Here is a 144,179-nt window from a genome sequence, read left to right on the forward strand (position 1 = left end):
GCCTTGAACCAAGTTATAACTTCACTAGGTAGCCTTTCACTAAGAGAACTAGTACAGTTTTCATTTTTAAGCTTGTATCACAAATAACGGATTTGATTCAGCAGTACTTATGATGTTAGTATTAAAATAGATAGTATGTCACGAATTTTGTTGCCTGTTCAGCAGGCACTTCTTTTCAGAAATCTGCACTATTTATCTGTGACCGCTAGCACATTTATTTGTAAGAGTGTTGATAAAATAAACGCTTTTTCTACAAATTCATAATTAATTGGCTTTTAATCCCTGTATTTAAGTATTGCAGGATAACTTCTTTCGCGAGACGAGCTCAAGTCGGGGCCTGATACTGAAATCCAGGTGCTTACCGACGCCCACTGGCTTAAAATTTACGTTATGACAAAAGGTTTGCAACCACTACCTTTGGGCGCTTGAGCAGTAACTGGCGTTTCGAGACGTTTCGGCTATCCTTAGCGTGTATGCACATGACATCAGCCGCAATAATACACGCCTTGTCGTCTATAAAAAGTGGCCGTCGTGTCAGTCTTGGCATGTTGCGACAGCTCGTCTTGGAATCGTCGCTTATTGTGTGTTGGCTGCCACCGCGAGGCCTTCGTCATTTTTCCACTATCATGGTGGGCCTGACAGCCGGGGCTCCAATCGCAGCCTGGATGGGCAGGGTGTCGAGCTAACTTCCACTCAGCTACGAGCCACTGGAGTCCGACAGTGCCAACTACCGCTCTCCAGACATCGGTCCTAGGTTTGACTCTCGACCATTTCCTGCTACTAACGAACCCATATGCCAACAGTTACGGGAGTAGTTGCGCTGCCGATTGATCCGGCATCGAGGCAGTGTCCTGTGCTGCTAGGAAGGTAGCTACTGAGTCGTATTGAGGAAAGCACTCACTGTGGAGCATCATCGCCAACTCATGGCGGCCAGAAGTTCACCACCCATATCTTGTGTGTATGTGCAACTGTTCACACCTGTCCAATTTAGAAGTCAATGAATTATTTGTCCCCACTTTCTGCCATCATTTTCTGTGCCTTTTCTCCACATCCAGAAAAAAATTTGCCCGTGCCCATTCCATACCTTAGCAAACGGTGTCGGAGAGCTGTTGGTAGTTGAAATGATGACAAAGGTTGTGACAGGGAAGCAATGGCGTTCAACGAAAACGTACAAAGTAAATGCTGACTTTAACGTGTTTTCTATATGGGTCTGTATGGTCGTTTCCTGCCTTTCCTTTGTTCCTTTCAGCGGTATGTTATCTGCTTCTGGTAATAATGGATGAGTGAAATATCCGTAAGTGATAAAGCGTAATCTCAGATTAGAATTCAGCACTTGCTGGATCAGTTAGCTCAAATGTGGCTGATAATATGGATTTATGTAGGAAGATAGAAAGGCTAAGGGAGGAGATATGGCGTGAACTGCACATAGAATTTCCGCAAAGTTTAAATGAAGTTGGAACAGCTATGGTAGTTTTGTCCAGTTCTTTACCCGTCAGGGGGACAACAATAAGCATGACTAGCTTCGTTGTAGCTTTGTTTTTTTACAAAGATATAAACAGCAGTATGACTCTTTTCAATGGCACCCTGTATTTTTAATTCGGTAATTCATTTCTTCTGCTAAAGACCAATTCAAAAATGTATCACAGTGTACCATTCACTGAAACATAACGTTATTACTTACATAACACAACATTGACGTTGACGCTCCCAGCACGTAGTGCAGGTACTCGGGGTAATGGAACACATCCAAGTGCTGACATTGACAGAGGACAAATGTAAGCATAAGTGGAACGCACACCCATCATTCCTTCAACCATCGCCAATTGAAGAGTTGTGTGAGTAGAGTGTACACCAACGAAGAGAGGTAGAAATGCTACTAATATATTGGGAGTGTAAGTTAGCAGAGCAGTAACTGCAATACTGTTTTCTTATGTGCGGGTACATTTAGTACAGTAGTTTAGTCCTTTTAAATGCTGCTATGTACAGTAAGCATACAGTAAAGGCTGTCCTTTCTACAAACTGCATCGACGTAACGTTTCTTTTATTATTGTTGTTGAAGGTAGGCGAAATGCTATGCAGGCAACGGAACTGAACAGAGAGCGATGTCCTGACCAAGAAGCCACCTTCCCGAGGGATGTTTTCTCGTCTTGTTGCGACGCTTCAGGAAACAGGAAGTTTGAACCCACGACAACACAATCGTCGTAGCACTCGCACAGACGAAACTGCCGGAGTTACTGCTGCTTCCGTTGCTATGAATCCACATGTGAGCTCACGACAGCTTCAACACGACATTAGCATTACTAAAACCAATGTACATCGTATTCTTCCACGTCATCGGTTCCATCCTTACCAAGTACACCTACATCAAGAACTGCATGCGAATGATTTCCAGAATCGTCTAGAGCTCTGTCAGTGGGCACAGCACCAAATCCTCGCCAATCCGAACTTCTTCTCCAATGTTATATTTACCGATGAATGTTCCTTCTCAAACAAAGGACAGGTAAATACAAGGAACATGCATCACTGGTCCAGCGACAACACACGATGGTTTAGACAGGTGAAACGTCAGCGTTAATGGAGAGTTAACGTCTGGTGTGGGATGCTTGGTACTACAATTATTGGACCTTATTTCATCAATGGTAGTCTAAACGGCACAGCGTATGCCAACTTCCTCAGACGAATTCTTTCTCCTCATCTGGATGAAGTGGCGCTTAGAACCAGAATCCTTATGTGATATCAACACGATGGATGTGCAGCACATAATGCCTTGCGTGCGCGTCGTGTTCTTAAACGACGGTATCCTGCCAGATGGATTGGTCGAGGAGGAACAGTTACTTGGCCTGCTAGATGACCTGATGTAAATACTGTGGACTTTTTTCTTTGGGGATGCATTAAAGACGCGTTATTCCAACAACTCCAGATGACATGGAGGAACGAATCGTGCTTGCTTGTAATTCTCATCAGCAGACAACAATGGACGCAGTAAATAATTCTTTCATTTAACGAGTGCACAATGTACCGGTGTCCAGCGTCACCACTTTGAGCACCTTCGAATGTTCTACTCCTGGGCAATGATACAGGAGAGTCAATTGTGTGTTATGTTTTTACTTGGTTTTCTTTGTTTTCTGACAACTCCAGCAAGTGGACGAGTTTGTGATCCCAGGCTCAAAGTCATTGTTGTGTTATGTAATTAATTACGTTATGTTTGAGTGAATGGTACACTCTGGTACATTTTTGAATAGGTATTTAGGAAAGGAAATGAATTACCGAATAAAAATTACAGTGTGTCATTTTAAAAAGTCATACGGCTGTTCATATCTTTGTAAAAAACAAAGCTACTACGTAGGCCATCGTGCTGATTGGTATCCCACTGACGGTCAAAGAACATTTGCTTGAAACATTTTCTACTTTGCATTTAGGCAAACAGTTATTTAGGGTGGTCAAGATAAATGGGTCACTACATCGTCAATGTACGTGCGAATAATAAGGAAGCGAACTACTCGCTGTTGAGAGGAATGTCGTTACACGTATTGCCAAATGCATTGCGGTTGACGGACATCATTTTGAGCATTTATTGCATTAATTTGGTATTTACAGGTAATCACGCTGTAACAGCACGTGTTCTCAGAAATGATAAGTTCACAAAGGTACATGTATCACATTGGAACAACCGAAATAATATGTTCAAACGTACCTATGTTCTGTATTTAAATTTAAAAAACGTACCTGCTACCAACTGTTCGTCTAAAATTGTGAGCCATATGTTTGTGACTATTACAGCGCCATCTACCAAAAGCGAAAAAGTGACCCAACTAAAACATTTATATTTCTTTACGTACTACACGAGAATGTAATAAAAATAGGGGTTTCTATTTTAAAAAACGCAGTTGATATCCGTTTGACCTATGGCAGCGCCATCTAGCAGGTCAACCATAGCGCCATCTTGTTTCCCCGTTCAAGCTAGACAAGTTTTGTTCTTTGTAGTTTTTTGTTTGACGCTTATTTCGTGAGATATTTGGCCCGGTCACGATCAATGGACCACCCTATATATATATATATATATATATATATATATATATATATATATACTCCTGGAAATTGAAATAAGAACACCGTGAATTCATTGTCCCAGGAAGGGGAAACTTTATTGACACATTCCTCGGGTCAGATACATCACATGATCACACTGACAGAACCACAGGCACATAGACACAGGCAACAGAGCATGCACAATGTCGGCACTAGTACAGTGTATATCCACCTTTCGCAGCAATGCAGGCTGCTATTCTCCCATGGAGACGATCGTAGAGATGCTGGATGTAGTCCTGTGGAACGGCTTGCCATGCCATTTCCACCTGGCGCCTCAGTTGGACCAGCGTTCGTGCTGGACGTGCAGACCGCGTGAGACGACGCTTCATCCAGTCCCAAACATGCTCAATGGGGGACAGATCCGGAGATCTTGCTGGCCAGGGTAGTTGACTTACACCTTCTAGAGCACGTTGGGTGGCACGGGATACATGCGGACGTGCATTGTCCTGTTGGAACAGCAAGTTCCCTTGCCGCTCTAGGAATGGTAGAACGATGGGTTCGATGACGGTTTGGATGTACCGTGCATTATTCAGTGTCCCCTCGACGATCACCAGTGGTGTACGGCCAGTGTAAGAGATCGCTCCCAACACCATGATGCCGGGTGTTGGCCCTGTGTGCCTCGGTCGTATGCAGTCCTGATTGTGGCGCTCACCTGCACGGCGCCAAACACGCATACGACCATCATTGGCACCAAGGCAGAAGCGACTCTCATCGCTGAAGACGACACGTCTCCATTCGTCCCTCCATTCACGCCTGTCGCGACACCACTGGAGGCGGGCTGCACGATGTTGGGGCGTGAGCGGAAGACGGCCTAACGGTGTGCGGGACCGTAGCCCAGCTTCATGGAGACGGTTGCGAATGATGCTCGCCGATACCCCAGGAGCAACAGTGTCCCTAATTTGCTGGGAAGTGGCGGTGCGGTCCCCTACGGCACTGCGTAGGATCCTACGGTCTTGGCGTGCATCCGTGCGTCGCTGCGGTCCGGTCCCAGGTCGACGGGCACGTGCACCTTCCGCCGACCACTGGCGACAACATCGATGTACTGTGGAGACCTCACGCCCCACGTGTTGAGCAATTCGGCGGTACGTCCACCCGGCCTCCCGCATGCCCACTATACGCCCTCGCTCAAAGTCCGTCAACTGCACATACGGTTCACGTCCACGCTTTCGCGGCATGCTACCAGTGTTAAAGACTGCGATGGAGCTCCGTATGCCACGGCAAACTGGCTGACACTGACGGCGGCGGTGCACAAATGCTGCGCAGCTAGCGCCATTTGACGGCCAACACCGCGGATCCTGGTGTGTCCGCTGTGCCGTGCGTGTGATCATTGCTTGTACAGCCCTCTCGCAGTGTCCGGAGCAAGTATGGTGGGTCTGACACACCGGTGTCAATGTGTTCTTTTTTCCATTTCCAGGAGTGTATATATATATATATATATATATATATATAAAGTCATGGTTTCAGTATAACCATGACTTGTGATCTGCTGGGCTACATTCAACGAGGCTGTACAAATTGTGGATATGTTGGACACTCTGAAAAAGGTTGCTGGTTCCGGAATGTGCAAACATCCAAGGAGTGTTCGCAGGGTGAATCTTGCACCCCAGCATTAAACAAAAAAAGGGAAGACTGCTGCATTCCCAGTGCATTTTAGCAGGACCCATCCCTGTGCACAATCAGTGGCAAATTATTGTTTAACACTATTTAGCAGCGCCTGTGTTTCACTGTGTACTCTACAATGCGCTCAGACATGTATACACGTGTGAAGGAATATGCACTCCGAAGATCTGCAGCTTTATTGAAATAGGAGAAATGAATTCACAATTGCAAAAATAATTAGTATTCTGCTGCACACTTTATTAGTGACATATGAAAAATTGTGCCAGACTGAGAGTCGAACACCGGATTCCCGCTTTATGTGAGAGGTGCACTGACAGCTGTTTTTTTTGTATAGGATTAGGAAGACTTAGATAGGGATTCTAGGTAAGAGTATTCGATGTCAGGATGGTCTGTCGATTTTGCCGCACTGTGGGGAAAGGCGTCTCATGACAGGGAGGAGGTGAAATAATGATTAGAAGAATGAAGACGCAGTTTAACCCTCCTACACTATTGCTGGCTACCTTAATCCCACTGGGAATAAATCACCAGTGTGTAGACAACCGTACCGAATTCCACGTCATTTGCAACAAGTGATGGAGGAATTAACAACCATCAGCTCCATAATGGTATTATGCAAAGGAGTACAACTTCTTTGGCAGCACCAGAAGTAAGACCTATATAGATTTTGTTGTTACTACGGGCACTAAAGTCAAAGATCCGTTACACATACACACCTAATGCCTATCGTCACACAGACTTATATAAGCCAGGGGAATGCCATTATTTTACTACCATGGATGTGGGAAATTAGAAGAAGCAACTGAGGATCGACCCAAGAATGCATTTACTGTTACATCCGGTCCTTCTCGGTACCGGCGAATGCCATTACGACCGAATAATGCGCCAGTGACATTATAGGGCCTATTTGGAACTGAATCAGAGCGTATTACACCCTGGATGATTTGCAGTTTTTCTCAAGGACATCAAGGAAAATGTGATATAATTATGGAACTTCTTTAGTCAGTTATGTCTAGACGACTGACACATAGTTTGTCAATGTGTCATTTTATACTAAAAGCCGTGCATAAATTTAGGGTATGAATGAATTAACCTTTGGCATGTGCAAGCTGTGCAGGAATTCCCACTGCCTAGGACAGTGGAAGAGCTACAGTTCTAGCTTCGAATAGCTAATTGTTATAGGAAATTTGTGCCACACTTTGTAATAATAACAAGTCCCTTGACACATTGTCTTTTTTGACGAAGTGCTTGAAGTTTCAATGGACTGTGGACTATGACGAAGCCTTCGTGCAATTAAAGTACTTAGTGAGCATTAGTCCCATCAACGATTTCCCAAATTATCACAGACAGTTTAAATTGTCATGCACAGATGTCGTGGGGTGCGTCCTAAATCAGGAAACAGAGTAGAGTACCTGACAGCTTATGCTTCTAGATAGCTACACAAGGTGGACAAATTTACTCGGTTAAAGTGATGCTCACTGTTGTCTGTGGAATCACTTATTTCTGTTACTACTTGTATGGCCGACACTTGAGTGTTATAATACACTCCTGGAAATTGAAATAAGAACACCGTGAATTCATTGTCCCAGGAAGGGGAAACTTTATTGACACATTCCTCGGGTCAGATACATCACATGATCACACTGACAGAACCACAGGCACATAGACACAGGCAACAGAGCATGCACAATGTCGGCACTAGTACAGTGTATATCCACCTTTCGCAGCAATGCAGGCTGCTATTCTCCCATGGAGACGATCGTAGAGATGCTGGATGTAGTCCTGTGGAACGGCTTGCCATGCCATTTCCACCTGGCGCCTCAGTTGGACCAGCGTTCGTGCTGGACGTGCAGACCGCGTGAGACGACGCTTCATCCAGTCCCAAACATGCTCAATGGGGGACAGATCCGGAGATCTTGCTGGCCAGGGTAGTTGACTTACACCTTCTAGAGCACGTTGGGTGGCACGGGATACATGCGGACGTGCATTGTCCTGTTGGAACAGCAAGTTCCCTTGCCGCTCTAGGAATGGTAGAACGATGGGTTCGATGACGGTTTGGATGTACCGTGCATTATTCAGTGTCCCCTCGACGATCACCAGTGGTGTACGGCCAGTGTAAGAGATCGCTCCCAACACCATGATGCCGGGTGTTGGCCCTGTGTGCCTCGGTCGTATGCAGTCCTGATTGTGGCGCTCACCTGCACGGCGCCAAACACGCATACGACCATCATTGGCACCAAGGCAGAAGCGACTCTCATCGCTGAAGACGATACGTCTCCATTCGTCCCTCCATTCACGCCTGTCGCGACACCACTGGAGGCGGGCTGCACGATGTTGGGGCGTGAGCGGAAGACGGCCTAACGGTGTGCGAGACCGTAGCCCAGCTTCATGGAGACGGTTGCGAATGGTCCTCGCCGATACCCCAGGAGCAACAGTGTCCCTAATTCGCTGGGAAGTGGCGGTGCGGTCCCCTACGGCACTGCGTAGGATCCTACGGTCTTGGCGTGCATCCGTGCGTCGCTGCGGTCCGGTCCCAGGTCGACGGGCACGTGCACCATTCGGCGACCTCTGGCGACAACATCGATGTACTGTGGAGACCTCACGCCCCACGTGTTGAGCAATTCGGCGGTACGTCCACCCGGCCTCCCGCATGCCCACTATACGCCCTCGCTCAAAGTCCGTCAACTGCACATACGGTTCACGTCCACGCTGTCGCGGCATGCTACCAGTGTTAAAGACTGCGATGGAGCTCCGTATGCCACGGCAAACTGGCTGACACTGACGGCGGCGGTGCACAAATGCTGCGCAGCTAGCGCCATTCGACGGCCAACACCGCGGTTCCTGGTGTGTCCGCTGTGCCGTGCGTGTGATCATTGCTTGTACAGCCCTCTCGCAGTGTCCGGAGCAAGTATGGTGGGTCTGACACACCGGTGTCAATGTGTTCTTTTTTCCATTTCCAGGAGTGTAGATCATGCACACTTAAATGATTTCGAAGCCTTAAGGATCCAACTAGCCAATTGACTTGGTGGGCTTTACAGTTAATCGAATTCGATTTTTAAGTCATACCTTGTCCTAGAAAGATTCCTGGTAATGCAGATGGAGTGTTTCGCGACATACACAAGGTGAAACATATTAGTATATCTGCAGATGAGTGGCGGAAGTCTCAGGTCACTGACTTCAGATTATCAGCAACATGAGACGTAGCTCAGTTCAGAGCTGACAAAGAAGTGTTACACAAAGAAACAAGTTTAAGTGATGGAGTGTTGTCGCAGGCTCATGATTCTGTTTGGCAGGCTTCTTTCAGCCGCAGTTACTAGAGCACAGGTGCAGCAGCGTGATACGGCATTGAGACAGTACGATGCGCTGCTGGCAAGGCCACTATTGAGTCATAATGATGTAAGTTGATGTTTGTGGCACACCATTGCTAGCTCGTCATGGCCAGAAGTTCACCACCCTTCACCACTGTCACCTCCGTGGGTACACTATCTACCCCTCTCCAAGTGAGAAATCCATGAATTATTGGTCACCCCTGATTTCCTTCATCTTCTGCAGCTACTGACCACTTCCATCAAAGAACCACTCGCCCACAAATAGTACACATTTTTACATTTCAAAGAGGCTGTTAAAATCAAAATTGTCTGCTATAGACATAAACAAGCTATTAAAATTGCCTGCAGTTTTGGGTCTATCTACGATCTATACGTAGTCGGCATGGTTCTATGATTTCATCGTGTGAAGACGATCGATTTGATATCCATCGCAGAGGGCATTCACACCAGGGCACAGATCTGCAACAGAAGCATTTGCATTCAAGGAGCGCATGCGCGTTAACAACTAGGTATGCTACGCATCCGTTGTCGTGTTGTAAATAGGGTAGTTCAATTTGCTGTCGACAGCATGTGCCTGAAGTTGGCCAGAAGACTCTGCTCCAAAATATCGTGGCGGCAAGTAACTAACAACCCACAATGCGGCCAAAATTTCATGGAACTACCTACGACCAGTTTGTTATATGAAATAAGACAAAAAAAAAAAAACAGAAAAAAGGAATGGATGAACCTTGAAGGAAGCATCCGAATGGGACGGAAATCGGATGATGTGACGTACGTGTGCAATGAAAGAAATGGTTACAATAGAAAGAGCTCACGGATTAAGCAAGACAGTAATACGTTGGTTCACCTCCGACACTTCTGAAAGCAGTTATTCGGCTTGGCATTGAATGACAGAGTCCTCCTGATGGATATACAGGGCTATTACAAATGATTGAAGCGATTTCATAAATTCACTGTAGCTCCATTCATTGACATATGGTCACGACACACTACAGATACGTAGAAAAACTCATAAAGTTTTGTTCGGTGGAAGCTGCACTTCAGGTTTCTGCCGCCAGAGCGCTCGAGGACGCAGTGAGACAAAATGGCGACAGGAGCCGAGAAAGCGTATGTCGTGCTTGAAATGCACTCACATCAGTCAGTCATAACAGTGCAACGACACTTCAGGACGAAGTTCAACAAAGATTCACCAGCTGCTAACTCCATTCGGCGATGGTATGCGCAGTTTAAAGCTTCTGGATGCAGTGAGTGAAGAAACGGTTGAACGCGTGCGGGCAAGTTTCATGCGTAGCCCGCGGAAGTCGACGAATAAAGCAAACAGGGAGCTAAACGTACCACAGCCGACGGTTTGGAAAATCTTATGGAAAAGGCTAAAGCAGAAGCCTTACCGTTTACAATTGCTACAAGCCCTGACACCCAATGACAAAGTCAAACGCTTTGAATTTTCGGCGAGGTTGTAACAGCTCATGGAAGAGGATGCGTTCAGTGCGAAACTTGTTTTCAGTGATGAAGCAACATTTTTTCTTAATGGTGAAGTGAACTGACACAATGTGCGAATCTGGGCGGTAGAGAATCCTCAGGCATTCGTGCAGCAAATTCGAAATTCACCATCTGGACATGCTGGACATGCTGGAAAATTGGCTCATGCCACAACTGGAGACCGACAGCGCCGACTTCATCTTTCAACAGGATGGTGCTCCACCGCACTTCCATCATGATGTTCGGCATTTCTTAAACAGGAGATTGGAAAACCTCCTCTACCAAGAAACGTGCCAGAACTGCGAGCTCGCATCAACGATGCTTTCGAACTCATTGATGGGGACATGCTGCGCCGAGTGTGGGAGGAACTTGATTATCGGCTTGATGTCTACCGAATCACTAAAGGGGCACATATCGAACATTTGTGAATGCCTAAAAAAACTTTTTGAGTTTTTGTATGTGTGTGCAAAGCATTGTGAAAATATCTCAAATAATAAAGTTATTGTAGAGCTGTGAAATTGCTTCAATCATTTGTAATAACCCTGTAGTGTCAGTTTTTATACAAGTGGCGGGTTAGTTCGTAAAATCCCGAGGAGGTTGTCTGAAAGCGTGGTAATCGTGCCCTAGTGACTCCAGGTTCCTTAACATCAATTACTAGTGGGCCCTGATAATCAAAGAACAGAGACGGCATCACCTTTCCAACATACGGCTGGCTCTTAAACTTCTCTACATTCTTCATTCTCCGATGGACATCTACCGTTGTTTGTCGTTCGGCAGTTAAGAAAAGAATAACAACACGTCGATATTGTCTGGACGCATTTTGGTAATGACTTCACCATAGTCCACGTTTACGCAATTACCGTAAACACGTTGGAAAGACACGCTAGTCCCTTTTCTACATGCGGTTGCTGCAGCAGCAACGACCCAAACGGAAACTTCTTGATCGCCCCTATATATAATAGAAAGTACAGTTTGAACGAGTCCGCTTATGAATGACATGTGATTCCTTTACACTTTAGCCCTTAACTGCCCGAATTTTTCAAAATTGGATATTTAAATTTTTTAAAAATCTTTTGACTTCTAGTGCATCTAAGTAGTGCATATAAGCTATTATTTGACTCTTCTCTGTCTTCGTTTCTCTGTAACATAACTTGTCCATATGGACACGCTGGGCACTCAGATGCATATTTGAAATATTTCCTGTGGTATTGAAATACATTTGAAGATACGTTTTATTAATCAGATTTTTAATACAAGTAAGGCAAAACCTGAACAAAATAATTCTTACAAACAAATTTATAACACCATACACAAAATAATTCACAATCATTTGTTTTACTGACTTTCATGGTACACTTCAAAGCATTCTAGACACAGTCCTACATCACATTTCTCACATTTTGAGCGAACAGCTGATGATTTCTGTTTGCAGTACAAACCTACACATCTTCTCTTCTTCTCAGTTTTCTTGATATAGTGCTTTATACCATCATATCTGATATGACTTGGAACACGCGATTTGTGACCACACATAGGACTGATAGACGGCCTGCCCGCTCCTTTTACGGGATGCATATATCTTTTTAGGTAAACTTGTACAATTTCACTTCTGAATTCAAGTTGAGTAGTCCTAGCTCCCGTTCCTTTCTTCAGCTGCCACGCATTATGTACAGCTACGTCATCAATCCTATTCACTCCTCCCATGTGTTTATTATAGGCTGTGATAATTTGAGGACGTTGTACTTGAACTGTCTTCTTCTCCTTTCCGGAATATCTTTTTACAAATGATACAGGTTCAACTCCTTCACAGGTAGAAGCTACAGTAACCACTGAATTGTCCACCCATTTTGTGACTATAACACCATCATCCTTACAAAGTGAGGATTCAAAATACCCCCTTTCCTTTTTAACTAGCGCTTTCCTTGAGGAAATTGGGCACGATTTGGGAACTCTTTTTTCTCTGATAGTGTCTGTTACTCCATAGCCCTTTTCTCTCAGGTATGACAGAACAGAAAAACCAGTAAATAGGTTGTCAAAGAAAATGTGGAATGGCAGTAGCTTTACATCCTGTGTCAAATCATCTATCATCTGAACGCGTGGGGCAGTAGCCTTACCAAACTGTGCTTCATATACTGTATTTGGATTGGGTGATTTTCATTGATAAAAGGAAAAATTTACCAGATATCCAGAAGTAGTGCATAAACACCATGCTTTATATCCAAATCGTATCGGTTTCCCCCTGATAAATTGCTTGCAAGAGTGTCTCCCAAAATATTTTATCATTGATTCATCGTAAGACAGATGTTGCTGTCTTACTATTTCAATAAAGAATCTAATTTTCCACATCTTGTCCTTTTCATCAAATTTGTTATTGTCGTTACAGTGCAGAAATCTAAGAATTTGCTCAAAACGATTTCTCCTCATGGCATTGCATACAAAATCGTTTCGTGTGTCTAAATTGGAATCCCAGTATAACCTCTTATTATGGAGAGAGTTATAACTACTTAGAATGAGGATCCCCAGAAAACACCTCATTTTTTCACAAGTTGTATTAGGATTTGGAAAGTTCTTGAAAAGTGCGTAGTTGTTTGACTCATCAACTAGGAATTGTATCTGATCGTCATCAAAGAATAATTCGAAAATATCCACTGCATACTTATCAACATACGTGTCAAAGCATGGATCAGGAAAAAACTTCAAATTTGAAATTAGTGCACCATGAACCCAGGTTTCTTGCATATTTCTGTTCCTGTAATCAATATTTCTGAAATCTGTTTCTGTGTGTGTGTTTGTTAATCTTATTTCAGCTTCAGCCCGGAGTTGTCTAGGGTTGAGATTATCAGCTATTCCTTCTTCATACTCATCACCCAAATCCTCATCCGTAAGGACTGCTGGATCAGGGGGCATGATGTAAATTCCATCAGCCTGAGGAGCGTTTGAATCCTCAAACAGGATGTCTAAAACATCCTGCACAGTCAAACCAGGCTCTAAAGATTCTGCCAGACCTCTGTTATGATATTAAAAGAGAAAAAGAAACCAACTGCCGAGCGTGTCCATATGGACACGGCTGAAATAATCACTTCATAAACAGAAAGTGAATCGATGGACAACTTTCCTGAAATGAAAATCTCTATAAACATATTTAGATGTACTGCAAACAGTTTCACATGCCAGAATGAAGAAGTTCTTTACGAAACATTACTTACTTTACATCAACATGCTCCATTGCGGACGTCAAAGCACTCCCTGAAATACAGGCTGTCACAATCACAGTGTAAATGGTAACAATGAAGTGTTAACACAATGTACGTAAAATTCAAACCCTCCCTGAAAACAATATGTGACCGCCAACGCTAAAAATTATAATAAGCCAACAATGAAGTAAAAACAAAACTAGTCAACAATTGTGTCCATATGGACACGCTGGGAAGTTATGGGCTAGGTACAATCAGAACGATTAGTACAGCTGTAAATGATGCAAGACGACATTTTCATCAAAACACATCCACCAAAAGCCAATGTTTTGGGCTAGGAACATGGGGGACGTCGGCTTCAAGTTTGCGACGTCATGACAGCTTCCCTTACTATATCTCCGAGGTCTTATCCTTTGCTATTTAAGCAAAAATTACTACAAGCGGTCCTGCCACAGGGTTAATGCAACCAGCCAGTAGTTGCAGTGCTCCATAGCCCGAACGGTCACCCATCTAAGCGGCAGCCAAGCCCGATAACTGATAATTTGGGTTTTCTGACGGCAACCGACGTTACCACAGCGGCAAGGGCGTTGGTGAGTGTCAGCATAACTGTTTCTAATTTTTTGGTGTTCTGGAGGTCGTGAACATAAAGATTACTTATCAATTAAAAATTCTCTGCAAATCCTTCGTTCTCTATACAAAACTACCTTCAGGATTTAGATGCTTTTATTTTTCTTACTATGGGAGTACTGAAGTTAGTTTGTTATTACAAGTCAAAGAATATCTTGTGTCAAATTTGTTTGCTTCATTTCGGGACTTAAAATTCATGACATCGTTTCTCTACAACAGTTAAATAGTATCACAGAATTGACAGTGAACGTTAAATTTCCTGCCTCACATATGTACATTTTTCCGAAAACATTTTGTGCATTGACATTTCCGACTTCCACACATTTTCACTCAGAAATAGAACATATTGTGATAGCTAGAAAGTAAAGTAACATTTATAAATGTATTTGAAACTTTCAGTGTATTTAATGATAACAATTTCGTAGAAATAAAACAGCTTATACCACACTAGCTGCAGAATGACTTCCTTCCAGCAGTTTTATTAGATATCATGTTTCCTTCTTCCCTTTGTAACTTTAAAACAACACATTTCTGGACATAGCTTTATTAAGAAAAATATTTTATTTGGCGCTCTATATTATTTCCGAAAACTAGGAATAGTTATTATGATACACATCGTATAACGTTCTACTACTGTCAAAAAATGTAAAAATCAAAAAACTACCATAAAGCAGCGTGCTCGGGAGCCCACTGGCAGCTGCTTAAATAAACCTCGTCGTTTCCCCATTCCCAACCACAGCTTTGAAAGAACTGACCCACCAATCATATGAATCATGAATGAATGTGCAAAGGTTAAATATACTGAGTAAGAAGCGCCAGTGCTATAACGTTTTCATGGAATAGGAAATGAAAAAATAATAATAAATATTGATTTAGAGCGTAGTTGTGAAGACAGACCACCACAGCTAGTGAACTGGATGATAGCTCGACTATGACATAAACGGCAATAGACAGAGGTAGCTGATGTGGCTGATGAAATTACAAATTCGGCTTCATATGTTATTCAGTAACGAATTATTGTAAAATGTTTTTGTGTATTGGTTTACTTTCAGTTAACACTGAAACGTAAGGCTAAGTATTATACTCATTTGTACTTTGACGAACGTCTGGTGTCGATAACGCTTCTGTAAGTGGTGTCCCCTCTCCTCCCCACCACCCCTCCCCCCCTTCCCCCACCAAGTTCCCTGACGTAATCATTTCGATAAACAGACAGCAGCACCCTCGCATGTAAATCGCAATAAGTCGTGCAACGGGCAGTACATTATAAGATTGCCAATGGGGATTTACGACCATTGTGTTCAACAAATGAGTGATTCACGATGACTCGTTGTCTTGCCAAATTACATAAAACTGAGACGTTGTTGATGTATAGTTGTTATAGACAGTTTTTAACACAAACCAAAGTGCTGAGTGATCTTTCTACTTCAACTACAGTGATTGGAAGAGTGAAAACGATGGACAAAACTACACACACATTCGGAAATAAGCTTGAAATTATAAGGTTTAGCGTTTTATTCAAGTTGCCTAATGGTTCCAAAGTAATATCTCCAAAGACTGGAATATGAATTGTTTTGAAATATATGATTTCGCCTTCTACATCTGTTGTGATATCAACATGGTATTCATTCATAAATAACTTGTATGCCCACCGTCGACCTGATCGTTAATCATCTTCGAGTATTTCCATACAAGTCTAAATGCGTCATTTAAAATATTCACTGCCTCATATAGGATTTTCAAGTTAGACACAAGGCTGCCAATAATGCTATAAAAATATACTTTGAATACATATTCTGAATCCACATCTGTCAGCTCATTCCTCATTTCATTACGAAATGATTTCCTCGTCTTTGTGTGATGCTCCGGAAATTCAGCGTTGACATTAATCGCCGGCCGCGGTTGTCTCGCGGTTCTGGGCGCTCAGTCCGGAACCGCGCGACTACTACGGTCGCAGGTTCGAATCCTGCCACGGGCATGGATGTGTGTGGTGTCCTTAGGTTAGTTAGGTTTAAGTAGTTCTAAGTTCTAGGGGACTGATGACCATAGATGATAAGTCCCATAGTGCTCAGAGCCATTTTTGACATTAATCACGGAGGTAAAACTTTGGATTCAGAGAGAACGTTGTACTCATTTCCCCGAAGATTAAGTCTTTAATAATTTCTGAAAGTGTCTTACCTCAATACCAGTGATAGTATGGCTCTGAGCACTATGGGACTTAACATCTGTGGTCATCAGTCCCCTGGACTGAGAACTACTTAAACCTAACTAACCTAGGACGTCACACACATCCATGCCCGAGGCAGCATTCGAACGTACGGTGGTAGCGGTCACGCCGTTCCAGACTGAAGCGCCTAGAACCGCACGGCCACACAGGCCGGCACCAGTGATAGTATTTCGAACTTGTAATAGTTTGGTTCTGTAGTCACTTGGTGTCAACAACTTAAGTCGTAGTCTGGCCATGATGAAACATGTCAAATGTATCACATAATCCAACGCACTCAGTCCATGTAACGTGTTTCCGATGACAAATTTAAATTACTAAAAGTTTCTAAAGCAATGGCAGTCTTATCCAAGTGAAATTGAGTTTTCCTTACAGCATCAACCCGAGCGCTCTAGTGGGAGTCAGAGATGGAATATAAAGAATTTCCAACACACTGCACACTGTCTCAGATCTTGGCCTGGTTGTGGACTAAAAGAGAATAGTAGTCGAATCACTCCGAATAAGTCATCAGCTTCATGAAAACTCACAACTGCCATGTAGCCCATATAATTTAGGGCTTTGACAAGAAAATGGAGAATATTTTGCAATACAGTTTCACTGAAGAACCCCCGCCATCATAACCTTGTCCGTGGCACTCACGGATGGGAACTGAGTGTTCCCCAAGTGTTGATCGAATCAAATGTGCAGCAGCAACTCCTTTTTTTCTGATTACAGTCTATCAATTTCAGAAACCGTTCATTTACTTCGTACTTCTCAATTTCCTCATTGAAATATAACGCAAGATGAATGTTGTCACTTCAGCATGATTTTAATCAGTAATCGCATCAACAGTAACTGAATAATACTTCGTATTTTCTCTCTGTTTCTAGATGGCACTGTCAATAGGATGGGTACAGCTACAAATAAATTCATTCTGAATATCATTAGACAGATAATGCACTCGTAAACGCTTTCCATCTTCATGTCCATCTCTGACCTGGTAGTGTACTTTGCATGAACTAGATCACAGTGGCTCGAGAGCTCTAATATTCCGAGGAAATTTCCATTATTTTTCTCTAAAATTTTCTGAGATAAATCACTGAAGGCCAAGCTTCTTCGACCAAGCAGAAATGTCACATCAAGTATTCGTCTTAGTATCTGTTTCCAGACATAGGCTTCATTTTCAATCTGTTCCTCGATTCTTTGAAATAAAGTACTAGAGCATTTTAACTGACTCTCAGAGTTTCGCGATTTCAAATATCATTTTTTATGAAGATTGCTGGATTGATGTAACTGGGTCCAGTCATATAATTTTTCCTCTTTTATTAATGTTAATATCCTGACTTTGAAGAGAATGGTGGACAAACTGTGTCAGCTTAACTAGAAAGAACATGAGAAGGAAAACCAAATAATGCTTACTGAGTTTCGCTCCAGACTAAACAGTCATGGGGCACACATTCATTGTGTGGAAGTTTACACTGAAGTAGAGATGGAGGAACAGAGCGGGAATTGACATTTACCGAAAAATGTTTTGGATGGTTAGGTGGGGCACATTTTACTACCCCTTTTATTTCTTAAGTTGTAGAATTTAAAGTGCTTAAATTTCCAATATAAAAACTGATATAGGAACACTTCTAACTGGAGATCCGATGTTGATGTTGTAAAAGAGTTTTGAAGTATATTTAAAACGCTAGAAATGACTTTAATAAAGGAACTAAATCTTGAGAAAATGCTTTATAAAATGAACATCTTATATAAAACATTTGAAAATTACATCATAAAATAATAGCGTAAGCAGAAACTTAAAATGTAAGCAATGGTTTGTTGTGGTCTTCAGTCCAAAGAATTATTTGATGCAGCTCTTCATGCTACTCCTTCCTGTACAAGTCTCTTCTTCTCTGAGTAACTACTGCCACCTAATCCTTCTGAATCTGATTACTGTACTGATCTCTTGATCTTCCTCTACGATTCTTATCCTCCACGCTTCTCTCGACTAAACTGGTGATCCCTTGATGCGTAGATTGTGTCCTACCAACAGATCCTTCTTCTAGTGAAGTTGTGCCATAAATTCCTCTTCTCCCCAATTTTATTCAGTAATTCCTCCTTAGTTACATGTTCTACCCACGTAATTATCAACATTCTTCTGTAACATCACATTTCAAAAGCTTCTATTCTGTTCTTATCTCTTCTTGTCTAAACTGTTTATCGTCAATTTTTCACTTCCATACAAGATTACACTCCATACAAATACTTTCAGAAAAGGCTTCCTGACACTTAAATCTATACTCTATGTTAACAAATTTTTCTTCTTCAGAAACGCTTTCATTGCCGTAGCCAGTCTACATTTTATATCCTTTCTACTTCGACTATCGTCTGTTATTTTGCTGCCCAAAGGTCATCTACTACAGCAAGTGTCTCATTTTGTAATTTAATTCCCTCAGCATCACCTGATTTAATACGACTACATTTCATTGTCCTTGTTTTGTTTTTGTTGATGTTCATCTTCTGTCGTCCTTTCAAGGCACTGTCCATTCCGTTCAACTGCTCTTCCAAGTCCTTTGCTGCCTTTGATAGAATTACAGTGTCGTCGGCAAACTTGAAATTTTTATTTTTTCCCTGGATTTAAATTCTTTCTCCAAATTTTTCTTTAGTTTCCCTTACTGCATGCTCAATATACGGATTGAATAGTTTAATATTTCTAGCATTTCAGCCATCATATTCGGCTGCAAGAAGCTCTTTTAAGAGCAGTTGAGAAGGCAGCTGTGGCAAGATGACGTAATGTGGTGTGAGGTACCGATGACAGATGGTTTTTCTCGGTCCGGGTGTCGTGAGAAAGACCGCCTAGGTTGTAGTCCTTTTCCGCTATTGGCTGCTGCGTTCAGAAGTTGCGCGCCAAAATGACAATCTTCAGTTATTAATATTACACAAGCCAAACAGCGTATTTACTTGTGTGTTATATTTAAAGCATCTCTCAATAGCGTGCTATCATTCCATTATTTCACAAGTATTAATAACCCGCAGAATAATAAATAGCTGCGAAACGAAAAAGGCAGAAGAAGCACTTCGGTGATCTTCGGATCGCGCCGAACTTGGATGGTTCGGCTGTGAGAAAAGAGCTCGTTCGGTAATCTCGGAGGACGGAGGTGTTGTCCGCCACGGTATCGGTTAAGTCTTAGTCACCAACGTCTAGTGCGTAAATCAGAGCAGATTTGGAAGCCTCGAAGGACAGACATGGTGTCGGCCGCAGTCAGTGTTAATTAAGACTTTATTAGGAACGTATGGTTACTTGGGCATATAATTGAGAACAGTGTGATGTTAATTACGGAAATACGCAGTTCGTTAATTTGTTGAAGAACAGAAATCATTCGTGACTCTAAACGGAATGTAATTGTGCTGTTTCTCGTGTTCTGCCAATAAAAAGCGAGTTGCATCCCGGATAAACAAACAGATTGTAAATGTAATCATTTCTAAAATAACAGCTCCTCGCAAATAGTTTCTTACAGCCTCAACATTACCGATTCACGACCTACGTGCTATTTTCTGTGCAAGGGACAACTGCTGTAAAAGACTGAAAGTTAGGGAACTTTTATTAGAACTTATACATTCAACTCTGGATTGTGGAAGCAAATAGGCACCTCGCGTGTACTGCAATCTTAGTACAAATGAGATTAGTGATACATCATTTGTGGTAACAATGAGGAGATATAAAGAAGAGAAATATTTTTGAGGGGAGTGGGTTATTATACACACGTACACATCACCTCTCTCTCTCTCTCTCTCTCTCTCTCTCTCTCTCTCTCTGTCTCTCTTTTGAAATTGCCGTACATGGCATCCCTTACATGGAAAATTGCTGAAGTCGAAGTGCTTTGTAATTATGGTGTGAAGGACCAAAGAACTGCATGAGAACTGTGATAAGTAGGATTTGAACTGTGTTTGAAGTGTTTTTGAACTTTAGGTCAACTACAATATCCGATGCCGCAGAATCAGATTTTCCATTACAACTAAAGTAGTAACAGTATCAGAGGAATGAGAAGTGCGTAAGTGCCACGAGGATAGAAGTTAACGATGAGTGCGCAGTCCATGGGGTGTTATAAACCATCACTTCAAGATTCTTCATGCTATGAGACGGCGCATTGTGCAGAGCAGCGTGAGGCAGCCACAGACAACAGGTGAGGCGGCAGCAGGCAGCTGCCGTCTTATTTAGCGCCACTCGGCGCGTGTGGAGCGAAAGCTTCAGCACACCACGACGGCGGAGTTGAGCCAGCGGTGCGGCCCACAGCTACGAGAATCAGCGACAGTACGTCGAGGAAGAAAAGTAGTGTAGGTGTTGCGCTTGCATATAGCAGTCTAAGTTGTAACTGGAACGTTTTAGTAAAATTTTGGGTGTTACGTATATTAAGTCACGGTACAGTATCAGCTGAAACTTTACCAACTCATGATGATGGTCAGGATGAAATGTCATACTAAAATTAATTTTACAAGGACTAAAAGAGGAATCAAAAAAAACACAAAATAAAATAGAGAAAGAATTAAGTAAAGCACAAAAACAACTAATAAAGGGATCAAGGAAAACACATAATAAAGTATAGGAAATAGATAAGGGGTTAAAAGAAGTCAGTGTAGGAATATCTCAATTTAATGGTAAGTTTAATGCTTTGAAACAAAAGGTCACACATCATGGAGCTAGAACTGGGGGATGTTGCAGGAAAATGGTTTAAGAAACAAAAGAGTGGAATAAGTTTGTAAGTCAGAAATAAATTAGAAGATTAATCACGAAACCAAAAAGTTAGATAAGAATATGCAGGATAAAAATGCGATTATACAAACAATAATTAATGACATTAACAATATAAGTCAAGAGCAAAGCAGAGCTATCAGAGTATGTCAGGATAAGCACACGTTTCAATGGAATAATTTACGAAGTATAAAAAATGACCAGGAAATATTTAGTTGTAACAATTCAGATGTAGAATCCTCTTGTAAAGGCAACACAAGTGCGATTCAGGGCAAATTGAGAGAAATAAAGCAAAAAGTATTCCCTAAAACGCTATACAAAATAGAAAATGAAGTTAAACAAAAAGTAGAATTTCGTTGTGAACAAGAAAGAAAAGAAGGTCTGGTTGATGTAAGTGATGTAGGAAATTACACTGACGCATATAAATTCCATCATTTTTTAAAGGCACATTTGCATGCTGAACTTTTTTTAGCAGAAAACGTAATTATAAGTAATGAAATAAAGAAGTAATTTGAGCCATAGGTAGAGTCCTCGGCTGTATAAATATTGTATGCAGCCGCTGGAAACATTCGAAGATTTTTGACCGTCACATTATTGGCGGAATAAGATGCACCTTTTGTTTTGTAGGTTCTTGTCCAGATCGGATGTATTTTGGCACATCGTCATCAATACTATATTATTTTATTATTACATTCACGAGTTGTAGCCAAACAGCAATCGTATTTGCATAATGCAAGTCCCAATGTAAGTGTCGTAATATAATTGTGTTATATTTCAGAATATACTGTTATTACTAGCCTATGTATGCTTTATTTGTATCTTTAGTCATTGTAAGATTGTTGGGTGACGTGGCATGGCAAAAGGTTCGATATTTCTAAGCAAAAAGTCGTCCAGCTCGATCCACCGTCGTCTTCGGGTGCTGTCTTTTTACGAAATCCGCTTTTAAAGAAAACACAGAGAGAATAAACAGGTTAAAAATACATGAACGGACCTTTAACAAAAAAAGACATGCTCAAGCGCCGAGAGTTTGTATGATATTTAATATTCATTATTATAATTCAATGCATTGTCTTGATCCAGGTACAAATGAGTTAAAAATTAAAATTTCTATAATAAGGATATGTACACCCAGTAGCCTTTATTAGACAGCTTGAGGGCATAATTCCCGCAAACATGAGTGAACAACAAAAAAATCAATTTCGTGATCACTAGGTTAGAAGGAGAAGCAAAATCACGGGGTCAGCAACATATGTAAAACATACAAAGAATTTCTTCAAACATTCTTGAATCAAGGCTGGTCTTGCAGCACAGAAAACAGACCGAGAAGTGAAGTATTTGTGGACAGAAGGTTTGATGGTGGGAAAGTCATTATACCACAAATGGGTAGGCGTAGAAGGTCCCGTACCAAAGTTTGATGGCGTCAAGATATCAATAAACATAGACTTGATAGCCAGCTTGTGCCAGAGGACGTTAGCAGAAGATGGTAACATGTATACGGCAGGCGTCTATGGGAGACAAAGCTATCAGTTCAGTTATAAGAAGCGTCATATGGGGGTAGATTATGTGATTGAATTTAAGAAAGTGTAAATGAAGTGCCTCATGCTACCACGGAAATACTGCCACGGCAATTATTACATGAAATTTTAAATCACTGACATGACAAAACGTTTGAATACTAGCCTCAGGGGGCAATAACGGTCTTTGTATTGTTAAGTAACTGACGATTACCATGTTCCCGTACTAACTGACAGCATACTACATTTCCTTTTCCTGCTGATAGGTCTTCCCCTTCTTTGATTAAGAACTATATCTGTCTTCTTTATATTTCTTCACTATCAAGTTTAAAATGAGCAAATTTTCTTACACTGAATATGATAACACAGAAACAAACTATGACACAAACAAAGTAACCCAGCAGAATAGACATCTGCATAGTGCTGGTGAACAACAGACATTTTTCAGAATGTAACAGGCCAGAATAGACGAGAGACAGGATTACAGATACACCAATAAGAGAACACAGTTTACAGTTACAACAAAACACCAGTATCATATTAATGCACATACCAAAAAACATGTTATAATCTATGTAGTGGAACAGTTTTTTTTAATATTTGCAACAACGATAAACAAAACTTTATGTTTGAAAATACTTTAAGAATAGAGAAGAAAGGCGATAACTATTATACATAACACAGGTGAAATAATGCACAAAAAAAGCTGGAGGTTGCAGACGAAGTGGACGACGCTAAACCAGGTAAGTGAATTGACAGTGTACAATAGACGCAATTTTGGTGGCAAAAATAATGGAAATAGTTAAATGTTGTCTTGAGATTACGTACAGATTGTGTCAACATAGAGACATCGTCACTCTTTAGTATGAACTGAAATGGCGAAGCGGTTTCCGCTGTAATGAATTATAACGCATTAATAGGCTAGGAACAGTCCTGACAAAGACGTTTATGGTAAATGGAGACTTATGGTTACTAGACGACAGGAAAGACGGCCAGTTAGGCTGCCTCCGTTGGAGGTTCGAATCCTCAGGTCAGTCAATAAATTATTTACAGGCTATACCTATAACAAGCAATGAATATCCACCGTGGTGGGATTCAAGCAGGTCACCTCCGACTGAAAACTCACAAAATGTTAGAATAGTGGAGATACCTTCGGAAGCAAAACAAAACACTCAGAAGCCAACAAACTAATTTCGATCCCTGTAGGCCTTCGCCAGGTGTCCGAGGCCAACAATGAAGGCAATAGGTCGACGAAACAAAAAATAAACATGATACAGTATCAGGACGGCAACAGGATCGAAGATGAGCTATATCAGGAACCTGCTGTCCCTGATAAGCCACAAAGGGAAAATATCCAAGCAAGTGTTACCGGAGCTGTAAATGGTGTAACAACTGGAACGTCCCCTTTGAACAATTTATACATGACTGTGCTTAAACTGACACACAATATTTTTTTTTAACTGCAATACGGCGAGCGCCACTACTGCCAGCTTAACAGTCATCAAAAGTCATAATATATACAGCAGCTCATGACATCCATTTTTACAAATTTCAAAACTCCGCCCATTTCTCTCCCCACATCCACCACTGCTGGCGGCTCACCTCCAACTGCGCAGCGCTACGCGCTGTTCACATCCAGCTGCCGCTGCCCAACATTACAATGGCAGACAACAATGCAAACTAGCCACAGACTGCACACAGCACAGCCAGTGATTTTCATACAGAGCGCTACGTGGCGTTGCCAATAAGAAAACATAAACAGCCTACTTACACAACTACTATTCTGCTTGACACAGGTGGGAATGTATCAGTTATGAACACGCAGTTTTCCAAGAAGGTATCGGAGATGAGAAGATTGCCGATTTTGCCTGTTGCAAATTGTAAGGTTATAGGGGCACTGCGAAAAAAGGCACAGAGTATAAAATCCCAGACACAGGTAGAAGTTTCCTTGGGAAATGACCGCCTATTATGCACGTTCCTACTAATGGATAACTTGTCAGTACCGGTGCTTCTGGCTCTTGAGTTCCTCCGTGAAAGGGAAGCTGTAATTGATCTCGCCCGTGGTACACGTGCACTTCGTACCAACAGCGACCGATAACATTAATGCTGAATCGGGAGTTCGGTGCGAACCTTCCGCTGATGAGAAAAATGAATATTTCTGTCAGCAAACAGAAGTTGTTAGTGTTGTGGATCATAAGCACTCACAAATGTGTCACAAAAATCGAAATAGCGATGCAACCAGCAACGTGAGTGACATCGTCACAACAATAGAAGTACAGGAGGCAACTTGCATTAGTGCTTCAGAGGCTAGACAATTAACAGAATTACTATCCGGATACTTCGAAGTATTCACTGAACGCCCTGGAATCATAAAAGATTACCAGTATAATATGTAAGTATATCTGTACAAGACCTATTGCAGAGCATCTTACTCGGTCCCTGGACTAAGAAATACAAAGAACCAATCAGAAGTGCAAGTGCACTATCCCATAACTGTAAATATAATGTTTATGGTAAGATAATTAGCAGTAACAATGTGATAAAATTATGCATGTATTGGTTTATAAGATTTTATGTCAAGTATTACACTGTAATGTTCTTGAATTATTTGAAAAAAGGAATAGAGAATCCCCATAATAGATGTATTTTTACTCTAAAAGGGATCAATAACTTGATAAACACTTGAGTGTTATTGCATTAAACGTGAGGAATTTTACCTCTCTATATGTAGGATAGAAATGATTAAAATGCTTAAATAATATATTTGTTCATGTGCAAGAATGGATATAACAAAAATATTTTCATAAGATTGAGTCATGTAGAACTGTGATTTATATTGTGAATAATGATGAACAGTCATAAAAACTCTGATTACATAACCTTATGAACGCTCTTGGAGTGTCAAAGTTAGCAGCAACGCTATGAACATTGAGTACTGTTGACTGTTGTGTGTTGGTGGTGTGTGAGCTGTGTGACTGTAAAAGGAAAACTGCTTTCACCACTAGTTAAGAGAAATCTGAATGTGTACTGATTTACATACACGGTTTCATTACGAAGTCATTTAAAATGCCCTTATGAGCTACATTCCGGTTAGATACACCAAAAATGGGCATCTGTCCCAAAAACATGGTAAATAACAATCCCAATAAAAAAGATAGAAATATGTATAAATATATGTATCTGTAATAAAAATGGAAGTGTACTGTTACCTGGACAGTTCAGAAATGATTTCATGGTCAAGATAATGTAGCAGATTCTTAAAGTTTTATATTGTCTCATGTTTATGTGACTGTGTAAAAATGGTTCAAATGGCTCTGAGCACTATGGGACTCAACATCTGTGGTTATGAGTCCCCTAGAACTTAGAACTACTTAAAACCCTAACTAACCTAAGGACATCACACACATCCATGCCGAGGCAGGATTCGAACCTGCGACCGTAACGGTCACGCGGTTTAAGACTGAAGCGCGTAGAACCGCACGGCCACACCGGCCGGCGACAGTATAAAATTTTAAATTTTGTTATTCAGTCATGGTAATATGAACGTATGTGCAAGAGTACCAGACCGCATTACTTGAAAAGCGTCATTTGCATGTAGATTGTCTGTTAAGTACTGTGGAAAACTACTGACAGCAATCAGAACAGTGAACGTGTTTCGCAGGAACTAGTGGACGCGTGAATAACTGTGATTTATATTGTGAATAATGATGAACAGTGATAAAAACTGTGATCACGTAACCTTATGAACGCTCTTGGAGTGTCAAAGTTAGCAGCAACGCCATGAACGTTGAGTACTGTTGACTTTATTAGTAATTAACTTGAACTGATAGCCTTAGTAGTTTGATACGAAGCGTCTTCGCGTGCCAAATTTAATGTGACAGACTGTACAGCCAGCCGCACGGCAAAACAATGATGCAACGTTGGCTACGCAGCGCGTCGCTAAAATATTTACATTCCGCTTAAGTAAACGAGGCACACTACGGACACTTGTATGATTAACGGTGCAGTATTCAAAATATGCATATTGTGATAAACTTACATGTGAATCACTACATTGTGTTGAACAGTGTCAAAATACAGGACATAGTCCAAAAACAGTCTAATTCCATCCGTGTGAATGCAAGTGAAATGGACACTTATAAACTTTTCCACAGGATGAGAATAGTAATTATCTTGTCACTGATGCTTATATTTTGGCACTTCATGTACCCGTCTTAAACTGAGGGACGAGGAAGAGGAGAAGCAAGACCTGCTGCAGCGCGACTTCTAGCCGGCAGCAGATCCAAACCACGATGCAGCCGACGGCAGCCGACGCCCCACCGACTCGGCCGGGGGCGGTCCAGCAGCAGCCACTACCTGTCTGCGTTCCAACGGCTCGACACAGGGGCGGTCTTACGACGTCAGCGGCAAATTGTTATGAGATTCGATAAATGAGTGACTTTGGAAATTTTATGATATACCACCTTGAGAAAACATTCATTATCTCATATACTTACAACAGTCATAAGTTTGCATTTTCCAGCATATTTTATTACATTCATGTCAAGCCTGACTGTTAAAAGTAGGTCTCTGTATTTTCTTGAAGCCACGTGGACGGTTTTATTCCCGGTTTTCCGAGTCCAGTGACCCCAAATGGGGGGGGGGGGGGGGGGAGAGATAAGTTAATCCGGGAAATATCCGGAGCAACTTCCGAGATAATACAGTCACTGAAGTCATTTAAAGTACTCGATTCAACTATAATTTTATCATGTGTAAAACAACATTGAAACTGAACATTTGCATATTGAGAGTAGCAAATCTACGTGGATTACGTGGACTGATAAAAAAAATATACAATAGATAAACTAATTTTTTTTTTCTCAGCCCAAGGGGCAATGTAACATCTAAGAGATAAATTTTAGCTACAGTGTGACGAGGGGAAATTATGCCTCTAACAGTTATAAACATTATCTATCCGACATATGAAAAAAACATTGAAATAAATGTTAATTATTTATATAATATTTTATGATGTAATTGCACATATCGATGTTTATCATACAAAGATAATGGTAATTGTAAATTCCTTTTATGATCTGCGTTTGTCTTCCTTTGTTTTTACCTTTTGTTGGTTGGCTTTTGTAGGTTGCGGACGCAAGACGCATATCAAACTGAGGCCTGTCAAGAAATTTTAATTATTTGTTGATTATTACTTGATAATAGAGTTCATTTTTATTATAATTCTTCTCTCAATAAGCATTATCTGTGTTAATTATTTCTCTCCGGTGCAAGAAGTGCAGCCATTGATGACAGCGATTTGTATCGCGTTTTTATCTGTTATTCTTACGAAAATGTCAAAGGTTTGCATGATGAAAATTAGTCTAAATAGTGCACAATATGAAAGTAAAGTTAAATTAGCATTTTAAATGCTTATCCTGTTAAAAGGAAATATGCTCTAACAATAGACAGTCTCTATCAATTGTCTGCCGCCATCTTTACAATTATCTCAACGGCAAATTCAAATTACGCAACTCTGCATACATAAATGCCGAAGGTAATAAAAATGTGTAAAAATAAATGTGCAACGGTGGTCCCGAATTCATTTTAATGAAAATAATTCGAATCAGATTGGTTCTTTAAAAACAGTGCTCATAGCACTATTCACATAACAAACTTTTCTAGCTGATGTATGGAGGCAAAATTATTTACTCACGAGTTACGAAGAATATTCCTTCAGGTAACATACGTCAGTGTTGTGCGCGGCTGATATTCGGTGGTTTTAATGATCATTTTTCTGAAGATAACTGTTTCCGTCATAATCAATAGTTGTATAGAATCTGTTGTATGAACTATGATTTAGTGCACTTACACAACTTACAGACAACACTTTAACACAACGTTAGCTTGTAGTTCTTTAGCAACTTGACCAAATCCTTAGCCTGGAGAAGAATTATTTAGTAATTACTCACTGTAATAAAATAAGATTACCATTTTCATTTAAAAATTAGTTAAATACCAAACCACTGAATAACACAGCGAACGCCAAAGGATGCTGTTTACACGAAGAGAACTAAGGAACAGGGATGGAAAGGATAACCGGTTTTTTAATCTTGTTAAACCGATTTTTGTAGTTTATTGGTCCAAATTATAAACATATTTAAGAAAAAGAACTGATAACCAACAAAAGGAGAAATAAAACGGTGGAAAATCAAGTCACCGGATCAGTTGTAACGTTACGCTTATGTAGGTGAGCTAATCGCCCGCCTAGAATTGGCACAAGGTACGGTGAATTTGTTTGCGGAGCTGTGCGACCCCAGGGCCGACAGCACGACGCAGCCGGGCGGGCCGTCACGTTCGCTGCAGGCGAGCCCCGTGTGTCAGCAAAAGACCGGAATCGGCAAAATCCCTAAGCTGTGAATCTGGTCATCTGTTTCTTGCATGGCCTTTAGCGGGAGATGCTCCAACGAATGGTGGACTGTCAGTCTTCAATATGGCTGAGTAACAGCTCTTTGAGATTCGACAATAGCAAATCTGAATGTATCGGCGATCTCAGATAAATGAGGGGCATACTGTGGCACAAAAATATTCCAAAACCTTTAATATTTCAGAGCTATTAAACATTTACACAATGAACCCCTGAATTGAAAACTTTTAGTCGTTTCATTCGATTTCAACAAAAGGTGTCTCAAAAGATAGCACTGGACTATAGCTATAACCCCTGGAAGCCATGTGTCAGTATTGATTTTATTTATTAATTTACGACATAGTTTATATTTTTTCAGTACGCAGATTTTGTCAGAACATCGTTTCCTCCACATTTACACAAGAAACGAATACAGCATGAATACCTGATATTTTGTCATACTTGTGTTTGACTAATGGATAGTTTACCATTTTGCTAGCAACTTTAATTAAATATTGATTGCAACTGCTATTAAAAACTGTGCTAATCTGAAAGTGGTCAGCTGTGTGTGTTATCAGACACCACAATTGAACAGGAAACCAAAAGACGCTTCTGTCTAGCAGGCGTAAGTAATTATTTAAGCACTACATAAGTACAATCTGTTGTCCTTCATCGTGAGCAAACTTGTTCAAGAATGATAGATTATTTATTTATGAACAAGGTATTACTTCTATTTATTGTAAATGATCTGAGTGTAACTTAATGTTTATGACATTTCTTTACTGGCATATTGTTGTAATATATTAGTTTAGTCCGGGGAGCAATCAACTTCAATCATATCATGTCTGTAGAGCTTAAGAATGATGTATGTTTCGTGAGGATGGCATCAACCAATGGAAAAGCAGATAGTTGCGGAACACCATGGGAGTCGTATGGGGACTTGGACTTCACTAGTGAAAAGCTCAAAGGAGCCATTTGACACTTCACATCAAGTTCTGGAAGGAGACAGATCTACCTATGGTAACGTGCACGATTCCGTCGTCCAGGTGATTGATTCTGGGAGTTGAATGATCGCTACCACATTGTGATCACGAAATGGGCTTAGTTTTCAAAAGTGTTTAATGAATATTTAGTTTGGAGAGTTTGCTACCATTTTCATAAAGTTCTCATTGTACCTTTACTGCATTTGATAAGGGTATTTTCTGTCTGTATTTTAACTGAATATCCTAGGACCACTTCCCAGTTATGTTAGATTCCTTCTTTAATAAGTATTATTCAACATAATTCTTTGTTGTCTACATCAGTTACAGACGTTAGAATAAAATCCTTGTTACTGCGCTATTAATATAACCTTTTTTATGTTTCTATGTAATTTATTTTCGCAATTCTAGCCAGTGTACGGACTGTTTGACTGCAGGATCACAGCTACAGGTTATTATCTGCAGCGAATTAGGTGCAGGGTATCAAAGCAGACGTGTGCGGCTTGACCCTATGGCTATATGGATCTGTTCTTTTTAAACAGAGCCTTGCACAGTGGAAGTACCTACAGTACAACCAACCGCAGGTAAAGATGCAACTGGTTTGCTAGTATGGTTCGCTATTTTTAAGAGTAAATACAGTCTGCAGTAACCGTTAGGAACCATCACACAGTGGTACTAAAATTGCAGTTTCTAAATAAAAAGTTTTAACTCGCAAAATTTCCGTTGGTTTCAAATACTGGATTATTAAAAACAAAGTGAAGCAAGCAGTTCTCGTTTAATAACAATCCCTAGCAAAAATCACGCGACACTAGAAGAGGTGCAGCTTTATTGAGCTAATAATGTTGTTACCACGTGGTGTCACTATTAGACGGCACTCGGTGCACGCATTCTTTTATTTGTTCGTAGAACAGATAATTTAAAAGTGAACTGCCATGTGCAACCTTATGTTGGTGGAGGCATAATAACAATATTCCTCACTTGGCAACACTGACCTCCATTATCAGCCGATGACTGATGTATGTTGCCATCTTTGGACATGTTCGAAAACCCTATATGACACTAAATTTATTGTCCGATAACAGTCTGATATTTTCCAACTGAACACCTTGGGAGATCCAAACGTTTGAGAGACTTGTGACCTGGGAATTTTGCCCCTCTCCCCCGCTGCCCGCCACTCCCCTCGCGTCGGCCTGTGTGTCATCATTGAGCGGCTATAGGGGATACAAGAAGACTTGGACGAGGTCTCTAATTGATGTGAAGATTATCTGCTAGCTACAAATGCGGAAATATGTTAGCTAACGCAGATGAGTAGGAAATACAATCCCATAATGTTAGGACAGAGCAGTAGTAGTGTGCTGATTGAGGCAGTCACGTCGATAAAATATCAAGGCGGAACGTTGCGGCGCGGCATGAGACGGAACGGACGTGTAAGGATTGTAGTACGGAAGGGCAAAATTTCGACTTCGGTTTACGGGGAGAATTTTAGAGAAATATGGAGACTGATATATGAAACTAGTGCGACCCATTCTTGACTACTGCTCGAATGTCTGGAATCCCCACCAGGTTAGAATAAAAGAATACATCCAAGCAATTCAAAGGCAGCATTCTAAACTTGTTACTGGTAGATTCGACCAACTCGGAGATATTACGGAGACGTTGGGGAACTCAGATGGGAATCCCTGGGGAGTCGGAGACGTTCTTTTCGAGGAAAACTATTGAGAAAATTCAGAGAACCGAAACTCGAAGCTTACTACAGGATGATTCTACTGGTGTCAACGTATATTTTGCGTAAAGACCACGAAGAAAAGATAAGAGAAGTAAGGACTCTTGAGAAATGATATTGACATTTGTTTTACCCTCGCTTTGTTTACGAGTGGAGGACGAAAGTAAACGACTAGTAGCGGCAGAAGTTACTCCCCGCCACGTACCACACGGCGGCTTGCGGAACATGTATGTGAACGTGGACGTAGATGATTGTCTTACGTGCCAGCCAGGTTGTCAATATGAGAGAATTTATGTCTTTCACGTTATGTATCAGCTAATATTTTCAGCAGTTATAACTTGCTATCCACTCACAAGTAGAAACCGGTAAGGCAGTGGGCAGCTTTCAAGTCTTCTACGTGAGATGAGAGCAGGTTACCCATCAAAAAGTCGCTGGTGACCACACCACGCCTGAACGCAACACTTGGATATGTGAAAGCACGTATGAGACAACTGAAACTTTATCAGAGGAGGCTTGGGACTGCTTGTCTTTGTCTGACAGAAGCTCACCTGTGTTGCCGCAAATAATTCAAATCACAGTGTGAACATGGTTTATGGTGTGGTGTACACTAACTGACAGAAAATTGAAGCACTCAGATGACGTGGTCGGAAGTCAATGTAACTTCATACAAGTACGCACCATTGACGGGTATGTACGGGGCGTGCTAAAAAGTAATGCATAAGAAGTCAGCCTCATTCTGCCAACGGCCTTGTCAAAGAGGGCGGAGGAGCGGATAGAGGTTCAGGGCACTCTCTTGTCCTACGGGTCGGAAATAGCCCCTAAAGGTGGAAGAATCAGCAATGATCAACGACATGAGGATGCAGAAGGCAATGGAAACCACTGCATTAAAGACACGTAACGTGTATCCACAGGACCTTGGCCTGTAATTGAAGAAGTGTCATGATGATCTCTCCATTGGCAAAAGATTCCGGAATAGTCCCCCATTCGGATCTCCGGGAGGGGACTGCCAAGGGGGAGGTTACCATGAGAAAAAGATTGAATAATCAACGAAAGGATAACGTTCTACGAGTCGGGGCGTGGAATGTCGGTAGCTTGAACGTGGTAGGGAAACTGGAAAATCTGAAAATGGAAATGCAAAGGCTCAATCTAGATATAGTAGGGGTCAGTGAAGTGAAGTGGAAGGAAGGCAAGGATTTCTGGTCAGATGAGTATCAGGTAATATCAACAGCAGCAGAAAATGGTATAACAGGTGTAGGATTCGTTATGAATAGGAAGGTAGGGCAGAGGGTGTGTTACTGCGAACAGTGCAGTGACCGGGTTGTTCTAATCAGAATCGACAGCAGACCAACACCGACAACGTTAGTTCAGGTATACATGCCGACGTCGCAAGCTGAAGATGAACAGATAGAGAAAGTGTATGAGGATATTGAAAGGGTAATGCAGTATGTAAAGGGGGACGAAAATCTAATAGTCATGGGCGACTGGAATGCAGTTCTAGGGGAAGGAGTAGAAGAAAAGGTTACAGGAGAATATGGGATTGGGACAAGGAATGAAAGAGGAGAAAGACTAATGGAGTTCTGTAACAAGTTTCAGCTAGTAATAGCGAATACCCTGTTCAACAATCACAAGAGGAGGAGGTATACTTGGAAAAGGCCGGGAGATACGGGAAGATTTCAATTAGATTACATCATGGTCAGACAGAGATTCCGAAATCAGATACTGGATTGTAAGGCGTACCCAGGAGCAGATCACAAAATAGTAGTGATGAAGAGTAGGCTGAAGTTCAAGACATTAGTCAGGAAGAATCAATACGCAAAGAAGTGGGATACGGAAGTACTAAGGAATGACGAGATACGTTTGAAGTTCTCTAACGCTATAGATACGGCAATAAGGAATAGCGCAGTAGGCAGAACAGTTGAAGAGGAATGGACATCTCTAAAAAGGGCCATCACAGAAGTTGAGAAGGAAAACATGGGTACAAAGAAGGTAGCTGCGAAGAAACCATGGATAACAGAAGAAATACTTCAGTTGATTGATGAAAGGAGGAAGTACAAATATGTTCCGGGAAAATCAGGAATACAGAAATACAAGTCGCTGAGGAACGATATAAATAGGAGGTGCAGGGAAGCTAAGACGAAATGGCTGCAGGAAAAATGTGAAGACATCGAGAAAGATATGATTGTCGGAAGGACAGACTCAGCATACAGGAAAGTCAGAACACCCTTTGGTGACATTAAAAGCAACGGTGGTAACATTAAGAGTGCAACGGGAATTCCACTGTTAAATGCAGAGGAGAGAGCAGATAGGTGGAAAGAATACATTAAAAGCCTCTATGAGGGAGAAGATTTGTCTGATGTGATAGAAGAAGAAACAGGAGTCGATTTAGAAGAGATAGGGGATCCAGTATTAGAATCGGAATTTAAAAGAGCTTTGGAGGACTTACGGTAAAATAAGGCAGAAGGGATAGATAACATTCCATCAGAATTTCTAAAATCGTTGGGGGAAGTGGCAACAAAACGATTGTTCACGTTGGTGTGTAGAATATATGAGTCTGGCGATATACCATCTGACTTTCGGAAAAGCATCATCCACACAATTCCGAAGACGGCAAGGCTGACAAGTGCGAGAATTATCACACAATCAGCTTAACAGCTCATGCATCGAAGCTGCTTACAAGAATAATATACAGAAGAATGGAAAAGAAAATTGAGAATGCGCTAGGTGACGATCAGTTTGGCTTTAGGAAAAGTAAAGGGACGAGAGAGGCAATTCTAACGTTACGGCTAGCAATGGAAGCAAGGCTAAAGAAAAATCAAGACACTTTCTTAGGATTTGTCGACCTGGAAAAAGCGTTCGACAATATAAAATGGTGCAAGCTGTTCGAGATTCTGAAAAAAGTAGGAGTACGCTATAGGGAGAGACGGGTCATATACAATATGTACAACAACCAAGAGGGAATAATAAGAGTGGACGATCATGAACGAAGTGCTCGTATTAAGAAGGGTGTAAGACAAGGCTGTAGCCTTTCGCCCCTACTCTTCAATCTGTACATCGAGGAAGCAATGATGGAAATAAAAGAAAGGTTCAGGAGTGGAATTAAAATACAAGGTGAAAGGATATCAATGATTCTCTGATGACATTGCTATCCTGAGTGAAAGTGAAGAAGAATCAAATGATCTGCTGAACGGAATGGTCTAATGAGTACACAGTACGGTTTGAGAGTAAATCGGAGAAAGACGAAGGTAATGAGAAGTAGTAGAAAGGAGAACAGCGAGAAACTTAACATCAGGATTGATGGTCACGAAGTCCAAGAAGTTAAGGAATTCTGCTACCTAGGCAGTAAAATAACCAATGACGGACGGAGCAAGGAGGACATCAAAAGCAGACTCGCTATGGCAAAAAAGGCATTTCTGGCCAAGAGAAGTCTACTAATATCAAATACCGGCCTTAATTTGAGGAAGAAATTTCTGAGGATGTACGTCTTGAGTACAGCATTGTATGGTAGTGAAACATGGACTGTGGGAAAACCGGAACAGAAGAGAATCGAAGCATTTGAGATGTGGTGCTATAGACGAATGTTGAAAATTAGGTGGACTGATAAGGTAAGGAATGAGGAGGTTCTACGCAGAATCGGAGAGGAGAGGAATATGTGGAAAACACTGATAAGGAGAAGGGACAGGATGATAGCATATCTGCTAAGACATGAGGGAATGAATTCCATGGTACTAGAGGGAGTCGTAGAGGGCAAAAACTGTAGAGGAAGACAGAGATTGGAATACGTCAAGCAAATAATTGAGGACGTAGGTTGCAAGTGCTACTCTGAGATGAAGAGGTTAGCACAGGAAAGGACTTCGTGGCGGGCCGCATCAAACCAGTCAGTAGACTGATGACAAAAAAAAAAAAAAAAAAAAAAAAAAACGAAATTTTTGTGAAAACTGTTAAATGTTTTGAAATAAAAAAACATTATTAACGTTCTACACCATTATTCTTCTACTATACAAATTTACTTCTCAACACATTTACCCCGAATACGGATACATTTCTCCCAAAGAGAGCCCAGTTTGTTGACACCGCCGCTGGGGCATGTTTGACGGAGAAGCAGCCTCCCCTCTTCTCACATTTCTGTATCACCACCATAGTGAAATCATCGAAAGTGTTCTTTAAGTTCTGGAAACAGATGAAATTTGAATGGGGTCAGTTCGCGACTGTACGGAGGATGATCGATGACAGTGAACTCAAGGCGTCGGACTGCTGCAAATGTCGCAGCTCTTGTGAGTGGCCTGGCAGTTTCATGCTGAAATAGAGGGTGCCTCATGTGTGGACGAACTCTTCGAATTCAAGCTTTCAGTGTCCTGATGGTCTCGCAGTACCTTGCAGAGGTGGTGCGTTTAGGCATGAATTCGAAATAAACTACACCTTGTGCATTCCAGAACACTTTCAGCAGGACTTTTGCGTGCTTATCGAATGCTCTAAAACTTTTTTGGCGTCGCTGATACTTTGTGACGGAATTCAACTGATGCTGTTTAGTTTTCGGGGTCAAAACGGGGAGTCCACCGTCACATAGTAACCGGACACAGCTTTCACTCTACCATGAATTTCAATTAGAGACACGTTTTGTCTGGTTAGAAACTACATTACAGATCGCTGTTTCTCACGCACAGGCATACTTACTTTACGCACTGACATGTCGCATACCACCTTTCGGAGTCTTCTGGCGGCAGAGTGTTGCGGCTTGTACATCTCAATCGTTGTTAAGAACATAAATGGCTCTGAGCACTATGGGAGTTAACATCTGAGGTCATCAGTTAGATAGACTTAGAACTACTTAAACCTAACTAACCTAAGGACATCACACACATCCATGCGCGAGGCAGGATTCGAACCTGCGGCCGTTGCAGTAGCACGGTTCCGGACTGAAGCGCCTATAACCGCTAGGTCACATCGGCCGGCTGGGAACAGAATAAAAAATTCGGAGGCACTACTTTTCAGAACTGCATGGTATATAATTATAGGTGCAATTTTCTGTCAGAGATAGAAAGACTACCAGAACGCATTTGTGTTGCTCGTGTTTAGTCTTGTTACAGAACCTGTTAGTGTACATGGAGAGTGTGAGCAGCATCAGATGTTCAGTGAGCAAAGCGAGAGACACTCCTGCGAGACAGTGTTATCAATCCCTAGCGGATTTTGAAAGAAGGCCCAATGTGGGTCTCCATTTGGTCAGGTGGTAGAATCATGCAAAATCCAAATTTGTGGGGCTCTCAGATGTGACAATGGCTCACTGTTGGACTGCATGCGTGACAGCAGCCATGTTTTCAAGGCTCCAGTCGACAAGGAAGAATTGCCATACTGTGCACCACACCACAACCTATTCACATCTGCGTGTGCTATCCAAGAACAAGTAATGGAGTCCCTGAAACATTCTGTGTTTTGCCATATCATCGCTCATAGACTATCAACAGCCGGACCAGGGGATTACCGTTACACGCATAACACAAACGGCTGCGTTTGGAGTTGTGGTATGACCAGGAAGCATAGACTGCTGATGAATGGCGACACATTGTTTTCAGCGATTAATTACAATTCAGCACTATGGCGGTAACCAAGTCAGAAGTCCCATTTTCCCATAGTTTTGGAAAGGCACAACGTAATCCCTCCTGGCGTTTGGTGTGGCTAGCAGTCCGGGATAACTTCGTACCACGCCTGGCGGTGACTGAGGGAACTCTGAAGGCACAAGTGCACCTCACGTACATCCTGCGTCCTCATGTGTTGCCTCTCATGCGATGGCACTGCCTTATCATTTTTCAGCAAGACATTTCTTGTCCATAGTGTAAGTAGGCTGTTTAGGTTTTATATTGGTAACGCCACGTAGCGCTCTGTATGAAAATCATTGGCTGCGCTCTATGCAGTCTGTGGCTGGTTGGCATTGTTGTTGGAATATTCGCCATTGTAGTGTTGGGCAGCTGGATGTGAACAGCGGGTAGCGTTGCGCAGTTGGAGTTGAGCCGCCAGCAGTGGTGGATGTGGGGAAAGAGATGGCGGAATTTTGAGAGCGGATGATCTGGACGTGTGTCCAGCAGTGACAGTAAATTTGTAAGACTGGATGTCATGAACCGATATATATATATAATAACTTTTGAACACTAATAAGGTAAATACATTGTTTGTTCTCTATCAAAATCTTTCATTTGCTAACTACGCCTATCAGTAGTTAGTGACTTCAGTAGTTAGAATCTTTTATGTAGCTGGCAGTATTGGCGCTCGCTGTATTGCAGTAGTTCGAGTAATGAAGATTTTTGTGAGGTAAGTGATTCATGGAAGGTATAGGTTATTGTTAGTCAGGGCCATTCTTTTGTATGGATTATTAAAAGTCAGATTGCGTTGCGCTAAAAATATTGTGTGTTAGTTTAGTGATGATCAGAATAAGTAAAGAGAGAAATGTCTGAGTACGTTCAGTTCTGCTCAGCTGTTTGAAAATCAAATAACATAAGGGGTTTACCAGCTCAATCATTCATAAATTTTTCTAAGGGGACGTTACATTGCCAGGATACCTCACTGGAATCTTCTGATTTTTTCTTGTAGTTTGTGTAATTAGTGTAGCTATTGTTTATTGCTAGCGCGTAATTATAGAGAGAATCTCCTTTGCAGTTGTAGTTATTCATTGTTGTACAGTAAAACAGTTGTAGCATGCATGTAGATTTGCACCAAGTATTTCACAGCTGCACTAGCAATTAACGTGATATTATTTTCAGTGTTATGTTAATGTGTTTTTTTTTATTTTGCTCTTCAAATTGTGCTTTTCTGTGTTATCGTGTGAAATATTGCGACAATAACGGCGTGTGAAAAACGTAATACTAGGCTCCAAAGTAAACTGAGAAATGACAGTGAATACGGAAGCAGTGCGTTAGCGCCACCGAGTAATGAATTAACTAATGTTCAAAGTAGTAATTTGGTAATTGTGCATAGGGAAATGGAGCGGGCTGCAAATAATGGTGTAGACAGTGTAACAATTAGTGAACAGGGAAGCATTATCGATCGATCGGTCGGCAACAGCTCGCCTCAGGAATCCGAAATGACAGGACACAATCTTGCAAATACTGTAGATTCAGGTTTTGCGTCCTCACCGTTTTCTCAGATAAGTCAAGACACATTTTCTGCTTTTCAAAATGCGAATATTGCCGGTTCAAATGCACTGCTGAATAGCACTGAGGAACATGTTTCAGACACCAGTGCATTGTTATTACAGTTAATGCAACAAATGGGACAAAGACTACAAAAGTTAGACAAAACGCTTCAACAAAATCAAAAACAGTCACAGCAACAAATGGAACAAAATCAGAAACAAATTAAGGAAACACTTCAACAAACACGTGAAGATTTAACTACTGAGTTACGTAACATCGAATCGAAATGTCAAAATGTCCGAAATGACGTAAAAACAAATTTGTGAGCATTTTCAATCTATTTTTTCGCGGCATGAAAATGCATTACAGAATCACGAAGCAGCCATAAAAGAACTGCAAACTATTGTTCAAGAAAATCACGAGACCTTACAGGCTAAAACTGATTCAGTTGCATCTACCGATTCAGTTACGCAACTTGCGAAAACTCAGGAAAACTTAAAGGACACAGTAGATACTCTGAAAATTGGTTCAGAAAGACACATGGAGGAAATTAGTTCATTATCAGAAAAAGTAGTCGAACTTTCGGATCAGCTAAATAATTTATCTACGAAGGTAGATGATACTCTGAATGACACAAGACCGGTAGTCTTTAATGACACAGAAGAGTGTGGACAAATTAGAAAAGTCAAACAAAGTCAGAATCAAATCAATACACAGTATAAAAGAGAAATCCGGGAAGTACAAGATCAGTTAGCACCAGTAATACAAGAATTGCATATTTCAGAGGACACTCGCGCTCCATTACAGGAAGCGAGACATAGAAATACGGAACAGCCACAAAATAATAACACAGGGCACTTCGGAAATTATGAAAGAAATTGGCAAGGTACACCGAATTTTGAGATGGAACCGCCGAAACGACGTAACAATGACCGACATGCTACAAGCTGACATGATGATTTTGACTATAAGCTGTTTATTACTACACATAAATTCAAAATATTTAAGAATTCTGCCAACGACATTCATCCACAAGCATGACTTCATCAATTCTCTCATTGTTTTCCTCCCAACTGGTCATTAGAGCACAGATTAGAATTTCTGTGCGGCTATTTAGAGAATGAACCAGCTGTAAGAATGCGATCGGTCATTGACGATTGTCACAGTGAAGGAGAATTTTATGATGCCTTCCTCTCAGCATATTGGTCTCAAGCTACACAAGACCGAGTAAAACATAGCATCATAATGATGAAACATTTCAATCAATCTGAATTTTCCAGTCTTGTGAAATATTTTGAAGACATGTTGCACAAGAATCAGTACCTGTCAAACCCATACAGCCCCTCAGAACTCATCCGCATTTGCTTAATCAAATTGCCTGAATATTTACGACACATTATTTTGGCAGGACGTTGCAAAGACGACATTGAAGCTTTTCAGGGACTCTTACAAGAATTGGAAATTGACACTGACAATCGCGGGACGCGAAAACAGGAACACAACAATTACAGGTCACATCTGTCACAATTCTGCGATGACGGAAATAATAAATGGACACGACAAGGCTATTCTTACAACGCAAATCGTGACCAAAACAGACACCACCCATATGATAACCGTTGGCCGAATAATAGTTACAGAGAAAGATCGCACTTCCGTAGTAATGAATATGACAGAGATAACCATAGAAAAGCCCCCCATGAACCATGGACCTTGCCGTTGGTGGGGAGGCTTGCGTGCCTCAGCGATACAGATGGCCGTACCGTAGGTGCAACCACAACGGAGGGGTATCTGTTGAGAGGCCAGACAAACATGTGGTTCCTGAAGAGGGGCAGCAGCCTTTTCAGTAGTTGCAGGGGCAAGAGTCTGGATGATTGACTGATCTGGCCTTGTAACATTAACCAAAACGGCCTTGCTGTGCTGGTACTGCGAACGGCTGAAAGCAAGGGGAAACTACAGCCGTAATTTTTCCCGAGGACATGCAGCTCTACTGTATGATTAAATGATGATGGCATCCTCTTGGGTAAAATATTCCGGAGGTAAAATAGTCCCCCATTCGGATCTCCGGGCGGGGACTACTCAGGAGGACGTCGTTATCAGGAGAAAGAAAACTGGCGTTCTACGGATCGGAGCGTGAAATGTCAGATCCCTTAATCGATAAGGTAGGTTAGAAAATTTAAAAAGGGAAATGGATAGGTTAAAGTTAGATATAGTGGGAATTAGTGAAGTTCGGTGGCAGGAGGAACAAGACTTTTGGTCAGGTGATTACAGGGTTATAAATACAAAATCAAATAGGGGTAATGCAAGAGTAGGTTTAATAATGAATAAAAAAATAGGAGTGCGGGTTAGCTACTACAAACAGCATAGTGAACGCATTATTGTGGCCAAGATAGACACAAAGCCCATGCCTACTACAGTAGTACAAGTTTATATGCCAACTACCTCTGCAGATGATGAAGAAATAGATGAAGTGTATGACGAGATAAAAGAAATTATTCAGGTAGTGAAGGGAGATGAAAATTTAATAGTCATGGGTGACTGGAATTCGTCAGTAGGAAAAGGGAGAGAAGGAAACATAGTAGGTGAATATGGATTAGGGGGAAGGAATGAAAGAGGAAGCCGCCTTGTAGAATTTTGCGCAGAGCATAACTTAATCATAGCCAACACTTGGTTCAAGAATCATAAAAGAAGATTGTATACCTGGAAGAATCCTGGAGATACTAAAAGGTATCAGATAGATTATATAATGGTAAGACAGAGATTTAGGAACCAGGTTTTAAATTGTAAGACTTTTCCTGGGGCAGATGTGGATTCTGACCACAATCTATTGGTTATGAACTGCAGATTGAAACTGAAGAAACTGCAAAAAGGTGGGAATTTAAGGAGATGGGACCTGGATAAACTGAAGGAACCAGAGGTTGTACACAGTTTCAGGGAGAGCATAAGGGAACAATTGACAGGAATGGGGGAAAGAAATACAGTAGAAGAAGAATGGGTAGCTCTGAGGGATGAAGTGGTGAAGGCAGCAGAGGATCAAGTAGGTAAAATGACGAGGGCTAATAGAAATCCTTGGGTAACAGAAGAAATATTGAATTTAATTGATGAAAGGAGAAAATATAAAAATGCAGTAAATGAAGCAGGCAAAAAGGAATACAAACGTCTCAAAAATGATATCGACAGGAAGTGCAAAATGGCTAAGCAGGGATGGCTAGAGGACAAATGTAAGGATGTAGAGGCTTGTCTCACTAGGGGTAAGATAGATACTGCCTACAGGAAAATTAAAGAGACCTTTGGAGAGAAGAGAACCACTTGTATGAATATCAAGATCTCAGATGGCAACCCAGTTCTAAGCAAAGAAGGGAAGGCAGAAAGGTGGAAGGAGTATATAGAGGGTTTATACAAGGGCGATACACTTGAGGACAATATTATGGAAATGGAAGAGGATGTAGATGAAGATGAAATGGGAGATAAGATACTGCGTGAAGAGTTTGACAGAGCACTGAAAGACCTGAGTCGAAACAAGGCCCCGGGAGTAGACAACATTCCATTTGAACTACTGATGGCCTCGGGAGAGCCAGTCATGACAAAACTCTACCATCTGGTGAGCACGATGTATGAGACAGGCGAAATACCATCAGACTTCAAGAAGAATATAATTATTCCAATCCCAAAGAAAGCAGGCGTTGACAGATGTGAAAATTACCGAACTATCAGTTTAATAAGTCACAGCTGCAAAATACTAACGCGAATTCTTTACAGACGAATGGAAAAACTGGTAGAAGCCGACCTCGGGGAAGATCAGTTTGGATTCCGTAGAAATGTTGGAACACGTGAGGCAATACTGACCTTACGACTTATCTTGGAAGAAAGATTAAGAAAAGGCAAACCTACGTTTCTAGCATTTGTAGACTTAGAGAAAGCTTTTGACAATGTTAACTGGAATACTCTCTTTCAAATTCTGAAGGTGGCAGGGGTAAAATACAGGGAGCGAAAGGCTATTTACAGTTTGTACAGAAACCAGATGGCAGTTATAAGAGTCGAGGGGCATGAAAGGGAAGCAGTGGTTGGGAAAGGAGTAAGACAGGGTTGTAGCCTCTCCCCGATGTTATTCAATCTGTATATTGAGCAAGCAGTAAAGGAAACAAAAGAAAAATTCGGAATAGGTATTAAAATTCATGGAGAAGAAGTAAAAACTTTGAGGTTCGCCGATGACATTGTAATTATGTCAGAGACAGCAAAGGACTTGGAAGAGCAGTTGAACGGAATGGACAGTGTCTTGAAAGGAGGATATAAGATGAACATCAACAAAAGCAAAACGAGGATAATGGAATGTAGTCAAATTAAGTCGGGTGATGCTGAGGGAATTAGATTAGGAAATGAGACACTTAAAGTAGTAAAGGAGTTTTGCTATTTAGGGAGTAAAATAACCGATGATGGTCGAAGTAGAGAGGATATAAAATGTAGACTGGCAATGGCAAGGAAAGCGTTTCTCAAGAAGAGGACTTTGTTAACATCGAGTATAGATTTAAGTGTCAGGAAGTCGTTTCTGAAAGTATTTGTATGGAGTGTAGCCATGTATGGAAGTGAAACATGGACGATAACTAGTTTGGACAAGAAGAGAATAGAAGCTTTCGAAATGTGGTGCTACAGAAGAATGCTGAAGATAAGGTGGGTAGATCACGTAACTAATGAGGAGGTATTGAATAGGATTGGGGAGAAGAGAAGTTTGTGGCACAACTTGACTAGAAGAAGGGATCGGTTGGTAGGACATGTTTTGAGGCATCAAGGGATCACAAATTTAGCATTGGAGGGCAGTGTGGAGGGTAAAAATCGTAGAGGGAGACCAAGAGATGAATACACTAAGCAGATTCAGAAGGATGTAGGTTGCAGTAGATACTGGGAGATGGAGAAGCTTGCACAGGATAGAGTAGCATGGAGAGCTGCATCAAACCAGTCTCAGGACTGAAGACCACAACAACAACAAACCATAGAAACTGACAATATGGAAACCAAAACAATTATTATCAAGGGAGACAGAATAACTTCAGACGCAATGGTCCGCCGTGCAGTTATGACTCCGGGAGAAATTCTCCACCACATGACCAACAAAAAAGAAACTATGGAATCTACCGACATGACGACAGACGATATAATCGTAACGACAGACCTGAATTTCATCAGAACTGGCGAGATTCAAACAGGGCAGGGCCTTCTCATCAAGGTAAATTTGTAGAAGTTAGGTCTCCTAATCCTAAAAAGGACGTGCGAAAACAAAGAGACAGACAATGACTCCCACTGCAGGCAGCCAAGTTCGCCGGCTGGCTCAGAGAAAAATAACATAGACGCTAACCTTGAGAAAAAATTACAGTATTCTTTACTGACGTATACCGCATGAAAATTGCATTCAAGTTGAAACTCACATGTAAAACCGTTTATTGAAAGATAATCTGCTTTTAAACTTAGTCTTTACCATAAAATTTTTCACTTGACGCTACTAGTACAATTTGACACATTGAGAAACTGTTAACATGCAAATATGTTTTAAAGTTAACTATCCAGTCTAGAACTTAGGGAACATATTTAGACAGTAATTACGAATGCATTGTTATAGTGAACGAAACGACACAGTGTTATTGTGTGTGTACATTCTTGCTTGTTAGTTGCACGATTATGTAACGACTATAAGGCTCACATACTTAGAAAATATACCGGTACTGCTAATGAGATTTTAATGCAACATTTTGGTTTACTTGAAAATACATTCTGGATTTAAAGTACTTTCTGAGAGATACCAGATGACACAGTGGTTAGTCTATTTGACAGCTACACGATTATATCACGACGCTACTAATGTGTGACACAATGTACATTGTTGCTTTTGCGGTGTATCTGTTTTATCTCTGCACAGTTTTTCTGAATTCTTTTTAAAGGAAAACATGTTCTAGTAGTAACTTTTGTCGTATAGCTACAATGAGACAGCCTTTTTCGTAGCACAACAATACATTACAGTATAGTACTTTCTTGATCACGGCACTATACGTAATAACTACAATATCTATACTCACAGCATTTCACTTTTGTTTATTATGAGGTAAGTACATTGACTTCTACAGAACTTTGCTTACGGACGGCGATAATTACTACACATCGCACATTTTTACCGTTTAGTAATGACAGAGATTATATTACAACTAGACGCTCAGTTTAGCGCGGCAGTACACGTATTTGAGTGATTAATTTTGTACTTAAAAGATTTATTTTTAAAGATTTTTGAATCACAAAGGTACAAAGAAAGTTTTCGGTGATACATTTCATTCGATTGCTGTAATCGGTAACACCTGAGGGTATAATTACATTAATACTCAGGGGGGTGCACGCTTACTTTGTGTACCATGTGTCTGGCAAGCACAAGGAGCCCTAACTAATACGGTATTTGAAACTTCCTGGTAGATTAAAACTGTGTGTCCGACCGAGACTCGAACTCGGGACCTTTGACTTTCGCGGGCAAGTGCTCTACCATCTGAGCTACCGAAGCACGACTCACGCCAGGTACACACAGCTTTACTTCTGCCAGTATCTCGTCTCCTACCTTCCAAACTTCACAGAAGCTCTCCTGCGAACCTTGCAGAACTAGCACTCCGGAAATAAAGGATATAGCGGAAACATGGCTTAGCCACAGCCTGGGGAATGTTTCCAGAATGAGATTTTCACTCTGCAGCGGAGTGTGCGCTGATATGAAACTTCCATCATCATCATGATCATCATCATCATTTAAGACTGATTATGCCTTTCAGCGTTCAGTCTGGACCATAGCCCCCCTTATACAGTTCCTCCATGATCCCCTATTCAGTGCTAACATTGGTGGCTCTTCTGATGTTAAACCTATTACTTCAAAATCATTCTTAACCGAATCCAAGTACCTTCTCCTCGGTCTGCCCCGACTCCTCCTACCCTCTACTGCTGAATCCATGAGTCTCTTGGGTAACCTTGCTTCTCCCATGCGTGTAACATGACCCCACCATCTAAGCCAGTTCGCCCTTACTGCTACATCTATAGAGTTCATTCCCAGTTTTTCTTTGATTTACTCATCGTGTACACCCTCCTGCCATTGTTCCCATCTACTAGTACCTGCAATCATCCTAGCTACTTTCATATCCGTAACCTCAACCTTGTTGATAAGGTACCTTGAATCCACCCAGCTTTCGCTCCCATACAACAAAGTTGGTCGAAAGATTGAACGGTGCACAGATAACTTAGTCTTGGTACTGACTTCCTTCTTGCAGAAGAGAGTACATCGTAGCTGAGCGCTCACTGCATTAGCTTTGCTACACTACGCTTCCAGTTCCTTCACTATGTTGCCATCCTGTGAGAATATGAATCCTAAGTACTTGAAACCGTCCACCTTTGTTCCTCCTATTTGGCACTCAATCCGTTTATATTTCTTTCCCACTGACATTACTTTCGTTTTGGAGATGCTAATCTTCATACCATAGTCCTTACATTTCTGATCTAGCTCTGAAATATTACTTTGCAAACTTTCAATCGAATCTGCCATCACAACTAAGTCATCCGCATATGCAAGACTGCTTATTTTGTGTTCACATATCTTAATCTCACCCAGCCAGTCTATTGTTTTCAACATATGATCCAGAAATAATATGAACAACAGTGGAGACAGGTTGCAGCCTTGTCTTACCCCTGAAACTACTCTGAACCATGATCTCAATTTACCGTCAACTCTAACTGCTGCCTGACTATCCATGTAAAGACCTTTAATTGCTTGCAAAATTTTGCCTCCTATTCCATAATCTTGAAGAACAGACAATAACTTCCTCCTAGGAACCCGGTCATATGCCTTTTCTAGATCTATAAAGCATAGATACAATTCCCTGTTCCACTCATAACACTTCTCCATTATTTGCCGTAAGCTAAAGATCTGGTCCTGACAACCTCTAAGAGGCCTAAACTCACACTGATTTTCATCCAATTGGTCCTCAACTAATACTCGCACTTTCCTTTCAACAATACCTGAGAAGATTTTACCCACAACGCTGATTAAAGAGATACCTCTGTAGTTGTTACAATCTTTTCTGTTTCCGTGTTTAAAGATTGGTGTGATTACTGCTTTTGTCCAGTCTGATGGAACCTGTCCCGACTCCCAGGCCATTTCAGTTATCCTGTGTAGCCATTTAAGACCTGACGTTCCACTGTATTTGATGAGTTCTGACTTAATTTCATCCACCCCAGCCGCTTTATTGCACTGCAATCTATTGACCATTTTTTCCACTTCCTCAAATGTGATCCTATTTCCATCATCATTCCTATCCCATTCTACCTCGAAATCTGAAACATTACTGATCGCATTTTCACCTACATTGAGCAACTCTTCAAAATATTCCCTCCATCTGCCCAAGGCATCCACAGGATTCACCAGCAGTTTTCCTGACCTGTCCAAAATACTTGTCATTTCCTTCTTACCTCCCTTTCGAAGACTGCTAATTACACTCCAGAATGGTTTTCCAGCAGCTTGACCCATAGTCTCCAACCTGTTTCCAAAGTCTTCCCTTGAATTCTTCTTCGATGCTGCAATTATCTGTTTGGCTTTGTTTCTTTCTTCAACATAACTTTCTCTGTCTACCTGGGTTCTGGTATGTAGCCATTTTTGATACGCCTTCTTTTTCCTTTTACAGGCTGCCTTGACTGTATCATTTCACCAAGCTGTTTGCTTCATCCTACTTTTACACACTACTGTTCCAAGACATTCTTTAGCCACTTCTAGTACTGTGTCCCTGTGCCTTGTCCATTCCTTTTCCAATGACTGTAATTGACTACATTCAACTAACTGGTACCTTTCTGAGATCGCTGTTATGTACTTGTGCCTGATTTCCTTATCCTGAAGTTTCTCCACTCTTATCCTCCTACATGTGGACCTGACCACATGCACTTTCGGCCTCACAATCCCAATTTCACTGCAGATTAAATAATGATCAGTGTCATCAAAGAATCCCCTGAATACACGCGTATCCCTCACAGCCTTTCTGAATTCCTGATCTGTTATTATATAGTCAATGACAGATCTGGTTCCCCTGCCTTCCCAAGTATACCGGTGAATGTTCTTATGTTTAAAAAAGGAGTTTGTGATTACTAAGCCCATACTGGCACAGAAATCCAAGAGTTGTTTCCCGTTCCTGTTGGCCTCCATATCCTCTCCAAATTTACCCATAACCTTTTCATACCCTTCTGTTCGATTTCCAATCCTGGCGTTAAAATCACCCATGAGCAGAACACTGTCCTTGTCCTTTACTCTAACAACTACATCACTGAGTGCCTCATGAAAACTATCCATCTTATCTTGATCTGTCCCTTCACAATGCGAATATACCGACACAATCCTTATTTTCTTATTAGACACTGTCAAATCTATCCACATCAGTCGTTCGTTTACATACCTTATTGCAACTACGCTGGGTTCCATTTCTTTCCTGATGTAAAGCCCTACACCCCATTGTGCTACTCCTGCTTTGACGCCTGACAGGTAGACCTTGTATTCTCCCACTTCCTCTTCTTTCTCACCCCTTACCCGGATGTCACTAACAGCTAAAACGTCCAGCCCCATCTTACTTGCAGCCTCTGCCAGCTCTACCTTCTTCCCAGAGTAGCCCCCATTGATATTAATACACTCCTGGAAATGGAAAAAAGAACACATTGACACCGCCACTTCCCAGCAAATTAGGGACACTGTTGCTCCTGGGGTATCGGCGAGGACCATTCGCAACCGTCTCCATGAAGCTGGGCTACGGTCCCGCACACCGTTAGGCCGTCTTCCGCTCACGCCCCAACATCGTGCAGCCCGCCTCCAGTGGTGTCGCGACAGGCATGAATGGAGGGACGAATGGAGACGTGTCGTCTTCAGCGATGAGAGTCGCTTCTGCCTTGGTGCCAATGATGGTCGTATGCGTGTTTGGCGCCGTGCAGGTGAGCGCCACAATCAGGACTGCATACGACCAAGGCACACACGGCCAACACCCGGCATCATGGTGTGGGGAGCGATCTCCTACACTGGCCGTACACCACTGGTGATCGTCGAGGGGACACTGAATAGTGCACGGTACATCCAAACCGTCATCGAACCCATCGTTCTACCATTCCTAGACCGGCAAGGGAACTTGCTGTTCCAACAGGACAATACACGTCCGCATGTATCCCGTGCCACCCAACGTGCTCTAGAAGGTGTAAGTCAACTACCCTGGCCAGCAAGATCTCCGGATCTGTCCCCCACTGAGCATGTTTGGGACTGGATGAAGCGTCGTCTCACACGGTCTGCACGGCCAGCACGAACGCTGGTCCAACTGAGGCGCCAGGTGGAAATGGCATGGCAAGCCGTTCCACAGGACTACATCCAGCATCTCTACGATCGTCTCCATGGGAGAATAGCAGCCTGCATTGCTGCGAAAGGTGGATATACACTGTACTAGTGCCGACATTGTGCATGCTCTGTTGCATGTGTCTATGTGCCTGTGGTTCTGTCAGTGTGATCATGTGATGTATCTGACCCCAGGGAATGTGTCAATAAAGTTTCCCCTTCCTGGGACAATGAATTCACGGTGTTCTTATTTCAATTTCCAGGAGGGTATCTCCCCATCTCATTACCATTTGTTTGCCAAGTCGTATCTTAGAAGTCCCTGGTTTGTCAGTTAGAGGTGGGACTCCATCACCTCCAAAGGTCCGAGGCATTTTGCTCTGATTATTTCCAGCATCATATTTAGAGTACCATGGAAGCAGGTTGCTAGCCTTACTTGCCCCGAGTCCCATTGGGTTTTACCCCTAACGGCTGAGGGACTAACCGGTGGATTTAGTAGTCTTTGCCGTATGAGCACAAAGGTGACCACGACTCAGAATATGTCCGAGATGCCCAGCCTTATTCCAAAGTAACTGGTATCCCGACTGTCGGGACCACTTACTCGGCCACTCATACGTTGCATGTGGTTCATGAACTAGGACATGACTACAGGAACCCACACCATGAACCACTTCCTGGCAGATTAAAACTGTGTGTCCGACCGAGGCTCCAACTCGGGACCTTTGCCTTTCGCGGGCAAGTGCTCTACCATCTGAGCTACCGAAGCACGACTCACGCCCGGTACTCACAGCTTTACTTCTGCCAGTATCTCGTCTCCTACCTTCCAAACTTTACAGAAGCTCTCCTGCGAACCTTGCAGAACTAGCACTCCTGAAAGAAAGGATATAGCGGACACATGGCTTAGCCACAGCCTGGGGGATGTTTCCAGAATGAGATTTTCACTCTGCAGCGGAGTGTGCGCTGATATGAAACTCTCATTCTGGAAATATGGTATTTGCTTATACAACTTTACACATCGGTACCATATTTCTCTAACACATAAATTACACAGCTATCTGATCATTTAACTGAGAGAGACAAACATTTATTTTACTACATCAGTGACAGATGTTTACGTAATTACACAGTTGCATAACTTCACACTTATGCAATTGTATTTTGTATCTACTTTGTGAACTGTTCATATATTTTTCGGAACCTTTGTGATACTGTGAGAGCTTTGAATGATGTGTTTGGTATGGGATCATGATTTTTGGAGATATGTTGTGGAATTTTTCTAATAATATGTTATTTTCTTTGTAAAGATGTTTAGACATTAATTATGTTCTGTTTCAATGCTCAAGTGTGAAATTAATGTTTCGAAAACTACACTCATGGAAATGGAAAAAAGAACACATTGACACCGGTGTGTCAGACCCACCATACTTGCTCCGGACACTGCGAAAGGGCTGTACAAGCAATGATCACACGCACGGCACAGCGGACACACCAGGAACCGCGGTGTTGGCCGTCCAATGGCGCTAGCTGCGCAGCATTTGTGCACCACCGCCGTCAGTGTCAGCCAGTTTGCCGTGGCATACGGAGCTCCATCGCAGTCTTTAACACTGGTAGCATGCCGCGACAGCGTGAACGTGAACCGTATGTGCAGTTGACGGACTTTGAGCGAGGGCGTATAGTGGGCATGCGGGAGGCCGGGTGGACATACCGCCGAATTGCTCAACACGTGGGGCGTGAGGTCTCCACAGTACATCGATGTTGTCGCCAGTGGTCGGCGGAAGGTGCACGTGCCCGTTGACCTGGGACCGGACCGCAGCGACGCACGGATGCACGCCAAGACCGTAGGATCCTACGCAGTGCCGTAGGGGACCGCACCGCCACTTCCCAGCAAATTAGGGACACTGTTGCTCCTGGGGTATCGGCGAGGACCATTCGCAACCGTCTCCATGAAGCTGGGCTACGGTCCCGCACACCGTTAGGCCGTCTTCCGCTCATGCCCCAACATCGTGCAGCCCGCCTCCAGTGGTGTCGCGACAGGCGTGAATGGAGGGACGAATGGAGACGTGTCGTCTTCAGCGATGAGAGTCGCTTCTGCCTTGGTGCCAATGATGGTCGTATGCGTGTTTGGTGCCGTGCAGGTGAGCGCCACAATCAGGACTGCATACGACCGAGGCACACAGGGCCAACACCCGGCATCATGGTGTGGGGAGCGACCTCCTACACTGGCCGTACACCACTGGTGATCGTCGAGGGGACACTGAATAGTGCACGGTACATCCAAACCGTCATCGAACCCATCGTTCTACCATTCCTAGACCGGCAAGGGAACTTGCTGTTCCAACAGGACAATGCACGTCCGCATGTATCCCGTGCCACCCAACGTGCTCTAGAAGGTGTAAGTCAACTACCCTGGCCAGCAAGATCTCCGGATCTGTCCCCCATTGAGCATGTTTGGGACTGGATGAAGCGTCGTCTCACGCGGTCTGCACGTCCAGCACGAACGCTGGTCCAACTGAGGCGCCAGGTGGAAATGGCATGGCAAGCCATTCCACAGGACTACATCCAGCATCTCTACGATCATCTCCGTGGGAGAATAGCAGCCTGCATTGCTGCGAAAGGTGGATATACACTGTACTAGTGCCGACATTGTGCATGCTCTGTTGCCTGTGCCTATGTGCCTGTGGTTCTGTCAGTGTGATCATGTGATGTATCTGATCCCAGGAATGTGTCAATAAAGTTTCCCCTTCCTGGGACGATGAATTCATGGTGTTCTTATTTCAATTTCCAGGAGTGTATTTTGATCTCTTATGTATGTACTTATGTCATAATTCCTGTAAAACTGATGTATATGTTATTTCGGTACATTTTCAAAGCCCGAATTGCTACAAATGTTATCTGTATTGTTCTGTTCGTTAATGATGTATTTTGTACCTTTGTTCTTATATCCTCATGTTATAAAATTGTAATTGACACCAGTTCATCAAATTAAGTAACTTGTAAGCATTCATTTCACTGCAAACATTTCTGTTGGTCATAGTATATGCACAATATGTGAGAAGTTGGGACCATTAGTATTTGCACGTGTGTTAATAATTCAGCAAGGGACTGGTTAACAGCATTGCTGGTTCTAAGGACAATTCCCAAAACTTTGTGAGTGAACAAGTGTTGGTTTATGGACTTGCTATATTCTCCGCAAGAGTCTTCGATTGTGATTGTGCACCTGCACAGTCGCAACAGATGGTTGCTGACCGTCTCTACAAGGACTAGAGTGGGTCTGCATCTTTGATGGCCCATCACTACCATTATATCTACAAGGACTCCAGTGGGTGTGCACCTTTGGTGGCCCACAAATACCATTATTTCTACAAGGACTGCAGTGGGTCTGCACCTCTGGTGGCCCACCAATACCATAATCTCTACCAGGACTACAGTGGGTCTACTCTGTGACGACTACCAGCCAATATTCATCAAAACTTCGACTGTCTCTGCTGTGGGTTTGCTTTGTTGTGGACAATTGCCTGTCTGCATGTCAAGAGTCAGCACTGTCTTTCCGTTGGAAGGACAACACTACTTCATACTTCTTTAAGACTGCATGGAAATCCACTACTTCCATATGCATTTTATTTTACTGCTCGGACTTTGAGGAAAAAAACTGCAATTTTACAGTGATGAATGATCAGGACTGTTTTTATGAGCTGTGAGAAAATTTTAGCTTTTGACCAACATTGCATCAATAAGTGTGTGCATTTGATACCTTTGTTATTGTAATTAAGAAAAATTTTAACAAATATGTATTGGCCAGTGCCCAAAACAATTTGTAAAATTTTTTGTGGGGAGCATGGGAGCTATGAAAGTAAGCTGTTTAGGGTTTATATTGGTAACGCCACGTAGCGCTCTGTATGAAAATCACTGGCTGTGCTTTGTGCAGTCTGTGTTGGGCAGCTGGATGTGAACAGCGCGTAGTGTTGCGCAGTTGGAAGTGAACTGCCAGCAGTGGTGGATGTGGGGACAAATCTTTCATTTGCTAACTATGCCTATCAGTAGTTAGTAACTTCAGTAGTTAGAATCTTTTATTTAGCTGGCAGTATTGGCGCTCGCTGTATAGCAGTAGTTCGAGTAATGAAGATTTTTGTGAGGTAAGTGATTTATGGAAGGTATAGGTTATTGTTAGTCAGGGCCATTCTTTTGTAGGGATTATTAATAGTCAGACTGCGTTGCGCTAATAATATTGTGTGTCAGTTTAGTGATGATCAGAATAAGTAAAGAGAGAAATGTCAGAGTACATTCAGTTCTGCTCATCTGTCTGAAAATCAAATAACTTAAGGGGTTTACCAGCACAATCATTCATAAATTTTTCTAAGGGGACGTTTCAATAGATGCCAATTGTCTCTATGAACTGTCTCCACAATGTTGAGGTGATCCCACGGTAAGTATGAGCCCACGATATGTTACTGATACAGTTACGTGTGGGGCTAGCTCGCATGTCAACTCCTTCTTATTTTCAATACCTAGGATATTAAGGACCAGTTACAAAAGATGTGGACCATCTTGCCTCAAGAGAGAATACAATGGCTTTATGATACCTTCGCAACCAGTTTAGTCCTGGATCCATAGGGGAGCGGGTGCAGTATCATACGGATAAAAAGGCTCATAGTGACAAGTTCTTCGTAAATTTGATTAAATTTTGTATCGGCAATTACTAAAATTACATCACGTATCTTCTCAAACCATGAAGTTTCATTTCGTTTCTGTGGTGTCACCGCCAGACACCACACTTGCTAGGTGGTAGCTTTAAATCGGCCGCGGTCCATTAGTACATGTCGGACCCGCGTGTCGCCACTGTCAGTAATTGCAGACCGAGCGCCACCACACGGCAGGTCTAGAGAGACTGACTAGCACTCGCCCCAGTTGTACGGACGACTTTGCTAGCGACTACACTGACGAAGCCTTTCTCTCATTAGCCGAGAGACAGTTAGAATAGCCCTCAGCTAAGTCCATAGCTACGACCTAGCAAGGCGCCAAAAACCATTTCTAGAGAGAGTCTCACTTGTATCATCAAGAATGCTGTATACAAATGATGGATTAAAGTTAAGTATTCCAGGAGCTACGTACTTTTCTTTATAGCATTCATTACGTATCCTGTTCCAGACCTCACGCCAGTCTGCGTTAGATTACAGCGTGCATTTCGGCCTCCTCTAACTACAAGGTGTTGGCACATCTGCCAACACATCATTGGCGACGAGTGTAAAAGTGTTCTTTATACTTGCTTTGATCTGATTTTTTTTGTGTCATGGCTTCGCCACAATCTCCAGATATACTGTCCGAATTTTATCGCTTGCAGAATCAGCAGACGCAGGCGTTATTGGATGCCCTTGGACAGCTCGTCCAGGGTCAACGTGCACTGCAAAACGATGCGGCAGCAGCCGCTTCACCGCTACCGCAGCCACAACATGCTGTTGCACCCTCGTTCCGGCCATTTGACCCGCCTGTAGAAAGATGGCCGGAGTGGTCACGCCAATTTGGATTCCATCTCGCCGCCTACAGAATTCAAGATAACGAGCGGCAGCCTTTTTTGTTAGCATCCGTCGGAGTGCACACCTACTGTGTGATAGTGAAATTGTTTCCCCGACGCGACGTAGCAACTCTGTCCTACGACGAAATTTTGTCTGCATTGCATGCCTATTTCAAAGAAACAGTCAATGTCGTTGCAAAAAGGTATACGTTCTTTCGTACAAAACGTACGACTGGTCAAACTAATCGGGAGTGGGTTGCAACATTGCAAGGCCTTACAAGGGATTGTGCTTTTGAGTGTGAATGTGGACTCCCTTATTCAGATACTATGGTGCGTGATGCAATTGCACAGAACGTTTCTGATGTTCGTATACGGGAACAGATTTTGAAACTCGTCAATCCCTCCCTTCAACAAGTGATGGACATATTGGATAGGCAAGGCACACTTGACTTTGCTCAGGTATCATTTGAAATTCGCCAGCTGTGTGTCACATTAACCGGCCCGCCGGGCGAGCTGCACCTAACTGTAAACAGCCCTCGCGCACGTCCGTGCAGCCACGTGTGCCTCGCAAGCTCTGCAAATGCAGTGAAATCATGCCCGCAGTGTGCTACTAGACATTCGCGTGAGAATTGCCCGTCCCGCCAACCTATTTGCTTTTTCTGTAATAAGAAAGGACATGTTCAAAGTGTTTGCCAGAAAAAGCTCCGATCAGACACTCACACCCATTCCAAGCCCTTTGCTTCACACCGGAATCAAACCAAGACTACACAGTCTCGTGAACCTTCGCCCATGGACATTCATGTAGTTAATTCCACGCCGTCCAGTGCCACTCTCTCTAACAGTGACTGTGTTCGTCTCACAAAAAGTGTGCGTCGACGTCGACGGCAATCCCGTCAAGTCGCCAGTGCTTCTGTCCCAGAAACAGTTCACGTTGCACGAGACGGTCGTTCTTGTCGTCAGCAGGACCATAAACTTTTTGTAGACTTGGAAATTAATGGCAACGTGATACCATTCCAGCTCGATACCGGAGCTGCAGTTTCACTACTCAATCACGCCACGTACAAACAACTGGGCGCACATCCGTTGCGTGCCGCAAATGTTCAGCTCACTAGTTATTCAGGACAGCTTATCCCTGTGTTTGGACAGTGCAGCCTTCTTGCAAAATACAAGGGACAAACAAAACTTGTGTCATTTTACGTTCTTCGTTCTTCTTCTACAGTGAACTTGTTTGGTTTAGATTTATTTCAGTTGTTTAACTTGTCTATCGTAAATCAGGTCCTATCAGTGAACCAGACTGTGCCTTCCGCCAGTGTTTCTCGTCTATGTGAAGAATTTGCAGACATTTTTGCACCGGGCCTTGGTTGCGCTAAGAACTATGAAGCACATTTGGAACTCAAAGTCAACGCGCAACCGAAATTTTTCAGAGCGCGCAATGTTCCCCACGCATTGCGTGATGAGGTCGCAAGAACATTAAACGATTTAGAATCACAAGGTGTACTTGAACGTGTGCAGGCTTCTCTCTGGGCCTCACCCTTAGTAATTTTGCAAAAACTTTCCGGAAAATTGAGACTTTGCGTGGACTTCAAGGCAACTGTGAATCCACAACTTGTGACTGCAACTTTTCCTTTTCCCCGCCCGGAAGACCTTTTTGACAAACTGTGCCCGGGTAAATACTTTTCAAAGTTGGATCTAGCAGATGCGTACTTGCAAATAGCGGTGGACGCAGAATCCCAGCGCGTCTTGGTGGTTAACACGCATCTTGGTTTGTACCGATTCAAAAGACTACCATTCGGGTGTGCATCCACCCCTGCATTGTTTCAGCAATATTTACAAACTGTTTGTGCGTCGGTTCCTACTGCTGCAAACTATCTGGACGATATTGTGATCTCTGGAAAGACAGCAGCAGAACATTTATCCAACCTACGAACATTATTTCAGGTCTTGCAGCAGAATGGTCTGCGCTTGAGGAAGGACAAATGTGTGTTTTTTGCTCGTGACTTACCATATCTGGGACATGTAATCAATGCCCAAGGCATACATCCGAGTCCAGAGCACCTCCGTGCCATACGGGACTTCCCTTCGCCACAGAATTTGAAGCAGCTACAGAGTGTGCTGGGAAAAATTAACCACTATCATAACTTTGTACCGCATGCCTCTTCCATTTCAGCTCCGCTTCATCGCTTACGCCGTCAAGGTGTTCCGTTCGTCTGGACGGCGGAATGCGAACGCGCCTTTCGACAGTTGAAATCGGCGTTGCTTTCAAATACTTGCCTTACGCCATTCGATCCCCAGAAACCCCTTTTGTTGATGGTAGATGCATCGGATTTCGGGATCGGTGCTGTGCTTGCGCACAAAGATGGTTCGCATGATCGCCCTATTGCCTTTGCGTCCAAATTGCTGTCGTCTGCACAAAGAAATTATTCCCAGATAGAGAAAGAAGCTTTGGCTCTCGTGTTTGGTGTTACAAAGTTTCATGATTTCTTGTATGGTCGTCACTTTACCATCATCACAGACCACAAACCTTTGACATCGCTTTTTCATCCGAACAAGCCTGCACCTCCGCGTACAGCACAGAAATTCATTCGCTGGTCTATTTTCCTCTCGCAGTACCGCTACGATATCTTGTATCGGTCCACTGCTAAGCACGGAAACGCCGATGCGTTGTCCCGTTTGCCTGTTGCTGAGGATAGAGCATTCGAGTCTTCCGAACGTGCTTGCATGTTCATTGATGCGGAAACTGATGACGTGGTCGAATCGTTTCCGATTGATTTTCGTCATGTAGCTGCAGCCACAGCTGCCGACCCTGTCCTTGCTCCCGTTTTGCGTTTTGTTGCTACGCAATGGCCCTTGTCGCAGTCACGGATCGAGGATCCGTTGGTTCGCCGATATTTTGCTCACAAGGAGAGACTTTTTGTACGACGTGGTGTTTTGTTGTTGCGTTCTGATAATGATCAGTCCAGGGTCGTGGTCCCACGTTCGTTACAGTCCTCTGTCTTAAAGCTTCTCCACCAAGGAAATTGGGGTATAGTGCGAACGAAACAACTTGCTCGTCAGCACTGTACTTGGTTCGGAATCGATGCTGCGATTACGAATATGTGCTCTTCTTGCATGGAGTGTGCCAAACAACAATCCGCGCCACCGCGGAAATTCTTTGCATGGCCGAAAGCCACTTCCCCTTGGCAACGCTTACACATCGATTTTGCTGGTCCATTCTGGAATGCTCGATGGTTGGTTGTTGTCGATTCATTTAGTAATTTTCCATTTGTTGTCCGGATGTCTTCCACGACGTCTGCTGCCACCATCCAAGCGTTGTCTGCTATCTTTTGCATTGAAGGTCTTCCACGGACTATTGTTTCCGACAATGGCCCACAATTCATGTCCGCAGAATTTGTCATTCTGCAAGGCCAATGGTATTCAACATCTGACATCCGCGCCGTTTTCGCCTCAGTCAAACGGTGACGCGTTGTTGCTTTTTTTGTCTTCGTATCGCTCTCAGCCCCGCGATGGTCGCTCGCTGGCTGAGTTGCTTCATGGTCGTCCTCATCGAACCTTGATGTCTTTGCTGCATCCGCCGCATCAGGTTCCTGTGCAGCGGCAGACTCCTGCTTTTGCTCCAGGCGACGTTGTATTCTATCGCCACTATCGCGGTTCACGGCGTTGGCTCGCAGGGCGCATTCTTCGCTGCCTCGGCCGCGCGATGTATTTGGTTTTGGGGGCCTCCGGTGAGATGCGTCGGCATCTCAATCAGCTGCGCCTCTGTCGTCGCCTGGGTTCTGCCGCTCCCCGTCTGCTTTCAGCGACGGTGCCGTCCGGTCAGCGCCCTGGGGACCCATCTACTGGCTCGCCTCATCCCCAGGTGTTACCGACGATGCCTTCCATTTTGCCCCATGGCGACGCGCCGCCGCCGCCGCCGCCGCCGCCTGTTCTCCCGCCGGCGCCGCCCGCAGTGGACGCTTCGCTGCAGCCGCCAAGCGCCTCCCTGGGTCACGCGCCGCCGATCGCTTCCCGTGACCAGCTGTCCTCCGCCATGGAACTCTTGCCCGCTCCGGACCACATGGCGTCATCGCGCGTCGGATACCCCGACGCAATGGAGGTCGACCCTTCGGCCCCTCCTGTCTCTTTACGGGCGCATACACCGCATGTTGACGTGCACCCTGGACTAGGTTTCCAGGCGTTTCCTAGCTCCCCTCGGACCGAATGGCCGGGCGCGGGTGGCACAGCCTCGCCTGTTGTTAGGCTCCCCACTTCATCGCATACGTCAACATGGGGCCCTCCCCACGGCGGGCGGAAGCCTTATAACACGGCCGTTCGCCGATTTCGATTTGCGGGGGAGGAATGTGGTGTCACCGCCAGACACCACACTTGCTAGGTGGTAGGTTTAAATCGGCCGCGGTCCATTAGTACATGTCGGACCCGCGTGTCGCCACTGTCAGTAATTGCAGACCGAGCGCCACCACACGGCAGGTCTAGAGAGACTGACTAGCACTCGCCCCAGTTGTACGGACGACTTTGCTAGCGACTATACTGACGAAGCCTTTCTCTCATAACCGAGAGACAGTTAGAATAGCCCTCAGCTAAGTCCATGGCTACGACCTAGCAAGGCGCCAAAAGTTTCCTCCCTCTCTTCCGTGTATCTTATTTTTTTTGTCAGGCAATGCATACTGATAGCTCAGACTCAAACAAGTCAGTCTTAGTCTCAGTCAATGTCCATCTCACTCAATGAAACTTTGCACTGGTGTGCTGACAAATCATATGTGGCCAACTCCACTCCGAAGCCAAAGTCGCTAAAGCACGTCTGGGCAGTTGCTCGTCCAACAGGTGGCCGTTTGGTGAACCCTGATGGAAGGAATTTTCACTGTCAATATTTGCCCAACAAGGGAGGAGGACTGGCAGCTAAAGTTTCGGATCACCGAATTTTTCGTCTCTGTAACGACTTAAATTATTTACCTCTCCACAGTATCTTGATGGAGGATAACTGAATCAATTTATGATGATCCAACTTTCGGTTTGGCTTTCAAGCTCAGCAACTCAGATTTTACTATTCGAGAGCGATAGACTATATGGTGCAATGCGATTTCACCCCGTCCATTCTATCGTCATAAAACGCAAACTAAGCACAACAGTACTCATACCCTACTGAAATGCTCCTTCGATTCGTCTCTGCATCTACGACTATACTCTGTAAGCAACATTATGGTGTGTAGCTGTGTACCACTGTCATTTGCCCTTTTTCCCTTTAGTGTCACGAAACGTATGCAGGAAGAGCGATTTCTGGGAAACATCCGTGTGAGATCGAATCTGTATACATTTACCCTCCATGATCTTGCAGCGAGATACATGTGGAGGTAACTAATATAATCGTAGAGTATTCTAGTGTGTTGTTGTTGTGGTCTTAAGCCCGAAGACCGGTTTGATGCAGCTCTCCATGCTACTCTGTCTTGTACAAGCCTCATCTCCGAATAATTACTACAGCCTACAGCCTTTTATATCTGCTTATAGTGTTCATCTCTTGGTCTCGCTCTACTACATTTACCCCTCACACTTACCTCCAGTACTAAACTGCTGATCCGTTGACGTCGCAGAATGTCACCTGTCAACTAATCCCTTCTTGCACTACAAATTTCTTTTCAACCCAATTCTGTTCAGTAGGTCCTCATTAGTTACATGATCTGCCCATCCAATCTTCAGCATTCTTCTGTAGCAACTCATTTAAAAGCCTCTATTCTCTTCTTGTTTAAACTATTTATAGTCCATGTTTCACTTCTATACATATCTACACTCCATACATAGACTTTCAGAAAAGACTTCTTAACGCTTGAATCCATATTCGATGTTAGCAAATTTCCCTTTTTCTGGAACGATTTTCTTGCCATTGTCAGCCTACACTTTATATGCTCTCCACTTCGGTCACATCTACATCTACATCTACATGAATGCTTTTCAAATCGCACTTAACTGCCTGGCAGACGGTACATCGAACCACCTTCACAATAATTCTCTGTTATTCCACTCTCGAACAAAAAAAAAAAAAAAAAAATGGTTCAAATGGCTCTGAGCACTATGGGACTTAACTGCTGAGGTCATTAGTCCCCTAGAACTTAGAACTACTTAAACCTAACTAACCTAAGGACATCACACACATCCATGCCCGAGGCAGGATTCGAACCAGCGACCGTAGCGGTCGCGCGGTTCCAGACTGTAGCGCCTAGAACCGCTCGGCTACCACGGCCAGCCCACTCATGAACAATGCGCGGAAAAAAGGAACTCCTATATCTATAAGTACAAGCTCTGATCGTTTTGTCTATGTACTTCGGTGTTAGTGAAATGTCTTCGCAATCGGAGGAGAACGTTGGTGATAGAAATTTCGTTAGAAGATCACACCGCAAAAAGAAACGCCTTTGTTTTAAAGATGTCCACTATAAATCTTGTATCACGTCCTTGAGATTCTTTCCCCTGTTCCTCGATAGTACAAAACGTGTTGCTGTTCTTTGCACTTTCTGTATGTACTTCGTTAATCCGGTAAGGATCCCACACCTCGCGGCAGTTCTCCAGAAGACGACAGATAAGCGTACATCTACATCTACATCTACATTTATACACCGCAAGCCACCCGACGGTGTGTGGCGGAGGGCACTTTACGTGCCACTGTCATTACCTCCCTTACCTGTTCCAGTCGCGTATGGTTCGAGGGGAGGAAGGACTGCCGGAAAGGATCTGTGCGCGCTCGAATCTCTCTAATTTTACATTCGTGATCTCCTCTGGAGATATAAGTAGGGGGAAGCAATATATTCGATATCTCATCCAGAAACGCAACCAATCGAAACCTGGACAGCAAGCAACACCGCGATGCAGAGCGCCTCTCTTGCAGAGTCTACCACTGGGGTTTGTTAAACATCTCTGTAACGCTATCACGCTTACCAAATAACCCTGTGACGAAACGCTCCGCTCTTCTTTGGATCTTCTCTATCTCCTCTGTCAACCCGACCTGGTACGGATCCCACACTGATGAGCAATACTCAAGTATAGGTCGAACGAGTGTTTTTTGATGGACTACATTTTCTAAGGACTCTTCCAATGAATATCAACCTGGCACCCGCCTTACCAACAATTAATTTTATATGACCATTCCACTTCAAATCGTTCCGTACGCATACTCCCACATATTTTGCAGAAGTAACTGCTACCAGAGTTTGTTCCACTATCATATAATCATAGAATAAAGAATCCTTCTTTCTATGTATTCGCAATACATTACATTTGTCGATGTTAAGGGTCAATTGCCACTCCCTGCACCAAGTGGCTATCCGCTGCAGATCTTCCTGCATTTCGCTGCAATTTTCTAATGCTGCAACTTCTCTGTATACTACAGCATCATCAGCGAAAAGCCGCATGGAACTTCCGTCATTATCTTCTAGGTACTTTATACATATTGTGAAAAGCAATGGTCCCATAACACTCCCCTGTGGCACGCCAGAGGTTACTTTAACGTCTGTAGACGTCTCTCCATTCTGTTTGCTAAAAACTCTTCAATCCAGCCACACAGATGGCAGTCAGTTTATTAGATCTGCTGCGTCTTCTAAGTGTTCGCCCAATAAATCGCAGTCTTTCGTTCACATTTCCATAGCATTTTCAACGTGTTCTTTCCAATATAAGTTGTTCGTAATTGTAATTCCTAGGTATGTAGTTGAATCTACAGCCTTTTGATTTGATTGATTTATCATTAATCGAAGTTTAAGGGATTCCCTTTAGCACTCATGTGGATGACCTCACACTTCTCATTATTTAGAGTCAATTGCCAATTTTCGCACCGTACGGATACCTTTTCTAAACCGTTTTGCAATTTTTATTTTATTTTCTGATGACTTTACTAGACGTTAACGACAACATCATCTGTAAACAACCTAAGGCGGCTGCTCAGATAGTATCCTAAATCAAATGGTTCAAATGGCTCTAAGCACTATGGGACTTAACTTCTGATGTCATCAGTCCCCTAGAACTTAGAACTACTTAAACCTAACTAACCTAAGAACATCACACACATCCATGCCCGAGGCAGGATTCGAACCTGCGACCGTAGCGGTCGCGCGGTTCCAGACTGTAGCGCCTAGAACCGCTCGGCCACTCCGGCCGGCTATCCTAAATCATTTGTGTAGATAAGGAACAGTATAGGTCCTGTAACACTACCCTGGGGAACGCCTGAAACATTTGTTTTACGGGCCGATTTTTCGTCAGTTACTGTGAACTGTGGCTTCTGACGGGAAATCACGAATCCAGTCATATAACAATTTGACTACAAACCCAATTGTGACATGCAGTGCCAAAAGAATTCTGGAAAGCTAAAAATACTGAATAATTTTAAAATCCCTTGGTCACCACCAGTCAACACTTCGTGTGAGTAAAGAGCTAGTTGTGTTTCACACGAACGATGCTTTCTAAATCCATGTTGACTAGGTGTCGCTACGCCGTTCTCTTCGAGGTAATTTATAATGTTCGAACATAATATATGTTCCAATCCTGCTGCATATCGACATTAATGATATGGGCCCATAATTCAGTGGATTACCCCTATTACCTTTCTTGAATATTTGTGTGATCTGTGCAACTTTCCAGTCTTTGTGTACTGATCTTTCGTCTAGCGAGCGGTTATATGTGATTGTTCAGTATGGAGCTATTGCATCAGCAAATTATGAACGGAGCTGGAAAGCTTGTTTTTATTGAGTGATTTAAGTTGCTTCATTAATCCGAGGATATCTAGTTCTAAATTACTCATGTTGGCAGCTGTTCTTGATTCGAATTCTGGAATATTTGCTTCGTCTTCTCTGGTGAAGCAATTACGGAAGGCTGCTTTAGCAGCACTGTCATCGATACTATTTCCATGCTGCTGCTATCATGCTTTGCATCTGACCAGAATTTCTTTCGATTTTAAACCAGGTTACGTGACGAAGTTTCGTTGTGGAAACTGTTATAAGCATCCCGCGATAAATACGAACTTCTGTAAAAAATCACCAATCTTGAGGATTTTTCGTTTGTTGAAATTTGGCATGCGTTTTTCGTTGTTTCTGCAACAGTTTTCTGACCCGTTTTGTGCACCAAGGGCGATCAGCTCCATAGTTTGTTAATTTATTTGGTATAAATGTCTCGATAACTGTTGAAACTGTTTCTTTGAATTCAGTCCACTTCTGGTCTGCACTTACATTGTTAATTTTCAAGGAGGAGAGATTGACTGTCAGGAAGGTGTCAAGCGAATTTATATCTACTTTCTTGAACAGATATATTTTTCGATTATTTTTGGAGGATTTGGGAGTTACGGTATTCAGTCTCGCTACGAAAACCCGTTGTTCACTAATACCTGTATCCGTTTTGATGCTCGATATTAGCTCAGAATTATTTGGCGTTAAGAGGTCAAGTGGGTTCTCACAACCGACTGCTGTCCGAGTGGGCTCATGAACAAACCGCTCAGAGAGTGCGTACAACACAATTTCGGGTGATGTTTTATGCGTACCTCCGAAATTATACATGTATTTTCGCCAATATTTTGAAGGTAAATTGAAGTCACTACCGACGGCACCTGTGGCCGAGCGGTTCTAGGCGCTGCAGTCCGGAACCGCGCTGCTGCTACGGTCACAGGTTCGAATCCTGCCTCGGGCATGGATGTGTGTGATGTCCTCAGGTTAGTTAGGTTGAAGTAGTTCTAAGTCAAGGGGACTGATAACCTCAGATGTTAAGTCCCATAGTGCTTATAGACATTTTGAACCATTTTTGAAGTCACCACCAACTATACTTGTATGAGCCAAGTACGTGTTTGACATTAGACTCTAGTTTTCTTTGGACCTTTCAGCAATTGTATCATCTGAGTATAGAGGTCGGTAAAAGAATCTTATTACTATTTTATTCTGGTTTCGAGGAATAATCTGTACCCATCCTAACTCATAGTAACTATCTACTTCAATTTTGCTACAAGATAAACTACTGACAGCAACAAACAGGCCACCGCCAACTCTGTTTAGCCTATTATTTCATCGTTAAGTCCTTCGCAAAAATTTCGGCTGAATTTATCTCCAGCTTCAGCCAGCTGGCAGTGCCTATAACGATTTGAGCATCAGTGCTTTCTATTAGCGCTTGGAACTCTGGCGCTTCCCCAACACAGCTACGACAATTTACAATTGTTATACCGATGGTTCTACGTTTCTCTTGCGTTCGACCAGTACCTTTTGAGACTGAAGCCCTTTTTGTATTTCCCCGAGACCCTCTGACCTAAAAAGCGCCCAGTCCACGCCACACAGCCTCTGCTACCCGTGTAGTCGCCTCCTGCGTTTAGTGGACTCCTGATCAATTTAGCGTAACCTGATAACCTATTACCCTATTGCGCAAATCGAGGAAACTGCAGCCTACATGTTCGCAGAATCGTCTGTGCTCCTGATTCAGACCCTTCACTTGGCTCTATACCAGAGGTCCGCAGTCGGTCCTGTCGACTATGCTGCAAATGGTGAGCTCTGCTTTTATCTCTCAAGCAAGATTGAAGGCCATACTACTTCTGACAGCTGTTTTAGAACAGAAAGAATCTCTTCCGAGACACATTGGTACTGAGGTGAGCCACCACCTACAGTCGGCTGCACCCTGTGCTCTTCATGGCATCCAGAAGGACTTGTTCCACATCTCAAATGACTCGACCCAGTATGCACACGGAGTGTACATTGGCTTTCCTCTTGGCAGCCAAGTCCCTAAGGGGCCCCATAGTGTGCCTAACAGTGGAGGTCGCAACTACCAAAAAATCCATCCTCTGTGATTACCCGTATCCTGCAGGCTGGGAGGTTTTCTCTGATACAGGACAGGCGGCTGCATCTGGCTGAAGGACATTGTCAGCCACAGACTAATCAGAGAGGTCTTACGTTTGGTCCTCTGGGAAGTCTTCCGCCACCTTCTGTGCCCAAGGCGACCTCCCTAGCAGTCACAGGTGAGAGGTCAACCCCAAAGCGAGTAGTAACTGGGCTGGCTACCGGTAAAGACTGACCGCTGGACTCGTGGGTCGTGCTGGAGGTCCGTTGGATCCTCATGGTCGAACCAAAACAGTTATGCCCTTCCACTGCACCCTCAAGCTGTGTACCTGAAGGCGTCACAGCCTGATGAGTGTAAATATTTCCTTCTGTATGAGGAACTCGTAATATGTCACAAAAAAGGTATTACTTTCCGACACAAACGTTGAAACGTCCCCTTAGAAAACTTAATGAATTACTGTGCTGATAAACCTCTTACATTATTTGCTTTTAATAAAATTGTAATTGATACCAGTTCATCAAATTAAGTAACTTGTAAGTTACATTTCACTGCACACGTTTCTGTTGGTCCTAGTATATGGACAATATGTGAGAAGTTGGGACTGTTAGTGTTTGCACTTGTGTTAACAATTGAGCAAGGGACTGGTTAACAGCATTGCTGGTTCTAAGGACAATTCCAAAAACTTTGTGAGTGCACAAGTTGTGGTTTATGGACTTGCTATATTGTCCGCAAGACTCTTCGATGGTGATTGTGCACCTGCACAGTTGCAACAGATGGCTGCTGGCCGTCTCTACAAGGATTACAGTGGATCTGCATCTTTGATGGCCCACCAATACCATTATTTCTACAAGGACTACAGTGGGTCTGCATCTTTGATGGCTTATCAATATCATTATTTCTACAAGGACTACAGTGGGTCAGCACCTTTGGTGGCCCACCAATACCATAATCTCTACCAGGACTAGAGTGGGTCTGCTCTGTGATGACCTACCTACCAATATTCTTCAAAACTTCGACTGACTCTGCTGTGGGTTTGCTCTGTTGAGGACAATTGCCTGTCTGCATGTCAAGAGTCAGCACTGTCTTTCCGTTGGAAGGACAACACTACTTCTTCAAGACTGCATGGAAATCCTCTACTTCCGTGTGCATTTTCTTTTACGGCTCAGACTTTGAGAAAAACACTGCTATTTTACTGCGATAAACGATCAGGACTGTCTTTATGGACTGTGAGGAAATTTTAGCTTTTGACCAACATTGGATCAATAACTGTGTGCATTTCATTTCTTTGTTATTGTAATTATGAAATTTTTTTTTCAAGTCTGTATTGGCCACTGCCCAAAACAATGCGTAAAATTTTTTGTGGGGAGCATGGGGGGGGGGGGGGGCTATGTAAGTAGGTGTATAGGTTTTTTTGTTGGCCACGTAGCGCTCTGTATAAATATCACTGGCTGTGCTGTGTGCAGTCTGAGGCTGGTCGGCATTGCTGCAATAGTCGCTATTGTAGCGTTGGGTAATTGGCTGTTAACAGCGCGTAGCGTTGCGCAGTTGGAGGTGAGCCGCCAGCAGTGGTGGATGTGGGGAGAGACATGGCAGAGTTTTGAGAGCGGACGATCTGGAAATTTGTAGGACTGGATGTCATGAACTGAAATATATATTATGACTTTTGAACACTTTTACGGTAAATACATTGTTTATTCTCCACCAAAATCTTTCATTTGTTAACTATGCCTATCAGTAGTTAGTGCTTTCAGTAGTTAGAATCTTTTATTTAGCTGGAAGTAGTGGCGCTCGCTGTACTGCAGTAGTTCGAGTAACGAAGATTTTTGTGAGGTAAGTGATTCATGAAAGGTATAGGTTAATGTTAGTCAGGGCCATTCTTTTGTAGGGATTTTTGAAAGTCAGATTGCGTTGCGCTAAAAATATTGTGTGTCAGTTTAAGCGCAGTCATGTATAATTTTTCTAAGGGGACGTTTCAACGTAAATGCGATAACTGTGTCTACTATTTTGCTCAGTATCACATAACTCATTTCGTCTACACTGCATTATCCTTGATTTTGATGTTCATCTTATATTCTCCTCTGAAGACGCTGTCCACTCCGTTCAGCTGCTATTCGACGTCCTTTTCTGTCTCTGACAGAATCACAACGTCATCAGCAAACCTCAACGTTTTTATTTCTTCTCCCTGAACGTTAATTTCCAGTCCAAATTTTTCTTTGGTTTTCTTTATTGCTTGTGCAATGTACAGACTAAATAATTTTGGAATAGACGAAAATGCTGTCTCATTCTTTTCTCAACCACTGCTTCATGCCCCTCGACTCTTATAAAAGTCGTCTGCTTTCTGTATAAGTTGTAAGTAGCCTTTCAGTCCCTGCATTTTAACCCTGATACTTTCAGAATTTCAAAGAGAGACTCCATTCAACATTGTCAAAAGCTTTCTCCAAGACTACAAATGCAATAAATGTAGGTTTGCCTTTCATTAACGTATCTTCTAAGGTAAGTTGTAGGGTCAGTATATGGTTTTGCGTGTTCCTATATTTCTTTCGAATGCAAACTGATCTTCCTTGAGGTCGTCTTCTACCAGGTTTTCCATTCTGCTGTAAAAAATTCGTGTTAGTATTTTGCAACCATGAGTTATTAAACTGATAGTGCGGTAATATTCACAACCGTGAGCACTTGCTTTCTTCGGAGCTGCAATTGATGTATTCTTTACGTCTGACGGTATTTCGCCTGCCTCATACGTTATCGGACCTTTAACAGTAAACCACACCAGCCGGCCGCTGTGGCCGAGCGGTTCTAGGCACTTCAGTCCGGAGCCGCACTGCTGTTACGGTCGCAGGTTCGAATCCTACCTCGGGCATGGATGTGTGTTATGTCCTTAGGTTAGTTAGGTTTAAGTAGTTCTAAGTCTAGGGGACTGATGACCTCAGGTGTTCAGTCCCATAGTGCTTAAAGTCATTTTTGAAACCACACCGTTATTCAAGACTCCTTTAGAGCCGCAGTGGGGTCGCGTGAAATCACACTCGTGGAGGGCAGAATCCACACATTTTTGCGATGTGCGGTGTGGCAGTTAAATTACATACGTAGGCTAACGTATTGCTTCACAGATTTAATCTGAAATAATTTTTGGCTGATCCAGGTTAATTCTCGGGGTTGCTGTATATGTTACTCTCTTTGACTCGTGAGGCAGGATGAAACTCGTCGCTACTCCAAGTCAATAATTAACAGCCCTCTATGAACCAAACCACTTATGCAGACACCATGAGATTTGACTATCCAACTGCCTGCTAGCAACTTCCCCCGATGATCTCCACACAATAGTTCAAAGCCATTAGGTACAATGTCCTACTTCCTTCCATAGCGGTTCTTTTAGACGATTTCCTTAAAATACTGTGTACTTTTTATCATCACTAAATTGCTTGTTGATTGTACGAGTATATGCACAGCTGGTTATGCCTTACGATCCACTATGAGACATTGGAATGACTGTCTAACTATAATGTATTCCAGCTGGAATCTTCCCGTACCTCCAGGTCTTTTCTAAGTATACCTCTTCCTCTTTTTATTACTGATTCGCGATTACCATCTGAAAATCATTGCAGAACTCAGTAGTCTTTCTCCTCTCCCTTTCCTACAGCCAAGCCCATTCTGCCCTACCTCTTTCTCTGTTCTTTCCCCCGCAACCGTGTTCGAATTCCGCAAGAGTATTAGATTTTCATCGCCCTTCACAAAGCGACTACCCTTTCAATACCCTTATACACTTTCTCTAGCTCTTCATTTTCCACTTGCGATGTCGGCTTGTATACATGAACTATTTTTGTCGACACTGGTTTGCTATCGAATCTGATGAAAACAAGGCTGTCAGTGAACTACTCACAGTAGCTTATTCTCCTCCCTACTTACCTATTTATGCTTCTCCCATTACAATATCTTTTGCTGTTTTTGTTTCTTGTTTGTTTTTGTTTTGTTTTAGAGTACTAAAACAGCTAAGATCATACGAGCGCATGTCAGAACTGTAGAACACTAAGAAAAAAAATGAATTATAAACGACCTACATTCATCAAACCAGAAATCGTTTCCTTCTTCCCATTTCGTCACACCGACCTCCACCATATCTAGACGGAACCTTTGCATTTTTCTTTTCAGCTTTTCTAGCTTTCTCACAAGTTCAAAGGTCTTACATTTCTAGCTTCGAGTTAGAGAAAGTTGTCCAGTCGTTGGCTATTCCATCTTTTTCTCATGGTCACCTCCCCGTTGGTTATTCCATCTTTATCTCATGGTCACCTCCCCCTAGACACTCCCCTCCCAAAGATCTGTCTCGGACACTAACCTGGCATCTTTTGCCAGTGGAGAGACTGTCATTATAATTTTTTCAGTTACAGGCCACATTTTCTGTGGATACACATTGCGTATCGCCAGTGAATCTGCCCGCTCCACCACCTTCTGACAAGTCCGTTGGCAGAATGAGGATGTCGTCTTATGCCGAAAGTCTTTGGCTGCCATTCCTGATAATGTTTATTGAGAAACTAAGCAGTGGCTGGGCTGTAATCCGAGACCCATGATATTTTTATTACCACTCTACAGCCCCTAGATCATGGGACAGACAAACAGTTTGTCGCCCCATGCCAGCCTTAGTCCTAAAGTCACACACCACCTGCCAGTTTAACCACACCGAGTGCCTGAGCTGGCCCAGGAGCTGCGCCGGTCACGTGGCATGTTTGCAATGGACTTGAAGAAGCCGCACCTTTGATTTGCAGACGAACGCAATGAAATTCATTGGAAGATTGCTTGGTCATACGCTTACTGGACAGCTCGTGTCGGAATGTAGGAGATGTATGCACATGGCCGAACCAATTCAGGAAATGTATTTGAGAACCGTCAGAAATTCAGTCTCCAGTTTTGGAATCAAGCTAGAGGGAGCATATATGGTTCAAGATACATACTTAGCATTTAATTTATTGTCGCACAAAGGGTAAAAGGACAAATCACTCGCATAATTTTGTTTAGAAAGTCGTTTATTGCTCATCAAACTTAAAATTAATTGCAAATTATTTGAGGCAGAAATGAAAGCATTTCTTTTTTCTTCCTCTTTTTCTCTTCTTCTCCTGCACACATCTTCCTGAGCTGGCGACTTCTGGGGGCAGCCATACTACTGGAGATCATGCTCTATATTGCTCTGGACTACTACTTTCATCCTACATGTCTTCTCACTAACTTTGACGACATTATCGATTTGATCCAAATTCAGAAACGTCATCAGCATATATTTGAGAGACAAGCCAGGTTCGTACCAGTTCTTTGAATGGTTATTTCGTGTCATCTATAGTATAGACCTCCAAGCTTTAGCACTTTTCTTAATAATTAAAGCCTCAACACCAGCAGTATTGTAGTCAGTGGACAATAATGTATTGCCCGGTACTGCAACAAAAATGGTTACTCATCAGTATCCTTAAGGATATTGTCTGATGACTCAAATTCTATATGTACACAAACTGGTCCACCCTTGATCGAATTTGAACAATCGGTAACGACGATAGGCTCTAGTTCTTTAAACCACTGTGGAATGGGAATGCATCCTGATCCGTTGTCAATCAAATTGTAGTAAAATGTATCATATAACAGGCTGTACCCTGTATTATTCCAGTTCAGCTTTAAGTTACCTTAGGGATAAAATTCAGAGCTTAAAAACTCTTAAGCATCTGTTAGTTTATACTAAAGTAAAGCAGTCATTGATCCAAAGACTGTTTTCCCACAGTACCTTAAGAGGCATGATCCTGTGGAGACGGTATGCCGTTGCCTTTCTGTGACGTTTGCACTGGCTCACCCGGCCAATTATGGTGGGACCTACAGTGTAACGTGGATTCTCCATCACGATGACATTCGGCACATCAAAAAACATTACCACAGTCGAAAGAGGTGATAAATAACAAATAAAAACTTTTGAAGTGGGGTCAAACCTGAGACCATCGGATTTGTAGTCTTCCACTTCACCACTGAGCCACCGAGCCACCGTATGCAACTGTGGATTATGCTTGAATCTTTCTTGATATTACCTTTCCTCTTTCTCTGCGGAGCCATTATGATGAACCGAGATGTTCTACTTGAACAGGCAACTCCATAATGATGTAGTTGGAAGGGCTGGGAATTCGTATAGGTCCCATGAACAGAAAAATAATGGCAGCAGAGCTGAGGAATTCAGTATCTTCAGGAATCGCAGGTGGGCTTTGGCTGTTACTGAAACATGCCGCATATTTGCGATTACCTTGACGAGACTATTTCACTCTCTTCAAGGTTAGGTTGTCTCTAAACACATGAGTTATTATCTGCTGCGCCAATGTAGTGATCCGTTGTCTGTTTGACTAGCGAACTGTGTCTTAATACAGTCTAGAGAGCTGGAACCTCACAGAGTTTCCACGAAGGGAAAGACTTTGGCAGCAGAGCAGAGGAATTCAACAGCTTCAGAAATCACAGGAGCTCTTTGTGTGACACCGAAATGTGTTGCATATTTACGACGACCTTCCTCATCTCTATTTTATTCCCTTCAGGATTAGTTTCTGTCTGAAAATATACCTTGTTATCTGTCATAATACTCTCTGAAATCAGTTCTTATTTCGAGGTCATGATGACTCGTCACATATCTTGAACGAATCCCGTACGTTAAATGGTAAACATACACTAAAGCAGTCATATCCACTTACTGATTCATCTGTGAACCGTACTGCATTCTGCAGATACTTCACGTTGAAAGTCAACGCTGAAACGTATGTTTGAGAGTTGGTGTGACCCCCAAATTGCGCGTTATTTCTTGAAACAGGAAGATAAACACGTTAGGCATGAGTCATGAAATCAGTGTATTACTTTAAAATATCCCTTTTATGTAAGGGAAACTGTTGCTTAAATATGTCAATGTATCCTTTGTTGAATCAGAATTCTTATTCCATCATTACTATAAAACGTAGCCAAAGCAAAAGTTTTATGGGAAACATACTCGTGAGGGCTGATTTGTTCATCATAATGAACTTAAACTGTTATAGTGAGTGATGTCATTGCATGACTTCAAGCCTATCTATTAGAGAAACTTGAAAATTTCGATGTTGTTGCAATGTGATCCTTTTGAGATGCGATTTTCTGATGGCTGCGTGAGTCAGCATTATGTTGCACGCCCATACTGCTTCAGATGGATGCTTATAACTGTCTCCATGCCACGAAAATCCACTAAATTTCTGTCCTTATCTCCAATAATAATCTCGGGATTGTCTAATGTCTGGAAAGTCATTGGAAGATATATGGGGTTGTGTGGCATCTGAACAGTGTTAAACCCTGGGCCTTCTGTAGGGTAGAGCTGACAGATTATGTTCACGAATCAATCATTGAAATGTGAAATAGCTGCAATATAACATTCGACACAAATCAACCTTTCCAGTAATATATCAACTGTTACTATCAATGTTTAAAATTTTTCGCATTTCTTCTCTAAAACTCGACCAAGTACTGGTCATAGGGAACTTTCCAGGTAAAGTCTGTTGTCTGATCCATCGTTTTTATATCCATTTTTAACTTGATAATGTTTCCTCATAACTGAAACTCATTTACAAATTGTTAGATATACGCATTTACGTCGTACAATCCTCAGTTTTTTCCACACCTTTACCCCTACCTACACGTAATTTATTATTCTCATCAGTGATACTTGTAATGGTGTTGCAAATTTGAAGACTGATCAATTCATTGCTCCATTCCCCTTTTTTGAGATCAATTGGTGGTAAGTATTTTCCATTTAATAACAAGGATAGTTCTATCAAGGTAAATTGTATGACATCACATCCACGCATGACTTGACATGCTGACGCACATGTTTTTTATGCAGTTATCAAGAGAAACATTAGACACAAGTGCCCACCTGAGATATGAATCGATGTCTTGATGGCATCGAGAATCGTAGAACACATGGTTGTTGTTGATACAGTAACTGCGCATTTCATCTGGTGAACGAAAACGGCTGTATGAGTTGAAGCAGTACACATTGTTCCCGTCCTTCTTAACATGTGCAACCGAGTGAGTCTCAAATCCTCCTGTAACATCTAGGTTCACAATGCCGCCTTATTTACATTTCCACGTTGCTTTTGAGAGTGGTGTATCCCTCACAAACAATCCACGGAATCCTGGGACGCCGATTTTTTGATGGATTCCAGTTTATCTCTGTTTGTAAGGGTCTATTAGATAGTAGAACGATGAGATTTTTTCGTTCCTCATGAATAGTGCAAACCCTTTCCTGTATTGTTTCAAATAAAGTCCTTAAACAGCGACGGGTTCGATAAACCCATTGTGTCTTTTCGCTTCCTGAAGTTGCTGTTCCATTCTCTGCGCATTCCTCACTATCTGCGCTTATGGCCACAGCACCTCTGGCCAAAGCGACAGCAGACAACCCAACCGTTGCTGGAATAAAAAATTGGACCATTGCACCTTTTACCTTAGGTGTTGGCAGAACCATAGGCGTTTTAAACGATCGTCTTTTATTACTGCACTTCAGAACACTTTTACCTGCTGAGAACGATGACTGGGTGCAATTTTTTAAATATCCTACACCTTCCTGCTTCTGGTTCTGAAGTGGATAATGAGCAGCGTCCATAACCTGTCTGAAATTTACCTCTTAACACAGTTTAAGTTTGCCATGGATCGCATTATCAATTGCAATATCTACATCCCTACGTCCATGTATTTGCTTGGTTCTGTCAGAAAAAATCCGATCTCTAACATTCTGCATTGTTATAAACTAATCTTTAGCATCCATTCAGCTGTTGTGCGAGGATAGAAATATCAGCCATTTAACTAAAGCCTTGTTCCCCACATTCTCTTATGACGCACTCTATGAGAAACACATAGGCTCATCAGAGCTTCTCTGTAATTACCCTAAGTAGAAACTACCAGCAATTCTTCCCCTTCACCATCCTTTAGGATGTAACTTCTCGGGTTCGTTCCTTACACTTTGGAAACTACAAACATCTCCGTAGAACAATTCGGCAGGTAAGCTCTCTCAATCACTATCTTGTATTTTGAAATACGCACAGAATCACCTACACTAAATTTCTGCCAGGTTGGATCCAGCATTTTAATGTGGTTTTATATTGTATTTAGAAGCATATTATCACGAACATCAATTGGTATAAATTTTATAGAATGATGCCGATAGTGGTTACATTGTGAAATTATTTGTGGGAGAAACTCGAGCCACTGGTATGATCCTCGAAGATTAAACTGCATCCACCAATGTTTTCTTACTGTTCTATTCAAATGTTCCACAATACTACTTGCCATGAGGGAGAATATCGAGTAGTGGTGTATTCTGTACCGATGCATTACTGCCCCGAAATACGATTGTAGGAATCGCCTCCGTGATCGGTTTGAAGGTTGCCTGGACAGCGATTTGCCGCTGTCTGCAGCAGCTGTTTAGCGCATGTGCAACTTCGTTACCATAACAGGTAGGTCCCAGGTGAGTTTGAAATGTATATTATAGTTTATCTGACACGCTTACCCGTTCAAGAATATTGATTCATATCTATAAAACTGTCCCTTCAGTGCATCATGTAAACCACTGTGAGAGAGATCTGCCGGAACCCTCTCATATCTTTTTGCTTTTCTAAACTGTTAATTTGCATTTGCCACTTACAAAATGTTTGAAAATGTAACCAACCTCCAAGAAACACGTTAGCCATTGTTTTCTGTAGGTTTACATGTTGTTAAATAAGGATGTGGGCCAACGCTCGTCATTTCTCGCCTAATGCAACTGTTGTCAAAATTCGATATGACAACACACGAAAAAGTGGAAGATGTATAAAAGGAACATGGGAGATGCTGTTGCATGTCTCTCTACCTGCACTTTGACCGAGATATCTGCCTGCTGCAATTAAACGTCAGTTAAAATTTGTTTCTAATGGTAAGATGGTAGCATGAACAGAGCAGAAACAACTTCAGCGACACTCATAAGTAGCTCATTTTAATAGCATTGGGATAGACACTTTTACACTCCTCTTAACACATCGAGGAAAATTCTAGGTAGGGCTTACGGAAATAATCCTTTTTCTTTCATCTGAGGTAATGTTTGGATGACTGAGTTTTCATATGCAAGTCATGTGCCCTTTCTAGCAACGCAGCCTTCTTTGGTTCACCCAGATATTGCAGCAACTTTGCGTAACACATTCAGAAGAGATCTAGGATGGTCTGGCAGGGGTTCATCATGGTGAAGAAGAGCATCTTTCAGACACGTAGGCTCAAACCTATTAATGGCACAACAGAAGCTCTTAGGCAACATGTTGGCACCAGTCAAAGGTTTACAGCCTGCTGGTTAAATAGAAAGTAATGCCCCGGATAGAGATATCGACACCAAAGGAGTTTACCAATCCTATGGGAAGAGTTGAGACACTTTACAAAATTAAGTAGGATGGTAGAGTAGAAACGTATAGTTGCTGATGTCTTATAGGCTAACACCAAGATCGGAGCCCTCACTGGCCACTGATACGCGTTGTTGATCTTCCCGACACTCATAAGAGGAGATGAGAGGCCTCAAGGAGAAAATTTTCCTTCTTCTAATAGAAGAAACAACTAAGTTCGAGCCGGCCGGAGTGGCCCAGCGGTTCTGGGCACCAGAGTCTGGAACCACGGTCGCAGGTTCGAATCCTGCCTCGGGCATGGATGTGTGGGATGTCCTTAGGTTAGTTAGGTTTAAGAAGTTCTAAGTTCTAGGGGACTGATGACCTCAGAAGTTAAGTCCCATAGTGCTCAGAGCGATTTGCACCATTTGAACCAAGTTCGAGACTTGGTTGGCTGACGTGGACTTTTGGCAGAATTATTGTAGTTGGGACTCCAGAGTGAGAGAACGAAAGAGTACAGAGGACATTTGGTTGTAGAGAGCAGCACAGAGGACATTGTGTTCCAGAGGGTGATAGAGAGAAGATTCTTAGTCAGGGAATGGCGGGGAATATCCGTTCAAGATTGGAGGCGGCAGCAAGAATTATGAGTGTTCTCACTGTTGTGCTAGGGTGGAACTGTGAACGGCGATGTGTAATGTTACAATAAAGTTAATCATTTCACAGCCGAAGTCATGATTCTTAATTTCTGGACTTAATTCTTTTGCGATTCGGGACTCAGTGTTTTTGGCAGTGAATCTGGAGTTACTACGGCTTGCTCGTTAAATTGCCTGATGCACGTTTCATTCTGGTGTATGTCTAAACTCTCCTGAACATCATTGGTTACGCAGTTATTAGTCACTCATCATTTAATGTCGAGTCAGTCGAGATCTCTGGAAGTAACACCCCCTGTAAACTGTTTCCCAGTACTTTGCCGACCCACCGTACGTGCATTACTTGCAGGTGAGACAGTTTTATACTACGCATATTTCTCGTTACTTTTGAATGAAGACATTCGACAAGTTCATTTTTTTGTGTATGTAAATCTTGTTAAAATAAATGTACACTAATCGAATTCCTCTTAATATAATTTTGGTAATTATTATCCCCACGTCAATTCAATATAGATTAACCAAGGACCTCTGTTGTGTACCACTTGGTACACAAAGGTAAGTAAAGATTGGCTGTAGAGTGGTGCAACAGCTGTCGTTGTAATGAAGCTGGACGAGGGCAGAAATGATTAGGGAACACGTAAATACAGTAAACAAAAGTTTCACTTAACTTATAGCCTTCTCCAAGTGTTGCGGAGAAACATTACAAAAGAACTAACGGCAGTAAAGTGCAGTTATTACAAGAAGCAAACTAGAGAGCATCGTGCAGTTGAGGCTGACACAGAGCGCACTCCTTTTTGTAATAAATTTTAATCATGCCTGAGTAGTACAGTGAGGCAACTGTTCTATCACCTAGTATCACTGACGGAACTTGACCAATTCTATTGAACATGGTGGTAATCTGCATAAAAGTTTCACATACTTGAATCCACTCGTCCAGGTATATAATGACTTTGGTATCACTGTATTGAGTATTTTATTAAGCTACCACAGGATAGAATTCATGATCTGAGATCATCCCCCACTAACACATTGTCTGTCACTGCTGTTTAAACTGTAGGTGTTGTTATTCAACATGATTCTAACATCCACTGCCTGCTGCAATGTCGTCACCTCGCCTGTAGGAAGACGAAGAAATGTGTTAGATACACGTTTATGGACATGTACGGCCACCTTCTTCGTCTTCTACTAACATCACCGCCACTAAAATTTACTTGCCACATACGTAGGGGAAGAGGAGAGCTCCAAGCACAATTAGACATCTTCACCATTTAAGAGTTCTCAGTAGATTAATATAGCGCTATTTTAATATATAGCATTCACAGCAGTGTATGCAACGTTAAAGAACTATATGTACATCAACTTTGATGCACATAGAGAACTCTACATCATGTGGCACAATGAATAAGGTCATGATACTACATGTTAAATGCTGTAAGAAGAGGGTGATTATATTAGTCGTTAACTTGTACCCAGGCGAAGAGTGTATACTGCAAGTTTCTGGCACTGAAACATTTTTCAACACGCTGAAGTCAATCATTAAGATGCTGCTAAATCCAACTGTTCTAAATATTCGAACAAATTATACTGGAGTACGTGATGAGGGTGCAGCTGGAAGACTTTGGATGCTACAAAACGGAGTGTGTTTGATCATATTATATATGTAAATGGTTTGAAGCTAAAAATGAGTATAATGTGATTCTTAGAAGTTATAAAAATACTTATGGATGAGAGCTATAAATTGAATGTAGTAGATTACTGCCTGTTCCCTGAAGAACTAATGCCTGCTTTATGAAATAATGCACACAGTTTTCGCAGGATACCATTAGTGTTTGAAACTGATGAGCTTAGTTCCGTGTATGACTGTAGTAATAAGCATTTTCATTCGGAAGGAGAGCGTGAGGTTGGTGGTCCACGTCCTACGAATCCGTGCTGTGATTGTTGTAAAACTTTTATGTAAAATGTGCGACTAATTTATCTCAACGAGTTGATAATATGGTCACTCAGTTTTTCTGCTGGAAGTACCATACTGACTGTGCTACACCAGCATAACATCATTAAGCGCTATGAATTAGACATACAGAACGCAGACAGAGAGACATAGCCTGTCACTAAGAGAGAGTGAGCCGATGTGTCTGTGTGTTTATTCAGGCGCTTGAAGGGGAATAGCTGCCAGCCGTGTGAAGTGAAGTTCCCAAGTCCACCCCCCTCCCTCCCTCTCCCATCCACAGTTTCAACGGCCCCCAGTTGAGGGCAATGCTGGTTTGTTTGAGTGAGGTATACACTGAACAGCATAGATAAGCTCTCCCAGTTTCATGTACGGTAATATTATAGTGTTAAAGCAGTAGCAAGAAGAGCGTATTTTTATTGTAGTGACATTGCAGATTATGCGTTGTTACGTTACTCGCTTAGTCTATATACTGTGCAGAAACGTAATTTACTATAATATTAGAGTTTCAAAAAAGGAAGAGCCTATTTCTGGTAAAATGTGGCGCTACTTGTCATTATCTTCCAGATTTATGTCTGTACTCTTTAAAAAGCTGCCGGCTGGTGTGGCCAAGCGGTTCTAGGCGCTTCAGTCTGGAACCGCAAGACCGCTACGGTTGCAGGTTCGAATCCTGCCTCGGGCATGGATGTGTGTGATGTCCTTAGGTTAATTAGGTTTAAGTAGTTCTAGGGGACTGGTGACCTCAGATGTTATGTCCCACGGTGCTCACAGCCATTTTAAATAGTAGATACATGTCATTTGGTCCAATACCATGTCATAAATGGCCGACGTTCGATGGTGTTGCTTGAGACAGGTACGGACTACGAATGCAAGAAGTAAGTGGTACTCTGAAACGAAAGGGTTGGCACAAAAGAGTAATTCGTGATGGTCGCAGCAAACCAGATAGAAAACTACAAAAGAAAGTACACTGCCCCAGTACACTGAGAGGAAAGGGGTTGATGGTGGGGGCTGGAGAAGTAGGGGTACACAGCACCAGGGGGGAGGGGGATATTATTTTTGGGTCATAAATTACAAGTTTCACTTTAGGCTAAATGAACTTGACCATTAACTAACACTTGGGTAAACACGAGTGCAAGCGTGCTATCCTGCCCCAAATTTGACTATAAATTATAGTACCTGTACTGACAGTTATGGAACATTAATTAAGTACTAAAGAAACGAAACAGCCCCACATGAGCGGTTTGTTTAAGTAAGGACGCTAGGGCAAGTGGCCGATTTGTTTACACAAGCAGAACAATGCGGTCTCTGTCACAGCCGCACTACTGACAGCAGTACACGTGTTAAGGGGCCAGGAAATAACTTCAATGGTACTAAGGAAGTGGGTGAAACCGTAGAGAAAGACGGAACCTGACACGTGTTTGACAAGAGAACGTAGGATGTAAGTGGTACTCTGAAACGAAAGGGTTGGCACAGAAGAGTAATTCGTGAGGGGTCGCAGCAAACCAGGTAGGAAAATAGAAAAGAAAGTACGCTGCTCCAGTGAAAATTCTTTCACTCACCATACTCATAAAATGGATCGCTGACCTTAGAGTTTCGTTTCGTTAACAGGCTTTCCAGGAAATAATAAATTTGTCCCAGCACATGAAATACACAGAGAATGCTATATACTTTTGTCGTCTGTTACTCATATGTACTTTTCAGCTACTTTCCTCTCATTCTTACGAACGACAATATTTATTTTTAAAATAGTGGCAAAAACGAGGAAATAGCGTATTCCAATAGGCCAGAAGTATATAGTTGAAGGAAATTTACTATACAAGTTTAACGTACATGAGTTTTAAACATTCTATTTCAGCCACCATTAACATAAACTAGCACCTATAGAAGAGCTTAGACTGTAATGTAGATTCCGAATTCCGGGTGTGGGCCTTCCAGCTTTCCATTCATCTTCATGCTTATCAAACGAGTCGTGGACTTTAAGGGCGAAGAGTGGCATTTTTATTTTCAAAGACGTTGTTCGCTGTTGGCAGCAGTGTCAGCGCTGTTTAATGAAACACAAAATAGTCTCATGGACTGACACGAGCTTACCAATCAGACTATTATCGTATATCCATTAAACTTCACGATTTGTCGAAGGCGTTTTGTATTCTATGAATCCTCTTGATTGCATCTCGTGCTAAGAACGGACAGGGGGAAATATTCGCACATCGGACCACTTTACGAGTAAACATTAGGCAGTGGCACGGATCTTGTTTTGCATTTCCTATTGCTATTCACAAATAGCTTCATTACGAAAGTTTGGATTCCATGCACAGAAGTGTGTGTGTGTGTGTGTGTGTGTGTGTAGGTGAGTGCGCGCGCGCGCGCGCGCGCGCGTGTGTGTGTGTGTGTGTGTGTGTGTGTGTGTGTGTGTGTATTATAATTGTAAACTAATGGACTTATTGGGTATCATAGTGAGACGCGGCTGAACTAACCTGAGCTCCTCACAGCTGGGACGACTGACCTTTACATTCAGCTGATCTACATGAGGTCTGAAAACGGGTCCCCTACCATGAAACATTTGTTTGCCGTGTTTCTGCCACTGACAGTTTTCTAACACTGTGTTCTCCAGATACATATCATGTTCAGCAGGCGCTTTGGTGGCACTGAGCTGCTTATTACATATTAAACGTGCTTTGCTTTCACCCTATGAACGTTAAATACAGAGGAACTGAATAGTCGCCTTCCCGGAACTCTCACGACCCAGGATATTAGACTTGGATAACCGAATAACTACATGCATACTCGTAAATCGAATGCTTATGATAAATTCGTGCCAGCACCTGAAGAAGATTCGACATGTCCTGAAAAATTTAGTGAGGGCAACGGTTATTAGATGAGTGTTGGGTTGGTGCGTAACTTCCTACTGCTTTTCTATCTGTTTAATTAACACAATGCTTGGGTATCTTTTCGATTCAGTGACTCTAGAAATCATGTGCTACAAAGGCCTAGAGCTCGTCTAGCCATGTTCGGAGCGATTTTTCGTACGGAAAGGTAGATTGTTTGCAGATGACGCTGTAATTTACCGTCTAGTAAAATCATGAGACGATCGGTTCCAATTACAAGCTGATCTAGAGAGAATTTTTGTATGGTGCGAAAAGTGGCAATTAGCACTAAACAAAGAAAAGTGCGATGTCATCCACATGGCTACTAAAAGAAATCCGATAAATTTTGTGTATACGATAAATCGCACAAATCTAAGGGCTGTCAATTCGACTAAATACCTAGGAATTACAATTACGGGCAACTTAAATTGGAAAGACCACATAGATAATGTTGTGGGGAAGACTCAACAAGGACTGCGCTTTGTTGGCAGAACACTTACAAGGAAACCTCCCCATCGCACCCTCCTCAGATTTAGTTATAAGTTGGCACAGTGGACAGGCCTTGAAAAACTGAACACAGATCAATCGAGAAAACAGGAAGAAGTCGTATGGAACTATGAAAAAAATAAGCACAATATACAAACTGAGTAGTCCACAAGAACATAGGCAACATCAAGGGTAATCTGAGCTGAGGAGCGCCGTGGTCCTGTGGTTGACGTGAGCAGCTGCGCGGAATGAGAGGTCCTTGGTTCAAGTCTGCCCTCGAGTGGAAAGTTTTAATTTTTTATTTTCAGACATTTATTATCTGTCCGTCCGTCCGTCCGATGCGATCACTTTTTTGGGAGTGATTATCACATCCACAAGCAAACCTAAATCGGGCAAGGTAGAAGAATCTTTTTACCCATTCACCTAGTGTACAAGTTAGGTGGGTCGACAACATATTCCAATCATGTGACGCACATGCCGTCACCAGTATCGTATAGAATATATCAGACGTGTTTTCCTGTGGAGGAATCGGTTGACCTATGACCTTGCGACCAAATGTTTTCGGTTCCCATTGGAGAGGCACGTTCTTTCGTCTACTAATCGCACGGTTTTGCGGTGCGGTCGCAAAACAGAGACACTAAACTTATTACAGTGAACAGAGACGTCAATGAACGAACAGACAGATCATAACTTTGCGAAAATAAAGAAAGTAAAATTTTCACCCGAGGGAAGACTTGAACCAAGGACCTCTTCTTCCGCAGCTGTTCACGCTAACGACGTGACCACGGCACTCCTGGTCTAACATTATCCTCGTATTGCTTATGTTGCACATGGTCTACTCAGTTTGTATATTTTGCTTTTTTTTTTTCGTAGTTCCACACAACTTCTTCCTGTTTTATCGATTGATCTGTGTTCAGTTTTTCAAGGCCTATCCACTGTGCCAACTTATAACTAAATCTGAGGGGGTACGATGGGGAGGTTCCCTTGTTAGAAGATGCGACAAACCCACTAAAGAGACAGCCTACATTACACTTGGCCATCCTCTGCTGGAATATTGCTGCGAGGTATGGAACCCTTACCAGGTAGGTTTGACGGAGGACATCGAAAAAGTGCAAAGAAGTGCAGCTCGTTTCATGTTATCGTGCAATAGGGGTGAGAGTGTCATTGATATGATACGCGAGTTCGAGCGGCAGTCACTGAACTGAAACAAAGGCGGTTTTCTTTGCGGCGAGATCTATTTGCGAAATCGCGATCACCAAATTTCTCTTCCGGATGCGAAAATATTTTGTTGACACCCACCTACGTAGGGAGAAATGATCATCATAATAAAATAAGAGAAATCAGAGCTCTAACGGAAAGATTTAAGTGTTCGTTTTTCCCACGCGCCATTCGAGAGTGGAATGGTAGAGAAGTAGTATGAAAATGGTTCGATGAACCCCCTGCCAGGCACTTCTGTGTGAATTGTAGAGCAACCATGTAGATGTAGTTTCTTGAATGCTGATCGACATAGGGTTGAAAAGGCGAAAATCTGAGGACGCAAGATCAGAAGAATAAAGTGGTTACGGAATGATGTCCCAACCCAAGTCCTAGAGTGTTTTTTGTCAGTCTATCAGAAAGTGAACGAGAGTTATCGTGGAGTAGCAACACTTCACGCACTCGTCCTCGTCGTTGTTCCTGGATTGCATCTGCAAGACGTCTCAATTGTTGACAACAAATGTCAGCAGTGGTGGTTACACCCCGGGGAAGAAATTCGTAGTACAACACACAGTCGCTGTTCCGTCAGACGCACAACATTATCTTTTGCAGATGCGCGCGGGTGTTTGTATGGGGAGTTGCTGCTTTGTCTGGCTCAAGCATTTCTTTCTTTTTCTTATGTTAGCATGAAGACACTAGTAAGGATAGAAGATAGGAATGGTCGGTGTAGCTCATGAGCCTTATGACGAGCAAGCAGAGATGCACATATAGCCACCCGCTGATTTTGTGATTTTGGCTTAGAGCGTGCGGTATCCGTACACCAGATTTTTGAACCTTTTCCCTTGCATGCAAAGGTCGCACGATGCTGGAATGATCACAGTTCATCACATCTGTCACTTGTCGGGTACATTGACGTGGGTCGTTGTGGAGTAATGTGTTTAAACTGTCTTCATCAAACCTCGAAGATCTGCCTGAACGTGGAGAGTCACTAACGCCGAAACGATTCTCCTTAAAACGAGAAAACCATTTTCTTGTCATATTCTCTACAATGGCATTATCCCCAAACAGGCGCAAATGTTTCTGGCTGCATCCGCTGCTGTCATAAGTCTACTGGTCTCTAACTAAAGAATATGCCGGAAATGTTCCGCACTAGAGCGTCTATTTTCTAGCGTCCACAGTTCCACTCACTATCTTCAAATGACAAAATGACATTATGTAAACTCAATAATAATGTTTAACCACAAATAATAAATGGAAATCGATAAATAAACCCATAGAAACTAGAATACCAATACACAAAACTAAAAAGAAAGCGAAAGCGTTACGCCTTTATTCACCATCCTAATAGTTTCTGGAAAGACCGTTTGATGTGAGAGAGCGTTATGGCGTACTCATACCACAGTTAAATAAACAATGATACGTCAAATTTATTGAGGCTATTGGTCGTACCAATTGCCACGACCTGTTTCAGCTGATCCCCCGTCTTAAATTCTATGTGTGCTATGTGTCACAGTCTTTTATTTTTTTCTTCTTTTTTTTTTTTTTAAAAAAAAAGAATCTTTCACTGGTCTCCGCTAAATATATTTTGTTCTGCAGTACCTTTCTCTGTTCTGTTTGTATCGTACTTTTGTAGGCTACACTTTGTCTCCCATATATGTCCTGTTCTATTTTGGTTATAGAACAATTCCAAGAGTCTTAGTGAACTAGCCCAGTTATTTGTTTGGCATGGTTCTGTTTTTGATTCTACTCCTCTTCAGCTTCTGGTATTTTATTCTGCAGGAGTTTTCTGAGGGTTCTATCTTTTTCTTGGGCGTCTTTTGCTAGAGTTTCACTCGTAACCCTTCATCCCTCCTTTATCCTTCACTTCTTCTTCTTCTTCAACGAGCCTCATACGCCCATCTATCTGTGCATCATTTAATATTTTGCCATTTTTTCTCTTATATTGAACAGCTGAATCTCTAACAGACATTTCTCTAGTCCACCATGGTAAAATATTATAATACTTTCTTGTATCAGAAATTACACCTTAAAAACACCCTGATCCCTGCATGTCTTCTTGGCAAAAAATTCTTTTTCTTGACTATCGTTGTACTTTTACGATGAATAAATATTGGTCAGAATAGATATCAGTTCCCTGGCGTATGTGTGCATCTTTAACCTCATAACACAATCCGTTGCTTACGATTACGTAATCTATTAAAGATCTGTAACCCCTAGCACACCATGTAGTCTTATACATCTAATTTCTTTATAAAGAAAGCGCTTGTGACCTCAAGCTGGTTGACGGCTGCAAATTGACTAAGTTCTTTATTGTTATTGCTCATTTGTTGTTCTTCAAATGAACCCATAACTTCCGCCATAATTTAAGTCTCCACAGATGAGAACCCGATATTTCTTAATAACTTAATTCAGGACGAAGAGAGTGAGTTCGTACAAATTCGTCTGGCCACGTTACGAGCGTTTCACAGGCTAAACTTGGTGATGGAGTGGCACCCTACAGCTTCCTAGCCCGCTGAGTGGTAATTTCGGATTACCATTCCTAGGCAGACTGTCATTCCCAGGCTTCGAGCTCTGCCTACCCTTAAGGGACTCTTTCGTCTCTTCTTCCGTTGGGATGTTATATATTGTTCTCGTCCTTCATGTGAGCCTTTAAGACCCTCTTCAGTAAATGAAAATGAAAAACAGTCCCAGGCCTTGCAACCTATTCCGATCGAAAAAGCAAGAGTTGGCCAAGAGAGGTCGATAGCAAAGAAAATGGCGGATGTGTGACAAAGTATGTGGAGATAAAAGCATGCCCCCCACGTGTTCCCAAGAAGGGAGACGCCTTGGTGGACTATTCCTTGTTTGTTCTCTCATCAACAGCCCCTGAGACATGGGTGCATGGGTGAACCTACGAAGGGCATAGCTCCAATCAGCAGAGCTCTATGGATCACTGAGACACACAAACCTCCTCACCAACGTGAAGGCTGAAAACTACCTGGAACAAATAGGTCGGAACCCCACTCGTGATGGAAATATACTGAATCTAGTGCCAACAAGTAGACCTGACCTCTTTGAGGACGCCCACATCGAAACTGGTACCACTCACCGTGAGGTTGTGACAACAATACTTACCAAAGAACAAAGGACAACTAAAATAAGCAGAAAGATATATACGTTCAGTAAACTAGATAAAAGTTAGTAGCGACATATCTCAGTGAATAACTTGAAACTCTCAGCAGGGGCAGGAGGATGCAGAGAAACTATGTACGCAGTAGAACAGTTCATAATGGAAACGAACCTTCATGGTACACAGTCACTGAAAATAAACTTCTAACCATACAGACATCACTGCATGATAGGTGTGAAACAAAGCTAGAGAGATGTTGAATTAAAAACGTTTGACTGTCAAGAGAGCAATGCGTTATGCGCTCAGTGACTACTGTAGAAGAATATTGTCAAACTATCTTTCACAAGATGGAGAAACGCCCCAAATTAATCCCTGTACCACTGTAAAGATAAAATATGTAGTAGTACCAGTGGTGATGAGAAACAGCTGATATCGTTAAGAGTGAACCAAGCTCCAGCGTCCGATGGAATCTCTGTCAGATTCTATACTGAATTTGCTGCTGAATTAGGCCCTTTTTGAACTAAAATCTATCATAGATCCCGAGAACGAAAGACTGTGCTGTATTCTTGGCAACAAGCACATGTCACATCCGTCTACAGGAAGAGTAGTAGAACTGATCCACAAAACTAACATCCAGTATCCTTGACATTGATTGGTTGTAGTATCTTAGAACATATTCTGAGTTCAAACCTAATGAGGTATCTCGAATATGATGGCTTCCTCCGTGTCAACCAGCTTAGATATCGAAAACAACGATAATATGAAACCCAAGTAGCACTTTCCTCGCATGACATGCTGAAAGCTTTGGCTCAAGGGAGTCAGGTGGATGAAGTATTTCTTGATTTCAACAAAACATTTGACTCAATGCCACTTATTGTCATAAGTTCCATCTTAGGGGGTATAAAGCGAAATTTGTGCCTGGATTGAGGACATTTTGGTATGGAGGACGTAGTATGTTATGTTGAATAGAGAATAATCGTCAGATGTAAAAGTAACTTCAGGTTTGCCACAGTGAAGTGTGTTGGAACCCTTGGTATTCATGTAGTATAGTAATGACCTTGGAGATAATATTAATAGTAACCTCAGACTTCATGCAGATGATGCAGTTATTTATTATGAAGTACTACCTAAAGGAAGCTGCATAAACATTCAGCCAGATATTGGCAAGATTTCAAAGTGGTGCAAAGATTGGCAACTTACTTTAAATGTTAGATGTAGTAGTCCATGAGGAGGCAGCTGTCCATAAAAATTATAAATCGTTTCATTGCCAAACTGCCAAGCCGCGCCTGGTCTTATCTTGCATCTTCGCAGGGTGGCATGTTATTCTGGATTCAGTAATTTTAGTAGAGAATGACCGGATGCCATTTCTGTCGCCACCTTTCCCCTAGCCCGACAGGATTTGTGTACCTCCAACTATCTGTGTCCGGTGGTATCTTCGAAGTGATGTGAGCGAAGTGTCGTGTAACTGAGCTGCTAAGTGGGTATGAGCGCAGTATTCACCCAGTCAGATGTTTGAAATCGCTTAAGAACCACAGCCACCCTGGACCCTTCGTTAATCCACATTATGGATTCGATCTGGAGCTGGGGCACGAACCCGAATCCTGAAAGCGACATTCTAACATGCGCGATTATCTGGACGGGTCAATCAAAATTTTTCCTACTGCAATGAACAGCTGCTAGGCAGTATGTACAACAAACATGCTACACTTTGGGTATTGTTTCCTCTAAATGACCCACCCACTCCACGTATGAAGCACCATTTCCCCTTTTTTTTTTTTTTTTTTGTGGAGGGAAGGGGAGGGGGGCTCTGTGCCGGACATCCATCATGTCGGTAGTACATCGCCATTCTGTCATGCAGTGAAACATCTCATAGTAACATCGGTAGAACATTACATAGGAAATCAGCATACATTGCATTGCACCACTTAGATTGACATCGATAAAATGGGGACCAGTTATCCTTCCTCCCATAATGCCGCACCATACATTAACCCGCCAAGGTCGCTGATATTACACTTGTCGCAGCCATCTTGGATTCTGCGTTGCCCAGTAGTGCATATTATGCCGGTTTACGTTACCGCTGTTGGTGAATGACGCTTCGTCGCTAAATAGAACGCGTGCAAACAATCTGTCATCGTCCCGTAATTTCTCTTGTGCCCAGTGGCAGAATTGTACACGACGTTCAAAGTCGTGGCCATGCAATTCCTGGTGCATAGAAATATGGTACGGGTGCAGTCGATGTTGATATAGCGTTTTTGAGATTCCCGATCCCCGCGCAATTTGTCTGCTACTGATGTGCGTATTAGCCGCGACAGCAGCTAAAGCACCTACTTGGGCATCGTCATTTGTTGCAGGTCGTGGTTGACGTTTCACATGTGGCTGAAGGGACTGATGACCGTAGCAGTCTGGTCCCTTTAATCCCCCAAACTAACCAACATGTGGCTGAACACTTCCTGTATCCTTAAATAACGTGACTATCCGGCGAACGGTCCGAGCACTTGGATGATGTAGTCCAGGATACCGAGCAGCATGCATAGCACACGCCCGTTGGGCATTTTAATCACAATATCCATACATAAACACGATATCGACCTTTTCTGCAATTGGTAATCGGTCCATTTTAACACGGGTAACGTATCACGAAGCAAATAGCGTCCGCACTGGCGGAATGTTACGTGATACCACGTACTTATTCGTTTGTGACTACTACAGCGCCATCTATCACAAAGCGAAAAAAGTGGTCTAAATAAAACATTCATATTTCTTTACGTACTACACGAATATGTAGTAGAAATGGAGGTTCCTATTAAAAAAAATAACGCAGTTCAAATCCGTTTGACCTATGGCAGCGCCATCTAACGGGCCAACCATAGCACCATCTGGTTTTCCTCTTCAAGCTAGACAAGTATCGTTCTTTGTAGTTTTTTCGTTTGACGCTTATTTCGTGAGTTATTTGGCCCGGTCACGATGAATGGTCCACCCTGTATATAAAGATGTTTATACATTTTTATCGGAGTGAAATTAGTTAATTTACATGAAACAAGTGAAATGTACCAAGCTGTCTTGAGCTCACGGTATATATATATATATATATATATATATATATATATATATATATATATATATATATATATATATATATATATCAATCAAAGTTTTTTCCTACTGCAATGAACAGCTGCTAGGCAGCATGTACAACAAACATGCTACACTTTGGGTATTGTTTCCTCTAAATGACCCAGCCACTCCACGTATGAAGCACCATTTCCCCTTTTTTTTGTGGAGGGAAGGGGATATATATATATCAGCCATGTTCATTTTAATATCTTTTACGGTATTTTCTTTTCAGTTTCTGTTATGGCATTTTTTGTGCTGGTTTTCATTTTAGTATGATTGTAACCCTTCTACACCAACGTTAAAGAATTTCATTCATTATATTACAACATGATTTTCATACGAAGAGAGTCGTCACCCTGTGATTCTGTTTTGATTCACTAAATCTTGCTTAACATTGGCCCCTCCAGCGTCATTTTAAACTGTATTAATGATAATTTCATTCAAAACACATTGTGTAACACTAACGCATTGTTTGGTAGACGCTATAAGAATGACTTCACTACTGTAAAGACAGCTGGCTCAGCTAATGTCGACAGATGTCAGCAGTGTGGCAAGAGTGACAGGTGTTGGTTTACTTTCAGAGCTGTAAATGACACTGTATTTTCGTTTCTAAGTAAAAGTATTATGGCCGTTTTGAAATCCAAGTACATGTGCTTTCATTCGCGCTGGAGGCAAACAATAATAAATAAACATTACGTATAATTGAATTCACTGTCCGCCTCAGCATGGGCATTTCCTTGTTTACCGAGGCTTGTGTCGTGAGTGAATCATGATGTTTATGTTCACATATGGAAGCAACGTAGTACTATTTTCTAGTGTGGAACAAGCATCTCGTCCTACAGAGTCCATACCCGTCACTGTTAGCGATGTTGCTTTAGAATAAATAATGTGACAAATAAGATCGCAAAATCGACATAGGTGAACTGCCTGATTCTGTCTGTGTGCATTACACACGGAGACCTGTTATTAAGTGGTAATTTTCGTCATTATTCCATCGGAATGTACAACAGAAGATCCAGCTCACACGAATTATGAGGATTTATCCCGCCGGTTGGCAGATGTTTACTAATCAATGTATTTTACTTTGCTCCGACTATGGCTTGTGGATAAGACGAAATCAAACAAAATTAAATATGCGATCTTGAGCAGCAAGGGTTTTTCTGAAACCACAATTTCAATACAATGGAAGGAGTATCTCCCTTATGACCGTGTCAAACAATAAGATTACATAAAATGTTTGTTTTATTTTCCAAGCTACCCGTGTCTTGAAACAGGATGAATTCTGGGAAATGAGGCCTAGTCTGAACTGTTGCTATTGTGTTGCACTGTTCCTCTAGGTGGATCCAGAGGTGTAGAAAAGGGAAGGCCCACCTCTTAACAGTGGGATGCTGCTGAGCGTCTTGAATAAGCGACTCTGGGCCCAAGGACAGGGTCATCCGGCCACGGATATCGTGTGAGGTGTGGGATTCGGTATTCATCAGAGTTCCTATATGATGTCACGATTTAACATTGGCAACTGCACAGTGGTTATCCCTAACGCTATCTTGAGCTATACGCTCTCTGTCATAACCAATCGTAGAGTAACAGGCGTACCAGGCAGCATTAGCAGTGCGGTAGTGGTTTGCGGAAGCGTCCTCATAAAACACAGCAAGTGAAAACCTGTTACCACCAGTAGTTTAAGGATTTACCAAAATGTCCGAGCGCTGAGAACTGGGATAGTCGTTTCAAATGTCGGATCACTTGGTGGCGCAATAATTACTGATACCTGAGGCTCTGTGTCATGAAACGAGGTTCCTAGGCAGACTGCAAGGACTTTATCCGAACCTATCTCGACCCTGAGCGACAGGCATTCTCCGGTAGTATTAAGATGTGAAGTTGACGCCGCAAAAGCCTCTTCGATGTAGTTAGAGGAATCTTACCGATATGAGTACCTTAGAAGAAAATATGAGGTAACTGTCAGGGAAATCAGAGACGAAGGGCAAAACATTTTAGGCATTTGAATCCGAGTCCGCTCTGGAGGTACGATGCTACCCCTGGTCGACGGCACGGGAATCACCCCAAAAACAGTGTGAAACTATCCTGTCCCCAGTTGTGTGTTCTCTGGGTGATGGGAATTCTCAGACAGAGTAAGACGTGCGGTAGAGTTAACGTGCAAGCGTCCTCGACGTGATGAGAGGAGAGACATGAAGACGAATAGTAATATATTCATTGATGAATAACATCTCGGGGAAACTTGTGCATAACTATGTTAACTGTTGGTGAACCTGGGAGAACTGGTTAGGTCGGAACAAATGCGTTACAGCTTTCTACGGGCACAATTAGAAGAGGGGGTCACTATACAGATACCAAGAGTGACTTACATTGACGACGTGGAGCAGTGTGTGTTGGTGGAGGTGGCGCCACTTGGCGCCGTGTCTCTGTGGACATTGGCCGCCACGGAGTGTTGAACCTAACAACAGGTCAGAAGGCACGAAGCGTGTTGCCTGCACCTTAAAGATTGCGAAATCCTGGTCTGCCTTGTAACTGATGCAGACCCATAGCTCTTAAGCGTCTCTTTGTTATTCAAACCTTTACCATAAACTTAGGTATCATACGGAGCCCTGAACCTGCTGCACTGAACAAAACGACAGCAACACCAGTAAAAAGTTGTGTGACGTAAACGAAAGATGGTAGGCATGTTTGTACACCTTAAGAACGCCGTCAATTCACGTTTCGCACATGTCGTATGAGAGTGGCGCTAGTGGCGCCACTATGGGGATGCAAATCAGATTTGCTTTCAATACAGGCTGTAACGAACGCGAGCGTTAGCTACCTTTGAGACTGGACGTGGTGAGTTGACGTTAGTCAAGAATGCCTTTAAGGCGACGAAGTTGCCATTATCAGCACCTCACTGAGTTTGAACCAGGTCATGTATTGGGGCTAGGAGCAGCTGGATCTTCCTTCTGCGATGCTGCAGAAAGAGTTAACAGGAATGTATCCACTGTGCGTGCTTGTTGGAGGTAGGGGTAACGAGAATGTTCACTCGCAAGTAGACCAGTCTCCGGATGGCCACATGACACTACCGAGAGGGAAGACAGTGGTACTCTGGCGCATAGTACTGCATCTGCAGCAATAATATGAGCAACATTGCGCATCACAGTGACACAGCGAACTGTTAAAAATCGGTTACTGTTAGGACAGCTCCGAACCAGGGGCGCTGTGGCGTGCATTCCACTGACCCCAGACCACAGTCATTTGCGACTTCTGTGTGTAAAGCGAGAGATCATTTGAGGGCAGTGTTGAGATCTATTGTGTTTTGTGGTGAAAGCCGGTTCTGTCTCGGTGCCAATGATGCCCATACGCTGGCTAGCAGGAGGGCAGTTGAGGGACTACAACCAACCTGTCTGCGTGCTAGAAACGCTGGAGCTATACCTTGAGTTACGGTGTAGGGTGCGATTTTGCTTGATAGCAGGAATATCCTTGTGCTATCCCACACACCCTGACTACAAATTTGTAAGTTTTCATGTGATTCGACCTGTTTTTCTCCCATTCACGAAGAGCATTCAAGGGGGGTTTTTCCAGCAGTATAACGCTCGCCCACATACCGCTGGAGTAACTAACTAAACATACTCTACAGAGTGCCGATATGATGCCTTGGCCTGTCCCATCGCCAGATCTGTCCCGAATTGAGTGCATATGGGACACCATCGGGCGACAACTCCACCGTCGTCCACAAACAGCATTAACTGTCTCTCTATTGAGTGCAACAGGCATGGAATTCCATCCCACAAACTGACACCCGTCAGCTGTATACCAGAATGCATGTACGGTTTTATCCTTACATTCAATATTCAGGTGGTTACATCAGTTGTTAATCCACCAGCATTTCATATTTCTTCTCGCACGCTTACATTAGCCTCTGAACTTGCAACGTTAATCATCTAAATATGTTATCTACACGAATGTGTTCATTACTCTTCGTTAATTATTTTTAGTTGATGCGAATTTCTTTTGCGTCAGTGTATATCGGCGAGGTTCGGAAAAGATTTACAGTAGTTGTTATGCGTTCCTTATTTATCGATGAACATTAATCAGTGTACACGGGATCTCTGAATGTTCTCCCCACCTACGTAAATACACCGCTAACACCTTCCTGGCGGTTTCATTACTTCGTGACGGAACCATAGCTTGGGGTACTACGCACTTACTCGTGGGCAGCTACTTGCAGTTCATCGTTGCTGCTGCGAACCTCTTGCCTTGCACATAATCCTTCATGTTACTGAATAAAGAGTAATCAGATGGAGTGGAATCCAGTGTATTCTGTGGATGCGGAACAACGGTGCAACACACTTACGTAAACTTTGCAGTAAAAGCATTGCTGACATAGCCACGTACAGTGGTGTTGAAGGAACACTCCTTTAGAACACTTTCATTGACGCCTTTGTTGAATTCTGCGTCTTAATTCGTATTGATGTGGCGCGACCCCAGCTGACCGCGATACTGACGGACGGCCAGTGCACACATTCTTGCGTGTACATATCCTTCCACTAGAGGACCCAGTGGCCTAGTTGTAAACACTCTTTTGTGCAGGAGATCCTCGATCGCACATCGCAGTAAAATGTTTTTGGAAATCTGTTGATTTGACTGATTCCTTCAGAAACAACTATACTGTCCATCTTTGTCCGTGATAGTCGCCCTCCACCAAAATGTTGTACTAAAAAGTTATTTGTCTTTCACTTTTCATGTATACCAATTAAAATAACACAAATATAATTTTACGTTAGACGGAGGTTTCGTATACATATGCATATGCATAAAGAAATCAATACAAAATAAGTAGTTTCGCTATGAATTCACTATTACAAAAATTTTCTCAGTGTCTCTAAGAGCTACTCAACGGCGCAAAATGACGTAAATTTTCTCTTAGCAGAGTTACCGTTTATTTTTAATATTAAATTGTTACTGTACCTACAAATTATAGCATACACAAATATTACACTGTATCCCTAAAATATCAACGATGTTCATTGGTAAAATATTCCAAAATTTATGGAACTATTGATAATTATTACTGCCTGTCAGGTATTTACATAGTAAATCAAAACACGTACCTGAAGACCCTCACTTACAACTCAGCTATAAAAAAAATAGTATCGGTTGTTTCTGGTTACTATTTTGATTTCTAATAGACTTTTTACAGAGAGACAAACTGCTTCTCAGCAGTCGATAAGGTATGTGACGAAGCAGTGCAAAAACGACACAGTTCTGTCATTTTACGCTCTTCAACACAGCCGTAATCTTTGCTCGTAATCTCAAAAACTAACAAACACTCGATCCAAGTAATATTGTTTCAGATTTAAGGACTTACCTTTATAAGGTCTTCCCCTAATAGTAAATCTCTCACACAAATAATCAACACTGTACAAATTGAAAAGCATCCCAACAGAAAAATTGGTTTCGTTGACTTCGAAAATAGTTTTCCTTACCTTATCTCATTAAAAGAAATAAAGGATAGATTAACGACTTTGGTCAAAGAGCAGCCACCACAAGCATAAAAGTAAACAAACAACTCCGATCCCGTCAGACGCCAAATAAAAAAAAAATTAAAATTCACTTTATCGTTTTGCTCTTCTGTATCATTTTGGGACAGTTTCACTACATAGTTATATTACTTAAAAACAAAAAAAAAACGCTGTTCTTTCTCTATGGTGTTCACAGCTATCAGCTAGCGACTGTGAGATGTATTGGAAACAGTTCATCACCTTATGGGAGGACGTTTCCATAGAATGAGCTGCCGAACAAAGTCTCCTCATTCATGAGCCATGTCAATTCGAAGAAAATAATACTCGAGCTTTCGATAGCTGTCTCCGCCACAGTCGTCAGGAGTTACAATCACTGACTGTCGTGGCTGTCACGGTTATATAGATACAGTGGCAGCGTGTGGGATCTTAGAGAGAGGATTGGAGCGACGCATGAGCGGAAGGCATGTTAGACAGCTGGTAGGGGCTCTGTTCTGCTGCGGGACCGAGGTAGGCTGAGCTCGCTCACTCTCTCGCTCAACTCAGCAGAAAAACTGCGTTTATACATCTGTTAGCTCGTAACTGGCTGTGTACGTACAAACGAGAATTACATCTTCTTCTGGAATAATAATAATGCCATAATAATGGCATCATACTGTTGAGATGAAGAAGCTTGGACAGGAAAGAGTAGCATGGAGAGCTGCATCAAACCAGTCTCAGGACTGAAGACCGACCACAACAAAAACACTGTTATTAGTCGCCGGCCGCTGTGGCTGAGCGGTTCTAGGCGCTTCAGTCTGGAACCGCGCTTCTGCTACAGTCGCATGTTCGAATCCTGCCTCGGGCATGGATATGTGTGATGTCCTTAGGTTGCTTAGGTTTAAATAGTTCTAAGTCTGGGGGACTGATGACAACAGATGTTGAGTCCCATAGTGCTTAGAGCCATTTGAACCATTTTGTTATTAGTCCTACAATAACAGAAAGTGCATAGGCGCACTAATAATTTGTGACGGCTGTACTTTGGAACAATAAAAAAAATCGTATCAAAATGGTTTTTATTTGCTTAAGCGACCAAATCTTCTATGAAATGACAGTTAAGCAGAGGAGACTAATGCTACAAGCAAGCCGTTGCACGATTTACGTCGAGAATTGATCTTAAATTTTCTTGTACGAATAGTAATATTAAGACTCCATAATACGAGATTCCAGTAGAAGATATAATTCTCGTTAATACACACATGCTCAGGCCTACCTTCGTGACGTCTTCCTAGTAGGCCTCGTGCGGGACCGAATGACATGTGACGCGCTCAACGGGCGCCACGTTTGAAACAGCCGCTGCTGCGTTCCTATGAGCGTCAAGCCAAGGTCTTCGCTTTCGCTCTCTGTGGCCTATTTAGTGTGTACCCATGATGTTAAAATTATTGCACTTTATTCTAATTTCGGCCGCTTCTTTTATAACAGAACCCAATGTGACTATGTTTGAATCAAAATTTTCGTATTTTCAAATTGTATTTTATGGCTGTTTCCTAGGCTATGTTTAGCGACTACCTTTTGTTTAATATGCCTGAATGCTCTGCACAACGCTCAGCAACAGTGCGAATGGTCTGACCTTTGTAAATTCTGCCATGTACACAGGGGGACCTTACACACCAGGAAATGAAAACCTGCGCTACCTTTAACGAAGTTTAATAAATTTCTTATCTTTTAGGTGGGATAGGAACACTGTCCAGTCCTTGTTTCTTCATCACGCATCCTATCTAGCTACTAGTTGCTCCACAGTATGGAAGGAATGCAACTGGCCTGGCCTCTTCCGCCGACTCACGAGGCGCCTTTCGTCGGTGACACCAGAAAGCGTTTGTAATTTCTCCCTTGCAGTAACTGCTTTCTCTGAACACGCAGTTCAAATGTTGGAATTCAGACCGTAGATGGTTGTCGTCAGAAATGATATTGGCCCTGTGTACTGAGGCGTACATAGCCGCTTTCTTCTGTACGTGGCGATATTTGGAAAGCAACGCAACTGTTAATCAATTCCGAATACCGCTCGTGGTTTTGAGAAACTAGTGATGGAGAAGAAGGACTTGATTATAAGCCAGAAAACAAACATAGATAGCTCTCAACCTGTTATATTTGTGAAGTTAGCGCTATGAATGCACTGTCTGGTATTGTGTTACCATAGTACGCCTTCGATATGGATGTGACACAGAAGCTTCCGTAAAATCTAGGAAATAGACAAAACTAGAGATTTGATGACGCCAGCAAGCAGAGGGGAGAGCAGGCAGACATGCTCCCATTTGCGGCCTTTCCAGTCTCTCCAGCAGCATGGAAGCGGGCAGGCGGCAGCTCTCAGCCCCGCCTGCCTGCTGTAAAGCGCCTGCCGCGTCCTGTTTACCCGCCACTCGGCAGCGCCGCCGCTGCATACACAGCCAACACGCCGCCACCACCATACGGCTCCGCTCGAGCACTTGCTGCCCAGCAACAATATCACTTGCGGAGAATGGGACGGGGTTGGTTCCCTCGCGTTGTAGGGATGAGCTTTCGTAGTTGTGTATCATCCGATCATCATCATCATCATCATCATCATCATCATCATCATTTAAGACTGATTATGCCTTTCAGCGTTCAGTCTGGAGCATAGCCCCTCCCCCCTTATACAGTTCCTCCATGATCCCCTATTCAGTGCTAACATTGGTGCCTCTTCTGATGTTAAACCTATTACTTCAAAATCATTCTTAACCGAATCCAGGTACCTTCTCCTCGGTCTGCCCCGACTCCTCCTACCCTCTACTGCTGAATCCATGAGCCTCTTGGGTAACCTTGCTTTTCCCATGCGTTTAACATGACCCCACCATCTAAGCCTGTTCGCCCTGACTGCTACATCTATAGAGTTCATTCCCAGTTTTTCTTTGATTTCCTCATTGTGGACACCCTCCTGCCATTGTTCCCATCTACTAGTACCTGCAATCATCCTAGCTACTTTCATATCCGTAACCTCAATCTTGTTGATAAGGTAACCTGAATCCACCCAGCTTTCGCTCCCATACAACAAAGTTGGTCGAAAGATTGAACGGTGCATAGATAACTTAGTCTTGGTACTGACTTCCTTCTTGCAGAAGAGAGTAGATCGTAGCTGAGCGCTCACTGCATTAGCTTTGCTACACCTCGCTTCCAGTTCTTCCACTATGTTGCCGTCCTGTGAGAATATGCATCCTAAGTACTTGAAACCGTCCACCTGTTCCAACTTTGTTCCTCCTATTTGGCACTCAATCCGTTTATATTTCTTTCCCACTGACATTACTTTCGTTTTGGAGATGCTAATCTTCATACCATTAGTCCTTACATTTCTGATCTAGCTCTGAAATATTACTTTGCAAACTTTCAATCGAATCTGCCATCACAACTAAGTCATCCGCATATGCAAGACTGCTTATTTTGTGTTCACATATCTTAATCTCACCCAGCCAGTCTATTGTTTTCAACATATGATCCATAAATAATATGAACAACAGTGGAGACAGGTTGCAGCCTTGTCTTACCCCTGAAACTACTCTGAACCATGAACTCAATTTACCGTCAACTCTAACTGCTGCCTGACTATCCATGTAAAGACCTTTAATTGCTTGCAAAAGTTTGCCTCCTATTCCATAATCTTGTAGAACAGACAATAACTTCCTCCTAGGAACCCGGTCATATGCCTTTTCCAGATCTATAAAGCATAGATACAATTCCCTGTTCAACTCATAACACTTCTCCATTATCTGCCGTAAGCTAAAGATCTGGTCCTGACAACCTCTAACAGGCCTAAACCCACACTGATTATCATCCAATTGGTCCTCAACTAATACTCGCACTTTCCTTTCAACAATACCTGAGAAGATTTTACCCACAACGCTGATTAAAGAGATACCTCTGTAGTTGTTACAATCTTTTCTGTTTCCATGTTTAAAGATTGGTGTGATTACTGCTTTTGTCCAATCTGATGGAACCTGTCCCGACTCCCAGGCCATTTCAATTATCCTGTGTAGCCATTTAAGACCTGACATTCCACTGTATTTGATGAGTTCCGACTTAATTTCATCCACCCCAGCCGCTTTATCGCACTACAATCTATTGACCATTTTTTCCACTTCCTCAAATGTGATCCTATTTCCATCATCATTCCTATCCTATTCTATCTCGAAATCTGAAACATTACTGATCGCATTTTCACCTACATTGAGCAACTCTTCAAAATATTCCCTCCATCTGCCCAAGGCATCCACAGGATTCACCAGCAGTTTTCATGACCTGTCCAAAATACTTGTCATTTCCTTCTTACCTCCCTTTCGAAGACTGCTAATTACACTCCAGAATGGTTTTCCAGCAGCTTGACCCATAGTCTCCAACCTGTTTCCAAAGTCTTCCCACGAATTCTTCTTGGATGCTGCAATTATCTGTTTGGCTTGGTTTCTTTCTTCAACATAACTTTCTCTGTCTACCTGGGTTCTGGTATGTAGCCATTTTTGATACGCCTTCTTTTTCCTTTTACAGGCTGCCTTGACTGTATCATTCCACCAAGCTGTTTGCTTCATCCTACTTTTACACACTACTGTTCCAAGACATTTTTAGCCACTTCTAGTACTGTGTCCCTGTACCTTGTCCATTCCTTTTCCAATGACTGTAATTGACTAAATTCAACTAACTGGTACTTTTCTGAGATCGCTGTTATGTACTTGTGCCTGATTTCCTTATCCTGAAGTTTCTCCACTCTTGTCCTCCTACATATGGACCTGACCTCCGGCACTTTCGGCCTCACAATCCCAATTTCACTGCAGATTAAATAATGATCAGTGTCATCAAAGAATCCCCTGAATACACGTGTGTCCCTCACAGCCTTCCTGAATTCCTGATCTGTTATTATATAGTCAATGACACATCTGGTTCCCCTGCCTTCCCAAGTATACCGGTGAATGTTCTTATGTTTAAAAAAGGAGTTTGTGATTACTAAACCCATACTGGCACAGAAATCCAAGAGTTGTTTCCCGTTCCTGTTGGCCTCCATATCCTCTCCAAATTTACCCATAACCTTTTCATACCCTTCTGTTCGATTTCCAATCCTGGCGTTAAAATCACCCATGAGCAGAACGCTGTCCTTGTCCTTTACTCTAACAACTACATCACTGAGTGCCTCATAAAAACTATTCATCTTATCTTGATCTGTCCCTTCACAATGCGAATGTACTGACACAATCCTAATTTTCTTGCTAGACACTGTCATATCTATCCACATCAGTCGTTCGTTTACATACCTTATTGCAACTACGCTGGGTTCCATTTCTTTCCTGATGTAAAGCCCTACACCCCAATGTGCTATTCCTGCTCTGACTCCTGACAGGTAGACCTTGTATTCTCCCACTTCCTCTTCTTTCTCACCCCTTACCCGAATGTCACTAACAGCTAAAATGTTCAGCCCCATCTTACTTGCAGCTTCTGCCAGCTCTACCTTCTTCCCAGAGTAGCCCCCATTGATATTAATAGCTCCCCATCTCATTACCATTTGTTTGCCAAGTCGTATCTTAGGAGTCTCTGGTTTGTCAGTTAGAGGTGGGACTCCGTCACCTCCAAAGGTCTGAGGCATTTTGCTCTGATTGTTGCCAGCATCGTATTTAAAGTACCAGGGAAGCAGGTTGCTAGCCTTACTTGCCCCGAGTCCCATTGGGTTTTACCCCAAACGGCTGAGGGACTAACCGGTGGATTTGGTAGTCTTTGCCGTCTGAGCACAAAGGTGACCATGACTCAGAATATGTCCGAGATGCCCAGCCTTATTCCAAAGTAACTGGTATCCCGACTGTCGGGACCACTTACTTGGCCACTCATACGTTGCCCGTGGTTCATGAACTAGGACATGACTACAGGAACCCACACCATGAACCATCCTCATCATCCGATGTGGATTTTAATTCAAACAGTGATTTTGCACATAGTAAGAGTATGTTTGTGACCGCCAATGCGGCCGTGGTACGCGTCTTCTCAGATGATACCGATAAGCTCGAAGTTAATGATGCTCTTGAGGCCAGAGTTTCCCCCGGTGTATACAACGTTCAATTAACTTACATAAATGCAGCCGAGTGACACCATCGACAACCACCGACATTTTGACAGGAGCACAAAAAATGGTTCAAATGGCTCTGAGCACTATGGGACTTAACATCTGTGGTCATCAGTCCCCTAGAACTTAGAAATACGTAAACCTAACTAACCTAAGGACATCACACACATCCATGCCCGAGGCAGGATTCGAACCTGGGACCATAAATGTTACGCTGTACCAAACTGAAGCGCCTAGAACCGGACGGACACAAAGCCGGCTGACTGGAGCACATCTTGCCATTTTCATGAAAGGGCTTCAGCAAGTAAGCGCTGAGCAAGGGAGCTTAAATCCTCGATTTTCACTCAAACTGTATGTACTAGTGTTATCAAAAACCAAAAATGACTGACGTCAGAAGTTACCGAGAGTGGAATTAATAATCAACGGGTGAAGTAGTATTAACTCTCTTCCTCTGTCTTTTTGACAAGGGACAGAGAGAGATTCCATGTTGAACTTAAACAAAAGCCACAATCGCTGTTTATAAGATTACTTGCAAATTTAATTTCAACAGCTCCCTTAATAACACTATCCCAATAGCTGGAGGAGCATGCCACAATCTCCGTGTTATATTCCATGGACTGAACGATGACAAGTAAGTGTTCTGCAATGCCGTATCTACTCGGCAGTTGTAAGAGCGTGTGACGTATATGCTCAGTACACCAGTCCTTCACAGTGGTGATAGTCTGACCAGTATATGGCACATCACAACTTCCAGGAACCGTAGGTACTCGGCATACGCAAACCAGGCAAACCTTTATAGAACCTAAAGCGATCATGATCTACGATGGCGGTTGAAAAACACACTTCAAATCATATTTCCACAAAACAAGACGAATCCTGTTCGAAATGTTCTTGTGTAAGGTACAAATGCCGTAATCTTTGGTGCCTCCTCGGTTTATCATCACTCACCCGGTGCAGAGATAGACGATAGTGCAATGAACGTTTGTTCTGTCTTTCACTATAACCACTGTGACAAATTCTCAGAGTCCGAGATGATGTGGGCCCCTTCACTTTAAGCTGGATGGTGACAACTGTCAGCATGCAGATACAAGTCAGTGTTAGTAAGCTTCCTGTAAACGTCGTGTCCCAACGTACCAAGGACCTTATTCCTGACCAACATATCAAGGAATGAAATGCAGCCATCCTTTTCCACGTCCATCGTTAAACAAACGTTCGGGTAGATTGAATTATGTGCTGCCTCGGGCATGGATGTGTGTTGTCCATAGGTTCGTTAGGTTTAAGTAGTTTTAAGTTCTAGGGGACTGATGACTTCAGATGTTAAGTCCCATAGTGCTCAGAGCCATTTGAACCAGTTTTTTTTTTAATTATGTGTTATAAAACGCCTCATAAATTATCGCTGCAGTGAGGCCAAACAACAAAAGTATCGTCTACATATCCTGTGGAATATAACAACACAGAGATTGTGGTAGGCACTGGTGTTATTAAGGAATCCATCGAAATTAAATTAGCAAGTTTTTTCATGAACAGAGATGGTGGCTTTTATTTAAATTTTGTGTCGAATCCTGCTCTCTTTCTTGCCAAAAAAAACAGAGGAAGAGAATTAATTCTACCTCATCCGTTGAGTATTAATTTCACTGTGAACTTCTGACGTCGGCCATCTTTGATTTGAGATGACGCTGGTGTTTACAGTGCGAATGAGTGTTATCTTTCCGGAGTTTCTCTGAAAATCGAGGTTTTAACATCTCTTGCATAGACAATCCTTGCTACAGTTTTGCCTCGAAAATGGCAGGATGCGTTCCTGTCGAAAATTTGGCAGTTGTCGACGACTGCGTCCAGCTGCGTTCACTTAAGTTGCTTGAACGCTGATGGTCTTCTTTCCAAACCTAACAGATTAGTGTACAGTACACAAACAAACACACACACACACACACACACACACACACACACACACACACACACACACACACACAGACACAATTCTCATTTTTTACTGGGACAATGGTCAACACTGGCCTAGAACTAAATTAAACTGGCTCCAATCTCTCGATATTGACAAATGTTTCCGAGAGGTTTTCATTAGACAAACGCCGGAACTGGAAATCCCCTCTCATCTATTCCCAATTGAGATGCCTTCTCTCCCACCCCCAACATGCAGTGACATTTGGCTTAAAACAACAAAGTCTGCTGTGCGAAAGACCACCAAGCCCTTAGAAATACGCACTGAGACATGTGCAGAAGAAAACTGTCTCCATAAGCAATTCCACTGTATTGTGTATGACCTCAGCGATATTTATATGCAACCTTTCAGGAGGGTGTCCTATGACTTTACTGTCAGATTTCATGGAAGATATAATGTGAATAATAGTAAAGACAGGTCCTGGTGGCATGGAACATAGAGGAATTATTTAATTTACTTATTTATCGTATGAACCCAGCCAAGCCTGCTTGAGAAAGGAAGAAGGGGAGGAGTAACGCCTCGTAAGAAACATTGTTCCAGCTGGCCCGGCTAGTAGTACCTTGTAGAGGCCCCTTGCAAGGGTGCAGTTGAAGAGTATCAACGGCTTTGATGGCGAATGAAGACGAAGATCACACCGGCACCGAAGGTGGACGAATTCCCTTCTTAAAACCCAAGCGGTTTCTGTTGTGAAAACCACGGGCAACTTGGTCAGCGACTGTTTATCCAGTGAGTGCGCTGTAGCAACTGCTCCAGGAGCTAACAATCGCTGGTTCTAAACAACCAGTCTAGCTGCACAAAATTTAATAACAAGAACTATATTTAGTGAGAGCAACAACAACATTACCCCAGCTGGTAACCAATCCACCCGTCGGCAGGCGGCAACCGGGCATTCGGATTCTGGGGGGCCCGGGCAACCACGAACTCAGAGAAAGTCAGAGTTCTCTGGCAAACTACCCACTGAAACACCAACATTCATTCGCGCACTAAGTATCAATACACTAATACAACCTGGAAAGCTACTCAGTCTTACTACAGAACTCGACAGACAAAAAATCCGATTACTAGCGCTTCAGGAAACACGATATGCTGACGATGATACCTCAGATTAAGGTAACTACCGCATATTCAGGAGCAAAACTTATAGAAAAATTGGCAAAGGTGCCTCCTTGCTGGGAATGGCGCTACTTACACACAAGAAGCTCATCGTGAAGGACGTCACTCCCGTCAACAACAGACTCATGAAAGCACGTACATAGAGCGCCAACAGAAATTATACACTTCTCAACGCTCACGCCCCAACCAACATCGACTACAAGAAAAACACTGTCGAAGTGGAGAATTTCTTGAATCAACTGGAGGAGACTGTGGCGAAGGTCCCCAAGAAGGACATCATCTTACTCCTTGGTGATTTTAATACACAACTGGGCAGAGAAAAAGAACACAGGAAGATATCCTTCGCACAAATTTTACAACAGAAACGGAAGGTGACTAGTTGATCTCTTCCAACAATTCAACCTGATGATAATGTCGACATCTTTACGAAAGCACCACAGAAAGCAAAAAACTTGGCTCTCTCCTATTCAAGAACTTCGGGAATTGCAGATTGACGATGTAGCAATCACCTTCACACAGCAACGAGAAAATCATGATGTACAAGTCCAAAGAGGTGTCAATATTGACTCACACCACTACCTTACACGAGTCAAAATAAAATTCACTCCACGAAAGTACAATCTCAAGAAATCGCACCTGCAGAGATTCGACGTAAACAGCATCCACAAAACGAACATGAAGGACAAATGGGAGAAAAAAGATGCAAACACGTGGGAGAAGTTCAAAAACAAGATTATACGTAAAGCACAGGAACTACCACCAATGAGAAAAAAGGAAACACACGCATGGTGGAACGACAACTGTGAAAATACCCTTAAAGCACGTAGATTGGCTTTCCACAAACACAGCAGCAAGAAAATGTCAGAAACCCAACGAAACAAAGTACAGAAGGAAACAGCCGGGATCATCAGGTAAACCAATTGAAGATACCTAAACAAACAACTGGAGCAACTGGACTTTCGGAATTACAATATAAGAGATTTCTAAGGACACGAGGATATACACCAAAAAACCTCTGCTTTAAAAAACAAAATGGAAAATAGCGCTTAGTAATGAAGAAAACTGCAAAGAACTCGCAGTTTACTTCGCCAGTTTACTAAATTGTCGAGAACCTACAAACAGATTCCCACTTATTAAACCCATACAATACCACCCTCAAAAGAAGAAATCCTCAAGCACATCCACCATCTCAGAAACAATTAAGCTGCTGGTGATGACAACATAGTAGCAGAACTACTGAAAAATTGAGGCCCTAAATCACTTGAGGAGCTCAAAGAAATTATCAAAGAAATTTGAACAACAGAAGAATTACCTGACGATTGGAAGTGTGCACTTATCCACCCCCTGCACAAAAAAGGTGACAGAACTGATGTTAACAATTACCGAGGCATTTCACTACTACCAGTCACCTACAAGATCTTTTCTTCATGCCTATTGCAGAGAACACAGGAAGAAACTGAACACAAGATTGGGGAGTATCAAGCGAGTTTCCGACCCGGACGCTCCTGCCCTGAACAAACTTTTAATCTAAAAACAACATTGAAATACAGAGCTATTAGACGTGAGTCTAACATATGTACATTCGTAGACTTCAAGAAGGCGTATGACTCAGTCCACCGTAAATCCTTTGTCAATACTCTAATGGAACTCGGACTTGACCAGAAAACAAGTAAACTCATTGAACAGACAGTCTGAAGTAAAGTTCATGGGGGTAATCTCGGAATGTTTTGAGATCAGAACTGAAGTAAGACAAGTCGACGGACTACCTCCAATTCTGTTCAATATTATTTTGGACAAGGTCATAAAGGAACGGCAGCGCGAGCTTAGAAAACGTGGCCTATGGAAGCCAGTGAAGATTGGAAGGAAAACTAAAGTCATCTTATAACATTAACGTGCCGTGACACACGCTAATGTAACTCACTGAGAGGATTTCGAAGTTTGACTGCGCGTGTGTCTAATGGACTAGGGTATCAGATTCTAATTTAGATTTTGGTGAAATAACAGAAAAATCAAACGGGCTCTAATCTTGGAAGACAACGAAAGTGGTAAAATCATAAATGAATGAAAAAAATGAACAGTCGCCAGCCCAATTAGGCACATTAATTTGGAAATACATGTTTGAGAAAATTGAATATTGGTTACTGAAGTTACTTTTGTTGAGATTTCTCTCTGAACAGAAAACAGGATACAAACTGACACAGTGCACTCTGTACTGTGTGTAGCAGCAGTTACCAGTAAATTATGGGGAGCAAATTTGCACCAAGTTTATACTAATGACAGCCACACTCAAGAGCATTACTTAATCAAATAGTGAAATATCACTGCATGAAGTGCAGAACTAAATTTGGACACGAGGGGCTTCTATCTTAGCAGACATGAAAAACATAAATAAAGATGAATCAAATCATAAATACACTGTTTAAGCTCCTCTACATATAGCAGTTTTCCTTAGTATCAGTACTAGTTCAGTTTCTTCCTAATAGGTGCAGAATATGGTGGGGACCCATAAACTAGTATAGTTACACTATTCAGAGCACTTTGATTATTACAATAGTAAAGACTAACTCTAAAGGCTAATCATTCACTTCACTTGGAGTAGTTCATAAATTACTTTGCAAGACAATAAAATACAACACTGGGTTTAGTTATCTTCAAAAAAGGAACCTTCCATGATGGGTACCAAAATTACACCTTCTTTAAAATTGTGCATAATTTTTCTTCTAACAAAACTATCGTAAATCTGTTCATTAAAGATTTATATGTACTTGAACTTAAATTACCTGTGAAGCAGGTATTCTTTGCAATAATACTTACACAATCTTGCACTGTAATCCTACAAAACTATATTTAATAATAAACTAAGGATACTTCAGAAAAAGACTATCCAACTTCACTTTTGTGGTTTTAGCCTTAGCTTTTACTACTCCTTTTACTTTAGACAGAAAACACTTTTAAACACATGAATGCAAGAACTGTTCATTTAAATCAGGATACTAGGTTTTAGTAGAACCTAGGTGAGGACCCTGCGTAGGTTCGTGATCAGGATTAAAAATATTGTTCTGGACATGAATTTATGTTTTATGTTATTATTGTTGAAACAACACATTAACTGGTCCATGCCCACATACACTGCTTAACTGAATGTATGATGTCTGTGAAGCAGTGGCGAAGATTGGTGGCAGGTGACATGGCGGCTAATTGTACTCACGGCTCTTGATGTACGAACAGCGTTTACATGTTACAAATACAAGTGCCTTAGGCATGAACCAATTTTTAACAAACATTTTCTTTTTATAAATATAATTATAATAATTTACCATTTTAAAATATTCTTTTACTTTTATTATATATACATTACAAAACTCAATTGTCTTGCCATAGATCTAAGAGATTAAACAAAACAGAATACACACTTCATAAATTGCAGATACACAGTTACATAATATAAACCTACTTCTAATCGATATATATGTTACAACCTGCCTAGCTTTTACCGATGACCTATCAAGTTTGGCTGTGAATGAACATAGTGCAATACATCCAATAGAAATACTTACGGAATGCGCCGGGAAGGTTGGGGGGTTGTAAACTTATATGAGAAAATGGAATTCATATGTACACTCTTAAACATACAGAATCTCACCACAAAATATGGATGGATGAACAGAGTTCCACATTTTAAATACCCGGGGGAAAATTTGAAACCCATTGGACTAGAAAAAAAATCTCAAGAAACTCGAGCACAGAAACTAAAGAGAACCTATGGTCAAACACGCCAACTTTACGACAAAAAGTGCATGTCCATGCAAAAATCAGGCACTACAGCACTGTCATTAAACCCGAGGTGATTTACGCTCGCCAAGGTCGCAGGCTCGAATCCTGGCTCGGGCATGGGTGGTGTGATGTCTTTAGGTTGGTTAGGGTTAAGTAGTTCTAAGTTTTAGGGGACTGATGACCTCAGAAGTTAAGTCCCATAGTGCTCAGAGCCATTTGAACCATTCTTTTTTATATACGCTGCAGAAACTTTGTCATTCCTTAACAAGATGCTACTACAAAACCTGCAAAAAGAAGAACGAAAGATCATAAGGAAAATCCTTGGACCACGAAAAACTGAAGCTGGATATAGACTGCAAACCATCAAAACTACAGAGGAAATTTCAAATATTGCCATTAGAAAAAGACCCCTTAAATTCTATGGACATATACACAGACTCCCTGAGTATAGACACACAAGCCAGATCCGAACAGCCACAGAAAACCTTAAAGTTATGACGTGGACCGAAAAAGTACGAAGAGACTTTATTGATGCTCAACTCACCATTCAGGACACTCCAGACCGTAACATCTACAGAAGAAAAATAGACAAGTGAGAAATCCAGTCAGAGACAAGAGTCAAAATGACCGGTACAAAGTGGACGTGTGAAAGAGAGAAAGCCATGAGCGAGAAATAAATGGTTCAAATGGCTTTAGGCACTATGGGACATAATATCTGAGGTCATCAGTCCCCTAGACTTAAAACTACTTAAACCCAACTATCTTAAGGACATCACACACATCCATGGCCAAGGCAAGATTCGAACCTGCGACCGTAGCAGCAGCGCGGTTCCGGACTGAAGCGCCTAGAACTGCTCGGCACAGCGGCCGGCCCCATCTAGTGAAATTCCAGCTGTATGATCAGCGGATTTATGACGAAGTGAATGTCATACCCCGCTGTATATGTGCAAGAGCTGCTCGAAACTTAAGGGAATGCCTACAGCAATGTATGGATGAAAACGGCCGCCGTCATGAGGCCATTATTTTCAAAACTAAATGAATGTAGAATCGCATATTGTAGTAATTTAGACAGTAAAAACATTTTTTCTCTATACATCCAGATCTACTTTTTATTGGTCCTTAAAACTGCCTAGTCGGTTCTGCCGCATCCTGTACTAGCCAACTGTCAACACAATTAATGGGTCACTTATTAGAAATCTCGTAATTTTCTCCCATTCCAACACTGAGATTTGAAATTCGGCTCAAAAGTGCCTACAACATCCCCCTCTAATGGCCCAAAAGTGTGAAACATTGCGACCTGACCCTCGGTCTCAAAGAGACTTCAAACATCAAGCTGTTGACACATGCGGAAAAAAGGCTACAGCTGCGAAGTTCATCTGATCTGTAAGATGGCTTAATAATGTCGCATTGGCACTAAATTTCTAAACAATTCTGCCCAACGATACCGTCAACGTGCCACACAATGGGAAAGTCGTCACAGCCCTTGTTACCCACATTTTACTCAGTCTTCCGTGTCGATTCTGAGCGGTAGTTTGTTCTTAGAGAAGGGCTGATACGTCCGAGGGTGTCATCATTCTGAAATGTTGTCAAAAGAAAGTCTTCCTGCTCCTCTTAGCACTGCGAACTGTCGTGTTTTCATTGATTCCCTTGATGCCACCATCTGATGTCATTTCGTCTCAATTGTGAACGATGATGTTTTGAAATGTTTTCATCGACAACTCATGAGAAAATATCATGATTTTAACGCTGGTCTTCGCTGTTCTGATCTCCAACGCGTTGGCACCAAAAGAAGGGGACAATTGTGGGTAACAGGGGATGTGACAAGCCTATAATCATGTAGCAAGTCCACGGTGGCTCAGGGAAGCATTATTATGCTATTTTGAGCCAATTTGACATCTTAGCCCACCTTACACCTCGCATGAACTTCTGACAGTTGACTTTTCTTTCTCATGTGTCGACACCTCACTGTTTGAAACGTCGTCGTGTCCGAGGGTGACATCCAGGGCTGCTACCCTTTTTCACCAGTGCAGAGAAAGGCGTAGGCATATTTGAGCCATATTTGAAACCTCGTGGTCGCAAGGGCACACAGCCACCGAGTTTTTGAAAGGTGGTCCTTTAATTGTGTCGCACAGTGTCTCTACAATAAATACAGGGTGTAACTAAATTTCCTTTACAGGCTCCGAGAACTTGTAGTGTGGGTCAAGACAGACAAGTTTAGCAGAGGAACTCTTGTCCGGAAAAGGACCGTTCTCCTGGTTCACGCAGAATACACACCACACGTTGCTTTCCGACTCCTACTGCCTGTCGTCTGGGGTAGGGCTGGATGCGACGAGCGCCGACACCAACACAGATACGGTACAAGCGATCTCCAGTCCCTCTGACTTCTATAGGTCTTCCTCGGATGTCACTCGGAAATCAAGGGTTTCGCGTGACGTGCACAAACTCAGTGGCATGTAAACGAACCTGTACTGGCCATGGGGCATTAGGTGAACGGCGAGTGACGTATATAAATCGAGGGAGAACTGTACGTGTTTTGTGATATTTTGGGCGTAGTGGCAAAATTTTATATTTCCCGGACATGAATTTCTATCCTGAATCTAACCGCATTGGTGTCCACTACAGGTTCTCGACGTTTGCAAAGGGAATTTAGTTAAGTCCTGTATTATATTTCTACACAGATACATATAATCTCAATTTCGTAATGGTTTCCTAGCCTTGAGTCCATGTTTGAAATATGATCGCAAGTTCCCGTAAACAAAGTCTGAAGCTATTCCATTCTCCCTTTGAATTTTCTGACGGAACATTCAAATGTTATTTGACGTACAGTTTGGTGCTTTGCACCGCAGGCACATTCAGGGGAGGACTTCCATCGCCGTTGGTGCAACAGTGGGCTTCATCTGCCCCAGTGATTTCTGATCGGGTTCAATATGCACCAGTGTCGTAAGTGGGCAGATGAGAACTTGCTGGTCGCTCCGAAGGAAGTTTGGTAAGTTTGCGATGCTTCTTGGAAGACTGCTGCTGTCATTGTTTGTTCCAAGCTGCTTCCAAGTTGGAGTTACTGTCCTGTAGGTGATTGGTGCGCGCTGCGATAATTTTCTAGATCACAGTAGCTGGGTTATGACTGAAATTTCTCAATAAATTGGTAATCCCGTGTCGCATTTATTCTCGTCTATATTATCGGCAGTGACTGTAATCTTTTTATGGATGGTGGTGGGATATTACTGCGAACACAGGTGTCAATAGAATCCACTCGCACGCTCATGGTGCGGAAGAAGCATGCACCTACACAGGTGTCTCTACTTGCGTGTTTGGCAAGCACAAACGCACATCGGCTAGTCGCAAGGGGCACAGGTGTAAACGTACCTAAGGACCGGTAAACAGAGCTTGTTTGTGGGACGAGTACAGCCTGTAATGAGGCGCAGGGGGCCCTCTGTTGCTCACATCCGCAGGTATTACCTTATTCGTGTTCCCGGTTGGTGCTAAGCGAACCTCTCAGTCAGCGCCAACGGAGGAAAGATACCTGAAGAGATCCTTCCCAGGTTCCACAAGTTCTTAACACGGGATCTTCAATATGAGGCATAAGAAGAGCAAAGAGAAGGGAAATATAAATGCTGAACTGCTGGCAAAGAGAAAAGTATTAGCAGGAACAAACTACGTTTCTCAGAAGTGGATTTAAATCCGAAGCTGAAATGGTCGCCACATCGAAACCGCTAGTGAAGCAAGTGATCTTTATACCAACAGTGGTGGAGGTTTTCCTAAAATATATTGTCTTCAGTTAAGAGTGAAACATTAGTTATAGAGATAAAAGCGTATCCCATTAAGAATACAATACTGATAGACTTTGAAACCAATAGTTTCGCTATAAGTAGCTGTGGTCTTATTTGGCGATTTATAGGCAGAATAGAATATAAGACGTGTTTTTATAATTGAGCTTTGTTTAAGTCCACAAGTGTGATTCAGTGGTAATAGGCGAATGAGATTGCGGCAAAATGGTGTAAAGGGAACAATGCTGCGATTTCGATTTTCTTGATGGGACAGTAACGTAGGTGACCATCTGCTCGTAAAGTGCAACGCGCAGCACACTAACTAGAGAAACTGGAAGATGAGTCACACCTGGGTCGAATCGACTAACGACAGTGGCTGGTGCACCGGTCACCCTAGGTGAGCGTTTTAGGCGCTCTGTCACAGTCACATAGGCAAATAGTCTGACTTGTCCCCAATTTCCGCCTTAGAAAATACAATACACAAATAGCTGAAGTACGTCCTCAATTCAGAAACATGTGGTACACACGACTCCCTTCCGGTCACAAAGTTGAATAAAAGAATTGTAATTTTTCGAAATGTTAGTTAGAGAATAGTCCATACTAAACGAGACAAAAGGTAACGAAACGAAGAAGAACAAGGTAATGTGCGAGCTTACACAGGACAGGTGATTATTTTCCAAGGTGTGAAAGTTTTTAGCAGGAGCGTATTTTGACAGAATAGGGCTAGTAAACTGTTGTTTCAGAGCAAATTAATGTATGCTCGCTTGAGTTCCACACTGCAGCCGAATAAGTAAAATACTAACATACGAAATATCAGATCAGATTCGTTATTCCATTGAAGAGTTCTCGGTAGCCAGAAGAAAGCATGTCATACTTAACAGAGAGAACTGTTTAGACATAAAAGTAACTTCATGCTTAGCATAAGGGAGTATTACAGGACCGTTGCTTTTCACAATACTTGCAAATGACCTAGTGAATAACTTTAGAAGCTAAGTGAGACTCTTTGCTCGTGATTCTCTTGTGTATACTCGTTCATCAGTCACAATAATAGAAAACTGTAGCAAAATGCTGGAAGACCTGCAGCGAATCGAGCTTGTAGCAGAGATCGGCATTTACCGCTCAACATAAACGAATGCAGCGTCTTGCGCAAGAATAGGCCGAAAGACCCGTTTTGCATGATTACACAATTGCGGAACAATGATCACAAGCATACCAGCGAGCATACACACATAATCAGTTAAATGAGAAGGACCACGTAAAACTAAAGATAGCAGATTCAGACCGAAATTATTGGAAGACTCCTTTGGAAGTGCAGTCGTCGAGCAAAGGAAGTAGCTTCCAAAATACTCGTACAATCAGTGCTTGAGTATTCGTGGTCAGTGTGGTACCCATATCAAATAGGATTGATAGAGGAAAAAGAAAACATCAGAAGAAGTGTGACGCGTTTCGTTACAGCTTCATTTACTACGTACGAAAGCGCCACGGAGATATCCAGCTCACTACACTGGCAGACGCTACAAGAGAGAACTGCACCACGGTGTGATTTACTGTTAGAGCTCCCAGACCGTAAATTTCTTAAAGATTTGTCGAAATAATCAGAAACCAGCTGCACAAAAGAAATTTTATTCCTTTACTGGATTCAGACGCCTAGCCATCTTTTCAGAAACTTAAATTATCGCATTATCTGCAATTGTCAGACATAAGTAGATGTATGCAGGGTACTGCCGCTAAAGAAATGAAGTTCCTTTTTTGCAACTGTTGCTGATTATTTCAACAAATAGGAATACAGTTGCTGAAAACAAATAAAATACTAAATTCCTAGAGACGTCAACCAATATATTGTTTCCTCCTGCGTATACATGGCGAAAAGACCATGAAGGTGAAAATCAGAGATATTCGAACTCACTCTGATGTTTACCATTAACCGTCCTTCCTGCCCACCTTTCGTGAATAGAACAACAAAGGGCGGTAACATTGGTACGGAAAGTATCCTCAGCACACACCATAGCTTACGAAGTTTCAAAGACGCCCACTGGATCGGAAGGTGATTTAATGCAGACTGGATGAGACATATATTTCTGGTATAGTGGTCAGACCATGGATAATGTCACACGATTCAGACTGCACCGCCAATATGCTGGTAATTATTACTTTTTGTCCATCTAATCACAGTCGAATAAAACAAAAATTTTCTTGCCATATGCATTTTGCTTTTATTACTTGCCCGGCATCTTCGGTGGCAAATTCCGTTGATGCTGATCTCTTTATTCTTGGTTTACAGCTATTCTTCTTCTTATTCTTATTCTTACTGCCGTACGAAATTTCGTTTTCACAGCACCTGGAAATGATCAGTTGTTTGCTTCACGCTATGTTTTGGATGATACTTCAGTGGTTGAGATTTTAGTTTGTACCCTGTCACTATAAATATTTTAAAATATAGGTCTTTTATTTTTATTGGCTATGATTCTGCTTCCGCTTTAGTTTGATACTTTTATGTATTTTGACGAATGTATTGGTTTTTCTTCCCTCTCAGTGATTCCTGTTGATGAAAATCGTGTTTCGACCGCAGCATCAGTGTGTGTGTTTTCCTATTGATTTAGAATTTTTTAGATGTTGAGGTTTACGTTCGCGTTCAGGGAAATCAGATACTTTCAGTATATGGTCTGACACATTTAAGTGCTTTAGCTCTCTCCAGCCAATCGTTTGAACTGACGAGGCTTTGACGTCAGGTATTCATAAAACTCATTTTACTCTAAGGTTTGTTGTTTCATTTTTCTGGCCACCTTTTAAACCTGCTGGTGACACCGTGGAAAACGGTTGTAATGTTACTGAGTTTATATGGACTCATAAATTCATTGGCAGCTGCAGAAAGTTATTTTTTATATATTTTAATTCGGAGAATAAACCGAATAGCATGAAAAGCAACTGAAAATCTGTCAGTCGATCGCAATAAAATAATACGTGTCACTCAGTAAAGTTATAAATGCAGCTTACAAATAAGCACTCTTCTGCCATAGTACGTCAGGATCCTGTATCCAGGATCCTGTTTTTACTAAGTCTCGTGTACTCCACTCAGAACAACCATCAAAAAATATTTCTGAAGCTCCAGTTTTTCCCCACTCTTCGTTGATTCTGAGTACTGTTTGGCCCTCTCACATCCTATTGCATTTCGTGATTTCAGTTCATGCGGAGCTCTCTGCTTTAGTATGTATAAACGCACAGCACTGGACACTGCTAGCGTTAGAAACTAACAGGCTTGTCCAGGCTGTTTCGCTTCTTCGGAAGCTGTTTACGTAACAAGATTATTTCAAACGGAGCCTGGCGTTCATTCTCGCATAATCACCCGCGAACCCGCCAAAGCAGTGTGCAGGACTTGTGTGCTGCTTGATGGAAGCGCTGGACAGGAGAATAGAATGGAACCAGATCGTACCGGCGAGCGCAAAATTCACGAACGCGCGAACTGTACGACTGATCCGATACTCCAGTCTTGTTCACGAGGACAGAGGGTGGGAGTGGGCGATAGCGCTTTTTGTGCAAAATGCTTCTCATGCATAGAGAATACGCATGGAGCTGGGGAAGCGGACGTAACAACTGCTTCTATTTACGCCGCTGCGTTCTGTAGGAAGCTTTAATTTATTTCGGTTGTATAGACCCTTTGATTCAAGCGAACCGGCAGTGTTCAAAAAGCTGCTGGCAGGCGAATCTGTTCGGCAAAAACGGCTGCTGGCGTGTATCAGCCCGTTGCTTCACTGTCCCTATAGTGTGTCTCCTATTGGAAAAATAAATAATAAAGAATAATTGCTGGAGGAACTGAAACATTAGGTCAGTAATAAAAAGTCTAGCAGTTGGGTAATACTGTTTATGTGGTCGATGTAATGGTTGTTGTAGAACATGAAGAGATGTAGTCTACGCTATAATTGTTCGCAATCGTATTTTATGCTCCGTTTAGCATGAAAATAAATGTCAAGGATATTTAAAGTAGTAAAAGGTACTGCATTCAGTCGTAATGATGTTTACTGCGATCTAGATTTCGGTGCAAAAAATGTGCAGCAGTAACTGAAGACACTGGCTAGTTCACACAGTTACCACCACGTACAGTTGTAGTTACAACCAGCTTATTTGTTTTAGGTACATAAGATTTTTAAATAGCATAAAACAATAAATTGAATGATAAAAAACACGAATTGTGAAGGCCAAATAAAGATATGTCATTTAATCATACATGAAAGGAGGGTGCTGTAGATTGGTATCGCGTGCACTGAAGCCAACTGTGTTGTAACTGCCACAGTGTGAACTAACCTTTGACATGTTGTTGTGGTCTTCAGTCCAAACACTAGCTCTCCATGTTACCCTATCTTCATCTGCGGCAACCAACATCCTTCTGAACCTCTGCTTTCTGTATTCATCTCTTGGTCTTCCACCCCCCCCCCCCCGCCCCACCCCTTTTCACCCCACCACTCGTCAAGTAACTGATACAACCAACATCCTTATGAATCTGATTACTGTATTCGTCTCTTGGTCTTCCTCTAAGATTTTTATAACCCAAACTTCCCTCCCTTACTAAATTGGCGATCCCTTTATGTCTCACAATACGTCCTATCAGCCAAACTCTTCTTCTTGATAGGTTGTGTCATAAATTTCTTTTCTCCCCATTTCTAATCCGTACCTCCTCATTACCTACGTGATCTGCTCATCTAATCTTCTGCATTATTCTATAGCACTACATTTCAAAAACTTCTATTCCTTTCTTGTTAAACTGTTTATCGTCCCATCCCACTTCCATACATGGCTATACCCCATAAATATACTTTCCTAACACTCGAATCTATACTTAATACGAAAAAACTTATCTTTTTCGAAACGCTTCTCTTGACATTGCCAGTCTACATTTTATATCCTCTCTGCTTCGGTCACTAACGGTTAATTTGGTGCCCAAATAGCAAAATTCATGTACTACTTTAAATGTGTCTTTTCGTAATCTAATTCCGTCATCATGACTTGATTCTATTCGACTACATACCATCATCTGCATATAGGTTTTGTCGATGTTTATCTTATATCCTCCTTTCAAGACACTGTCCATTCAGTTCAACTGCTCTTCCAAGTGCCTTGCTGTCTCTAACAGAATTACAATTTGATCTGCATACCTCAATATTTTCATTACCTCTCCGTGGTCTTTAATTCCTACTCCAAATGTTTCTTTTGTTTCCTTTATGGCTTGGTCGATGCACGGATTGAATAACATCGGACATAGGCAAAAACCTTGTCTCACTTCTTTCTGAACTACTGTGACTCCGAGCGGTCCTAGGCGCTACAGTCTGGAACCGCGCGACCGCTACGGTCGCAGGTTCGAATCTTGCCTCGGGCATGGATGTGTGTGATGTCCTTAGGTTAGTTAGGTTTAGTAGTTCTAAGTTCTAGGGGACTGATGACCTCAGAAGTTAAGTCCCATAGTGCTCAGAGCCATTTGAACCACTGCGACTCTTTCATATTTCCCCACTCTTATAACTGTCGTCTGGTTTCTGTACAAGCTGTAAACAGCTTTCGATCCCTTTACTTTATCCCTGCTACCCTCGGAATTTCAGAGAGAGTACTCTAGTCAAAATTGTCAAAAGATCTCTCTAAGCCTATAAATGCTATAAACGTAGGTTTGCCTTTTCTTAGTAGATGTCGTAGAGCCAGACCTACCACTCGTATTATTACATTTCTACGAGATCACAGCTGATCTCCTCCGAGATCGTCTTCTACCAGTTTTTCCATTCTTCTGTAAAGAATTCGTGTTAGTATTTAGCAACCATAACTTATTAACCTGATAATTCGGTAATATTCACACCTGTCAGTGCCTGCTGTTATTGAAGCAGGAGTTACTATATTCTTCTTGAAGTCTGAAGCTATTTCGCTTTCCTCATAAATCTTGTTCACCAGGTGGAAGAGTTCTGTTACGGTTGGGTCTCCCGTGGCTATGAGTAGTTCCAACGGAATCTCGTCTGATCCCACGGCCTTGTTTAAACTTATGTCTTTCAGTGCCCAGTCATCTTCTTGTCGCAAAGAAAGCACCTGATTTCTTTTGAGTTGGAATAACTATACTCTTCTTGAAGTCTGAGGGTAATTCGCCTGTCTCGTATATCTTGCTCACCAGATGGAAGAGTTTTTCCATGGCTGGCTCTCCAAGGGGTAACAGTAGCTCTAACGGAATGTTGTCTACTCCCAGAGCCTTATTTCGACTTTGATCTTTCAGTGCTGTAACATATCTCCCATCTCATTTTCATCTACGTCCTCTTCCATTACTATAATACTGCACTCAAGCACATCTCACTTGTCTAGAACCTCTATATACACCTTCCACCTTTCAGTTTTCAGTTCTTTGCTTAGGACTGGTTTCCCACCCGAGATCTTGATATTCATACAGGTGGTCCTCTTTTCTCCAAAGACCTCTTTAATCTTCCTTTTGGCCATATTTATGTTTTAGTGCTAGTGCTTCTAAATACTTTCATTCGTCATCTTGCCATTCCTGCTTAGCCATTTTACACTTGATGTCAATCTCATTTTTTAGATGTTAGTACTGCCTCTTGCCTGCTTCATAACCTGCATTTTTATATTTTCTCATTTCATCAGATCAGTTCACTATTTCTTATGTTACCCAAGGATTTCTATAAGGCCTCGTTTTTTTCCTATTTGATCTTTCTGCTGTCTTCACTATTTCATCTCTCAAAGCTACCCATTCTTCTTCTATTGTATTCTTTCCCATGCGCTTGTCAGTCATTCCCTAATTCTCGCTCTGAAACTCTCAACAACCTCTCCTTATTTGAACTTATCCATACCCCATCTCCTTAAATTCCCGCCTTTTTGCAATTTCTTCAGTTTTAATCTGCAGTTCTTAATCAATAAATTGTGGCCAGATCCCACAGCTGCCCCTCTCTGGAAATGTCATACAATTTAAAATCTGATTCCGATATCTCTGTCTCACTACTATACAACCAATCAGCAACCTTTCTGGTCTTAGTGGGAAATCAGCCTTTGTCATGAATCCTCCAATGGGGACTAAGTGTATATACAAATATTTTTCATGTTTTTCCTACATTTATTGCTATGTATACTAAGATTGACTTACGTTTAACTCTTATGCAGTTGTATATTTAATAAGGCAGCATGTTATTTATTGTTACCGTTTCTCCATATGTGCTTTTTTGGCACTGAAGTTGCCCACACGGTGACCGAAATCTAGATAAGCAATAAACATCACCGCGACTTACTGCTGTACCCTTTAGTTTTTGAAATGAATACAGTCGCTGGGCACAAGCGTTTCCCTATGGAATCAAACCTGGTCAGGGGTATTATCATTTGTAAGAACACAACATATAAAAATTTGCTAATTTTGTGTGGATTTATTTAGTTTCTGTTTCTAGCAGAATACCATTCTCCATTCGATCGTTCCAAAGATAACAACCATCTGACGAGTAATGTGTGAGGTCCCGTTTTTCCACTGTTGAAGCTTTTAATCTTCTGCAAAATGTTTCGGACATACGCTGATGCGCAAAAGAATTATTTGCTTCACAACACCCTGAAGCATTTTGAATATTCTCGATCTGCTATGGAACTCATTGCTAGTGGCTCGAATGAGCGAAGCTCAGTGATGTTGACGACGAATTGTGGTATGGGTAATCATCAGCGTGCATATTAGCGCCCATAGTATAAAATTTCACGACAATCGTGTCTTCTAATTTCTTAAAATTTAAATTTAAAAAGTTAATACTGACTTACCATGCATAATTGATATTTACATTCAATCGATCACCACAAATTTTTAAAATTATTTGGCCAAGAAAAGTGACAACCTCAGTGCATAACTGTGGGAGACTGTGTTTACATGTCAAGAACACAGTTATTTTCGACGCAGCTCTTGGCCAATTTCCATTGTCCAACTTTTTTCCAAATAGGTCGAGAGGTTAACGTGAGCCAAATATCCATCCATGTGTGCCATAATTTCTTCCAGTCACATTATCCGTGAGTGTGGGACTAGATCTAACGTATAAGCTTCTAAAAATGATGGTTATAGCAAAAACTGATACATTAGTTCCCTGAGATAATCCACTACTAGAAACACTTTACAAGCACCCTCATTTTACTGAAGAAAAGCTTTTATATTTCCTTATTACTGACTTATTCATTTACTTCAATCCCAAAGCTTCTCTCACGTAAATTTTCCTGTTGGTCGAAATTATCTGCATAGTCTACCCGTTATTTTTTCAGCTTTCACAAAAAGTTAATATGATGAATTCTCTTTATATTTGATAGAACATTGGTCATAACTCTTCAGTGCAGATGACATCGACTTTCCTTATTTGGCTCAAGACCACGACCTGCCACAAACCGCGCAGTTTGATCTGTTGTGAAGTGATGTACGCACTTTCGCCCCCAATAAAAAAAATCGGTACTCGTAAATAGTACTCTGTGTAAGCGCTCCATACATAGTTGAGAATGCATGTTAGTTAAAATTAAGCAAAGGCACCAGCAGTCTTGTACAAAACGATTTAGCGTGTAAAATCTATCGTGATCTCTCATCTGACGTTCTCGATTCCCACGCCCGGGTTCCCGGGTTCGAATCCCTGCGGGGTCAGGGATTTTCTCTGCCTCGTGATGACTGGGTGTTGGTGTCCTTAGGTTAGTTAGGTTTAAGTAGTTCTAAGTTCTATGGGACTGATGACGATGGATGTTAAGTTCCATAGTGCTCAGAGCCATCTCTCATCTGATAATTGATATTTCACACACATCCGATACCTGTTTACCATTCAAGAGAGGCACTACACTTAACTGACTTAACTGTTGAAAATACAACAGAAGACTCCGTAAGTCTCCGTGCACCATCTTTCGGAAATGACTATTTTCGTTGGCAATAATGATTCCAAAACAACGAATTTCATGACGGATTGCTATTCCAGTTCATCAGTTTGAACTAAATGGCCACAATATGGTCGGCGTCCTGGCCTCGATGGGCTAACTGAGACCGACCGATCGCCGTGTCATATTCTGCCAATGGCATCACGCTACGCGGTATGCAGGGAGTCTGCATACCGCTCTTCACGCCGTTGTCATCTCGTCTGTTTCTCATTCGCGTAGCTCCTCGGCGGTCATCACGAAGCTGAGTGCACTTCGTTTCAGTTTTCCCACGAAGGAAAGATACCTGGCAGAAAAGGGATTCGATCCAAGAGCACTACTTCAAAAATCTGTGTAAACACGTTGGCAGAAACAGGCAATTAAACTATTACTCAATGTAGATGGTGGACTGTATGAGACTGGAAAAACATAACTCACACAGTCCCGTAAATAATTTGGACAGATAACAATGAGAATTATTGCAAAAACTGTGATATGGCAAAGAATCGAAAAGGTAATTGAGAGTCTGTTAGGTGGCGAACACTTTTGCTTTGGGAAAGATAAATTCCCCACAGAGGCAAATCAGACGTTACATCTAATAATTCCACAGATCCGAAATTAACATTGAATCTTAGAAATTTCTCAACGTACGCAATAAGGCAGTTCCGACATAAAGCGTCACAAAGAAATCAAAGATTGACAAATACCAAAACTCTTTCGAAGGATATGTTGACCTATAAAAAGCTTTCGAAAATGTAAAGAGGTATATGATGTTTGAAATTCTCACAAAAAGGGTAGTGCTTTAGGCGAACGGATATGTATATATATATATAAGTTCCGACTGGCCGCGGAATGGACGCTTATATATATACAGGGTGGTCCACTGATAGTGACCGGGCCAAATATCTCACGAAATAAGCATCAAACGAAAAAACGACAAAGAATGAAACTCGTCTAGCTTGAAGGGGGAAACCAGATTGCGCTATGGTTGGCCCGCTAAATGGCGTTGCCATAGGTCAAACGGATATCAACTGCTTTTTTTTTTTAAATAGGAACCCCCATTTTCGTCACATATTCGTGTAGTACGTGAAGAAATATGAATGTTTTAGTTGGACCACTTTTTTCGCGGCACGATGCTCTTTTCAATTGTGAGCGCATAGTGAACACATAAAGATGCCTATAAAACAGTGTCTCCTGCCAAATATGAGTTCCTGGTGATATATTTCACCTGATGTCGTGCAGCCCACATCACATAACTGTGATGCGTCTTGTTCTTGATGACAATTCTCGGGCGCACTGTGCAGAGGCAATGGAGATGCTCCTGCTGTGTTTTCAATGGGAAGTGCTTGATCAGCCACAACACAGCCCGTAACTGACTCGTCCTGAGTTTTATCTTTGCTCACATGAACCGCTGGCTATGGAGACAACGTTTTGGCAAAGACAAGGTGCTGTAGACAAGCGCAGAGAATTTGGAAAACGCACTGGCGGTTGCCTTCTATAACGATGGTATTGGATAGTTGGTAGAACCTTACAACATATGTTTAATTCGGAGCGGCGACAATGTAGAAAAGCATCTGTACGGCGTAGCTTACTATTGCAAAGAAAACATTTTTGATTTTCACACTTAATTCCATTTCGCAGCGATCGGAACTTACTTTCCTAATAGCCCTCTTACAATACGTACAAGAGCCAAGAGACAATCGTAGGAGGGGAAGACCAAGAGAAAAAAATGGTTCAAATGGCTCTGAGCGCTATGGGACTTAACATCTATGGTCATCAGTCCGCTAGAACTTATAACTACTTAAACCTAACTAAACTAAGGACATCACACAACACCCAGTCATCACGAGGCAGAGAAAGACCTAGAGAGAAGTGCTCGGATAAGAAGGGCGTAAGGCAGGATACAGTCTCCCGCCGAGACCAACTTGTGTGTCGAAAAAACAACGAAACAAATTAAGGTTCAGGAGCGGGGTGGAAAGTACAGGTGGAACGATATAAATGATAATAATTTCCGCTGGTGGCACTGCGATCCTTTGTGAAAATAAATAATTAAGAGACCAACTGAATGGAATTAAAGGTCAACTCATCAAAGAATAGGTTCAGAGAGTAAACCAGAGATAGAGTATTGTGAAATAGCAAAAGTAGAATTAGTAATAAACATATCAAAATTGGGTACCATGTAGGAGAGAAGTGAATGAATTCTTATAAATATGTGGAGTCTGTTCTTTCTAAGCAGCGGGGACAAGTAAAATTTTGTGCCGGAGAGGGATTCGAAACGGATGTCCTGGTTACTTGAGAGTTGCTTTAACCGCTGCACCAACCTGACCTAGTGTTTATCGCAACTGCGCAGACTACCTCGGCCCGTCTCTGGGCAGACCCACACTCCCACCGAGCGCCATGTATCCCCAATCCCTGTCCATGCTCTATAAGCCTGCTACTTCGAGATTCTTGCATGACGCCGAACGCAATCGTGCATCCACACTGAAGGAGGTGGATCAATCGTCCATCAAGGCCCATCAATTACGTAAATATTCCTCGTAAAAAATGGACCATTAGTATTAAACATACGTCTTAACTTGACAAATAATTTTCCAGAAATTACGTTTAGAGCCAAGCATAGTATAAGACTGAATCACGTCCTGTAGGGAATCTGGAAAAGGTATGAATCCAAGCACCTGAATGGGGATGACTGACTGGATGAAGATGATGAGATATGTAGCTTGACCTATACCTTCTATGGCACTAGTCGGGGCGTGACAGAGCAAAAATTGTACCGTAATGCCTGAGGGTGGAATAAATCCAACAAGTAATAGAGGATATTGGGTGTAGGTACTAAGGATGGGACCCTGCGTGTGGCTATTGAGGGAGCATGGTGCAGTCATTTTCAAGTTGTGCGACCATCGCTTGTGTCTGAGGCCACCTTCAGCTGGTACGGGCGGGTGGCAGAAGTGATGAAGACCGCTGACGTTGCTCCCGGAGGGCAAGCAGCACTTACAGTTTGCCGTATCGTACTGAGAACTGGTAGGAGACCATTGGTTTGGAGGCGAGGGGAGGATCTCAACCAGAGGCTACATTGATTATGGACAGTCTTGGCTACAGATTTCTGGACCTGCGTTACAGGGCAGATGGTTGAAGAATTTCCCTCTAAAGGCTAGGGGTGCACTACATGTGGGAAGCAACTACTCAGGTAACAGGTTTTACCTGTGGAATGCATGTGGTGTTTTTGTGTTAGGCGATAGATTAAGGTCCTCTGGTGGACGGCCTTCAGTCAATAAGGAGAGAGAGAAATCAGATCGTTTACGAACTAAAGACACTTCGAATGACAAAAGCTCAACAGCAAATTTACTAAGCATTCGTAACAAAGCACCTGAATTTACAGCCCTCTAGAAGAGCTGTCGCACTCAAAGTAATATTCGGAAGCGAGAGCTATATGAAACTCGAAATCGCAGTATTTAAGGAATGAAGGAAGGTCTATCGAAATGACAGGCTATCCGTCATAGGAACGGGAATGTGCAGTAGACAAAAATACCATGTCTTCGAAGGCAAGACTGAGTGTGACTTCGATGTTATCTGGATACGAGTAACCGGCCTAGGTTAACTGGAGTTAATCGTCGGACATTTTTGCTAGATATCTAATTTCACTGTGATATTAAATCAATCAAACAAGTCTACACTCAATATCAGGGAAGTATCCCGATAATGCAATATTGGTTGGAGGCGACTCAACCTACCGAAACTAGACTGAGACATTCGTGGATTCATTGCACGTAGTACAGACAGATATTCTTGTGAAGTAGTTATGATCACTGTCTTCGAATACAGTCTTGAGCAGCTTTTTGGACAACTGATACGCAATGGAAATATTTTGGGCCTAGTGGGCAAAGAGGCCCGAATTTATTGACAATGTCAGTGCAGAGAAAACGTTTAGTGATCATGATGTCATCATAGTGACCATCTTTCTCTGGTCTTCTGCACTCCATGGGTTGGGCAATGCTACTTGTTCCGCCTTCAAAACATATCTGACAATCGTTTCCTTGGTCTTCCTGGATCTCTTTTTCCCTCAGACTTATAGTATAATACCATTCGTAGAATCCTCTCCTTCGGCATGTCTTCTCCAATCGTTTCTATAGTTTACATGTTTCTAATCTAAAATGTATATTCCTACTTCTTCGCTTATTTGTTCATTGGCAGTTCTATCGAAATGATACATCACCTTACGGTTCTTCAGACTCTCATTTCCGCTGTCTGTACGTTGTTTTCCATCATCTTTTCTCAGCATGTTTTACATCCAGTGAAAAATGTAGGCATAGTCAGTAGATTGTAGAACCTCACTCACGTTTTTCTTCTGGTTTTTGGTTTTAGGCTTCCATTTGTTGTACCGCATGTTTGCCGGAACATAGGTGCTTTTTAAATCAATATTTTTCATATTTATAGCTGGCATATGCTCCAATGTAACTGAAACACGTGACTTGCTCTAATGTAGCGTCACTGACTACAGTTTTTGTTCCAACAATATAAATACCTTTGAAAACGATTGGTTTTATCTTGTTTACGCAAATTTTAAAATTATAGCTCTGGCATAACTTCTGTGACTTTGATACGGCTCGCCGCGCCGAGTGGACGCGCGGTTTGAGGTGCCATGTCATGGATTCCGAGGCCCCTCACGCCGGAGATTCGAGTCCTTCCTCGGGCATGGGTGTGTGTGTTGTTCTTAGCATAAGTTAGTTTAAGTAGTGTGTAAGTGTAGGGACCGATGACATCAGTAGTTTGGTCCCTTATGAATTCTCACACATTTGAACATTTTTTTACATACTGTTCTTTGTAACTCGCCTTCAGTTTTGCTTACAATAATCTGATATTCAGCAAACAGTATCATATTAAGTGTAAAGTTTAGCGCAATACGAAAGTCTCTGTTTTATACAATCATTCTCTAATCAGGTCTTCTACATAAAATATACACAAAACTGAGTTGTCGCCAATCGAACAATCGAGCCAGGCCTTCGTGCTCGCTTACCTTTGGCTAGAGGACACGTACGGCCGGCCTCTAAGAGGTCTCTGGTGAGCTCGCTGTCTCGCAGACAGTCCTTCAAGGAGGCAGGTGGCGCCTACCTGGGAAACTCGTGAATCGTGCGGAGCAGCTGGGGGGCCGCGGTTGGCGGCTACGGCGCGAGCCGCGTTCCGTCGTCCTGTTGCTATGGCGGCAAGAGGAACGTTTTCCACCGCGGTCTAACTACTGGTGCTGCAAACCGCCGTCTGATCCAGAGTTGCGGTCTATGTGCAGTCAAGGGATTGCAAGCTGCATGTTTACGTCTCTCCATTAACACCCGGTGTGAAGCTTTGACGTTGTTGCTCACATTTATCATTGCAGCAGCGCTGTTCTAATTGCAGTTACGACACGTTATACTAACCGAGCGTCTTGCAAGGTGCGCTAACTTGGGTAGTGCTCGTTAACTGGGCGGACCCTTGAGAGAATCCGATATAAGCTAATTATAATCTCGCAATTTAAATCACTTTACTTGTTTGACAGAGTTCAGCACCTCGTGATAAAGCTTCCTTCTCATTATCTGCTTGCTGTTTATAGCGTTGGTCCATTAGTAAAAGAAGTAGATAAGGTCATACTATCCTACATGCAGTATATTTGGCCATTGTGAACAGCGTAAAGTTTTGATGTGACTTTTCACGCTTCACCTGTGTTATTTGCGGCTGCTCCTTATCGAGTTGGCCCAGCCTGGACTCCGTAATCTATTAATGGCACTGTTTATTTAAGACCTGGAGTATGGCAACCAGAATTTTCTACTTCTTCCAAATTCAGCAAAACTGCGCTAGCTTATTGTTGCTATTAAGTCACCTGCTACCAGCAATTATTTCTTGTATTTTCTCATATTGTAATACAGAGTGGTACTGTAGGAAGAGGTGTAGTTAATCCCTAGATCTAATCCACAGAATGTGAGATTCAGCTGTTTGTTGCCATGCTATATCGCGTGTTTGTAACAATAGTCTTGTGTATGTTTCAGAACCAGGAGGCTCAGAATATTTTGTAAAAGTTTCATCTTCAAATTTCTTATTACAGTTGTTATACACGTCTGCTCTTAAACCATTCTTTACGTTGATTTAAATGTCGCTGGATGTCCCAAGTTAAGGATCAGTTTAGTCTTACTGTGGGTCTGTGTACGTTATTTCGCGCACTGCTAAGAGTTTTAAAGTGCTGATTGACTTTATTCAAAGCCTATGCCTTTAAGATTTCGTAATTTTCATCTCAAATGCTCACTGGTGTAGAGAATATTTAGTAATTTCTTCATACCTAAATCTTCGCCTTGCAGTACTCTCAGTTTGGAAATTGATTACCACAACGCTTGGTTTTGGAGGCCATCCTTTCTAGTTTGCTGATTCGGTCAATTACATAGAATCTTGTAATTTGAAGAAACTGTATTTCAAATATGCATTAACGAATGACGTTCAGTCCCCATTTTCCCAGGCCTTCCTTGTCCTTCCCAGAAGAGACGTATGAGGCACTTCAAAAATAGGTTTATACGTATCATTTTACTATACCTTCCGTTTCCGACATATACCCTGATTGATATGTCATTAGATGATTTGCATAGCTCCTTTGAATCTTGATTTCCCATAACTTTCTCTACATACGCCGTCGGATTTTCGTAGTCAGTAAATGCTGTATGAGTTTCAAGGCTACATTCTTCTCCCTTTTCTACTACCTGCTTAACAGTGAAAGTGGCACCTATGTAAGAGCGTCACTTTATAAAATTGGTTTTTTTCTTCTTTTAGTAAGAAAACTTCTGTGTTGGCTCATACACTTTTAGTTAATATTCCAGCGTATATTTTATATCCTTTATTCAAAACACTTATATCTCTATAATATTCACACCTGTTACTTACATTCTTTTTTCAAAATAAATTAGACATAACTTGGGCCTGTGTTCAGAATATTGGAAAATGACATCCTTGTCAGCATCTGTTAATCACATTTAGAAATTACTGATTAAATATCGAGGCCCCATGTTTTCGTTATTCTTTTTAATACTGTTCATAATTCCTCAAAGGTAATGGGACCTACATTTTTATAAACAGGCTAAATTACATTTTTGTAAATAGGTTCCTTTTTCTGGGGAGTTACCAGGCGACATATCTCTGTAAAGTCGTACCCATTATTCGTCTCAGATAACATTTATATTTGCTACATTTTTTTCTTCGCTATGTAAATCTTAAGCACTTTGTAGGCCATCATTTGTCTCCCATGCTTATTAATTTGTCCTGAGACTCTTCGCAAACTTTCTTCACAATATTTTTCGCTTCATTTCGTTTATCCCTCTAGATCTCTCTTGCATCTTGCATTTGCTGCTGTAACACTTATGAAGAACTAATTTCTTTCATTTGCAATTTCTTCATTCCATAACACTAATCCTTTTCTCTTTTGGTACTTTCTTTTTTACGTAATACTTTGTTAGCTAAAGTTCTTACAGCTTGTGTAATATTATCGCATTTCTCATTAATATCTTAGCTAATATCTTGTGCTTGTTGGTAAGCATATAACATTCACTGACAAAGTTTTTATGCTCTCATCTCGTAGTAGGTATATTTGAAAGACTTCATTTACTGTTTCAAGGCTTCTCATTTTTTCCACCTTTTTAAGAGATGTATTTCTGATATTAGCAAATTGTAATACGTTGATAACTTACCCGATACACTCTTACAACTTTTACTTGCAGTAACACTTTTTTATTCGTAGTGACATGGTCAGTTACCGATATATGTCTCCTTTACAACTAGTAAACTTACGGATGTCTTTTTTTCTAATGAAGATATTTCTTATCCATAATGTGTTAAATGCTGCAAACTGCCTCAGCCTGTCCCATCATTGTTCAAAATATCTTCACCAAAAGTACCCATAACGTCTTTAATCGGTGTTTTACCCACTCAGGCATTCACGTCTCCTGATAATGTACCGTACAATAGTCTTTTCTTGCCTATGTACTTATTTCTTTATTTTGTTTTTCAAACACTCCTCCATTATCTACCTTTATGTCTACTTCGGGGGCATGATATCAGTTTATGGTCACGTGATTGGCAGGTATTTTAAATCTAACAGTTAATATTAAAGACATTTATCAAAGTGGAAGATTCTGTCTGTTTCCCACACTTGTTATCAGTGGTTAGTGCGACGGCACTAGCTGCTCTTTGTTGTCTAACAAGTCCACTTTAGATCTATGTGTAGTCTCCTATATACCGAGTTTCTCTGAGTTTCTGTTAAACTACTATATTAGATTTTCTTTCCTCTAATTCTTTAAAAGCTGTATTTCCTTATCAGCTAAGCAACGACCATTCCCTGCTCCCAAGAGTAGTTGGTCCCATATTCCAAATCCTTGATCCTTTTTCTTGGTTAGTTGTCACTGTTGTTGTGCATCATGCTAACTTCCACGAAGCTTTCTAGTAAGAAAATCTTGCTTGGTAGGGTTTTGGGTCCTCTGCAACCACAGTCTGATGGGGGCTGCAGCCTTATTTCCTCAAGACTTGCAGGATTTTTAATCGAGATTTCCTGCCCTGGAGAAGTTGTGTTCACTAAGCTATCGAACATTCTCCACCCATTTGGAGTAGAACGAAAAGAAAGACAGTCTAGGGCCCCAAAACATAATACCGTTGGGGTCGAACAGAAAAGAGCTAGCCATAGGAGACATAGGAAAGTAGGCAGCGAAAGACTGACACAAGTACGTGGAAATAATGTCAGACTTAGCTGAGGACACGTATATTCCAATAATGGGAGCCCTCTACGGAGATGCTGTAATCTCAAGAAAGGAAAGCTGAGAATCAGATAAAGGAAAAGGTATGATGACGTGGGATGCTCTTTGGCTGGCTCCTCTGCATAGCGATGGTGATTAGACCTAGTAAAGACCATCAGAAATGTAGGAAAGATTTTACGTTCGAAAGAGCAGGTAATCAGTTGGTAGAATCCGACATAGACATGACGGGCGAAAGAAATTTTGAGAAAAGTTTAAATTAAATGTAAATTGCGTTCTCAGGAGGCACAAAGTGTGGTCAAAAATATTGAAAAACCAAAATACAAAACACATTACCATGCCTAATACGGTGTAGGAAAATATTTGGCTTTTTCAGCACTGCTTTCTTTAGTCTCAGGACAGAGAAGTACAGGTCCTGTATGGCTTTCAAAGGAACCTTATACCATCCTTGGTGGAAAACAGCGGCAAATTCTGGTAAGTATGATAGACGTGGATAGCCATGGCCTACCCACCTCTCGTAAATTGACCACAAAGGCTCAATAATACTGTTCTGGTATCTGTTGTGACCGGAGGTGATGCGACACTTCATCCTCGCGCTCACAAATCCCGTCCTAGTCGATGCCTTCTTGGAACACTTTGTCACCACTGGGGATCAAACGTTGTACCATGAGAGGGGCGTGATCGGCCAAAGTGGTGGCATAATACTTGGCAGTAATGAGACCATGCAGTATACACAGCCTCCATGGAATAACACGACATAGCTGCCCACATAATCACTCGGCCAGCAGTTGTAAACAGTGTGTAACAAAACTCACCCCACTAAATGAAATTCTATCATTGCTCCATACATCAGGTGTCATGTCTTCGTCACCACGTTTTCTTGTTACGGACATTTGTGTCACTGATGAGTGATTTTAGATTTCCAGATAGCTTTGCAAATCCCAGCTTATGGAACTCTCTTGGTGTTGTTTTAGGGCAGACAAGGTTCGCAAATGATACATTTATTTCCTTAGAGACTTTTGTAGCTGTCGTCCTTGTATGGTTCTTCAGTATCCCCATCCATGAGAGTACCTCATTATCACTGAACAAACACTTTCTCCCGCTTTGTGATTTATCAGACGATGGTTTTCCGCTATAACTATATTCGGTATAACACTTCGATACGGTGCCTCTTGAGACACCAGACATTTCTGCTGCCTTGGTTACAGAAGCACCCACATAAGAGCACCTACATTTTGCCCACGTTCGAATTCACATAGATCTGAAACAACGCAGTCAGAACTACACAGAACATTGTTCTCAACTGAACTGACTCCTGCAGTGCACTGAGGTCTTACGTGTTGTTCGTGGATAAAGACAACAGCACAACCAGCAAGCTTGGCCAGTATCTGCATTTATAATCAACTTGTTTCTGTTGTTTGTAAAGGGTGCCACACGAAAAGCTACGTAGCGCAGACCTTCACAGTGAAGATAACGGCGAAACCAACAAAAATGGCAAACTAAGAAACAAAACGTATTACATTGCATAAAATCCAGTAAACCCACAGTGTCTGGTAAATAAATAAATAAATAAATAAATAAATAAATAAAGCCCACTGATGATGCTGCAACTTCGGAGAAGCATGCCTAGGGAATAAAACGAAAAATTAAAAAACATTGTGTCTGGCTGAAGGCAAACCCTTTCGGATACCAAATCTAGCACTTGAAAAATAATAACAAAACTAGCCACTGTATTTGAATCTTACGTCGTTTATTCTTTTTAAGACATGCTATCAGTTTTGACACCACATGGTGTCATCTTCAGGCCCCGAACGTAACCTGCCATCTACAACCGTTTTCGTGAGCAGTGAAGTGAATAGTACGCAGCACTCGACAATGACAAGCCCAGCATATCTTGTCGATTCAGATAGCAGGCATGTAGCTTGCCTTCACCCGTGGGCAGCAGAAATGACGTTCACTAAAACGTATAGCAGGGGCATCTACTTAATTCCATAAAATGCAAAACGTATAAGAAAAATACCCTGACAGAAAAAATGCGAAACACTAAGAGGAGTTAAGTGGCATATATGAAAGTTGATGGGCCTGTTTCTACAACTGAAATATGATATCTGTTCAAATTTCACACTCCTCTCTTAAGAGTGGCACTGATAATGCCACTATGAGGATGCAAATGAGATTTGCATAAAATACTCATTTGACTCTGGTGAGATTGGACATGGTGAATTGATGTTAGTCATGAATGTCTTTAACGCGACAAAGACGCCATCATCAACACCTCAAAGCGTTTGAACGAGGGTTTGTGATAGGGCTATGAGAATCTGGATGTTCGTCCTGCGAGACTGCAGAAAGACTTGGCACGAATGAAGCCACAGTAAATGATTGCAGCGGTGGTGGCGAGAATGTACAGTCGCAAGAAGACCAGGCTCCAGACGGTCATTTCGCACTACCGAAGGGGAATACCATCGTGTTAAGCGTCTGGTTCTGGCGCATCGCAATGGATCTGCAGCGACAATCTGAGCAGCAGTCCACACTACAGTGACACAACGAACGTTTACAAATCGGTTACTGCAAGAACATCTCCGAGCCAGACGCCCTGTGCCGTGCATTCCACTGACCCCAAACCACCGTCATTTCCGACTTCAGTGGTGTGAAGTGAGAGTTCATTGGAAGGCAGGATGGAGGTCTGTTGTGTTTTTTTGATGAAAGCCGGTCCTGCATCAGTGCCAGTGTTGGCCGTGTGTTGGGTAGAAGGTGCCCAGTTGAGGGGTTGTAATGGACCTGTTTACGTGCTAGACACACAGGACGTACACCTGGAATTATGCAAATTTCGTTTGACAGCAAGAAGACTCTCGTGGTTATACCACACACCATGACTGAAAATACACTCCTGGAAATGGAAAAAAGAACACATTGACACCGGTGTGTCAGACCCACCATACTTGCTCCGGACACTGCGAGAGGACTGTACAAGCAATGATCACACGCACGGCACAGCGGACACACCAGGAACCGCGGTGTTGGCCGTCGAATGGCGCTAGCTGCGCAGCATTTGTGCACCGCCGCCGTCAGTGTCAGCCAGTTTGCCGTGGCATACGGAGCTCCATCGCAGTCTTTAACACTGGTAGCATGCCGCGACAGCGTGGACGTGAACCGTATGTGCAGTTGACGGACTTTGAGCGAGGGCGTATAGTGGGCATGCGGGAGGCCGGGTGGACGTACCGCCGAATTGCTCAACACGTGGGGCGTGAGGTCTCCACAGTACATCGATGTTGTCGCCAGTGGTCGGCGGAAGGTGCACGTGCCCGTCGACCTGGGACCGGACCGCAGCGACGCACGGATGCACGCCAAGACCGTAGGATCCTACGCAGTGCCGTAGGGGACCGCACCGCCACTTCCCAGCAATTTAGGGACACTGTTGCTCCTGGGGTATCGGCGAGGACCATTCGCAACCGTCTCCATGAAGCTGGGCTACGGTCCCGCACACCGTTAGGCCGTCTTCCGCTCACGCCCCAACATCGTGCAGCCCGCCTCCAGTGGTGTCGCGACAGGCGTGAATGGAGGTACGAATGGAGACGTGTCGTCTTCAGCGATGAGAGTCGCTTCTGCCTTGGTGCCAATGATGGTCGTATGCGTGTTTGGCGCCGTGCAGGTGAGCGCCACAATCAGGACTGCATACGACCGAGGCACACAGGGCCAACACCCGGCATCATGGTGTGGGGAGCGATCTCCTACACTGGCCGTACACCACTGGTGATCGTCGAGGGGACACTGAATAGTGCACGGTACATCCAAACCGTCATCGAACCCATCGTTCTACCATTCCTAGACCGGCAAAGGAACTTGCTGTTCCAACAGGACAATGCACGTCCGCATGTATCCCGTGCCACCCAACGTGCTCTAGAAGGTGTAAGTCAACTACCCTGGCCAGCAAGATCTCAGGATCTGTCCCCCATTGAGCATGTTTGGGACTGGATGAAGCGTCGTCTCACGCGGTCTGCACGTCCAGCACGAACGCTGGTCCAACTGAGGCGCCAGGTGGAAATGGCATGGCAAGCCGTTCCACAGGACTACATCCAGCATCTCTACGATCGTCTCCATGGGAGAATAGCAGCCTGCATTGCTGCGAAAGGTGGATATACACTGTACTAGTGCCGACATTGTGCATGCTCTGTTGCCTGTGTCTATGTGCCTGTGGTTCTGTCAGTGTGATCATGTGATGTATCTGACCCCAGGAATGTGTCAATAAAGTTTCCCCTTCCTGGGACAATGAATTCACGGTGTTCTTATTTCAATTTCCAGGAGTGTATGTACGTCAATCTGGTGATTCGACTTATACTGCTGTCATTCACTAACAGCATTCCTGGGCGGGTTTCCGAACAGGATAATGCTCTCCCACATTCCGTCGCTGTAACCCAACGTGCTCTAGAGAGCGTAGAAATGTTGTCTTGGCCTGCTCGTTCACCAAATCCGTTTCCAACAGTGTTTCGGCGTTACGACAAGCATCGGCACGGAGATCAAGAACGATACAGCAGATAGAGCTGTGAGACGACGTCTGCCAATAGCACGTTCAGTAGGTCGTCATCACGACAGGAGTGGTAACTACGCGAAGAGATTAAAAGCGACACGTCGCCTATCCTCCGCCGCCCTAGTCGATTCGGACTAGAAGAGAGCACTAGAAACGCGGCAGTGATATTAACGACAGCAGTGACTTATGAACTTGTTGGATTACCTTGGATGGAAATTGTATCTATCAAAGGACATTGACGATTTGCATGTCGGTAATCGCTTGCGACCCGTCATGTAGAAAAGGAAGTTAAGTATTGTCAATTCAATTACTGTAAAAAACTCCATTAATATACACATGAAAAAAATTTCACGGAACTCCTGAAGATAGACGTTGACTGTGGATATTACATCACAGACACAGTCCCGTTGACTGTTCACAGTTGTCACTAAAGCCCGCATCTCGTGGTCGTGCGATAGCGTTCTCGCTTCGCACGCCCGGGTTCCTGGGTTCGATTCCCGGCGGGGTCAGGGATTTTCTCTGCCTCGTGATGGCTGGGTGTTGTCTGCAGTTCTTAGGTTAGTTAGGTTTAAGTAGTTCTAGGTTCTAGGGGACTTATGACCACAGCAGTTGAGTCCCATAGTGCTCAGAGCCATTTGAACCATTTTGATGTCACTAAACCGGCCCAAAGATGTAAACAAAGATGCATAAGCAGCACCTATTAGACAGAGCGGATCTGACAGCCGATCAGTTCCAGTTATTCCACAAGGAATGAGGTATACGGATAGTGCTGACTGTAGCTCAACCGTTCCTAAACGGTCAATACCGTGGTTCGATCGCGCCCGCATCGTCACTTTGTGCAAGGAAAGGTTGCCAACGAGGGAAGTGTCTAGGCGTCTCGGAGTGAACCAAAGCGATGTTGTTCAGAGGAGATAGAGAGAGACAGGAAGTGTCGATGGCGTGTCTCGCTCAGGCCGCCCAAGGGCTACTATTGCAATGGATGACCGGTACCTACGGATAATGGCTCGGAGAAACCCTGACAGCAAGGCTACCATGTTGAATGACGCTTTTCGTGCAGCCACAGAACGTCGTGTTGGGCCTCAAACTGTGCGCAATAGGCTGCATTATGCGCAGCTTCACGTCCATGGCGAGGTCCATCTTTGCAACCACGACACCATGCAGCACGGTACAGATGGGCCCAGCAACATGGCGAATGGACCGCTCAGGATTGGCATCACGTTCACCGATGTTTTTCGCATATGCCCTCAACCAGACAATCATAGGAGACATGTTTGGAGGGAACCCGGTCAGTCTGCACGCCTTAGACACACTGTCCAGCAAGTGCAGCGAGGTGGACGCTCCCTGCTGATTTGGGATGGCATTATGTGGACCGATGTACGCCGCTGGTGGTCATGGAATAGGTGAATACCATCCTCCGACCGATAGTGCATCCATACCGGCAGCATACTGGCTAGGCATTCATCTTCATGGACGACAATTCGGGCCGCCATTGTGCACATCCTTTGAACGACTTCCTTCAGCCACGCGGCTGCTATGGTCGCAGTTTCGAATCCTGCCTCGGGCGTGGATGTGTGTGATGTCCTTAGGTTAGTTAGGTTTAAGTAGTTCCAAGTTTAGGTGACTGATGACCTCAGCTGTTAAGTCCCATAGTGCTTAGAGTCATTTGAACCATTTCTGAACTTCCTTCAGGATAATGACATCGCTCGACTAGATTGTCCAGCACGTTCTCCTGACATGAACCCTACCGAAAATGCCTGGGATAATTAAAAATGGCTGTTTATGAACGACGTGACCCACCAACCACTCTGAGGGATCTATGCTGAATCGCCGTTGAGGAGTGGGACAATCTGGACCAACAGGCCGTGAAGACCTTGTGGATAGTATGCCACGACGAATATAGGTATGAATCAATGCAAGAGGATGTGGTGCTGGATATCAGAGGTACCGATGTAAACAGCAATCTGGACCACCACCTCTGAAAGTCTCGCTGTATGGTGGTACAACATGCAAGGTGTGGTTTTCATGAGCAATAAAAATGGCGGAAATGATGTTTATGATGTTTATGTTGATATCTATTCCAATTCTCTGTACAGGTTCAGAAACTCTCGGAACCGAGGTGAAAACTTTTTTTGATGTTTGTATGATTTGCTTCTATATTATCTAGTTATCCTTGAAAACAGCTTCCTAGGCACCCTATAAGAGACGAGTGAGTAGGACCCCTCAAATAGAGTACGTATGGGAGATCATCAGCCGAAAACTCCAAAAGCATCCACGAGCAACCTTAACCGTCCTGTATTAACCGATTAGCTGCAACAGGCGTGGAACTCCATCCCACAAACTGACATCTGGCAGTTGTACAACACAATGCATGCACGTTTGGAGGCTTGCATTCAACACTCTGGGGGTTACATCGGTTAATAATGTACCAGTACTGCATGTTTCCAATGACTCATGTCTCACTTAAATTTACCTGTGTACTTGTAATGTTAACCATTTAAATACGCTATCTAGAAAAATGTATTTCCGGAATTTCATTGCTCTTCATCAGTCAGTTTCAGTGTTGCGATTTTTTCCCCATCAGTGTGTTACGCTCCTTGAAAGACGTTAAGCATCCAGAGGACATAGTCGGTAGTCCTTGTAACTTTGTACACTTATACACCTTCTGCGTGTTTGTTAACGATTAGAGTTGCAGTACTATGTGCAGATAGAACACCCCTTTGAGTGCGTTAGCGTTGTCCGCTTTTGTTGTTGCTATAGGCCACTGAGGAGGGCATGGAGATGTCACATCGTCATGTCAGTTAGCGCTGTCAGCACCCGACAAATGTTTGAAAGGGGCGCCAGTGTGAGTCTCCATTTGGCCACTGTTTCGTTGCACCAAGCACAAAACAACCTATTCGCAATTGTGCCTGGCATTTCAGAAAAGTAATGGACTCCTTGCAGCATCCTATGTCATCCCACACCACTGGTCAGAGACTAGCAGCAAACGGAGAACAGAACTTCCGTCACATGCATAGGGTATCGTTAACACAAGACGAAAGACTACGTCTGAAATGGTGGCGTGACTGAGAAACAAGGACTCATTCGTGTTCAGCGATAAATTCACCGACAAATAACGCTTCTGCACTACCTCGAATGTCTATTGTCACCGAATATGGGACGACCTGGCTAAAAGCCCCTTCTTCCAACATTTCGGAGAGACTCAGTGGTATTACTCCTGAGATTGTGGTATGGAAGGCAATAGGTATGACTTCAGGTGAAAGCTCATAGTGACTTCGGAAATTCTGATGGCGCAACGGTACGTTACTAACATCCTGTGTCCTCATGTGTCACCTCTCATATGACAGTATCGTGGTGCCACATTTCAGGAGGACAATACTCTTCCACATGTGCACTTGTCTCTAGGAACTGTCTTATTCATGTGGTTCTCCCGTGACCACCAAGATCCTCAGAGCCTAAAAATGCAAAGACTCAGATTACATATGTGAATCATCAAAAAGAAATGGTCTGATGTCTAGTTAACTTTGTATACATACATTCCATCTGCTGCTATGTAACTGAGCAAAATTTCAGTTCCCTGTGTCAGGTATAGCGGCCACCAGAGTACCACAACTGTGCCACCAGTGTACCACCACAGTGCATGTCTCTGACACAATATGTGTGGGACCAATCCGGAAGTCGATCCCGCCCCACTGCCGCGATACCAAGGGCCAGTTGCAACACTTAAGCGACCGCTTGCTCAGGAGAGGATACAACGAATGTACGACACTCTTCCCAACTGATTCAGTGCAAGCACCCAGGTCAGAGGGTGTAGTGGGACGCGAAATTGAAGCGTCACCCATCCACCAGTGTCAGCCCAGTTTGCAGGTGAATATAGGTTTAATTTAGTTCGTTTATGTATTTTTGTAATATTTTGTAATGGTTGTGAATTGTCTAAAGTTTTTGTATTTTTTTTTATGTTTCATGTACGGAGAGTGCGGCGCAACGAACGGAGACAGCATCTTCGCTTCCGGGACCAGAGAGAAAATTGCTGGCCACTATACGTCGCGGGTCGACAGCCAAAGAGCAACAGAAGATCCAGGAACCGAGTTGTTGCGTCGTGCTTCTAAAAAAATAAAATAAATGAAAATTTGTAATGTTTTGTACAACAATGATATCATAGGAAGTTTAATCTTATTGAAAATGTTAGTTTTGCCTCGTCAAGGCTCAGGTTCACGTCTGTATGTAGGAAGATAATAAACTAGCGGATGCTATTAAAGTTGAAATACGTGTTCTGAGGATTTATTTATGAAGAATTATGTGAATGGATTAATAATATATTTGACAAGATTATTGAATTTTGACAGCGTTCATCGCAACTCTGAATCTCAAAAGTTTATTCAATGTGTGGTTCTAATATCGATTAAATCAAGATAACGTGTATCAATATAATTTCTGAGGAGAAACAAACGACATCTAAAATTGAAAAAAGATTTACGCAAACCAATTGGCCCGAGTGACGTAATTCTGTGCATACGACTCAAATGATATTTTACAGTTTCGTTCAAGAACCATTCTGAGACAATTTAAAAAGAATATAAATAATTTTGAAGTGGGTTGTAACTGACGTAGGTGACGAAGTCTGCACATGGTCATATATCAAAAGAAAACCATTTATAAACAAATCTATACGTCGTTACACTACACCGGGTGCAAAATTATACTGACAAATGCACTCATACATCCTGAAAGAAATAATCCGCACTGGCTGTAGAAGACATTTTACTAAAAGTCATGACCGGTTTCGCTGAACGAGAACACACATGCTCAGGTGATAGACTGTTTTTAATAGGTCGTCGCCGAGAGGTAACTGCCTTAGAGCCACTCACCATCACTCAAGTCATGAAGTAAACATATAGCTCATTAAAAGCGATAGTCCTCATTGAAATGAAGGGGATAGCAGAACCGCGCCACAAGCAGGGAGTTGGTTGAGCCGCAGCAGAGAAGGCCGTACTGACCGTTATGCCATATAGCCTAGGGATGCATCTTCTAGTGGCACCAAACCGGTCGTGACTATTAATGAAAAGTATTCTACAGCCAGTGCGGATTATTCCTTTCAAAATGTGAAAGTTATCCTGCTGTCTCGTGCAATTTAAAATTACATGCACTCATACTGCGAAGTTCTTCATAAATCTGACTCGATTGTGTATCCATTGAAATAACAACGTAACGTATCCTCTCTACTCGTGAAGTTTCATTTCGTCTCTCGTTCTAGGTACTTCACTTGTCGGGCAATGTGAATAGGAAACTCTTTCTTGATATTCTGCGAAATATTATTTATTTGATATGAACCAGCTGTATTATATTTGTATGTCACACAGAGATCGTTACATTTAATTAAGAAATGGTAATAAAGTTTTTGTGTAGATATCGTTACATTTAACGACAATGGAGGCTAAAGTTCAATTTGCTAATGTAATGTAATATTTCTGCTATTGTAACATAATTTAACACAAGGGAAAAAGGAAAATAGGTTTTCTCGTTTAAAACTACTATGCTATGTCATAGCATTGGATTTTCACACTTCCAGTACAGTAACTTTATGTTTCACTTAAAAGTATGTAAAATTTCACAATATAAATTATCGTACGGATGATTTCCTGTTAAAAGACGTTCCGCAAAGATTGAATCTGGCTTTATCAGTCTCTAGCTTCTCTCCTGTTCCGATAAACTATGTTCTGGATCTCACCCTGACTGACCAACACAGTGCCTGCATGTCATTCTGTACACACCACTCTATGCCCAAGGCTGCGTTTTGTCTTTACTATTTCACTGAACATTAGAAAGAGTTTCCTATTTAATACTGTTGTTATGCTTACATAACTTCAAAGGAAATTTCAGTTAATGAGATGAGAACATTTCACGTTTTACTTACAGTTCGCCAAAACACTAGAAGATAGGTAAAGTAATTTCCTTAAATCTACCTCTACGCCAATACATGTCTGGGTAATTGACATTGTCACATCAACAACGTCGATACAATAGAAATTGTTTGCACTGCTGACTCGCGATACGCCGACTGAGCTTAAAGCCGCAGAGTTCTCAAGACAACATAGAAATACCAAGATCTTGTGTTTTACATCACATACATGGTGACCTTTTCAGTGGCATAGAAAGAAAAACTCTTTCCATTGCTGCTTCCCGTCTACGGAAATCAAATTACATTGGAAGGAGTCGGCGACACGTCTATGAAAAGGCACTCTGCGAAAAAAGCACTCTTCATTAAGATCCCATTATCTCAGGGTCGTAAATTGAAGTTGACTCGGCTTTGTCACGTACTAATAATGACTCAAAGGCGTAATTTTCAGGTCCCCGGCGAGGACCGTAGTACGACAGAAAACGAATTTTTGAGATCTGTCAACCATTTATCCTCTTAACACTTCTATCGTTTATATTTCTGTAAATTATCAGATCAACAGAGCGGAAAAGAATGCTGTAAGTTATCATGAAATGCAGAATACACTTATTTCTATAGAACGAAAGACGAGTCTTGTTAACTCAATAACTGGTTCAATTGCTTGTTCCTATAGAAAAGAAAACGTACAGCACATTTCAAGAGCCCTTTTGTTTTCCTTCAAAGATAAGAGAATGATAGCCTAATGCAATTATATTTAAATTTTGATTAATGCAGAGATTAATAAATTTCAATTTCTAAGCAAAATTTTTACCGTGAGTGTTACCGTCGTCGTCATTGTGAGGTAAGGGAAAAAATGGTATCCCATAAATCATGATGACAAAGATGACAAGGCGAATGTGCGTCTGAAAGAAACACATAACAGCTCCGTGGAGAGTATCACACGTCCATCCTACAATGGCGGCTCATCGTGAGCAAATCTCAAGAATTGATTTCTAACGTTACAAAAATAGGTGAGTATGAGAGTGTCTTTCACGCCTTGTGTCCACAGAGCAATCTGTTTTATTTGTCATACGATAATCCATTATGTCACAGGAAAATACATCAATACCATGAAACTTCCTGGCAGATTAAAAATGTGTGCCGGACCGAGACTCGAACTCATGACCTTTGCCAGGAGAGCTTCTGTAAAGTTTGGAGGGTAGGAGACGAGGTACTGGCAGAAGTAAAGCTGTGAGGACGGAGCGTGAGTGGTGCTTGGGGAGCTCAGTTGGCAGAGCACTTGCCCGCGAAAGGCAAGGGTCCCGAATTCGAGTCTCGGTCCGGCACACAGTTTTAATCTGCCAGGAAGTTTTGAAACGTCCCCTTAGAAAAAATTATACAAGACTGTGCTTAAACTGACACACAATATTTTTAGCGCAACGCAATCTGATTTTCAAAAATCCCTACAAAAGAATGGCCCTGACTAACATTAACCTATACGTTTCACAAATCACTTACCTCACCAAAAATCTTCGTTACTCGAGCTACTGCAATACAGCGAGCGCCACTACTGCCAGCTAAATAAAAGATTCAAACTACAGAAGGCACTAACTACTGATAGGAATAGTTAGCAAATGAAAGATTTTAATAGAGAACAAAAAATGTATTTACCTTAATAATCATAATATATATAGCAGTTCATGCCATCCAGTCTTACAAATTTCAAATCTCCGCCATTTCTCTCCCCACATCCACCACTGCTGGCGGCTCACCTCCAACTGCGCAACGCTACGCGTTGTTCACATCCAGCTGCCCAACACTACAATGGCAGACAACAATGCAAACTAGCCACAGACTGCACACAGCACAGCCAGTGATTTTCATACAGAGCGCTACGTAACGTTGTCAATAAGAAAACATAAACAGCCTACTTACAGTTTCATATCAGCGCACACTCCGCCGCAGAGCGAAAATCTCATTCTGATATCAATACCATGTTCAAAAATATTTTAATTGCAGCGAAACGCAAGTATTAGCCATAGAGGTCTTTACGATATTAAAAGCGAACGTGCATCGTTCTCAACAGACTCACATCTCCCAAATCTAACAGCTATCCAATACATGAAGGATTCGATCCCCAACATAGTTTTTTTTTATCTACTCACTAGCAATTTCTTACCGATCAACTTTATGAGCTCAACTTAGACGGAGTCATTTTGATACTTGCTATACTCTAATACCAGGTTCTATTTGGATTACATCCAAAACTGCGTGTTTTAGTCCATAAAATGGTAGTACCAATGTCTGCACATTCTCCGTTCTCATATTTCACATTATTGACTACCTTCAGCGGAGAAGAGAGAGTACTTTCACATTCTACTATTATCAGCCACCCTCACATGAGAGGAGGTATCTATTTTTCCAGTATACAGAAACACATAAACGTGATTTGGTTTCAGTTGTGTCATGGCGTGACTCTAAACCGTATTTATAAAAGCACCCGTGACTGTTCATGTTTGCTCATACATTCGTTTACGTGTAACTCCCCTCACAAATTAGTGTTTAGAACCCATAGAAAGTAGTATCTCCCCTTACCAAATACATAATCCGTATGAAGTACCAAACTTACATTGCGAGTTACAATTTAACACGTTGAAATAAGTGATACGAGGAGGAAATTTAGACAGAGGAACGAGAAGATAAATGGAGGAAAAATGCTTAAGTTGCAGGGTGGAGGTATGTAACATAATTTTACGATGATTAGTCAATAGAATTGATATCCAAACAGAATGTGGGGAAAAACTTTTTAATCCTATGAGAGGATCTTGATTTTTCTTACGCCTTGCCCCCACTATCAAGCGCAACATCAGAACTGCCTCTCTCTTCCCTTTACCGATCCTAAGGCAAACCTGATCGCCTCCTAACAGACCCCAAATTTCGTTTTCCATCCTTCTGCATATTATTCTTCCTGCAATCTGCATGTATAAGCTGTTTGTTCGGTAGTTCTTGCTGTTGTCCGATTTTCTAATTTTTGGAATTGTGTGGGTGATAAGTGTGCATGTCTCTTTCGAGTTTAGTGAGTATCAGAAATTTTTATTTTTAAATTAAACTTTTCCCTCACTGAAATTTTCACGTAAGGTCTCTTGTGGCTCCCCTCTGGGGCAGAATCATCGCCTCAGCAGAAGGTTTTTGTTCTTGTAAAAACATGCTGACAGACAAGTCCTCTCACGCTGCATGTAAGCAGCCAGTGAGGACTGTGCGCGAGGAATGGTGGTGGCTGCGGGACACAACGAGAGCACAGGGGTGAGCCACGGGTACTCTCTCTGGCACTGGTTCTCAGTTACGCATTACATCCTCCCTCTGCTCTCTCTCCTGTTTGTTCTCGCCCTTTGTTCCGGTGCCAAATAACGCCTGCCATAACCAACCTTAGTCTGGTGGCTGGCGGTTTGTTCTTCAACCCCAGGGTGTACCCAAATGTATACTATGCGCTGTTCGCCTTTTCACTGCGTGTCATTACGTCCGCCAACTGCCATGAGGGTTCACTGCATTCGCCCAGAGTCATCAGATCTCATTGCATCGATAACATCACTACGTGAATAATGTGCCATGAAGCAATGATCTGCAGCTGCTAACACATCAGCTGAAGGAGCCTAGGATACTGCTGTCGCTGGAGAAGAAAAACTGTATTTTAATGTCCTCCCTGGTAGTGAGTCAGATGAAGTTCGTATTCTTACTGGTAATGATTTCGTAATTCATATTTGTTACAGGTTTTGTTTAGACCTTCGAGTGGATAAACTCCTCATGACACGCTCACGAATGGAGGGTAGTGCGGAGGGGAATATTAGTTACTCATTCAGAACTTAGCTTGAGCAGACAGAAGCTCCTACTCTTAACAGCACCGACCTGCAAGAGCAGCTGCAGGCAATGCAAGTGAAGTGTCGCCATCTACTCAGAATGTAGATGTAAGTGTTCGGACAAGCCCTGACGGTCCTGTGAGACGTGTTGATAGTTCTGCTCTTGTGTCACCATCTTGCATAATAAACAGTCTCCCCACTCTCAATTTTATACCATTGTTTGAGGGAGAGCTATCTGAAAATTTTGACACATTTCCATAGAATGTTCATGGTGTTAGACGAATGTGTTTGGGTCAGATGTATTTCAGTAAAATATTTCGCGTCTGAAATTAATAGGAAACACAGGAAACTACGTAGAATCAGACGAGTTCCTGCGTAATGTTGGCAATTTATTTGTTGGCCAGGGGATTAACAGAACGTTAAATTAATAAACGGGGAGTAATTTTTTATTGCAACAATCTAGTCACCTTCCGTCGGAGGAGCTGAGAAGAGTTCGAGGCATTATCCAGTTGTATTCATTCAACAACATGCCGTACCTTTGTTCTGGGCTCGGAACTAGACAGAAATTTTGTGCTACTTGAGAAGGAAGAGGTAAGGGCTATAGACGTATTTATCAAAGGAATGAGTTCTAAGGTTTAGGGGGAGACAAAGATGGCATCCCATTTGGCTTACAAAGCGCTGCCGAGTGAGGAGGCTAATCGCTTTGTCTCGTTTTCTTCTCAAGGTAATGTTTTCCATCTCGTGTTCAC

The sequence above is a fragment of the Schistocerca cancellata genome, chromosome 3 (assembly GCF_023864275.1).
Source record: "Schistocerca cancellata isolate TAMUIC-IGC-003103 chromosome 3, iqSchCanc2.1, whole genome shotgun sequence".
NCBI lineage: Eukaryota > Metazoa > Arthropoda > Insecta > Orthoptera > Acrididae > Schistocerca > Schistocerca cancellata.